A 144,179-nucleotide genomic window follows, 5' to 3' on the forward strand; every position below is an offset into this window, starting at 1 on the left:
TTTTCTTCTATTAGGTCACCCCTCTGGCTCCAGGGCTTCAGAGAAAACAACCGTAGTGTCAGCCCAGAAACAACTGATGGATAATGGAGCCCCAGGTCTTTGGACTCATGGTGATAAGACTGGGCAAAGCTGATGGTCACCAGGTGGACTATTTGACAGCTTACCTACATAAGATGCATTCCAGTTCATAGAGTATCACAACCAGGGATGATCTTTGCACGTGATATATGCGTTGGATCTGGAGATGCTGATCCAGAAATTTCTTGGCAGTTAAGAATGAGGCAGAAATCTCGGTGATTACGGTATATTAAGTGTTACTAGAACAAAGAATGGAAAAAACAAAGATAAAACTATCTCAGGTAAAGGACATTCCTCATGAAATAGTCAGGTTCAACACAGGCTGCAGAGGAGCTTCTAGAAAAGTACAGAATTAGATATGGTACAATTACTAAAAATTCACTGCACAATTGCACAGGTATAGATCAACAGGCACAAAATGCTGGAGGAACTCAGCAGGTCAGGCAACACCAATGGAGAGGATAAAGTGGTTGTTATTTCAGGCTGAGGCCCCTCATCAGGACTGGGAAGGAAGGGGGAGGAAGCCAGAATAAGAAGGTGGGAGGCAGATGGAGAGGAGAACAGGCTGGTGGGTGTTAGGTGAAAGAAGGGAAGGAGAAGGTGGATGGTTGGGGGAGGAGTGAAGCTGGGAGATGATCGGTTGAAATGATCACAAGACTATAAGGTATAGGAGCAAAATTAGGCCATTTGGCCCATTGAGTCTGCTCTACCATTTCATCATGAGAGGATCACTTTCCAATCTCCTGCCTTCTCCCCATATCCCTTAATGCCCTGACCAATCAAGAATCTATCAACCTCTGCCTTAAATTTACATACAGACTTGACCTCCACAGCCACCTGTGGAAAAGAATTCCTCAGATTCACCACCCTCTGGCTAAAGATATTTCTCATCTCCATTCCAAGAGGATGCCCCTCTATTCTGCGACTGTGTCTTCTGGTCTTAGACTCTCCCACCATAGAAAACATTCTCTCCACATCCACTTTATCAACGCCTTTCATCATGCAAAAGGATTCAATAAGGTCACCCTTCATACATCTGAATTCTAGTGAATACAGGCCTACAGCCACCAAATACTCTTCAAATGACAAGCCATTCAATCCTGGAACCTATTTGTGAATCTCCTTTGAACCCTCTCCAGTTTCAGCACATCCTTTCTAAGATAAGGGGCCCAAACTGCTCACAATACTCCAAGTGAGGCCTCACTAGTGCTTAATAAAGTCTCAACATTACATCCTTGCTTTTATATTCTATTAGTCTTGAAATATTGCATTTGCCTTCCTCACCATAGACTCAACCTGCAAACTAACCATTAGGGAATCCTGCACAAGAATTCCCAAGTCTCCAACTCTCAGTTTTTGCGTTTTCTCTCCATTTAGAAAATAGTAAACCCTTTTATTTCTTCTTCCTAAGTGCATGACCATTAACTTCTCTACACTGTATTCCATCTGCCATTCCTTTGCCCATTCTCTTAATCTGTCTAAGTCCTTCTGTGGCCTCTCTACTTCCACAAACTACCTGCCCCTCCACCCATCTTCATACCACCTGCATACTTTGGAACAAAGCCATAAGTTCCATCCTCCAAATCACTTACATAAATGTAAAAAGAATCGGTCTCAACACAGGCCCCCACGGAACAGCATTAGTCACTGGCAGCCAACCAGAAAAGGCTCCCTTTATTCCCACTCTGTGCCTCCTGCCAATCAGCCACTGCTTTATCCATGCTAGAATCTTTCCTGTAATACCAAGTACACAAATGTCACTCAATTCTCCTTTGTCTATTCTGCTTGTTACTTCTTCAAAGAATTCTATCAGATTTTTCAGGCAAGATTTTCCCTTGAGGAAACCATGCTGACTACGGCCTATTTTATCAAGTGCCTCCAAGTACCCTGAGACCTCATCCTTAATAATCAACAACATCTTCCCAACCATTGAGATCAGATAACTGGCCTACAGTTTCCTTTCCTCTGCCTCTCTCCCTTCTTGAAGAGTGCAATGACATCTCCATTTCCTCCAGAACCTTTCCAGAATCTAGTGATTCTGAAAAGATCATTATTAATGCCTCCACATTCTCTTCAGCCACTTCTTTCAAAGCTCTGGGACATACAACATCTGGTCCACATGACTTACTTACCCTCAGACCTTTCAGTTTCCCAAAAACCTCTCTCTAGTTATGGTAACTTTGCATACTTCCCCCTGAAAGCTGGAACTTCTACCATACCGCTAGTGGCTTTCACAATGATGACTAATGCAAAATACTTATTCAGTTTATCCACCATTTCCTTGTCCCCCATTACTGCATCTCCAATATTGTTTCCCGGTGGTCCAATATTCACTCTCACCTCTTTTTTTTACATTTTATGTATCAGAAGAAACCTTTGGTGTACTCTTTAATGTTGATGGCTGGCTTAATTTTATATTCCATCTTTACCTTCTTAATGACTTTTTAGTTGCCTTTTGTTGGTTTTTAAAAGTTTCCCAATCCTCTAACTGCCCACTATTTTTTGCTCTATTATATGCCCTCTGTTTGGCTTTTATATTGGCTGTGACTTCTCTTGTTAGCCATGGTTGTGTCATCATTCCTTTAGAATACTTCTTTCTCTTTGGGATGTATATATGCTGTGCCATCCTAATTGCTTCTAGAAATTCTGGCCATTGTTGTTCTGCCAACATCCCTGCCAGTGTTCTTTTCCAATCAATTCTGGCCAACTCCTCTCATGCCTCTGTAATTCCCTTCAATCCACTGTAATGCTGATACATTTGACTTTAGCTTCTCCTCCTCAAAGTTCAGAGTGAATTTGATCATATTATGATCACTTTCCCCTACAGGTTCTTTTACCTTAAGCTCTCTGATCAATTCTGGTTCATTGCATAGCACTCAATCCAGAATAGCTGATCCCTTAGGGGCTCAATCACCTTCCTGGGAATCCAACACCAATCTGATTTTCCCAATCTCCCCGCATATAGAAATCTCCCATGACTCTTTTAACATTGCCCTTTTGACATTCATTTTCTATTTCCTGTTGTAATTTGTAGACCACAGCCTTATGACTGTTTGGGGGTCTGTATACCATTCCCATCGAGGTCTTTTCACCCTTGCAGTTCCTTAGCACTATTGACAACACTTTAACACCTTCTGACCCTATGTCACCAATTTCTAATGATTTGATTTCATTTTCTACCAACAAAACAATGCTTCTCCCTTTGCCTTCTTGCCCGTTTCTTTGGACGTTAAGCTCCCAGCGATAATCTTCTTTCAGCCACGATTCAGAGATGCCTACAACACTATACCTCCCAATCTGCAACTGTGCTGCAAGTTCATCCACCTTATTCCATATACTGTCACTTTCAGATACAACACCTTCTGTCCTGTATTCACCCTTTTCGATTTTGTCTACCTTTTACATTTTAACTCATTCTGTTGACTGCAATCTTGTCCTATCAACAGCTTTTCCTCACTACACATCGCCTCGTTGTAAACCAGCTACCTCATCTTCAGCACTGTCTTCCGCCTTTCCTACAGACAGACAGACAGACATACTTTATTGATCCCGAGGGAAATTGGGTTTTGTTACAATCGCACCAACCAAGAATAGTGTAGAGATATAGCAATATAAAACAATATATATATAGCAAATAATTAAATAATAATAAGTAAATTATTCCAAGTGGAAATAAGTCCAGGACCAGCCTATTGGCTCAGGGTGTCTGACACTCTGAGGGAGGAGTTGTAAAGTTTGATGGTCACAGGCAGGAATGATTTCCTATGATGCTACGATACATCTTGTATTGAAATGTACATAACATAGGACAATACTCGCAACACACTCAACCTTTTGATTCCTAATTTTGTCTGAAGTCTTACCAACATCTGCCTCCACAACCTCTCCACTAACTGTAAAGGTAAAGGGCTGAAGAAGAAGGAATCTGATAGGATAAGAGAGTGGACTTTTTGTTGGATTTTGAGATATTGATCAAGAAGGTTCTTCAGAAGAATGAGGCGTGAAACTTGTTGGTCGTGGCGTATTATTAAGTGTTAGTAGAACACAGAACAGTCAAAGAACAAAGAAGTACAGGTGTCCCCCGCTTTACGAATATTTTCTTCACGCCACTTTGCTTTTACAAAAGACCTACATTAGTAATATGTTTTTGCATTACAAACAGGATTTTTGCTTTTATGAAAATTTTTCCCATATAAATTAATGGTTCTTTGCTTTACGCCTTTTTGACTTAAGAAAAGTTTCATAGGAACGCTCTGCCTTTGTAAAGGGAGGGGGAAACACTTGTATTGGTCATCTTATGCTAAAAACTAGCTAGCTCAGATAAAGGACATTCCATTGATTTGTGGAAACCTATGAAGCAGCCACTTCAGTGGTGTGACATAGGCTGCAGGGAGAAAATTGTAAAATCAGCTATACCACAATTACAGACATCTCCCTGAGCAATTACGCACATACAAGGTGATTATATAAAAATTATAAGAAATAATTATATTAAATTATTTATTTTTTAATAATTATAATTATAAAAATTAATTATATAAAACTTATCATATAAACAAAATTAGTTGTATAAAATATATACATTAATTATTACATAGGTTATAATAATTATAAGGAAGTGGTAGGAAGTTAAATAAAAAGAAAAATACAAGCAATGTAGCAATTCTACAGCCTAATCGAACAGATTTGAGTTATAGCCCTGAAATATTGCTGCAACTTCAGATTCTTTCCATGCCCCCATATGGAAAATGAATATATCCCCTCTCAAGTCACCTCAGATACTGATAATGCTGAACGACGCCAATGTGTTTAGACACGTCCTCATCTCAGATTCACTCCTTTCACAGATCACTGAGACAGCCCCTGTCAGATTGCTGCAGTTACAATTCTGTGTTGCAGACATGGGAAAATCTCTAAGGAGTCCATGCAATTTGAATTTCTTTTCCCCATAGATTGCTATTCAAAATTTTACCACCACTCAGCCCTTGATGCAAACTCATGTGTGTGATCCATTGTCACACGGGTTTCGATTTGAGGTGTATGCTCCCAAATGACGCTATGTGTGCCTTAGGCCAGACTGAACAGTAGACAGTAAAGGAAGAATTTCACTTTACGTTGGTTTCATTCGACTTAAACAATGAGTGGCAACTATATGCTGTGGTGCTGAGATGTGTGGATGTCTGTGTACAAGAATCACAGAAAGCTAATAGGCAGGTACCCTCTCTTCTTCTGTTCCCTATTCCGGCTCCTTTCTCACTCATCACCTCTCCGTGGGTCCCCTCCTCCTTCACTTTCTCCCATGGTCCACTCTCCTCTCCTATCAGATTCCTTCCTCTCCAGCCCCCTGGATCCCTCCTCCTTCCCTTTCTCCCACGGTCCACTCTCCTCTCCTGTCAGATTCCTTCCTCTCCAGCCCTTTACCATTCCCACCCATCACCTCCCCCTGGTGTCCCTCCTCCTTCCCTTTCTCCCATGGTCCACTCTCCTCTCCTATCAGATTCCTTCTTCTCCAGCCCTTTACCTCTTCCACCTCCTACCTGCTCACTTCATCCCTCCTGCCCACCCACCTACATAACCCCTCTCCTGGCTTCACCTACCACCTCCTAGCTTGTACTCCTTCCCCTCCTGCACATTCTTATTCTAGCTTCTGCTCCCTTCCTTTCTGGTACCGATGAAGGGTCTCAGCTCAAAATGTCAACTGCCCACAGATACTGCCTGATCTGCTGAGTTGCTCCAGCATTTTGTATGTGCTACTCTGAAGTAATTAGGAAGATAAATAGCGTTGGCCATTTCACAGAGGATTTAGAGTTCAATATTGTTACAATGGAAACGAGCATTGGTGAGACCATAGTGGCAGTATGAATCCAGATGAAGGGTCCCGACCAGGTTGTCGACTGTCAATAGACAATAGACAATAGGTGCAGAAGTAGACCATTCAGCCCTTCGAGCCTGCAATGCCATTTTGAGATCATGGTTGATCAATTACTATCAATACCCGGTTCCTGCCTTGTCCCCATATCCCTTGATTCTCCTATCCATAAGATACCTATCTAGCTCCTTCTTGAAAGCATCCAGAGAATTGGCCTCCACTGCCTTCCGAGGCAGTGCATTCCAGACCCCCACAACTCTCTGGGAGAAGAAGTTTTTCCTTAACTCTGTCCTAAATGACCTACCCCTTATTCTCAAACCATGCCCTCTGGTACTGGACTCTCCCAGCAACTGGAACATATTTCCTGCCACTATCTTGTCCAATCCCTTAATAATCTTAAATGTTTCAATCAAATCCCCTCTCAACCTCCTTAATTCCAGCGTGTACAAGCCCAGTCTCTCTAACCTCTCTGCGTAAGACAGTCCAGACATCCCAGGAATTAACCTCGTGAATCTACGCTGCACTTCCTCTACAGCCAGGATGTCCTTCCTTAACCCTGGAGACCAAAACTGTACACTATACTCCAGTTGTGGTCTCACCAGGGCCCTGTACAAATGCAAGAGGATTTCCTTGCTCTTGTACTCAATTCCCTTTGTAATAAAGGCCAACATTCCATTAGCCTTCTTCACTGCCTGCTGCACTTGCTCATTCACCTTCAGTGACTGATGAACAAGGACTCCTAGATCTCTTTGTATTTCTCCCTTACCTAACTCTACACCATTCAGATAATAATCTGCCTTCTTGTTCTTACTCCATTCCTTCATCAGATGCTGCCTGATTCGCTAAGTTCTTCCATCATTTTGATTTTTGCTGGGAGTATCATGCACTGTTTAAAACTCATTACCTGCATTGGAACCAGTTCACGTGATTTTATGCAGGTCACCCCTCAATCTCCTATATTTGAAGGTATGCAGTCCTCATGCGACCAGCTTCTTGACATAAGGTCAAGTCCTCGAGTCCTGGTGGCATCCCGTGAATCACCTCCGCACTAGCTCCAGCCCTGCTGGCTTTTATTGTTTGCACAAGTCGTTTTTTACCTCTCTCTCGGCACTTTGGGTGCTTGTTGGATTCTTTTTTAATGGGTTCTTTTGGGTTTCTTGTTTTGTGGCTGCCTGTAGGGAGATGAATCTCCAGTTTGTATGACATATATATACTTTGATAATGTACTTTGAAATTTGATAATGTCTTTAATCTAACAGGATGAACAAGATTGTACACGACCCCAGGTGCTGCCTGGACTCTAGACCTTGTGTTATAGGGAGAAGTTGGCCTGGAATGTGTTTCTTGGAAGGTAAGAGGCTGACCAGCAGCCATGTGTAAAATCATAGGTGGATACAGATAGTCTATATTCCAGGAATGTGGAAATTAAAACGAGAAGACATACAAGCAACACACACAAAATGCTGGAGGAACTCAGCAGGCCAGGCAGCATCCACGGAAAAGAGTACTGTTTTGTTTCGGGCCGAAACCCTTCAGCTGGACATAAAGACATAGCACATAATGATGATGATGATGACGACGATTGGAGAATGAGGGGTAATTTTACGGAAGTGTGTAGAATATTGAGGGGCACAGATAGGGTCAACACACAGTCTTTTTCCCAGGGTGGGGGACTCAAGAACTAGAGGGTTCTTGTGAGAGGGAAGAAATTTAATAAGGACTCTTTCACATGGAGGGAGAATCTGTATTTGGAATGAGCTGCCAACAGAGGTGGTTGAAGGTTGTACATTTAATATTTCAGTAATATTTGAATAATTTTGTATACATATTGTTTGATTAAGCGTCCTTGTTCATTTAATTAATTATGAGTGATACACATAAATACGTGAACTGCATTTGTCATCACACTATCACATGATAGCTGTGCGCCTCGCTTAAAGTAAACTCAAATTTAGATTTTGGACTCCCGAGTCTTCCTTTGAATTAGCTTAATGTTTTGAAATTACGAAACAGAATGGAAGGTACAATAGCAAAACTTAAAAGACATTTGGATAGGTACATGGGTGGGAAAGGTTCAGAGGGTCATGTGCCAAACATGGCCAGATGGGACGAGTTCAGCTGGGCACCTTGGACAGCAAAGACGAGTCAGGCAGAAGGCCTGCTTCCATGTGTCAGATTATCCCAAGGTGCTTTACTGCAGTTATACTTTTGAAATGTAGGCAAAGCTATGTAATTGAAATAGTTTAAATTTAAATTCTACATTGGCAGATTTCAGTCTCATGCCCCCACATCTTCATTATCAGAGTCTGAATTATCAATCCAGAAGCGTTTGCTTCCTCACATTTGGGCAGACGACCAAAAACCTGGTCAAAGGAGAAGAGGACACAGTTGCATAATGGTTTGCACAACGCTATTACAGCTAGGGGGGCGTAAGAATTCGGAGTTCACTACTGCTGCCTCGTGACTGCACGGGATTCTCTGGGTGCTCTGGTTTCCTCCCACAGTCCAAAGGCATACCGGTTAATTGGCTAACTATTGTAAATTGACCTCTGATTAGGCTAAGGTTAAAGAGGTGGGTTGCTGGGCGGTGTGACCAGTTGGGCTAGAAGGGCTTGTTCCATGCAGTATTTCTAAATAAGTAAATAAATAAATAGATAGGTAAATAATGCTATCTTGGATGGAGAGGATGGCCACAAGATTTAGTATAGAATGTCAGAGATCATATTCTAAAAGGCTGAAGTTAAGTTTACTGCTCTTCCCTCTCTACGTGGAGAGATTTTGGACTGGACACAGGTTGCAATGGTTCACTATTCACCATCAACCCCTCTGGTAAGCTGGACCAGTGTCAGTAACTTACTTCACACCAATTTAATATTCATGGACCATCAATCCCACCCTTAGACAGTCTGAACACCTTCTGACCAGTGAACGAGAGGGAGCCAAAGATTCCCTAGCCTTTGCCTGTAGAACTTATAAAATTAATCATCGTTATTGACAGGGGACGTGCTTCAGTTGATTTGCCCAGTTTGTATTTTGCTGCACACATCTTCTAGAATCACCCACATGTACTTCAAACCTCAAAGCAATCTTTCATTCGGAAGAAAAACAAAGCATCAATCTCCATTTTTCATTTTCAACAAATGACACAGGAGAGGAGCTGAGAAGCAAAGTGAGGTTTATTTGATTGCAGGAAGAAAGGGATGAAAGACTTTGATTCTGAACGGCAGACTTAAAAAACATTAATGCGTGAATAAGGCTTCAAAAGAGTGGAGACAAGCATTGAGTGACGCTGTTTCATCGCTTGGAAAAGTCATAGCTTGCATTATTATTTGGAAGCTGCCATATACGCTTTGTGTAGCAGTCTCGTACACAGTGTGAAGGGTGCATTACTTCTAATGACACCTTGATAGGCAGGCCACTCTACATCACAGCAGGGTAGCACAGTAGCATGGTGGCTAGCACAACAGTTTACAGCACCAGCGACCCAGGGTTCAATTCCCACCACTGTCTGTAAGGAATTTGTACGTTCTCCCCTTGACCACGTGGGTTTCCTCCGGGTGCTCTGGTTTCCTCCCACAGTCCAAAGATGTACCAGTGGGTAGGTTAATTGGTCTTTGTAAATTGTCCTGTGATTAGCCTAGGGTTAAATTGGGGGTTGCTGGGCAATGTGGTGTGAAAGGCCTGTTCTGTGCACTAGCTCAATAAATAGATAAATAGAAAGATAAATAAATGTGTTTGCAATATAAAACATTTTTACTAGGGTGGCAGGGTGGAGGTATGTCTACCAAAGGAGATGTAAGGCACTGCTTCCCTCCGCTGGCCTGCACGTCACCTCAGGCAAGGTGTAGCACCTGCTTAGCACCACCGCGCATGATCAGGGTCACGTGAAGTCACGGGAGCAGGTGGTGGATGGTCGTATGAGCAGCCGGGGCACATCACAAGTCCTGGTTACGTGACCACCGACGCCAGGCAGCCAATCTTTGAAGCGTGTTGATTATGGCTGGGGTCACCCTTCCTGCTGCCCAGAAGAAGTCAATGGCAAACCACTTCTATAGACATGGGTGATCATGGGAAGACCACGATCATCTACGTCATATGACACGGCACATACCAAAAGAACAAATATAATTTATTATATTAGATGTTATTTCATCATATAATTCAGCTAGGAAATCTCACTGCTTTACAAGATGGAATTGCTTTGAGTTTCATTCATGAACTGGCTCTTAAGAACATAATTTTAAAAACAGTGTGAATTCTCATTACTGTAAAAACCTGTTACAGCAAAATTCCAATTTTTAGGCCATCCAAACAGAAGTCTTGTTAGCAGGAAATGAGCTTAAATCAGCAAAAGAAAAATTAATTTCCTGTTGAGTTTTTGATTACAAACTCTTAGCAAATTATTCAAAATTTGTCACAAATGTGAAGTTTTTCAGTTCTGGGTTAACAAGCTCTCAATATCTTTAATTTTTCCCACTAAGTGGGACAGATATTAACGTGCCAGTGATCCAGGTTCAATTCCCACCCCTGCATGCACCAATTTGTACGTTCTCCCCGTGACAATATGGGTTTCCTCTGGGTGTTCCAGTTTCCTCCCACAGTCCAAAGGCCTGCAGGTTAGGAGGTGAATTGGTCACATGGTGAACTGGTCAGATGGGTGTAATTGGTCACATGGGTATAACTGGTCACATGGGTGTAATTGGACACATGGGTATAACTGGTCACATGGGTGTAATTGGTCACATGGGTATAACTGGTCATATGGGTGTAATTGGACACATGGTTGTGACTGGTCACATGGGTGTAATAGGGCAGCATGGGTTGTTGGCCTGGAACTTGTGAAGTATCTCAGAATAAAATGAAATAAAATAGCTTATGAAATTAAAAAAATGCAGGTCATAGAAATCTAAAATAAAAACAGACAATGCTGGAAATATAAACACGAGAAAGTCTGCAGATGCTGGAAATCCAGAGCAACACACACAAAATGCTGGAGGAACTCAGCATCTACGGAAAGGGATAAACAGTTGATGCTTCAGGCTGAGACCCTTCACCAGGACTGAGAAGGAAAGGGGACCATGCCAGAGTTAAGAGTTGGGGTATGTTGCAGATGGAGCACAGGTGCTCGAGGAAGTGGAGACAAACTGTCAACCGACATCTTTTATAAACCTACTCGTTTCCACGGTTATCAAAGTGCTCTTCACTTTTCTCAGTTTCTCCACCTACGCCACATCTGTTCCCAGGGCAGATTCCATTCCAGAACATCAGCGATGTCCTCCTTCTTCAAAGAATGGGGTTTCCCTTCCTCTAGTATGGATGCTGCCCTCAGCCACACCTCCTCCCTTTCCTGAACATCCACACACTCCATTTTCCCACAGCCTAGTGATAGAGTTTCCCTTGCCTTTACCTACCACCCCATCAACACAGCATGCTCCGCAACTTCTGCCATCTCCGAGGGGATCCCACCACTAAACATATCCACAGGAATTGCTCCCTCTGTAACTTCCTTGTCCATTCATCCCTCCCCACTAATCTCCCTGCAAGCAGCCTATATCCTACTCCTGCCCATACACCTCCTCCCTCTCTTCCATTCAGAGCCCCAGGCACTCCTTCCAGGTGAGACGACACTTCATATGCGTATCCGCTGGGGCTGTCTACTGTGTTCAGGTGCTTCCGAAGCCGCCGCCTTTACACTGGTGAGGCCTGTTGTAGATTGGGGGACCGCTTTGTCAAGCACCTCCGTTCCATCTGCCACAAGCGGGACTCCCAGCGGTCAAACGTTTTAGTCCCCAATCCTCTTCCGACATGTCGGTCTATTGCCTCCTCTTGCGCCAAGATGAGGCCACCCTCAGGGTGGAGGAACCACACCTTTTATTCCGCCTTGGTAGCCTCCAACCTGATGACATGAATATCAAGTTCTCCTTGGGGTAAAAATTTCCACCCCCTCCCCTCCCCTCTTCCTCTATTCCCCACTCCGACCTTTTACCTCTTCTCGCCTGTCTGTCACCTCCCCCTAAGTCTCCTCTTCCTTCCCTTTCTCCTATGGTCCACTCTCTTATCCTTCCTCTTGACCTTTCTCACTCACCTGGCTTCTCCAATCTCCTTCCAACTAGTGTCCCTCCCCTCCCCCCACCTTTTTTTTATTCTGGTGTCCTCCCCTTCAAAGGTCCCAAACGTCAACTCTTTACTCTTTTCCTGGCCTGCTGAGTTTGTGTATGTCGCAAACAGAATCTCGAAACAGCTTTTGGCTGTAGCTCACGTTTCCAGATCAGGTTTCCGGGTGAGAGGCTTAACCTCTGTCTGCTGGAACGTCGTGTGCATACTTTGTCAGTCAGAGGGGCACAAAATACTGAAGGAGGTTAACCTGAGCTGAATGCAAAGACTTGTGGCCCAGTAGTGCAACCAGCACAGGTATGAGGCAAAGTGTCCACCTCAGTGGGTGAGGAGGTGAGGGTAAGTTGAACGGAGGGAGGATAGTTGAAAGTTTCCTCTCCAAAATGGAGCTGGGGATGCAGCAGCTCCATTTTGTATGCTTTGCTGCCAATTTCTAACACTACTATGGTGATTGCAATCTGCAGCCTGTGATATCCCTTTAAGGAACATACCTTTGAACCATCTAAACAAACGAGCGATTTTACGATCTCCTGAAGGATTCGGCAGACATTAAGTCTCAGGAATGCAGGTGCGCAACGTTGAAGTGGATGAAGTATGGCCGGCGTCACCAGAAGGGACGACTAAGGCGGAATTCAAGCGAGATTAAAGAGTCGAGGCCTGAGAGTGGAAAACAAACCAGAGTCCTGCCCCTCTACTGTGTACCAGCCAAGATTCCTTCCCTGAACCCATCCCATCTGCCCACCTTTGACCATCTCCTTCTCTTCCCGCTGCTACCATTTGGTGGGAGGTGCAGGAGTTTTGGGTCAGATTTGGGAGTGCTGGTTTCCCCGCAGCCATCTTGCACTGGCATCACTTGCCTCCGCACTGAACTGACCCCACAGCCAGTGAACTTTTGGAGTCTCTGCAGCTCACATTCTCAGAATTATTCGCTGACTTCTTAACTATTTGCATGACCTGTCCTCTTTGCACATTGGATGGTTGTTGGTCTTTCTTGTGTTGTGTATTTTCATGGATTCCATCATACTTCCTGGTATTCATGTGGGTGCCAGTAAGAAAATGAATCTTCAAGTTGCTATGAAATACATAGTTTGAGAATAAATGTAGTTTGAACTCTGAACTTTAAAAGTGTTTCTGGATGGCTTTGGTCACCCTCCTAGACAATAATAAAAAATATTTTAAACCTGCATCGTTATGCAAAGAACCTTCAATAATGAAAGCACATCAATGGAGCAGTTAGAAACAAAGAACAGCACAGGGACAGGAATTTCAGCACACAGTATCTGTACCAACCAATCGAAACTAAAACACTTTCTATATCCCTCCATTCCCAGCCTGTCCATGCTTCCATCCAAGGGGCAGCTCGAGTATGTAGCAGTTGTATCACAACTGTCGTGCCAGCGAGCCAGGTTCAGTTCTGTAAGGAGTATCTATGTTCTCCCCAAGACCATACGAGGTTTCTTCAGTTTCCTCGCACATTCCAAAGACGTCTGGGTTAGTGGGTTAATTGGTCACATGGCTGTAATTGGACAGTGCGGGCTCATTGGGCCAGAAGCGCCTGTTACTGTGCTGTATCTCTCTATATGGTCGGGGGTGCTTCAGCAAAGAACGCTTTGCCCAGTGGGCTAGCCATGCTACACGAGCTGAACTAAACTGAACACCTGATACTCTATGTGCTGTCTGCTTGCTTTCTGCCGTTTGCGCAATGTGTTCTTTCCTTTCACGCGTTGGGTGTTTGATGTTTTCTTGAGTGGGGTTCCATGGTGTTACTTTGTTTTATGGCTGCCTGCAGGAGGACGAATCTCTGAATCTCTGTCTAAATACTTTGATAATAAATGTACGTCATATCTTTGGATCTTTTAAAAATGAATAGTTGCCTCTGAGCGATTGCTATCGTGACTGCTTCCACTGTTGCCCCTGGCAACGTGTTCCAGGCAGCTACCACTTTCTATATAACACTTTACTTGTGAATCTCCCTTGCACTTTCTCCCTCATATTTTAAAGGCATATCCTCCAGCTACTGACATTTCTACCTGAGACTCAGGAGGCCTTACATGCCCAAGGCCCCAAGTTCACTGCACTATTTACTAATCTTTTCTAACGACCTGTTCCTCTTTCTGAGGCCTGGTTGCCACTGAGTTCTTCAAACTTATGGACTGGTTGTAGCAGCAAGACCTCAGTTTACATGGTCCGTAGACTGCAAAATTTATTGTGGGGAAACAGAAGGTGAGGAGCAAATCAAGATTGATTTAATCCTGTGTAAATGGCTTTTCCATTCGTACTTCCTTTACATTGGGGAAGGTTTCTTTCCCTGTCTCCCTTTCTATCCATCTTGGTTTACTATGGCTACAATGTCTTGCTCAGGTGGTGGTGTGGAGATACATCTCTACCAAAGGAGGTGTAAGATGCTTCTTCCCTCCACTAGCCTACAGGTCTCTCTTGGGCAAGGTGTAGCACCTGCTTAGCCCCCGATCAGGGTCATGTGAAGCCATGGGAGCAGGTGGTGGATGGTCCTATGAGCAGCTAATGCACATCACAAGTCCTAGTTATGGGACCACTGACACCAGGCAGACAATCTCTGAAGAGTATTGATAATGGTTGGGGCCCCCATCTTGTAAAGACACTGCCCAGAAGGCAGCAATAGCAAGCCACTTCTGTAGAAAAAATTGCCAAGAACAATCATGGTTGTAAAGACCGTGATCACCCACATCATACGGCGTGGCACGTGATGTCGATGATGATGATGACAATGTCTTGACAAGAGAGATTATTTGTTGAATGCACATCAAAACATGCAGGTTTTGCATCAAATCAAATCAACCAGGAGTGTGCTGAGGGCAGCTCACAATTGCACAAAGCTTCTGGTGCCAACATTGCCCACAACTTACTAACCCTAACCGTACGTCTTTGGACTGTGGGAAGGAACTGGAGTACCCAGAGGAAACCAATAGGGTCATGGGGAAAATGGACAATCTCCTCAGTCTATGGAAGAAATTGAACTCCAATCTTCGGCAGCTGCTCTAAACAGCTCTGTTACCATGCAACCCATTTCACAGAATGAGATCCAAATGGCCTTGGTGGGTTCTCCCAAAGTTTCTTTCCACGATGCTTTCATAGAATAGTTATAACTTTCACTAAAAGAAGTTTCTTGGACAGATCTGCACATCACTTGTCTCAGAGTCCTTGTGGAGGGACCTTGCAATAAGCATCGAAGAACAAGTTTATGGCAGATATTGGGAGGGTAAGAGACACACAGGCATGGAACACTGCAGCACAGAAACAGGCTCTTCAGCCCACCTAGTCTGTGCCACCCTGTTTTTCTGCCTCATCCTGTCTATCTACCTTTGGACCACAGTCCTCCATAACCTTCCCTTCCATGTACTTTTCCAAACTTCACCTAAATGTTACAACTGAACTCACTCCTACCACTTCCACTGGCAGTCCGATCCACACTCCACCCTCTGAGTGAAGAAGTTCCCCCTTAAATATTTCACCTTTCACCCTTAATCCATGACCTTTAATTCTGATCCCACCTAACCTGTGGGAAAAAAATTCCTGCAAACATTCACCCTACCTGTACCCTCATCAATGTTTGCTCTCATTTGTGGTGGCCAGTGAGCACAAAAAGATTGTGCTGTGCAATTTTTTTACCCAGTGACAACAACATGTGCTCATTGAGTAATTTCTTCGATAAAAACAGTATAAATAAGCCAGTTCTAAAATGCACAGATGAACTCCTTGTTGTCAACACTATCTGTATCAGAAACCAGAAAGGGAAATGTGATTGTGTACGATTGTGAAATATACTTAACATGCCAATGAAGTAGCAAATGATGTGTACATGCTCACACATGCGCCCCTTAGACGGAATTTTGTAGACCTTGATAAGATCTCCTCTCATTCTCCTGTGCCCCAGGACATGAAGTCCTAACCTATTCAACCTTTCCCTGTAACTCAGGTCAAGTCCCAGCAACGTGCTTGTAAATTTTGTCTGCACTCTTTCAAATTTATTGATATAGTTTCCCTTCTTTCAATTCTAAACCAGACTGCTTCCGTACAAAGAGTAAATACTGAATAAAATATAGTAAGGACAAAAACTGGTGATTAAAATTAAACATTTTTCGTGATGCATTTTAGTCCTAAATGGACATGGAACAGAACAGCAGAGTGGAAGAACTCAACACTAGAGGGATTGTTGGGGTTCCTGGACAGGATCCACATCGACCATCGTTCCAGGACACAGGTCAAAGGTGGACGTATGGAGTTTGGTCAGAGGGAGACTGAAGAGTGAGATAGGAGTCAGGGTCTGGCCAGCCTCCACCTTTGCCAGACTTCATTCTTACAAGTACTGTGCAGAAGTCTTACCACATATATAGGCAGGGTGCCTGAGACTTTTGCATGGCACTGTATAAATAGGAAGGTGGTCGGGGAACAGATATAAGTGTACTATACTTAGCTCTGTATTACCTCAGGAGTATTAAATGTTATTTGGCAACTAGAAAGACATGGCATACAGGACAGTCTTAGGCACCCTAGCTCTATATATATGTGCTAAGACTTTTGCACAGTACTGTACATAGAATATAGCACAGCACAGTATAAGACTTGCAGACCACAATGTTTTGATAACTATAAGTTTGACTTACTATAAGATTAAGCTCCATTTTTCATTAAGCTTCATAGACCTCCATTTTTCTATCATCCATGTGCCTATCGAAGAGTTTTTTAAATGTCCCAAATGTGTGTGCCTCTACCACCACGCCTGGCAGGGCATTACCATTCTCTGTGTATAAAAGCCTACCTTTGACATCCCCCCCTATACATTCCCCCAAATTATGTCCCCTGGCATTAACCAGTTCCACCCTGGGAAAAGTTACAAGCAAGCCATGCTTGTTCTGACAAACTGAGATAGATACACGTCCATTCGTCCAGTGACCAGCGAAGCCGACATAAGTGTGATGGTACAGGGAGAAGCTTCCCCAGACAGAGCAGGCTAGCTCTGGGGATAAGAAGAAGATCCCTGTATACTGAGACCAGGAGAGGAAATTTCATCAATCAATTGGTGAACCTCTGGAGTTCTCTATTGCAGATGGTCCGAGAAACTCCGCCATTTTTTCAAATGTTGATTGGTAAATTTCTAGACCATTAAGCTATGAGGGGGCCAGGAGGCAAAGCGCAGGAAAATAATTTTGAGAGTTGCAGATGAGACATCATAGAACAGAACACAGCAGTACAGTTTAGGCCCTTCGACCCATGATGATGTGCTAACCTTTTAACCTATTTTAAGATTAATCTAACAGTTCTCTCCTCCATAGCTCTTCATCCATTCATCTACCTCTACCACCACTCTTGACAGGGTTTTACATTCACCTACCACTCCCTGTGTAAAAATCTACTTCTGACACCTCCCCTACAATCTCTTGCAATCACCTTAAAATTATACCCCTTTGCCTCAGTTCTCTGATGCAAGAGACATTACCTCCAGCTCACTCCATAACAACAAAAGACCTAAACCACCTTCGCTTACACAACTTCCTTTATTTTTTACTGACTATTTATAGTGCCCAAAAAAGATGGGAAGCAAATTAAAATGACAAATGAGTCCCTTGGGGGAAGAGAATGTTTTTTCTACCCAATTAATACTTCACTCCAGAGGCAGCGGATGATAGCTGCATTGACGTCAGTAAGATTTCACTGAGACCTCTAATGCTTAAATTCTTCCTTCCCAAAAGTCATGCTGACTTTTGCAAATTAGAAACACAGACATTTTCCTTTCAAGAGACTGACAGTGAGTTCGAGGATTGTTACCTAAAGACGGCACTGGAAAGTATCTGACCTCCTTCCTCCTCTCCCGTATGTCAGCAGCAGCTTTCCAAGGGTTTGTAGCTGTTCATCAACAGTCATTCTCTAAGCTACCTGTGTTACTTTTGGAGATTGAGGTGGGGGAAAGAGTGGAGGAGGAATCAGAGTCCTAGATACACACAACATGAAAAGAGGCCCTTCTGTCCAACTTAATTGGGGAAGGGCAAATTATGAGGCTATGAGGCTAGAACTTGCAGGTGTGAATTGGGATGATACTTATGCAGGGAAATGTACTATGGACACATGGTCAATGTTTAGGGATCTCTTGCAGGATGTTAGGGATAAATTTGTCCCAGTGAAGAAGACAAAGAACGGTAGGGTGAAGGAACCATGGGTGACAAGTGAGGTGGAAAATCTAGACGGGTGGAAGAAGGCAGCATACATGAGGTTTAGGAAGCAAGGATCAGATGGGTCTATTGAAGAATATAAGGTAGCAAGAAAGGAACTTAAGAAGGGGCTGAGAAGAGCACGGGGGGGGGGGCATGAGAAGGCCTTGGCGAGCAGGGTAAAGGAAAACCCCACGGCGTTCTTCAATTATGTGAAGAACGAAAGGATGACAGGAGTGAAGGTAGGACCGATTAGAGATAAAAGTGGGAAGATGTGCCTGGAGGCTGTGGAGGTGAGCAAGGTCTTCAATGAATACTTCTTTTCGGTATTCACCAATGAGAGGGAACTTGATGATGGTGAGGACAATATGAGTGAGGTTGATGTTCTAGAGCATGTAGATATTAAGGGAGAGGAGATGTTGGAGTTGTTAAAATACATTAGCTCAGCTAAGTCCCCAGGGCCTGACAGAATATTCCCCAGGCTGCTCCATGAGGTGAGGGAAGAGATTGCTGAGCCTCTGGCTATGATCTTTATGTCCTCGTTGTCCACAGGAATGGTACCAGAGGATTGGAGGAAGGCGAATGTTGTCCCCTTGTTCAAAAAAGGTAGTAGGGATAGTCCGGGTAATTATAGACCAGTGAGCCTTACGTCTGTGGTGGGAAAGCTGTTGGAAAAGATTCTTAGAGATAGGATCTATGGGCATTTAGAGAATCATGGTCTGATCAGGGACAGTCAGCATGGCTTTGTGAAGGGCAGATCGTGCCTAACAAGCCTGTTAGAGTTCTTTGAGGAAGTGACCAGGCATATAGATGAGGGTAGTGCAGTGGATGTGATCAACATGGATTTTAGTAAGGCATTTGACAAGGTTCCACACAGTAGGCTTATTCAGAAAGTCAGAAGGCATGGGATCCAGGGAAGTTTGGCCAGGTGGATTCAGAATTGGCTCGTCTGCAGAAGGCAGAGGGTTGTGGTGGAGGGAGTACATTCGGATTGGAGGGTTGTGACAAGTGGTGTCCCACAAGGATCTGTTCTGGGATTTTTATTAACAAACTGGATGTGGGGGTAAAAGGGTGGGATGGCAAGTTTGCAGATGACACAAAGGTTGGTGGTGTTGTAGATAGTGTAGAGGATTGTCAAAGATTGCAGAGAGACATAGATAGGATGCAGAAGTGGGCTGAGAAGTGGCAGATGGAGTTCAACCCAGAGAAGTGTGAGGTGGTACACTTTGAAAGGACAAACTCCAAGGCAGAGTACAAAGTAAATGGCAGGATACTTGGTAGTGTGGAGGAGCAGAGGGATTTGAAAGTTGCCTCACAGGTAGATAGGGTAGTTAAGAAAGCATATGGGGTTTTAGCTTTCATAAGTCAAGGAATAGAGTTTAAGAGTCGCGATGTAATGACGCAGCTCTATAAAACTCTGGTTAGGCCACACTTGGAGTACTGTGTCCAGTTTTGGTTGCCTCACTATAGGAAGGATGTGGAAGCATTGGAAAGGGTACCAGGATGCTGCCTGATTTAGAGAGTATGGATTATGATCAGAGATTAAGGGAGCAAGGGCTTTACTCTTTGGAGAGAAGGAGGATGACAGGAGACATGATAGAGGTGTACAAGATATTAAGAAGAATAGACAGAGTGGACAGCCAGCGCCTCTTCCCCAGGGCACCACTGCTCAGTACAAGAGGACATGGCTTTAAGGTAAGGGGAGTGAAGCTCAAGGGGGATATTAGAGGAAGGTTTTTCACGCAGAGAGTGGTTGGTGTGTGGAATGCACTGCCTGAGTCAGTGGTGGAGGCAGATACACTAGTGAAGTTTAAGAGATTACTAGACAGGTATATGGAGGAATTTAAGGTGGGGGTTAAATGGGAGGCAGGGTTTGAGGGTCGGCACAACATTGTGGGCAGAAGGGCCTGTACTGTGCTGTACTATTCTATGTTCTCTATGTAATCTGTGTATGACAATTACCCAGTAAGCAAGTCCCATCTGCCTTTGTTTGGCCCATAGACCGCTAAACCTCTCCTATCCAGTACCATAAGATAAAGGAGCAGAATTAGGCCAGTTGGCCCATTAAGTCCGCTCCCATTTAATCAAGGCTGATACATTTTTCCTCTCAGCCCCAATCTCCTCTCTTTTCCCTGTATCCCTTCATGCCCTGAGTAATCAAGAATCTATCAATCTCTGCCTTAAATGTACCCAATGACTTGACCTCCACAGCTGCCCGTGGCAATAAATCCCACAGATTCACTGCTCTCTGGCTAATGAAATTACTTCTCATCTCCATTCTAAAAGGATGTCCTTCTGTTCTGAGGCTGGTCCTCTGGTCTTAGCTTCCTCCTCCATTGGAAATATCCTCTCTACACCCACTTTATTGAGGCCTTATCACCATTTGATAGGTTTCAATGAGGTCACCCATCAATCTTCTGAATTCCAGTAACTAGAGGCCAAGAGCCATCAAACGCTCTTCATATGACAAGTCTTTCAATCCTGGACTTGTTTTCATAAACCTTCTTTGAAATACCTCCAACGTCAGCACATTCTTCCTCAGATAGGGGCCCAAAACTGCTCACAATACTCCAAGCGAGGCCTCAACAGTGCTTCTTAAAGCTTCAATATTACATTCTTGCTTCTATATTTCTAATTTTCTTGAAATGAGTGCTAAAAACGCATTTGCATTCCTCAAAACTGACTCACTCTGCAAATTAACCTTTAGGAAATCCTACACAATGACTCCCAAGTCCCCTTGTACCTCAAGTTTTTGAATTTTCTCTCCATTTAGGATATAGTCAATCCTAAAATTTCTTCTACCAAAGTGTATGTCTGTAGACTTCTCTACTTCCTCAAAACTACTTGCTCCTCCACTTATCTCCTCATTGTCTGCAAACTTTGCAACTAAGTAATCAACTCCATCATCCAAATCATTGACATATAACATAAAAAGAAGCAGTCCTAGCACAGATTCCTGTGGAACACTGGCAGCCAACCAGAAAAGGCTCCTTTTATTCCCACTCTTTGCCTCCTGTCAATCAGCTTCTGCATTATCCATGCTAGAATCTTTCCTGTAACTCCTTGAGCTCTTAACTTGTTTAGCAGCCTCATGTGTGGCACCTTGTCAAAGGCCTTCAGAAAATCCAAGTACACAACATCAACTGATTCTCCTTTGTCTATCCTGCTTGTTATTCCTTCAAAGAATTCCAACAGATTTGTCAGGCAAGATTTTCCCTTGAGGAAACCATGCAGACTATGCCCTACTTTATCCTGTGCCTTTAAGAACCCCAAAACATCCTTAACAATCGACTCCAGCATCTACCCTACCACTGAGATCAGACTAACTAACTAGCCTATAATTTCCTTTCTTCTGCCTTTCTTTTTTTGAAAAGTGGAATGACACTTGCAATTTTTCAGTCTTCTGAAACTATTCCAAAGTCCAGTGTTTCTTGATAGATCATTACTAATGCCTCCAAAATTTCTTCAGCCACCTTTTACACTGAGAAATCGTTCACTGAGGTGTATGCCATTGGGACCAGGTGGCTTATCTATCTTCAGACCTTTCAGATTTCCAAGAACCTTCTCCGTAGCAATGACAACTTCACACACTTCTGCCCTCTGACACTCTCAAACTTCCAGCACACTGAAGACTGATACCAAGTACTTATTCAGCTTGTCCGTCATTTCGTTGTCCTCCTTACTACCTCTCCAGCATCATCTTCCAGTGGTCCGATGTCTACTCTTGTCTCTCTTTTACACTTCATGTATCTGAAGAAACTTTTGGTGTTCTCCTTAATATTATTGACTAGCTTGCCTTCGTATTCCATCTCTTCCTGCTTCATGACTTTTTAAGTTGCCTTCTGTTGGTCTCTAAAAGCTTCCCAATGCTCTACCTTCTCACTCTGCAAAGCTGTATGCCCTCTCTTTGGCTTTTATGTTGGCTTTGGCTTCTCTTGTTAGACAGATGGCTTTTAAACATTGCTAATATGTGTCAAGCACTATTTTTGGCATCTCATTCCAAATATGCACCACCCTTTGGGTGCAGATATCGTTCTGATGTCCCTTTTAAATCTCTCACCCTTGATCTTCAAACTATGCCCTCTGATTTTTAGCACACACAACCCCCCTTGCCCCAACTGGGAAAAAGACTGTGCTGTCATCCTGTCTATGCCCCTTGTGATCATATATACCTCATTCAGGCTATCCCTCAATTTCCTGTGTTCCAAGGGAATGAAGACCTGGTTGATGCAATCTCTCCTCTCCTTGTAATTCAGGCCCCCGTGGACAGGCAACGTCCTGGTAAATCATTACTGCACTCTTTCTAGTTTCATAACACAGTGACCAAAACTATACGTAGTACTCCAAGTGTGGCCCCGCCAAAGTCTTACATAATTGCACATAACTTCTTGTCTCCTAACTCAGTGACCTTGACTGGTGACGGCCAACATGCTGAGTCTGGAGGGCTTAAGTTAGAAGGAAAGATTGACTAGGTTAGGAGTTCATTCCTTAGACTCCAGAAGATTACAGAAGATTTGATTGAGGTATACCAAATTATGAGGTGCATAGCTAGGGTAAATGGAGGCAGGCTTTTTCCACTGGGGGGGGCTATAACCAGAGGTCATGGGTTAAGGGTGAAAGGTGAAAAATTTAAGGGGAACGTTTTTGGGAAGCATTGGGATTATTAAACTTATTTAATAATCCCAATGCTTTTTAAAAAACAACATCCATATCCAGCTACCTTCACGAATTCTACAACTAAATCCCCAGGACTCTACAATCCCTGTAAAACCACACCCCTTACATCTTCACACATTTTGAACTTAATTCTCTTTCATTCATTTTGTAGATTTTAATTTCTAATATTGTGTATTGTTCTCCAACACCAATGGCTGAATAAACGATCGTCGGGTGCCTTCTGAAACCTAAATCATACAACGTCACGTGCCCCTGCCTGAAACCATAATCCAATGTGTAGAAATTCAGCTATGGATAATTCTCACTGGATTCATAGTTTGGGTATAAATTGCTTTTATCCCTCAACTTTACTCAGCTCTGACCTTTTATTTGTTTTCCTGTACAGGGCGCAAGCTAAGAGAATCAATCCCTCTGCCTTTATTGACTTTCATTTAGAATTTGTTAGAAGTGGCCTTCCACTCACACACTCTGGGTTCCGTTAACGTCACTCTCCAGTATTGCATCGGGCAGAAGTAGTGAGTGGATATATCATGGTATTTGCCTGGGGAGTGCTAAAAACACGGATAACTGGAATTGGAAAGAGATTCAATTTTTACTAATAACTTCAACACCAAAAGTGAAATATGAGTGGGAAAAAATTAACAGCACATGTTAGAGCCCCTGTGAAATGAAATATTCCATTTTACTCTAACATGACTCAATAGCTTCATGACTCATCTTGAAACAGCAGTAGAACATAAAACAGACACTTTGGAACATGGTGTTGTACCAACATGAAGATCAACCTACTGAGTATATACATATTGCCAAAGTGCTACACCTCCACATTCACCTCCTCCCTCACCTCCATTCCGGGCCCCAAACAGTTCTTTGGGTGAGGCAACCTGCAATTCTGTTGGGGGTCACCTATCGTGCCTGGTGCTTTGATGGAGTCCCTTCTACATTGGTGAGACCCGTTGTAAATTGGGGACCTCTTTGTCGATCACCTCCACTCCAATCCGCCAAAAGCAGAACTTCCCGGGGGCCAAACATTTTAGTTCCAATTCCTGTTCATGTTGGCCCACGATCTCCTCCTCTGTCAAGATGAGGCCTCCCTCAGGCTGGAGGAACAACACCTGATATTCTGCCTGGGTAGCCTCTGACCTGATGGCATGAATATCGATTTCTCTTCCCGAAATAAAAAAATTCTATTCCCTACTCTGGCCTCTTATCTCTTCTCACCTGCCTGTCACCTCCCCTTGGACCCCCTCCTCCTTCCTTTTCTCATCTGACCCACTCTCCTCTCCTATCTCAGATTCCTTCATTTCCAGTCATCTTTCCCAACCACCTGACTTCATCTATCAACTTCCAGCTAGCCTCCTTCCCCTCTCCCCACCTTATTCTGTCAATTTCTCTCTTCCTTTCCAATCCTGAAGAAGGGTCTCAGCATGAAACAGTGACTCTTTATCCATTTCCATAGATGCTACCTGACCTGCTGAGCTCTTCCAGTACTTTATGTGTGTCACTTTGGATTTCCAGCATAGCTACAGAATCTTGCATGTTAATATGTATCTTGATTTTTTTTTAAGTAATCAAAAACAAACAATTTTGTCAGGTACTAATATGAAGACAATGTTGGCATTGGTTCTGAAGCACCTGATGTTTCAGTAGCAAAATTACAGAAAGACATGGTGAAAGAGCAAACAGGAAGATCCAAATCTGGTGCAGAGTACAATACAGTGATTGACAGCCTAGTCATTGAATAACAGGCTAATAGGATTGTGGTTCATGTGTCGGAGTTCACTGTGCTGGAATCTGAAACAGAAAACCTAGACCGAGTGTTGAGAGAAAACGCCTTGAGCAAAGTCAACAAGCTTCTTAAAAACCACAAAGAAATGAAAATCTCTTGAGTGGATGGCAGGTTTTGACCAATTAATCTTCGCGTGCACTTACACACAAGTAGCCTTGCTTTGTTTATCAATACAGCAGCTGAGAGCCATTTTGAAGAGCATCTTTGGATTTGAGGGGAGCTTGAGTATGTTACTCTTGAGGCTGAGTTATTAAACTGGGAAGATAACACTGTCTCAGAGGATTAACTCCAAAAGAAACATGGATGGAAGCAAATTAATGCAGTGTTGCCCACTGTGGTAATAAAATTCAGTGTTTTATCTGGTAGTTAATAATGGTAATGTTGACATACTCATGTCTGTGTATTATTGGACTGAAGGTCAGGGACTCCAGCGGGAATTCAACACATAGCAACTGACTTCCCCATGTAACACTCATACAGATAGCATCACAATTATTCCAATTTTGTTTCTTTGGTAAATTTGATATGAAAATATTCTTCTGTGTGCTGTCTGGAAACAATTAAGCCTATGTGGCAGTTGCATATCAAAGTTCAAACTAAATTTTACTTATACAGTATGCCATGATATACAACCCTGAGATTCTTTTTTTGGGCATTCATTGTGAGATTTCATTGTAGGCATGCTCAATATATCGATAGAATAATAACCATAACAGAATCAATGAAAGACCGTCCAACAAGGGTATTCAATCAGTGTGCAGAAGACATCAAGCTGTGAAAATACATAAATAGAAATAATAATAAATAAACAATAAATATCAAGAACATGAAGTGAAGAGTCCTTGAAAGTGAGCCCATAGGTTGTGGGAAGATCTCAATGATGGGACAAGTGAAGTTGGGTGAAGTTATTCCCTTTGGCTGAAGAACCTAATGGTTGAGAGTTAGTAACTGTTCCTAGGTCTGCTGTTGTGAATGCTGAGGTTTCTCCTATTACTCACTTTATTACCAAAGGGTATTACAGTAAAGTAACAGTTAGGCTTGTCAATCACTTTGCTTACTGTCAGTGTATCCATGTTATACAATTCCGAACTAACTACTTCCTACATCCGCAAAAAAAAAGACAGCTTTTGTGCAAGGTAGATTGTGAGGTCAATCATACCAGGGAGCCACTCAATAGTCTTATAACAGCAGGGTGGAAGCCTGGTGGTTTGTGATTTGCACCTTGGTGTGTGGTGACTTTAATCCTGGATCACTGTTGCAGCATAGTTGAGCTAAGTGGTGCGGTAGGGATGAATCCATGTTGCAGAGATTGACGCAGCAAGAAACAACATGGGAGGTTACAGATGTAAAGAGTTTCTTATGTTACTGCGTATGTTAATCAAACTGGCTTCTTTGTTTGGTGAAAGTAAAAGTACTTGTTTGTTATGGCAACTGGTGAGAGAGTGCTTTCTCTCGCAGCTTGTTTGGGTTATAATTACTGATAATGAGAATTGTATTCATTTGTTAACCAATTGGGATAGATGTTACTCTTTCGTGTGGGTCTGTGAGCTGTTGTTGCGCGGACTTTTGGGGAGTCAGGGAGGAGATCGCGAGGAAGGTGGACGGTGCTGGAGGCGCTGCTGGTTGATCACCAAGGGTGGGTCATGGAGGTTGGAGAAGATTGAATAGTGGACCGGAGACTTGATGGTTGAGCTCCAGCAATGTGCACTACTTGACTGGACCCTGATAAGTTCTGGAGCCTTTTCTTTCCTTTCTTTTCTTTCATGTATATTGTATCGCTATTAATCACTTAGTTCTAGTAAGATTTATAAAGTGTATTCTGTAAATGTACATGGTGTGCGCTTGATTTTGTGTTTGCGAGTTTGTACCAGTGTGCATTTCACAGCATCCATGTATACGGGAGGTGCGGTTTGGCGGGTGGACGAATCTTCCCCTAGACATACACCAGCCAATCGTCTAAGCGTTACACAGAAGAGACCTGTTATGTCACTGAAGACTCCAACAAATTTCTACAGATGTACCACGGAGAGCATTCTGACTGTTTGCATCATTGCCTGCTGTGGAGGGGCCACTGCACAGGATCAGATTAAGCTGCAGTAGGTTGCAAACTCTGCTATGGGCACTAGCCTCCCAGCAGCAAGGACGTCTTCAAAAGGTGACGCCTCAAAAAGGCAACTTCCATCATTAAGGACCCTCATTACCCAGCACAGGCCCTCCTCTTACTCCTGCCATCAGAGAGGAGGTACAGGAGCCCGAAGACACATACTCAACATTTTAGGAACAGGTTCTACCCCTCCGCCATCAGAATTCTGAACAGACAATGAACCAAACCCATAAACGCTACCTCACTATTTTTGCTAGCTGTTTGCACTACTTATTTAATTGTATACATAAATATATTTCTCATTGTAATTTACAGTATTCTTAATGCTTTGCATTATATTAGTACTGCAAAGCAACAAATTTTATGCCATACACTCGGTGGCCACATTAGTAGTTACCTCCTGTACCTAATAAAGTGGTCACTGAATATATCTTCATGATCTTCTGCTGCTGTAGTCCATCTACTTTAAGGTTTGCTGTGCTCTGCATTCAGAGATGCTCTTGTACACGCCACTGTTGTATTGCATGGTAATTTGAGTTACTGCCACCTTCCTGTTAACTTGAACCGGTCTGGCCATTCTCCTTTGACCACTCTCATTAACAAGACATTTTCACCCAGAACTGCCATTCACTGGATTTTTTTTTTTCATTTCTTTTCACACCATTCTCTGTAAACTCTGGAGACGATTGTTTGTGAAAACCCCAGGAGATCAGCAGTCGCTGAGATACTCAAACCACCCCGTCTGGCACCAACAATTACTCCACAGTCAGAGTCATTTAGATCACTTTTCTTCCCCATTCTGATCTGTGGCCTGATCAACAACTGAACCTCCTGACCATGTCTGCATGCTTTTATGCATTGAGTTGCTGCCACGTGATTGGCTGATTAGGTATTTGCATTAACGAGCAGGTGTGCAGGTGTACCTAATAAAGTGGCCACTGCGTGTATGTCAGTGATGTATGTCCGAAACGGGTAGGTTGAGGCAGGGCCAGAGTTCACAGTTTCCTTTCAGGTTGCTGTGATTGGCAGGTATCGGGAGCATTGTGGGCTGTTAGTGACGAGGAATTGCCATCACAAACTGAATGCAGATCGATTCAGATTGCACTGCTGATGTACTGTGGTTCTAGTCTATTCACAAGCCACTGGTGTGATATTTCAAGCTATCACATGAGTGGTGGCAGCAGATTGCACTGTGGGTGGTAAGGATTGGAGTTGGCAAGACTCATAGCAACACTGCTAAATTATAGAATCCTCACACAGATCCTGCTCTCAGGCGCCTTGAAGTTTGCCTGTTTTTCAATGTGCAATGAGCTCTCCGAAAATCTCTGTGACTGGCTTATACTCTCCCTTTTTCCAAATAAAGGGCAATCGACTTGTCTTGCCCCTTTCAGAAAGTGATAGACTTACATTCCCAAGGTCCCTCGGGGTATCATGATTGACCAAGAATAATGTGCAGGGTTGTGGGGTAAACGAACAATGAGACTGGTCTGCTAGTAGCAAGCATAGATTCGTGATGGGTTGAATGGTCTACCACAGGACTGGAACAATGCCACAGATCTAAGGTTTACAAGATACTGGCGAGGCATCCATCCACATTCAGTGTAGCAGTTAGCGTAACATTGTTACAGTAACCTGGGTTCAATTCTGCCGCTGTGTGTAAGGAGTTTGTACGTTCACCCCGTGATCATGCGGGCTTCCCCCCACAGTCCAAAGATGTGCAGGTTAGCAGGATAATTGGTCACATGGGTGTATAATTAGAAACCTTGATGAGGATAAATTGGATCCAATTGCTGTGGTATCTGAAGCGAGCTTCGAGTATCAAGTATCACACTGGATCTGAGCTCAAAACAAACACTAGATGAAATCACGAGTAGGCTTATGATTGAGCTCCAAATCACAGTTCAGATGTTCCTTAAATGCTCAATTCTTGGCACTCGAAACGTAAGTACCAATTAGTGGGGCCGTCTTGATTCCTCAAAGGGGCCATGTCAGCTATGGGTACTCCAGGGAGTTTGAGTGACTAAATCCCCAAAGCTGGCGTGGTTCGAGGCATCGCATAAGAGGGTGCAATTGGGCCAGAAGGGCCTGTTACAGTGTTGTATCTTTAAATAAGATAAATATAAATGAAATCTAAATCTAGTTGAACCATTGTCTGCAATTCCTCGGCAAATCATTGGGAATGATAATCTGAGAAATCACTATAGCCAGTCACTCGTAAGGAGTGTTACAAGCTGCATCGGAGGAATTTTACTAATAAGGTCATCTCAGAGAAATAACCAATTAATCTCTGGGCTTTGGCAACATTGAATATAAAGTAGGAGAGAAAGTAAATCTGAAACACACAAGAAATAATTCAATTTGATTAAAAAGACTTTTAAAAATATTTTTATTATTTTCTCCCTGATGGTATTTAGAACTAATTTGGCAGAGAACCATTAATAACTGTTCCTTTTTTATTATTTACTTTATTTATTTAGAGATATAGCATGGTACCAGACCTTTCTGGCCCAATGAGCCCACGCCAATTACACCTACGTGAGCAATTATTCTACCATCCAGTGCGTCTTTGGAATGAGGGAGGAAAGAGGAGCAGCCGAAGGAAACTCACACAGTCACGGGGAGAACATACAAATTCCTTACAGAGTGCCAGAATTGAACCCTGATTACTGGCATTGTAATCGCATTACTCTATTACGCTGCCTTTGTCCACACTTCTCAGCATCTCGGCAAAGCAGCCAGCATAACCAAAGATGTCTCCCTCACCGGATGTTCTCTCTTCTCACAGTTTCCATCAGGCAGAAGATACAAAAGACTGAAGTCACATAGTACCATGCTCAAGGACAGCTTCTATCCCAACGTTATTGGATTGTCCCCTTATACAGTAAGTTGGACTCCTGACCTCACAATTTACCTCCTCATGGCTTTGCACCTAACTTTCTGCCCGCATCGTATGTTCTCTGAAAGTGTAACACCTGATTCTGCAGTCTGGTGATTGCCTTTCCCCGTACCAACTCAATGTACTGATAGGTGAAATAATTTGTATGGATGGAATGTAAAACAAAAGTTTTTTGCCGTGCCAATTACTACACTTTTGCCCTTCATCAACTTCTCTACTTTGTTCCTGATGCCACTCAACCTCTTCCGTGCCATGGAAAACGTTGAAGTGACAAACACAAAATGTGGAAGGAACTCAGCCAGTCAGGCAACATCTGAGGAAATGAAATAACAAGTCAGCGTTTCCGGCCAAGACCCTTCTTCAGGACTGAGAAGAATTTGGGAATCAGGATTAGAATCAAGTTTAATATTACTGACACGTGTTGTGAAATTTCCTGACGAAGGGTCTCGGCCCGAAACATCAACAGCGCTTCTCCCTATAGATGCTGCCTGGTCTGCTGCATTCCACCAGCATTTTGAGCGTGTTGCTTGAATTTCCAGCATCTGCAGATTTCCTCGTGGTTGTCGTGAAATTTGTTGACTTTGCGGCAGCAGTACAATGCAATATATGATAAATATAGAAAAAAATAAATAGATGAATTACAATGTATATATGTATATTAAATATACATATAACAGTGCAAACAGAGAAATATTAAAAAATAAGTGAAGTAGTGTTCATGGGTTCAATGTCCATTTAGGAATCTGATAGCGGGGGAAAGAAACTGTTCCTGAATCACTGAGTATGTGCCTTCAGGCTTCTGTGCCTCCTTTCTGATGGTAATAATGAGAAGAGGGCATGTCATTATCACCTTTAATGTTGGACGTCATCTTTCTGAGGTACTTTTGAAGAGGTGGTGAGGCTAGTGTCCATGGTGGAGCTGGGTGAGTTCATGGTCCTCGGCAGCCTTTTCTGATCCTGAGCATTGGTGCCTCCATACCAGACGGTGATGTAACTAGTCAGAATCTGTCGACATTTTCAAGTGTCTTTGGTGAAATGGTATACATACCAACAAGGGTATGAAGCCACGAGGAAGGGTCTCAGCCCAAAACATCGACTGTCTATTCATTTCCATAGATGCTGCCTGACCTGCTGAGTTCCTCCAGCATTTCATGTGTGTTGCTCCAAAAAGAGCATGTTTTTAATTCTGAAAGAAACCTAGAAAAATGATCATTGGGCACACGTAAGTGCCAACACAGAGAACAGATCAGGCAGCTGCTCTTGGGTGCTTTACGTCTCAATGCCTCCAGCTCTAAAGAACTTTTCCACCACCTTCTGGAAATCTGCAGAAATTGTAGGCACATTGTAGAAATGCTCAGGATACACATACAACTCCCAAAGCCACGAGTGCATTGCTGAGTAAATATTGGATTCCCTTTTACCCAAGAGCATGGACTAATATGTTGAAAGTTCGAAGTAAATTTATTATCAAAGTTTGTTTATGTCACCATACATAACATTGTGGTTATTTTCTTATAGGCATTCATGGTAAAACAGTGAAATACAATAGAATCAATAAGAATTTTACACACAAAGGCTGACAAACAATTAATGCTCAAAAGAAGATGAACTGTGCAAATAGAAAAATAAGTAAGTAAATAAATAATACTAGGAGTTGTAGAGTCCTTGAAAGTGAGTCTATAGGTTGTGGCATCCATTCAGAGTTGTGGTGAGTGAAGTTATCCACACTGTTTCTGATGGTTATAGGGTAATAACTGTTCCTGAACCTGGTGGTGTAGGACCCAAGGCTCTTGTACCTAATTTCTGATAGCTGTGGTGAAAAATGAGCATGGGCTGGATCATGGGGGTCCTTGGTGATGACGTTAATATATGGGCTGTAAATCTATTATGATTAATCAGGGCAATTATCACAGAGATGTTTCCAATAGTGTCTCGGACAAGAGGGCAGAGCCTCTGAATAAAATGAACAGAGATGCTGAAGAATTTCTTTAACCAGAGGGTGGTATCCTGTGGCTGTGGAATTCATTGCCACAGAAGGCTGTGGAGGCTAAATCACTGGGTATATTTAAAGTGGAACTTGATCATTTCTTGATTGGTAAGGACCATAAGACATATGAACAGAATTAGACCATTCAGTCCACCAAGTCTGCTCCACCATTTCATCATGGCTGGTCTATTTCCCTCTTAACTCCATTCTCCTACCTTTCACACCCTGATTAATCAAGAACCTATCAATCTCCACCTTAGGGGCGTGAAGAAAGCATGAGAATAGGATTGAGAGTTAGTAAATCCGCCATGATTAAATAGTGGAACAGACTCAATGGGCTGAATGGCCTAGTTTTGCTCCTAAGTCTTATATTTTATGGAATCACCACGTTCAAAACATTTGGTTTTGGTCTTAAGAGAAGCTGGCTGCACAGTCAAAGATCTGAGCACAGAGGTCTAGCCTGAGACATCAGCTGCGCTGTCCATGGTGCTGCATTTGATTTGGAAAAGCTGTGCTAAGCTAAGGCACTTTCAGCTCTTTCTGGTGATTATAAAGGATCCAATTACTCCTCCGAAGAACTGTAGGAGCAGGATCCTGGCTGATACTTCTCCCTCATTAATTAATAAAACTCAGTGATCTTTGTTGTGGAAGCTGCCATATACAGCTTGATGACTACATGGTGACAGCTCTTAATTACTTCATTAGCTGTAGAGTCTCTGTCATCAAGATGGGAAAGATTCAGTCTACACCCAGGGAAATCTTTAGCTGATTCACTTCTATGTTTTGCAGCCGGAAACAAATATCTTGCATTATTAATCAAGTAGTGGGGTTTATTTTTAGATTTCGCTGAATATTCTATATTTCAATAAGAACCAGATGGGCAGTCATTACAAATTCATGATGAGGGAAAGCTTCTTTAAACTTTGAGAAAGGAAAGCATGTAATAATTAAAACCTCATCCATTAGCTCAGAGCATCAATTTTCTGCAACCACACCATCATTGGAGTGATACTGGTTAGTCTCTCCAGCTTTCCCAATGTAATTTACTGCAGCATATAGACAGACAACATAGAATACTACAGCACTGTACAGGCCTTTAGGTCCATGATGTTGTGCCAAACTTACAACATGCACATGGTTGACCATGGATGGTGCATCCCAGCTGTCTAGATATGCAACCCTGGGCAGTGTGATATGGAGAGCGAGCTGTTGCCCATGTAGCAAGCTCCCCTTCTCGATGATAAACCCAAAGGACAGCAGAGACCGATACAATTTGGCACCAGCAGCGTTGCAGGAGTTGCGAGTCAGCATTGAACTCAACATAGGACTGCCTTAGGGACTCCAGCTCTAGATTTTTCCCTGGGGTTTACTCCCAAAGACTTCCCCATGATTGGGTATAGCTGCAAGGCAGAGGAGGTTTGAGATCAGAGATTCCCCCCTCCTAGATGAACTGCCAACCACTGCTAACGAACCCCGTCTGCCTGAAGCAACTGGTTTTAAGGTGCCAGTAACCCACGTTTGCCCCTTCTCCTGTCGGTAGAAATGGTTCCGTTGGGCTGGACTTGGTTGTCAGAGGCTATTTGAGATGGATGCCATTGGGAGATTTAATAGGTAGTGGGAGCTTGTCTCCATTACCACCCCCAGCTATAACAACCTTAAGGGACCATCTACTTAAGTAGATTTGACATAACTGTGTATGACTTGTTGGGCCATTTCATAGGACAATTAAAGTCAAACACATTTTCAAAGGTGGAATTATAAACAGGTTAGTATTATTGTATTTATTTACTTAGAGATACGGCACGGTAACAGGCCCTTCCAGCCCAATGAACCCACACCACCCAATTACACCCGTGTGACTAATTAACCCACTAAGCTGTGAATCTTTAGACTGTGGGAGGAAACACATGCAATCACTGGGAGAGTGCACAAACTCCTTACAGACAGGGATGGGATTGAACCTGGGCCGCTGGCGCTGTAACAGTGTTATGCTAACTACTACGCTATCGTGTTGCCCATCATACTTGCGCTATAACTACTACCTGGATGGAGCTGATAGGCAGGTGAGAAGAGAAGGTGTAAGAGAGAAGCCAGAAAAAGGGAAAGGCAAGAAATTCCATGTAGTTGGAGAAATTGATGTTCAGTTGGTGCCCTCTCCTCTCCTATCAGATTCCTCCTTTTTCAGCCCTGTTCCAGCTATTACATCCCAGTTTCTCACTTCAACCCCCACCTGCCTCTCCTCTCACCTGGTTTCACCTATCACCTTACAGTTTGTACTCCTTCCCCTTCACCCCCCCCCCCCACCTTCTTATTCTGTCTTTTGCCCCCTTCCAGTCCTGATGAAGGATCTTGGCCTGAAACATTGACTTTTTTCCCCTTCCATAGATGCTGTCTGACCTGCTGAGTTCACCTAGTATTTTGTGTGTGTTACACTGTAACATTAAATTCTGCACTCTATTTTTTATTTAATTTCCTTGATGAACTTGTGTATAGAATGATCTGTGTGGATGGCAGACAAAGAAATACTTTTCACTGCATGTGACAATAATAAACCCAATCAAACCCTTCAAACTTGACCCACTACTCCAGATCCTTGTTGCTATAGACTCTTTAATGGCTCATCAGTTAGTCCCATTAACTTTGGTAATTTGTGAAGTTATTTAAATATCTGATATTCCTTTGAACAAGAAAGGAGAAAAACTAACCCAAAATGCCAACTGTACTCTTTTCCTCGATGCTGCCTGGCCTGCTGAGTTCCTCCAGCGCGTTGCGTGTGTTGCAAAGACTACAAGTGTTGGCAGTCTGTAACAGAAACTGAATAAATTGCAAACACGTCAGTCAACAGCTGTAGGAAAAGGAGAGCTGGTTGTGTTTTGACAAATTTGGCACCTGCTTAAAAGAAACACTCTAAACTGATAATTATGTGAATTCAGATCAGTGGGTGGAAAAGTGAGAAATTTATAATGTGCCTCCAAACACCTACACCCTTGTTACTGGGAGATCATTTTTACCAATTAACTCCTGGCCAGCTTTCTCACCTAACCCTGAGGACCTCTAAAAATCAACTGTCAATCAATTCAATTCATCCCATGGTTGCTAACTTACTGAGGCTGACACTTTCACAGGGCCTCACAATTTAACTGTTCACCATTGTCTTGTACAGCTCAGTTCCTTCACTGCCCAACCCCATCTCTGTATCTTCCTACAGTCCAACACAAGCAATGACATGCACTTGGCCTCTTGAGAACATTGGAGGACCTATCTTCTACCACTGACAGACCAAGAATCCCACCTCTAAACCACATTCCTCCTTTAAGATTAAAGATAAGATTTTATTTGTAACATGTATATCAAAACTGGGTGGTGGGGTGGAGATATGTCTCTACTAGAGGAGGTGTAAGCCCATAAAATCATCAGATATGGGAGCAGAATTAGGACATTTGGTCTGTCAAGTATACTCTGCCATTTCATCATGGCAGATCTAATTTTCCTCACTGCCTTGGTCTCCTGCCTTCTCCCCGTATCTCTTCATGTCCTGACCAATCAAGAATTTATCAACCTCTGCCTTAAGTATACATATAGATGAGTTCCACAAATTCACCACTCTCTAGCTAAAGAAATTCCTCATCTCCATTCTAAAAGGATGTCCCTCTATTCTGAGGCAGTGTTCTCTGGTCTTAGACTTACCCACCAGAGGAAACATCCTCTCCACATTTACTCTATCAAGGCCTTTCACCACTCAATAGGTTTCAATGAGGTCACCCCTCATTCTTCTGTATTCTAGTGAATATGGGCCTCAAGCCATCAAACGCTCTTCATATGGCAAGCTGGAATCATTTTTGTGAACCTCCTTTGAACCCTCTCCAGTTTCGGCATATTTTCTAAGGGACCCAAAACTGCTCACAATACTCCAAGTGAGGCCTCACCAGTTCTTTATAGTCTCAACATTACATCCTTGCTTTTATATTCTAGTCCTCTTGAAATGAATCCTAACATTGTATTTGCATTCCTGACCTCAGCTTCAACCTGCAAATTAACCTTTAAAGGCACTCCTTCCCTCCACTGGCCTGCACCCTTGGGCAAGATGTAGCACCTATGCGATCCCCTAATCAGGGCCACATGAAACCAAAGGAGAAGGTGTGGAGAATGGATTGCTGTGCGAGCAACTGATACATATCACAAGTCCTGGTTATGCAACTACTGACACCAGGCAATCTCTGAAGTGCCTTGATAATGGCTGGAGTCACCATTCATTCTAAAGACACTGCCCAGGAGCATTTCTGTAGAAAAATTTGCCAACAACGATCATGGTCATGGAAGGACTATGATCGCCCACATCATAAAACATGGCATATAACAAATGAACATCCTCTCTACATGAACTCAATCAAGGCCTTTCACCATTCAATAGGTTTCAATGAGGTCACCTCTCATTCTTCTGTATTCTAGTGAATATGGGCCTTGAGCCATCAAACGCTCTTCATATGGCAAGCTGGAATCATTTTTGTTGAACACGCAGTAAAATGCATCGTTTGTGTCACATCAGATCAGCAAGGATTAACTTTGTCATACGTCTTTGGACTGTGGGGGAAAACTGAAGCACCCAGAAGAAACCTATGTGGTTTAAGGGAGAACGTGCAAACACCTTAAAGACGGAAGCAGGAATTGAAGCACTTAGTGATTCTGCTAACTGCTATCTTACCATTCTGCTTCTTTAGTCTTTTTCTTTGACTGAACACTTGGCTTTTTCCTTCAATAGCTTAGAATTAAATTTGGCAAAGTTCCTAACGGTGCTGTCATGTTCAGTTTGCTATTTAAAACATTGTTTTAATGGCAGAAACCTGCAATATATTAAAAAGCTGACAACTTCATCCAAGAATCCCAAGTTATTCATTATGAATGGTGTGTTGAATTTTCTTCTTCTAGCGTAGATGGCAGTAAAGTGGTTAGTTTAACTCTGAACAGCACCTTGCAAGCACAATCAGGGTTCAATTCCCATTGCTGTTGGAGTATTATCTGTTTTGTGAATGGTGATTGATCTTGCAAACAAGGAATTGGAAGTTTACCAAATGGTCAATATCCGTAACTACTAGTCAATCCTGTTTAAAAGCAGCAATTCTTTGTTCAGATTTCAGAACAGTGTGGTGACAGTTCTCCTTGTGAACAATAACGTGTGATTGCGGAATGAATGTAATATACAAAATGCTGGAGGAACTCAGGAGGTTAGGCAGCATTCATGGAGAGGGAAAAACAGTCAACACTCCATTGGGTCTGCGTTCCTTCATTTTGTGCATGTTACTCTGGATTTCCAGCATCTGCAGAATCTCCTGTGTTTATGTTGAGGAACGAGTGAGAAGTATTTGTCCGAGTTCAGTATGCATAACTGCAGTCACACCCAGCAGAGGTCTCCAAAACATATGGATTCACTTTCAAGGATTTCATCTCACATTCTCGATATTTATTAGTTATTTATTATTACTACTTCTTTTTGTATTTGCAGCTTGTTGTCTTTTGCACACTGTTTGAACAGCCTAGTTGGGGGATCCTTCATAAATTCTGTTATGATTAATATCCTGGAGATTAAATGAGTGCCCATAAAAAAAATTAACCTCAAGGTTGGGTATGGTGTTATACATGTACTTTGATAATAAATTTACTTTGAACTTTGAATCAATGTTTTATTCGCAAAAGTTATCAATACATCTCTGAAATAGACAGCATATTACAATAACTAATCTATGCACATAGCCTTTCTCATGCAAGGGAAGGGATATTTCTACTTGTTTGATAATCTTGCACTGCACCTGGCTTTCATCAATGAATTTCACTCGCGTTCTTTACATTAGTTCAAAGCAAGCTTACTTGGAGAAGAGGACAAGAAAAAAAATGACAAAAATGATCATTACTAATGATTATTAATTATTGCTGCGGTTTGGAAGCTTGCATGCCTCAATGACCCAGAGAGCTATGTTGGCTGGAGTCAGGGCTTTATACTTTGGCTCTTAGTAGGGTCACCCATGCCAAACAGGTCAAAGCGTAGAGTGCAGAATAAGCGTGGTCCACCGGTCCCCCAGGTTTGGTGATCAGCTCAGGGCTAACAACCCTGACTGGTTAAAAAAAAATGTGATGGAAACATCTGAGTGCAATGGCATTCCTGAGTCTTCGCCCGGGAATTGCATGACTGATAGTAGTGAAAACCAAGAGGAAACTGACATGATGAAGGAAGCCCTTAACACCCAAGACAGAGGGGGCCTTCATTGCTGCCCTAAACCCCAGTGGCGTAACAGGCAGTAGCACATCATAATATCGTTACTGAATAAAAACACTGAAAACAGAAAAACAAAAACATTCTATTTACCAATAGATGTTTTTCTACTTTAATCAGAAATGTCAAGTTCTCAATAATACTATAGATTGGCATACACTTATGTTAGCTTCATTTAAATGACTCATAGTATCAGCAGACCATTTAACAATCAATAAACAGTGCAAACACATGATTTACAGATTAAACTATCAGTAAGCTTGGGAAATATTAAAAGAAAATTAAAATAATTAACTTTCACTTTGTCCCCTGCATTAATTGAGAGTAAGCTTGGTCAAAAGGATAAAACCACAACTGAACAAAAAGCACTGCAAATAGAAAAGCTAAAACAACATTCAATTTACCAACAGGCCTTTTATTTTCTACTTTAATTAAGAACGTCAAGTTCTCAATATTATGGATTGGCATACAATTACGTTAGTTTCATTTAAATAACTTGCAGTATCAGCAGACACAATCAATAAAACATTTAAACATGGTATGCTTCACAGATTAAATAATTGCAGTGAGGTAGTGTTAAACATAGGATACATTAAAAGTAAACATGCACCAAATATCAAGGCAAAGAACATGTGTGTCCTTCAAGTTAAAGCTTAAGATGGCATAAAGTTTACCCATTTCTGCATTAAAACAAAATGGCCCTACTGAACACCAAGTTTGGAACACAGTAATTAAAATAATGGCTCTCAAATATTCTAAACACAAAGTACACTGTAGATGCTGTGGTCAAATCAAGACGTCTCAAATATTCTGCCCTACGGTGAAATTTCTTTATTTCCTGTCCACTTTCATCCCCTGGTCTTAAGCAAATAAAATACTTGCATTGAATCATCCATTTTAAGATTGTTTCTGTGCTTTAGGCAGTCAAACTCTGTCACCCATTCTCTACAAGAGAGGTAAGCAATTAAAAGCAGAACTGTTGGATATGATGAAGGGTCTTGGACATGCAATATTAACTGTCCTGAAGAAGGGTCTTGGCTCAAAAGGTTGACTGTTTATTCATTTCCATAGATGCAGCCTGACCTGCTGAGTTCCTCCAGCATGTTGTTTTGGATTTCCAGCATCTGCAGAATTTCTCATGTTTATTACTAACTGTTTGTTTCCGTAGACACTGACTACCCTGCTGAGTGTTTCCCCCCATTTTCTGCTTTTACTTCAGGTTTGTTTTATTTTTGATTTTTAGGCAAGCTCTGCAGCTTCTTTGTGGCTGCTCCATTCTAACACTAACTGCAGTTCCTCAGATCTCTGCCTCATGTGAATATTCCCCGATCATATTCAGCTCCCAAAAAAGTTAGATATGACTATTGTGCTCCAGGTACAAACCTGCCGACATTTTACTTTAAGATGGCCAGAGGAACTGATTGCATAGACAGTCTCTCTTTAAAATGGGCCTCTATACAACCATAGGGTTGTATATGGTAACATACTGTACTTTCTTAATACACTTTGAAATCTGTTTTTTTTTAATTTAAAAAAGCAAAGCACAAGAGTGACAAAAAATAAGTCAGTATGATAATGGGCACCAGAAAAATCAGAAAGACAGTGTCACCTTCCCCCCCCAAGGTATGGAATGAAAATTAAAACTTAGATGTAAAAAAGGTGCACGATTTATTAAAACTAATCCCAAAGTAAACAAACTGTGTGATATCTCTCCAGTACATCATTTATTCTCCAAGAGGACCACAGCCTTTGGACCCAATGACCCAGAGAGCTCTGCTGGCTCTTTTTGTTTTGGCTCTTCGTAGGGTCACCCATGCCAAGCAGGTCAAGGGTAGAGGTCAGACTGAGAATGGTCCACCAGTCCTCCAGGTTCGGGCGTTCAGCTCAAGGCTAACAACCTTGGCTGTTTAAAAAAAAACTGTTATGAATACAGCAATGAAGAATTCTTCTACACCCAAGTCTCCACCTGGGACTTGATAGTAGTGAAAACAAGGAGGAAGCTACTGACACAATGAAAGAAGCCCTGAGTGCCGCCAAAGATGGAGGACCTTCATTGCTTCCTAAACAACAGCGACATAAACAGACATTAAGTGACAATGGGTAACAGGAAAATCAGGAAGTCCGTCTCACCTTTCCTGATATATGGAATGAAAATTAAAACATGTGAAATAGGAGCCTGCAAACTTAGTAATATTTCTCCAGAACATCATTAATACAAATCTACTTTGATCTGTAAACACACTGGAAACAAGATAAAGGCTATTTAAAATTTTCCGAAATATTAACCATAGCAATGGCAGCAGAGTAATTTGGGCCCACGGTTCAGCTGGTGTAATTCAGTTACTGAGTGCCAACACACATACTCAATGATTCTGCCATACACCCATAAAACCACAGAGGATGAAGATAAGTAAACAAAATGGGGTTGCAGTATTGCCAACCAAATACTTAGCTGCAAAGTATTGGTTAACTACCTAAAGATCAGTGACTGACTGTCCAGCAGCATCTTAAACAGGCATTCAGTCTGTGGGCACTCAGGCAGACACTTTAAAATGGGCCTCTATTTGTTCCAGTGTTCTCCCTTTGGTTTCAGGTATGAAGAATATCGTGAAGAGGAGATTCAGGAAACAGAAACCAGAAAAAAGCCAGAAGGTCCCATATTGAGTTATGTTCTCCTAGAAGAATAAAGAGTTTGTCACTTTGCATTGCCGACACACGCACACCCAGATAAACATATAAACAACACAAAATGGAGGACCTCAGCAGGCCAGGCAGCATCTACGGAGAGGAATTTATACATCCGCCCCATGATCACGTGTGTTTCCTCCAGGTGCTCCGGTTTCCTCCCACATTCCAGAAAGATGTACGAGTTGGCATTACTAAGTTGTGGGAAAACTATGTTGGCGCTGTGTTACAAGAATCATCCCTTGTAATAATGATCAGGGAGACAGAGAAAAACTGTAAATACCAATAAGTACCTTTACTGCCTCAACGGAAGAATACATGAACCTACACAGGCAAATACCTGTGTGCACACCCAAGTTTCCCTGACCGTCCATGAACAAAGAACAGAAAATATAATAAAAGTTAAAAAGGAGTTTCTGCTGCTGGCCACATGATCCTTGCAGTCCCTTTTCCAACCCTCACGTCCCTCGGGTCCTCCTCATCTGCAATGGTTGTTCTCCTACAGAGTTATTGTTGTCAGCATATACTTTTATTTTCATTCCTTACCAATTCCATAAGACATAGGAGCAAAATTAGGCGATTTGCCCATTGAGTTTGCTCCGTCATTCAATCAAGGCAGATCCTTATTCCCCCCCCCCCCCCCCCATTGCTACATTCCAGTGTCGTTGGTTGTTGGTCATCTGTCTGATCTTTAACGTGTTTTTGTTGCCTCTGCTCTAGGCCAGCATCCATTTATTGCCCTCTTCCCAGCAAGTGGCAATCAATAATTGAGAACAGAGCCAACAACCAGCTTGAATCGCTAAGAACAGGCATAGACCCCACCAGTCACAAAACTACATGTTATATCCAACCAAAGAACACCTCACAAATAACTTTGTATTCAGAAATTACCCTAGGTCAGTACTTTACCTGAGGCATAATTAGGTTGACTTTAAACCAAGCCACTTCAGCTCAAAAAACTGGAGAACACAGTCCCTTCAAATAAATGGCAGTCTCCATCTACTCCCTCATGGCAAGAACAAAGGCAGTTGGTCTGTCTGCTTCCACTGTCCTCGATTCATTCAAATTCACCGATTTGCAGACTGTGGTTCTTTCTGGCCAACAGTCATTAGCAGTGTGACACTTGCTGGCACATTCTTGATGCAAATGATGCATTTCAATGCGAACTGTCGTTCTTTTCCACGCCTTGCAGTGTATCAGGTGGCCACATTGCCATTCCTTTAGAATTTTTAGATGTGTTTTTTTTAAAAAGGAGGCAGAGTTGCTAATTCGATGCTGAACCCAGAGCAGATGGAAAATGGGCAAGGAGCCGGCTGGATTCGAACCCGGGAACACTCGCCTCCATCCAGTGCAGATGCCACTACACCATGAGCCGGCATGTTTTAAGTATGTTTGATAAATTAAGCTATTCTTTAAAAGAAGTATTTTTAAATTCTGCTGAACCAACCAAATGAGCACTCTGGGTACAAAGCAGAGCTGGGTATCTTGCAGCAAGTGAGCCTGAAACCTAACATCAAATGCAAGACCCAAGTCAGTGTTCATCAGAATACACTTCACTAGTCTATATGATTACAACTTCATCTCCTAAACTCATCATCCTTATCTGCTCGATTAACATCAATCGCCTCGAAATCCCTCCTGTCACGACTGACACTGTTGTGGCTTCTGTGTACCACAGCTACACTGACTGCTCTTCTGCCTCAAAGAACAACGCCCCCAAGCCACGCACCGTTCTGATTTATCAATATATTGCTTGCACATCATTGTTACCAAGTCTGAATCTTAAGAACTTGTCTCCCAAAGGCACTTTGGAAGCAGCTCAGAAAAAGTACTGCAGTAGTTCAAAACAGCAGCTCACCATTACTTTTGTAGACAAACAGGGAGTAGCCAAAATGCCCCAGTGAAGCGTCTCAGCCCAAAACAGTGACTGTTCATTCCTCTCCATAGATACTACCCAACCTGCTGAATTCCTTTAGCATTTTGTGTGCGCTATTCTGGATTTCCACCATCTGCAGAATGTCATGTTTGTGGCCAAAAGCGTGCTGATCTTTACAACAATGTCCAGGCCCTCAAAGATGAAGACACGTTGTCAATTTGACCTCGTGTTAAGAATTTCTTTTCAATGCAAGTTAATTGGAGAAATACATCAGAAAAATACTTACAAGAAGATCATTAAATTCCTTAGTTACTAGGAATGCAGTTATCCAGTTTGTTAGGACACAGGCTCCACTTGCAATGCCTCTCACCCTTACCGGAAATATCTCCGACATCACCAGCCATGGAATTGGACCACAGCCAATAGCAAACCCTGGGGATAATTTATATTTATTAACAAACCAAACAAGTATTACAGTTCAGTTTTAAGCCTTGTTTATTTTAAATACGCATTTATTTTCTCTGAGATAATCACTACCAACAGTTGGCATTGAAACTATGATATGTCACCATATCCTATAACGGGTAGTCTCGAACCAGATGACACAGACTTCTAGGCTGTCCCTTAGAACAGAGATGAGGAATTTCTTTAGCCAGAGCAGGATGAATTTGTGGAATTCATTGCTACAAAGAACTTCGGAGGCCAATCATTGGGTACATTTAAAGCGGATGTTGATAGTTTCTTTATCAGTAAGGGTGCCAAAGTTTACAGGGAGAAGGCAGTTGAAGGGGGCCGAGAGACATAATAATCAGCTATGATGGAATGGCAGAGCACTCAATGAGCCGAACGGCCCAATTCTGCTCCTATATCTGAACATCTTATGAATTGGGTCAAGAAATGGATAATAACCTCCCATTATCAAATAGACTTTATATTTAGTGCTCAAGTAGAAACACAGACAGTATAATGGGACCCACCTCCCCACAATCAGCTTTGCAAATAAATAACATCAGTTGTACTGAAAACTCGAATTAAATTTATTAACAAAGTATACTTCACCATATACTACACAGAGATTCACTTTCGTGCAGGCATTCAGAGTAAACAAAGAAATGCAAATACAAAAAATAAAACAAATAATAATAAATAAATAATATTGAGAACATAAATTGTAGTCTTTGAAAGTGAATACATAGGTTGTGTTCAGTTCAGTGTTGAGGTGAGTGAACTGGTTCAGGAGCCTGACGGTTGAAGGGTGATCATTGTCACTGAACCTGATGGTGTGAGACACAAGGCTCCTGTACCTCCTTTCTGATGGTAGCAGTGAAAAGAGAGCATGGCCCGGATGCCGGGTGTCCTTAATGATGGCTTTGCACCTGGAAGAGGTGTACAAAGTTGGGTAGGGCTTTGCCTGTGATGGACTCTACCTGAAATCTCACCTCTACCTGATGACATATGGGGAAAATGTAACGAAACAAAAGCAAGACTGAATATGATATTTACTTGCTAGCATACATTTCTCATTCAGTTTCAAAATCATTTGCAAGTCCCATTTTCAGATTTCATCGAGATTGTGGGGGTCAAGCCTCAGGCTTGTTTTCTACAAGTTAACAGGTTCCTGGGTCCAATGATTTTCCACAACAGACTAGCTCAGGTACAGATTTGCAATAGTTGTTGAAGGTCAAAGCCCTCATTTGATTTTCTCCCTCATGCCTTTCAAGCTGCCTGTCACCAATGATCAAAGCTAGTAGATGTATAGACAACTCAAGGAGAGTAGTCAGGATGATGAATGCACCAATAGGTACATGAATTCTGTTTAATAAAATACATCATACCATTAACGTTTGACTAGGGCATCATTTGACACTGATGCACTGATTGAACTTGGAATGAATATCATGAGTCATTTTCTCTCCAAGGATCAAATTCTGAAAATAGTACTGTACTTTCTGGAATTCCTAAGGGCAGGATTGTTTAAGATATTAGATAGAAGTGAAAGGTCATATCACTTAGGTGATGTGGGCATCTCGAGAGGTCAGCATTGATTCTTCAACTTGAGATGCCCTTAAAGTAATTGGTTTGCTGTAGGTCAAATCCAGTGTTTATAATTTGCTCTGTATTTCCAGCATCTGCAGAAACTCTTGCCTTAGAGTCAAAGATCACTACAGTACAGAAACAGGCCCTTCTGCTCATCTAGTTCATGCTAAACTATTAATCCACCATCCAACTGACTTGAACCTGGGCCATAGCCATCCATGCCCCTGTTTAAACTTCTCTTAAATGTTGAAATCAAACATACATCCATGGTTTCCACTAGCAGCTTGTTCTACACTCTCACCACCCTCTGAGTGAAGATCCCCTTATATTGCCCTTAAATATTTCACCTTTCACCCTTAACACATGACCTCTAGTTCCAGTTTCACTCAACGTCAGTGGAAAAAGCCTTCCTGCATTTACCCTCGCATCTGCATGTCTCTATCAACTCTCCTCTCATTCTCCTACACACAAGGTCCTAAAGGCCTAACGTATTCAACCTTTCCCCATAAATCAAATTCTCAAGTCCTGGCAACAAGTTTGTAAATTCTTTCAATCTTCATGACATTTTTCCTGTAGGTAGGTGATCAAAACTCACACAATACTCAAACTTAGGTCTCACCATCGTCTGATACAACTTCAAAATAATATCTGAACCCCTGTACTCAATACATTGATCTATGAAGGCCAATGTGCAAAAAGCTTTCTTTACAACTCTAGGGCACAGGTTTAAGGTGCTCGGGAGTAGGTACAGAGGAGATGTCAGGGGTAAGTTTTTTTTTACTCAGAGTGGTGAGTGCGTGGAATGGGCTGCTGGCAACGGTGGTGGAGGTGGATACGATAGGGTCTTTTAAGAGACTTTTGGATAGGTACATGGAGCTTAGTAAAATAGAGGGCAATGGGTAACCCTAGTAATTTCTAAGGTAGGGCGCTGCAGGTTTTCTGTTTTTTTTAAACTCGTCTTCCCTGTGATGCCACTTTCAAGGAATAATGGACATGTATTCCCAGATGACTCTGTTCTACCATTCTCCTCAGTGCCCTACAACTCACCGTGCAAGTCCTGCCCTGGTTTGTCCTCACAAAGCACTGCACCTCACACTTGTCTTCATTAAATTTCACCTGCCATTTTAGAGCCCATTTTTCCAGCTGGTCCAGATCCTGCTGCAAGCTTTGACAGTCTTCCTCGCTGTCCATCACACTCATTCCCCTCAACTCTACTGTATCTGCTGGCTATCTCCCTTCTATCATCCAGTCCACATGAAGAGTCTTGTCCCAAAATCTGGACTGGCCATTTCCCTCCACAGATGCTGTGTGACTCACTGAATTCCTCTGGATACTTGTGTTTTCTTCAGGATTCCAGCATCTTTACAGTCGCTGGTGTCTCCAGGAAAAATTAGGGTCAGAACTTTCAAGGATGAAATCACGGATTAGACATAATCACACAGATGACCGACCAAGTCAGAGATAATAAACAGTCCAATATCTCCCATTTAGAATGTAGAACATTCCAGCATCGTACAGGGCCTTCAGCCCACAATGCTGTGCTGACCTTTAATCCTACTCTATGATTGATCTTCCTTCCTTCATAGCTTGCTTTTTATTTATCATCCATGTGCTCAAGAGTTGCTTAAATACCCCTAACGCATCTACATCTCCCACCATCTGTGGCAGCACATTCCATGCACCCATCACTGTGTAATATATGTAAATCTGACATCCTCCCTCCATATTTTCCATCAAACAACAAAGTTATGTCCTCTTGTATCAGCCACTTCCTGAGATTAAAAACATTTCTGGCTGTCCACTCCACCTATGCCCCTTATCTATTACTCCTGAGTGAAAAGCCCTAGCTCACTCAGTCTATTCTCATAAGACATGCTCTGTAGTTCAGGCCACAGCCTGGTAAATCTCCTCTGCAGACTCTAAAAGCTTCCACATGCTTCCTGTAATTAGGAGACCACACTGAACACAGTCTGGTGGTCTAAACCAGGGTTTGATAGAGCTGCAACATTACCTCGTGGCTCTTGAACTTAATTCCCTGACTAATGAAGGCCAACACATCATATGCCTCCTTAACAACCTGATCCTCTTGTGGGACAACTTTGAAGGACCCCAAATCCCACCGTTCTTCCACACTGCTAAGAATTCTGCCATTAACCCTGCATTCTGCCCTCAAGCTTGACCTTCAGATTTGAATCGTGAACTTGGGAAACTGCTTTTGCATTTCAAAAGAACGTTCAAAACTTGTAAAAATAGACGATGGATTCAAATTTACCTGCTATAAAAACAACCAGACAGACAAGAGGTAACCAAGTTGGAGCATCTGCAGCCACAGAGACTGAACTTTTAGCGTCAAGCTTGTGAAGAGAAGAGTTATTGAAGTTTTCTTGCCAGATTTTAAAATATACCCCAAAGACTGCTGTACTGGCAGACATGATCAAAGCTGTTGAATAAAGAGAAAATAAATTATTCACCGGTGAAAGCTCCAGTTATGATTAAGTTTAAAAGGTTCACTTCCTACCAGCCAAATCACACCAAACTTCATGTCGGTGTTAACCTCACTGATGCAAATTTATATTCAGTCTTCTGCTGATCTTAGAAAAGTTTGGACAGTGCTATAGTTCTGTGGCAACCCACTCCAGTACAATTTTTGCAGGTAGGGCTTCAGAAGCCATAATGTGAACAACTAGTAGATAGCAGACAAGAGGAGGAGTGTGGAAAGATCAGACCCAGGCGACTTCTTCCAGTTTGTCCATAAGTCTGCTTCCTCCTGTTCTCTTATACCTTTCTTTTCTTTTCAAGGCTGGGGTTCAGTCGGAGCCCATGAGTTACAGTGGTTTCTGGATCAGCTGTGCGGCCTGGCACTTTGCTATCTCCAGGATCGGCCTGGAAGGCACGTGCCCTCGGGGAGCAGCCCCACATATGAATAGGCTCTTTGCCGACTAAAGCGTCCTGGGAGCCTGAAACATCGAGACAGCAGGTGATGTCTGCTGCTGTACTCCAGCAATCCCTCTCTCCTTTGACGGAGAGTGAGAGCCTGTCGGTCCCCGAGACTAGGGCCCTGGAGAAATGATGCGCAAGATTGTAACAGCGGAACAGCGGGTTGCTGGTCTCTGCTCTAGTTGTTGCAGGTTTGACCTCTCTCACTCCTTCAATCATTATAGTACACAGTAGTAATGTAATCACTTGTTGAGTATGATGCTCTCCTAAAGGGTTGTCTATTGGTAGGTCCTCAGGATGTTTTAGAGGCTGAGCTGGCGTCCACATATTCTGGTGCAATGTGGGAAGGAGTAATTGGTGGAGGTGGTTAGTGTTTGGGTCTTTTGGTTTTACAGTCTCCCCTTTTCCACCTTCCATTTGTTCTGTGTAGCAAGCGGAGATTGTTCTCATATAACACAGCTCCCTCTTGAACAGATTTCCTCCAGGTGTATCTTTTGAGTGGTACGACTTTCTAGCTTTTAGATGCAATTTTGAATTTATTCCGGCTGATTTTAATATTATCTTTGAAGAATTCCCTTTGCCCATCAGGGGCTCGCTGACCTTCCCTCAACTAGGAATAAAGAATCTGCTTGAGGAGATGCAAGTTAGGCATCCGGATGGCCACACTGTGACCACCTTGCACTACAGAAGACTCTTTTTTTGCTCTATTTACCTTCCTTGTAAAAGGTCATGTATAATAAGTTTGTGTTTTTCTTGTGAGGACTTATCTGATGCTATGTGCCTACAATGCTGCTGAAATTAAGTTTTCACTGCACCCCTACGGAGGGCAATAAAAACCAACTTTGACTTCTCTGGTTCTTTAGATTTGCTGCAACTCCTTCTACAAGGTTAAAAGGTGGTGACATTCAGCAGCCTGAGGAGTAAAGCATATTCTGCAATCTACATGAATTCACATTGATGTGATGCTATAATTTGCCAGTGGAACCCTGGAACTAGTTCCATGCACAGGATTCAACACCTTCTACTATTACTGCACCCACACTCATATTGCTATCAAGTCCAAGAATGGTGAGAAAAAAAAAGAAACAATTATATTAGCATGGTCTGGCGGGGCAGGCTGAAAGCGTACAATCATCTCACAGCCATGCAGGGGGACAGAGTTTAATTGGGCTGTCAAAGGGGGCTCAGTGTGTTGAGAGAGATAGATGATGCCTCATCATTCCTCAATTCAAGATCTTCAAGATTCAAGATTGTTTAATGTTATTTCAAGTACACAAGTGTATTGGAGAATGAAATAATTGCTACTCTGGATCCAATGCAGCACAAAAAAACAAGATAAAGAACAATAATAAAAAAAAGCAAATCCAAATACATATACACAGATTAACTGTATGTCCATAAAGGGACACTGGACACAGGAGTGTCTGTACATAAGGTAATGATAAAGTAGCAGCAGTTGGGGGGGGGGGGAGAGGAGTGGGTGGGTGTGGGTTAGTGGGTGGAGGCATTGATCTGCCTTACTCATGCAAGAAAGTAGCCATTTTTTAGTCTGGTGGTCCTGGAATGGATGCTCTGTAGCCTTCCTGATGAGAGTGGGAGGAATAGTCCACGAGCAGGTAGGTGGGGTCTTTCGTGACGTTACTAATCCTTGAATATAAAGCATCTGCCACTGTGCAGAGTTTACACCAGACAGATCTTTTAAGGTTGATAACCTTTACAATGAATGCCTCAGGTACCTTTAGAAATACTGAATTTGCACCACTAGTCTTAGCAAGACAAAATTACTTTTGGTTCACACAGTTGCCTTGGATTTTAGATATAGGCATGAAGAGTTTAGAATCAGATTTAATTTCACTTGCATATGTTGTGAAATATCTTCTTTAGCAGCAGCAATACAGTGTAAAACAGAAAAAATCTAATTACAATAAATATATGTAGTTATAATAAAAATAAGTTTTTTGTTATACAGAGCCTTAATTATCCTGAAGTAGTCCATCTGCTAGGAGCTCACCTGATACTGCCAGGAGGATTTTTCTCCCTGCTTTGTCCATGATAAGAGCAGCTATTGCAGTGAAAACCACTTGAACAACACCAACTATTACTGAACCTTCACTGCCATTCTAAAAGAGAATACAGATGAACAAAATCTACTCCGATAAAGCAAAAACAGCAAGACATCATTTTCTAAATGTTAAATCAACAAATGGCACTTTCTTGGTTACTTCTCGTGATGAATGCACTCAAAAGAAAAATAGAACATACCCCGGCTTCTTAAAAGTGCATTTTTGAGACAAACCATCCCAATGTATTTCATGAGAGTATACGTTCAGGAACCTTGGCCAGGGAAGAAAGAAAATATAGGAAACCGACAACAACACATTGGCTAAAAGGCCTTTCCAAGGCACCAGATGAATTCTAATAAAATATACCCTCCTCTATGGGTAATACCCATATTACCCATAATATTTCAACAACCAGCATAAGTAACTTGGTCCACCGTTGACTGCACCACCCTGGCTTTATACGTTATTTTTGAAACAAGAGACAGATAGACGATAAGATCTAGGAGAATAATCAGATTTCTTATGAACTGTTTTCTTAGTAAGAGCATGGAACATACATTCCATCGATTTCACCTGGTCCCTGAACTCCTCCATCCTGATCAAAAAGGCACAACAGCGCCTTTATTTCCTGCATAGCCTCAAGAAAGCTCACCTCTATCCCAGGATACTGACGGACTTTTACCGCTGTACCATTGAGGGCATACTCACCAACTGCATCTCAGTGTGGTATGGCAATTGTCCCATATCGGACCACAAAGCACTCCAGTGGGTGGTGAAAACTGCCCAGTGGATTATCGACACACAATTGTCCCACCATTGAGAACATCTACCATAAATGCTGCCTGGGCAGGGCAAAAAGCATTATCAAGGATGCATCTCACCCTAACCATGGACTTCTTACTCTCCTCCCATCTGGTAGGCACTACAGGAGCCTCCACTCCCACACCAGCAGCTTCTTCCCTGAGGCTGTGACCCTGCTGAACCTCACATCACAGCACTAAGCAGTATTGCACCCATATTGTACTGTCTCAGTACTTTTATATTTGTGTGCTGTAGCACTTACTTTTTATTTGCAGTTATTCTGTAAATAATACTATTCTTTTGCACTTCTGATCAAATGCTAACTGCATTTCATTGGCTTTGTATCTGTACTCGGCACAATGACAGTAAAGTTCAATCTTATCTAATATCGTAAAATTAAAATATACTGCCTATGATTATGAAACTTTACCTTAAAATTTGCATGCTCAAAGATGGTTTCAGCATAAAACATAACAGCATTGATTCCACTCAACTGCTGAAAGAGCATCAGAAATATCCCAATAAGGAAAGGCTTGTAAACTGTTGGATCTTTAAGATCAGACAGTGCAAATTTGCTATCCTGTAAACATAATTGAAGTAAAATTAAGGAGACAAATTTTGGAATAAATATTGCAGCACAGAAATACGCCCATTGCAACAGGTTGCCTGAGTGCACTAAAGGTAAAGATTAGCTTTATTTATCATATGTACATTGAAATATAGAGTAAAATGTGTGGTTTGTGTCAATGACAAAGTTCAAATATATGCAAGGGGCAGCCAGCAAGTATCGACATGCTTCCATCATTAACACAGCATGCCCACAACTTACCAAACCTAACTCACACTTCTCTAGAGTGTGGGAGGAAACCAGAGCATCTGGAGGAAACCCATGTGGACAGACTCCTTTCAGACAGTGGAAGGAATTGAACTTCTGACTGCTGGCACTGTAACAGCATTACACTAACAATGGTACTGTGCTCCCAAATGCCTCCATTAGGAGTGTACCCAGGGGTTTCCAGCCAGAGGTCCATGGATCACTTGCTTAATGGTATTGATCCATTGCATTAAAAAGGTTAGGAACCCCTGTTCTATACCCTGCCTACTAAATGCCCAAACCCATTAATTGTATCTTATTCCACAACCTCCTCCTGCAACATGTTCCAGATAGCAACAACTATGTGTAAAAGAAACACTTCAGATACCCTTAAATCAAAAATCAGGTTTAATATAGTGTGTGTTTGTGCTGTGGGGTGTGCGTGTGTGTATTATATACCACTGGTATATATTATACACATACATACACATTTTTTTTTAAACAGAAATGTAAAAAAAAACAATGAGATAGTGTCCAGGGGTTTAATGTCCATTTAGAAACCGGATGGCAGAGGGGAAGAAGCTGTTCCTGAATCACTGAGTGTGCGCCTTCAGGCTTCAGTGCCTCCTACCTGATGATAACAGAGAGAAGAGGGAATATCCTGAGTGATGGGGGCCCTGAATGATGGATGATGCCCTTCTAAAGCACCATTCCTTGAAAATGTGTTGGGTACTACTGAGGCTAGTACCCATGATGGAGCTGACGGATTTTACAACTTTCTGCAATCTACTTTGATCCTGAGCAGTAGCCCTTCCCCAACGTCAGCAAAACCAGAGAGGTGATTGTAGGAAGAAGCTGGAGGTCCATTGGCTAGTCCTCTTTAGGGATCGGAATAGGAGAGGATCAGCAGCTTTAAATTCCTCAGCTGTAACATATCAGAGGTTCTGCCCTGGAACCACTTCTTAATTGTCATCATACAGAAGGCACAATGCATTTCTACTTGACAAACATCTATAGATGCACGATGGAGAGATTCCCAACTGGTTTCCTGGGCTAGTATGGAAACACTAATGCACAGGAGAGGAAAAGCCTGTAGAAAATGAAGGATACAGCCCAGTCCTTCACAGGCAAAGCTCTCCCCACCACTTAGTACATTTACATGGAGCGTACTAGTAAGCCTTGAGGTCCAGGACATCTTCAAGGAGCAATGCCTCAAAATGGCGGCATCCATCATTAAGGATCCCCATCACCCAGGACGTGCCCTCTTCTCATTGTTACCATCAGGAATGAGGCACAGAAGACTGAAGGCACATACTCAGCGTTTTAGGAACAGGTTCTTCCCCCTCCAGTACAATTTCTCAATGGACAATGGCAGTAAAAAAGGTTCACAAAGAAAGTTATTTAGTAGCAAAACTTATTAACCAGAAAAGAAAAAGTCACACAGTTGTCGAGAGCCAATAATGCCAGCATGTAAAATTATAGTGGGTAAAATGCTTGGGCAAGATGCAGTAGGAGAAATTGAAAAGGTATTACTCTCAAACAGTATGATAAATCATCGTTATTGATGACATGTCACATGATGCCGAAGATGTTTTGTGTGATAAACTGAAAAACAGCTTCTCTCGCGCCAGGCTGATGAGTCAACAGATTTCACCAATAAACGTCATGTTGTAGCATTTGTAAGATTTGTAAATGGAGGATTTCAAGAAAAACTTCTTCTGTTGCAAAGAGCTGCCAGAAACAAGCAAAGGCCAAGATATATTTAATGTTTTGATTTCCTAACCTGGAAACAAAAGGTCCGTCTTGGAAGAACAGTGTTGCTTTGGCTTATGGGTTTTAGTAACTTTACTATTCAACATTGTCATAAATTTTCATGTTGTAGATAGAATTTAAATCAATTTATATCCTTTATTTAAATTAAACCTACCAAGACTACCTTTAGAAAAATTAAACCCAATTTTGGGCCAATTATTTGACAGGTTTACTATGTTTACCCTATGAGTTTTTAAAATTTATGAACGGGAAAGAGACTAATTTCAAGAAAGGTAAGCTAAGCTTAACAACTTGTATTTTTTCCAAGAAAGGTTGGCTAAAAATTCATTCTCAACTCAAAAGAGCATTGACAATTATTTTTGTGTTATTATATCTACAACTTACTGATCATGCTAATGTACTGTAAGCTGTAGATATAATTTTTACTCAGGGGTTCCCTGAGACCTGGTGTTCCTCCAGGGCAAAAAGGTTGAGAAAGGTTGGAGGAATTCAGCAGGTCAGGCAGGACCTGGGCAGGGAAATGAATGGTGAATCAGAATCAGGTTTAATTGTGTTTTGTGAAATTTGTGGTTTCAGTTGCCATTTGTTCCAGATGAAGGGTCATGACCAAAAACATAACAACAGGAGAAATTATTAACATACAACAACTTAGTCAAAAAGGTTCAGTAAAAGGTAACTGTTACCTGTGCGTTGCAGCTCTCTTCAATCTGTCTGCATTCCTGCTCATAATCTACCTCAGGCCCTCGAAGCCACGCCAGGGCAGCTAGTGCTTCCGAGTATTGGTTTCTACTCAGTAGGTATCGTGGGGTTTCGGGCATGAAATACATTAGTAGTACCATGATGGTTGGTGGGACGGACGAGAGCACAGCGAGCCAATACCAAGGCAAAACCATTCCTGACAAAACCAAAAAAAAAAAAACAGAACCAAGTTACCTTCACACTGTATTCCAGCAGATACATTACAATTCTTCTCATACTATCATTGAACAAAATTGTAGGTTAGGTCAGATTCAAAAAACACAAAACTTAAATACATTTTTGAAGTACATACATTACCATATGCTACCTTGAGATTTACTTTCTTGCATACAAGAAAATTAATGAATACAGTACAATATACAAATAAGTACGTAAACGAAGAAAATAGTGCAAAAGATAAAGTGTCCAAATAAAAGAAACAATACTGAGAATACGAGTTGTAACACGTCCTTGAAGGGAGTCTATAGATTGTGGAATCAGTTCAGAGCTGAGGTGAGTGAAATTATCCACGCTGGTTCAGGAACCTAATGGCTGTAGAGTAATAACTGTTTCTGAACCTGATTACGTGGGACCTAAAGCTTCTGTAACTCCTGCCCAATGGTAGATGGTAGTATCGAGAAAGGATCATGGCCTGGATGGCGGGGTCTTTGACGATGGAAGCTGCTTTCTTGGGGCAGTGTTGCATGTAAATATACTGAAGAGTGGGAGGGTTTTGCCTGTGATGGACTGGGCTGCCTCCACCACTTTTTGTGGCTTTTCTTTTCCCGTGCATTGGTGTTTCCATACCAGCCGATGCAATCAGTTAGGAATCTCTCCACCGTGCATCTATAGACATTTGTCAAGTGTATTTGGTCACATGGTGAATCTACACAAACTTCTAAGAAAGTAGAAGTGTGTTGTGCCTTCAGTGTGATGACACTTAGGAACTGGTCCCAGGATATGTTAATACCAAGGAACTTAAAGGTACTGATCCTCTCCAGTTCCCATCCCTAATGAGGGCTGATTGGTGGACCTCCAGCCTTTTCCTTCTGTAGTCTACAATCATTTCTTCGGTTTTGCTGACTTTGAGTGAGAGATTGTTGTTGTGACAACACTCAACCACATTTTCTATCTCCCTGAACAGGTGGTTACGATTCAGCTACTTCAAACGTTCCTTGGTCTTGGGCTCCCATATCCCATGTCTTTAATGGTTTATACAAATAATATTTTACTTCTTGGGGGGGGGGGGGGGGTCTTTGAAATGAGTCGTAGGAAGGGGGAGGGACAGAGAGAACAAAAGGAATTAGTTACAATGACAACAGGAGACACAAAAATTCACAGAGCATCTCCTGATTCAGACTTCCATCTGTACCAAACACTACCCATTTCATTGCACTCTCTCAAGATATGCAGAACTTTCCTCTTTCAATCAGGTAATTATTCAGTCTTTTGAACAGCAGTTGTCCTGGCCTATTGTATATGATGAAAACTGACCACATCTATTTTATTTATGGATACAGCACAGCAACAGGCCCTTCTAGCCCAGTGAACCTGTGCCACCCAATTACACCCATCAAACAGTACAGCACAGACGGGCAGACTTTATTGATCCCGAGGGAAATTGGGTTTCGTTACAGCCGCACCCACCAAGAATAGTGTAGAAATATAGCAATATAAAACCATAAATAATTAAATAATACTAAGTTAATCATGCCAAGTGGAAATAAGTCCAGGACCAGCCTATTGGCTCAGGGTGTCTGACACTCCAAGAGAGGAGTTGTAAAGTTTGATGACCACAGGCAGGAATGACTTCCTATGACGCTCGGTGTTACATCTCGGTGGAATGAGTCTCTGGCTGAATGTACTCCTGTGCCTAACCAGTACATTATGGAGTGGATGGGAGTCATTGTCCAAGCTGGCATGCAACTTGGACAGCATCTTCTTTTCAGACACCACTGTCAGAGAGTCCAGTTCCACCCCCACAACATCACTGGCCTTACAAATGAGTTTATTGATTCTTTTGGTGTCTGCTACCCTCAGCCTACTGCCCCTGCACACAACAGCAAACATGATAGCACTGGTCACCACAGCCTCGTAGAACATCCTCAGCATCGTCCGGCAGATGTTAAAGGACCTCAGTCTCCTCAGGAAGTAGAGTCGGCTCTGACCCTTCTTGTAGACAGCCTCAGTGTTCTTTGAACAGTCCAGTTTATTGTCAATTTGTATCCCCAGGTATTTGTAATCCTCCACCATGTCCACACTGACCCCTTGGATGGAAACAGGGGTCACCGGTGCCTTAGCCCTCCTCAGGTCCACCACCAGCTCCTTAGTCAAGAACAAGCCTTTTGCCCCATAACTTGATCTGACCACAGAGCCAATTTAAACTAATCCCAATTCCTGCTCGTGGTCATATCCCTACTGACCTGCTGAGGCCTGCAGCATTTTGTGTCTGTTGCTTTGGATTTTCAGTGTCTGCAGAATTTCTTGTGGTCATACCGCTTCAAGAGGTTCTTGATTAGTAAGGGTGCCGAAGGTTACGGGAGAAGGCAGGAGAATGGGGTTGACAGGGATGATAAATCAGCCACGATGGAGCAGACTTGATTGGCTGAATGGCTCAATTTTGCTCCTACATTTTATGGTCTGAACACTGCCTGTACATATGCCTGGATAAAGATACTATTAAATCTATTTCTACCACCTGCCGTGGCAGTGCCTCCCAGTGAATATAAAACTGTCTGAAGGCACCAAAGCAATCATAAGACATCACAGCAGAATTAGGCCATTCAGCCTATCACTTCTGCCCAACCATTCCATCATGGGTTATTTATTATCCTTCTCAACCCCATTCTCCTGCCTTCTCCCCATAACCTTTGAATCCATTATTAATCAAGAACCTATCAACCTCCACTGTAAATATAGCTAATGACACAGCTGTCTGTTACAATGAATTTCACAGATTCACCAGCCTCTGGTTCAAGAAATTCCTCCATATCTGCTCTAAAGGGACAGCCTTGTATTCTGACCTGCGCGCTCCGGTCCTGGACTCCCCCACTATAGGGAGCATCTTCACCACGTCCACTCCATCTAGGCTTTTCAATTGCGGTTTCAAAATGAATCCCCTTACAGACTCTCCTTGCACATTAGCCCCTTCATTCCCCGGATTATTCCTGAGAACACACCTCTGAGAACAGGAACAGAGGCCGTATTTGCAGGGGGTCATTAAGACAGGACGAGACGCAAGAGAGGTGTGACTAGGAACAAGCAATGATTACACACTGATTGGTGTAGTAAAAATACACAAACTTTTAACTTAAAGAATTTCATACCCCCAACGTATGCACCCATGATTCCAATTACCACCATCAGCTGAACACAGGATCCCAAAAGCCCACGCACTTTAGGATGAGCTGTTTCAGAAATGTAAACCTAGGCAAAAGAAAAGTCTAAATTAGCACTTTACACAATAAAGGCGTTTTGGTGACAACAATCCAATATAATCAAGAGCAAAGATATACAGTGATATCATTTGCAGATTAGGACCAACGTTTGCATCGCAAATGTGACTCAATGGCTATGCTCATGTCATTTTTGAGATGCGTCAGTTATGGTTAGTTGTCAGCAGTGGCTGGGATGTTGAGACGTCACAAGAGTTACCGGTGAGTCAAGCAATCAAAATTGTAATGATCGCTTAGAAGGACTAATCTGTACTGCAGAGCACACAGATTTTCTTCAGCTAAGTTTGCCCTCCAGAGGCTGAACAGGGCTCCTACAAACAGAAGTGCTTTTCGAACACTTAGCAGAAAATTGCAAAGTAAGCACTTTCTTTCCAAGTGGTGAGTAAAAAGGCATCCATTAAAATCTAGAAAGCAGAGAAATGAGAGAAACGCTGACATTAAAGCGGGGAACTTGCAAAGAGCAGATTCACTGGTTGGTTTTAATTTCTGTGGAGTTGACTCGATTACATATTGAGGAGGATTATAAACTGGCATCAATTCCACACACATCAGCAAGTAAAACAACAACATGAAACTCTGTTTCAGACAGAAGTTTCTATTAATTAAAAAAAAATGTATTGACAAAGTGAATAATCATCTTAGAAGACAAATCCAAGGAATTAAAACCAGAAAACAAGGAGATGGCATGTGAATTCAGCAAGTATGTTGGACTCACTGGAAGATATATACAATATCCCAGAAGTATCCTTAAGTCGGGAATTGGAAGGGAGGATGATATTAAGGAAAATCAGTTCAAATGAAGGAAACTGATTGAGCTCTGAGCCATGGTTAACTTCATAGTTAATGCATAGGTTTTAATTTGCCAAATCTTCCTAGATTTGGGAAATGTGTTGTTAGTTTGGAAATTAGCAATTGCTTCACCTTTATTCAAAAAGCTTCAGAAACCAACCCCATTAACACCTGGCATTCAAAAATAATAACCATTAGTAAACATGTTACCTACAAAATTAAGGTCACATGCTTTTGTGAGAAGGAAAATCATTTCACCAATTTATTGGAGCTCTTTGAAGGTATAACATGTGATGTGGATGAAGGAGACCCAGGTGTATGAATCAGACTGATTTCCAGGTGGCGTGATATGGTATCAGAAGCTTTTGCAGCAGGTAAACGCTCATCGTGCCGGAGAATGGGGAGTTGACTGCCTAACAGGAAACAGCAAACATAAATGTGCATCATTTACAAAATGCAAGAGGATCTCAGCAAGACAGGCAACATCTAGGGAAGCAAATAAATAACCAACATTTCAGGCAGAGCTCTTTCACTATGACTGGAAAGGAAAGGGGCAGAAACCAGAATAAGATGGTAGAGGGCAAGGACTACTTCCATTAATGCCCCTCCTCCCCTTCTTACCTGATAGTAACCCCCCCCTCCTTTTTTTCCTCTCTGCCCATCACTCTGCCTATTCTTCATCTCCCTCTGGTGCTCCCCTTCCCCTTCCTTTCTCAGTAGGCCTCCCATCGCATGGTCGTTTCTCTTCTACAGCTCTGTATCCCTTTTGCCAATCACCTTTCTGGCTCTCAGGTTCACCAAACCCCCTCGGGTCTTCTCGTATCATTTCACATTTCACAGAGTGGAGAAAGGCAGAGGACACGCTGAGGGAAATGCCAAAGACGAAATGTGCGAACTGCAGGAAATCATGCCAGTGGCCAGAACTGAAAGAAAAAGTTTTAGAGTGGGTGAATCACCAGTGATCACCTGGATACATTGTTACCAGGGAAATGATTCAAGTTCAAGCATTGAAATGGGACAAAAAACACCATGAGGTCTGGGAATATTTCAAAGCTACGTGAAGTTGGTGCACCCGATTTATGAATAGACGTGATCTTGTGTTGAGACAAAAAACAAAGATTGCTCAGAAAATTCCCGCGGTGTGTTGTTTACGTTCAAGAACGCTGCTGGATGGACGAAGCGGGTTGCTTGAAGTAGGTTAAAGAGGTGTGGCATCGACACATGTTCAAAGCGCACTTGTCAGGTGAGACAAAAGCAGCATCGAAAGCTGAAAATACAGACATTGCAGTCATCCCCGGTGGTTTGATGTCCGTGCTCCAGCCACTGGATGTGAGTTTAAACAAACCAAAGAATTCATGCGTCGACAGTGGAACCAATTTGACTCAGAAACAGCCAATAATTACGACCTGTCTTCTGCTTATTCGTTTTTCCAAAGTTGGCACCCTCTGTATAAGCCGACCCCCTTATTTTGGGACCAAAATTTAGGGCCAAATTCTCGGCTTATACACCGGAATTTACGTTAAGTTTTGAAGAGGACACGGGGATAGACAAGTTAAATGAGAGGGCAAAGGACAAATGAGACACAATATGTGTACTTGTCCCTTTTGGCGGGAAAAAATAAGAGCATGTCATCTAAACAGTGAGATCTCTGGGGTTGTAGCATCTGAGCACCATGCACTGCAGTCTTCTTATTAAAGGAGCATTTCAGGAGGTTTACCAGGCCAACATCTTTAATAGCAGGGTGTACCTGGAATCAGAGGTTAAAAGGTCAGCACAACATTGTGGCCAAAGGACCTGTACAGTGCTGTAATGCTCTATGTTCTGTGTCTTGTGACGGAAGGCTACAGGGTAATGGGAAAGGTCATAGAAAGGAATACCCCGTTGAGTCCTGATGAAGGGTCTTGGCCTTTTTGAGTCAAAACCTTTCACAGATGCTGCCTGACATGCTGAGTTCCTCCAGAAATTTCTGAAATGCCCTGGTGAGAGCTGGCATAGAGCCACTGGGCTTTATAGCCTCACTCTATGTTGAAGTAAGAAAGAAAACCATTGGCTATGGATTCCAAGAATATTTTGAAGCACAATCGGTAGTCATTACACATTACTATATGAAAATTCTCCTGCCCATTACTTTGTTTATTGAGATACAGTGCAGAAAAGGGCTTTCAAGCCATGATCTTGCAAGATCCCTCCGGGTGCTCTGGTTCCCTCCCAGTGCGGTTTTCGACTGCGAGAGGAAACCAGAGCATCTGGAGGAAACTTACATGACCTTGGGGAGAAAGTACAAACACTTCAGAGACAGTGGTGGGAAATGAACCTGGATCGCTGGTACTGTAACCATGTTGTACTAAGAAAGAATATGATTGGCTACAGATTCAAAGACTGTTCTGAAGAATAATTTGTAGTCAGTATACATTACTGTACAAAAGTTCTCCTGCCCACAAGATATGTACTTACTGGCACAACTAGTGACGTTATTCCACTGGCTAATCCAGTCACGATTCTCCCAACGTAAAGCATCCAGATATTCCGCGCTCCGACAATTACTGTAAACCCAATAATAAACGGAAGGCCACACAACATCAGACTTAGCTTTCTGCCAAGTTTATCAACCAGCCATCCTCCTACGATGCCACCCACAGCTGCTCCAATGGTAACTAAGGACTGAAAAGGTACAAAAGTGTGAAGTTAAATTACTTTATGATAAACATAGCAGTTTCAATCTCAAAAGAATAAAACCTGCAGAAAACCAAAAGGTAATATTGTTCAATACACTTAACAAAGCTAGAAATTCAGACCTCTGTGTGTGTAATATATGTGCTACTTTGGAGCATGGAGTTAACAAAGGAGATTGAGGCTTTGGTCAGTCAGGGTCATGGACGCTGCATCCCAGCTGTCTCGATATGTGAGCCCAATATGGCTGATGAGCCCCATATGCTTGAAGTGACCCATTTTAAGGCTCCATTAATGCACCTTTGGCCCTTCTGTCAATCGAAATGGTTCCACCAGGCTTAGGAGTTAAGTTATATGTGGAGGCCAGGACCTGGACTTGGTTATTTGAGGGGTACTCCACTGGGGGCATTTAATAGGTAGTGGGATCTTGTCCCCATTAACATACCCCCCCCCCCCGCCTATAACAACCTTAAGGAACCAAAAACCAAGGAGGAAATCTGACAGATTAAGAATGAGGGGAAATCCAAAGAGATGCTATGCTAAGTGACATTTATTTAATTATCAAGAAAATAATAGTTACAAGGAAAATAAATTAAAGGATTTTGATCTCCGCGATCTGTTTTTTTTCCAGAAGTTAAGAGTGCGGAGACTTTTGGGAAGATAGAATGGTGGTAGGGCACAGATTTAATTGTCTTGAGTTAAGATTTTAAATTCCTAGGTTACCTTTGTGACTTTTGATGACTTATGACAAGTCTACCCAGCACTCAGGGTAGGGGACCATGCATTATTCTGGGGTTCTGTTGAAGGGATGGAGTTATTATTACAGGGCACGGAAAATGAAATGGGCTCATCACTTTGGTCTGCCGTCATGAGGACTTTATCCTTCAGTGCCTTTATCTATTTGTGTCCTTCAAAATGCTTTTAAACTACAGTCAAATTACACTTGTTTTTCTTCTCTACCTAGTACACACTGCACTGTTCTGGTCATTCATTGATATACAATTCCATAGGAAGTTTATTACAGGGATTCCTAACCTTTCTGATGCCATGGACCCCTTGGTTAATGGTAGAGGTCCACGGAGTACAGGTTTATTACATTACTTGTAGGAGGAATTCAACAGGTCAGGCAGCATCTATGAAAGAAATAAACAGTCGAACGTTTATTTCTCTCCACAGATGCTGCCTGACCTGCTGAGTTCCTCCAGCATTTTGTGTGTGTTGCTCTGGATTTCCAGCATCTGCAGAAACCCTTGTGTTTATTATTACATCTCTTTATCAGTGTTCACTAGTCCCACAATATTATATTCTCACACAAGTTAGCCTTTGACAAAGATAGCTGGGTCAAAGAAAACAACAGATTTTTCAGACAGATGGTCACATTTCAAAATTTCACTTTAAGTTTTTGTACTTTGTGAACAATGAAACAGAAATTATGTGTGATGGTCAGGGTTATTAAGCAATGAAGAAGCACCACATATTTTTAAAAATGAAAATTGGAATTGAATGGTAGAGGGGGAGATCAGGGAAACAATCATTGGTACAGAGACAAACAAACTTAAAATTTTGCCTGACAAGTACACTCAGTGGCCAGTTTATTAGGTACTCCTGCTCATTAATGCAACTATCTAATCAGTCAATCATGTCGCAGCATCTCAATGGATTAAAAAAAAATGCAGACATGGTCAAGAGGTTCAGTTGTTGTTCAGACCAAACATCAGAATGGGGAAGAAATTTGATCTAAATTACCATGGAATGACTGCTGGTGCCAGACAGGGTACATTGAGTATCTCAGAAACTGCTAATCTCTTATGATTTCTATGTACACAGTCTCTGGAGTTCACAGGGAATGGTCAGAACAAAAAACATCCAGAGAGGGCAGTTCTGTAGGCGAAAACACCTCATCCATGAGTGAGGTCAGAGGAGAACGGTCAGACGGGTTCAAGCTGACAGGAAGGCAATAGTAACTCAAATAACCATGCATTATATAACAGTGGTGGGCAGAAGAGTATTCATGTCTGAATGCCCAGCATGTCAAACCTTGAAGTGGATGGGTTAGGCTACAGCATATAACTACAAATATACATTCAGTGGCCACTTTATTAGCCACTGGAGGTACCTAATATAGTGGCCACTAAGTGCACATTGGAACAGCAACATCAGCAAACAACCTCTATGAGAGGAATGGGAAACGGATGAATGGTTTCATTCAGCAGCAGAGCAGACGTCATTGCATAAACAACAGACAAGCAACTACTTAAGTAATACACACAAAATGCTGGAGGAACACAGCAGGCCAGGCAGCATCTATGGAAAAGAGTAAATAGTTGACATTTTGGGCCAAGATCATTCTTCAGTCCTGAAGACTGAACTTCAGTCTCGACCCAAAACATGGACTGTACACGTTTTTCCATAGATGCTGCCTGGCCTGCTGAGTTTCTCCAGTATTTTGTGTGTATTACTTTAATTTCCAGCATCTGCCAATTTTCTCTCGTTTGTGAAGCAACTTCTTAACCCTTCCTACTGATAGTATACAGAAAATATTTAATAGTGATAACTTACCCCAAACCAGGAAGCCTGAGTGGAATCAAGTTTCAGATCCGGGTTTACGTCAGATTCCAGCTCTGGAATGGCAGGAGAACTGTAACCAAGAACAAATCCAAAACTAAGGGGGCCCAACACAGCTGCAAATGTGGCCAGGTATAAATTCCCGTTCCTTACTTTACTGTAAAGCAAAAATACAGGGAAAAGATCCTTTAATTCAAAACTCAATCATCCAACACAACCTCCATTAATGCTTATTTCTCCATTGAATCTTAGTTTGCAGCCTCACAATTTATAATACACAAAATTGGTCACAGTAACAAATGAACATTTCCATTGACAGAACACACCTGCCAAAGAAATGGTAAAATTAAGGACCTGCAAAAGCATCAACAGAAGAGAAAGGGAATGATTACAAAAACTTGTAGATGATTAGTTAAGCAGAAAGATGTTTGCAAGTCAGATGTCAGAGAAACTTTGTGGCTAAACTGATTATTTTTGTTGTATTCACTAACTGGGCAAAGCACTATAAGAGTCTGAGTACATTAGTTTGTGTCTCCAATGAGCCCATGCATTAAATTTTTCCAAAGCACGTGTTAAGCATTACGCTTGAAGCCGTATGAGTTTCTTTTTAAAATTAAATGATTATAAAAACATGATAAAATGATCCATCTGATCATCTCAGCTGGCCAATATCCAAAGTGAATTTGATTATACTTCAACAAACATCAGGGCTCCCAACTTGGGGTCCACAGACTCCTCGGTTAATGGTAGGAGCCCATGGCATAAAAAAGGCAGGGAACCCCTGCTGAGTTCATCCAACACTTTGTTTGTGTGTTACTTCAGATTCTTCACAGTATCTGTAGAATCTTGTGTCTAGATTTCATCATGCCTGATACGCCAACAAAATAGTTACCTGCATTCTGAAAGACATGGGTTTAATATGGAACAATCAGGGGTAAACAAAGGAAAGCAGGATAGTCTAAAAAAAATGAAATGGATTTTGTCCATTCACTCAGCTAATCATCAAGAAAAATCAATTTGTTAGATATCAAACTGAAAACCAAGCTTGCAAGGGAAACCAGTCAGAGGAAGTCAGAGATGGCAAGTTAAACATTAACTCATTGCTAGCAAATGTCAGTATAAGCTAAAAACCCAGGGGAGCACAGTAATGAGATGTTGACTGTTAAATTACAAGTAAAGAACTTGCAATTACATGGAGCAAATTAGTTTGACTTCCATGTTACATTCACTTTCAATTACATGAAGCATTCTTGGCTTTATGACAGGACTGGGAGCACGGCAGGTTTGCCACTGGGGTTACTAATAGTTACTGTGCCAGATCTCAATGACCAGTTTGTGGCCACTGACTGTGGGCATTGCCGAGGCAATAGATGCATGGCTCCCAACGCCCTGCTGCGTCAGCTTTCTGCGAGGCATATCAGAAGGGAGTTGAAAATAAACTGCAGGAAGTCAGGCCCTGACCACAAGCCACCTGATGGCCTTTGTCAGCTCTTGCCATCAGAACATTCAAGTTTATTGTCATTCAACATTACACATGTACACAGCTAAATGAAACAGCATTCCTTAGGGTCCACAGTACATATGTCACATACAGCACCTAAAATATTAAACAATAATACTAACAGATTTAAAAAAAAACATTCTAATGCTTCCCAATGCTGGTGATCACAGGCATGCAGAACTAGATTCAAACAAAAATTAAACATTATTGAAAGTGCTTCAGAATGCTGAACTTCATTTGGTTTACATTGGATCTCACCAATGGAGAGGAGGCTGAATCGGGAGCACCGATACAATAGGCGAAGATGACCCCCAACAGATTAACCAGTGAAGTGCTGCCTCACCTGGAAGGACTGCTTGGGGCCCTAAATGGAGGTAAGGGAGGAGTTTCCACAGCTGTGCTGCCAATGTGAATAGGGGTGTGAGTGACCTGAGTTCCCCTGAAGTCGAGAACCATCCCCTTTGTCTTGTTATCAATGAGGAAGAGGTTATTTGCCTGACACCAGGCCTCAAGCTCTTCCACCTCCTCTCTGATTGCCCATTGTTGTTGGTGATGGGCCCCACCACTGTTGGGTCATCAGCAAACACGACAATGTGATTACTCGGGTGTTTGGCTGTGCAGTCATGTGTGAGCAGAGCGTACAGCACTGGGCTCAGCACAGAGTCCTGGCTGGGGGATGGGGGGACACCTGAAATTGAGGATGATGGGGAGGGAGGAGCAGTTGTGCATCCAATGCTAATACTAAACCCATTAGAGTTCCAAAACGTACAGATTAGTACAAACGTACAAGGATGTTGCCTGGATTGGGGAGCATGTCTTATAAAAACAGGTTGAGTGAACTCGGCCTTTTCTCCTTGGAGCGATGGAGGATGAGAGGTGACCTGATAGAGGTGTGTAAGATATTGAGAGGCATTGATTGTGTGGATAGTCCCAGGGCTGAAATGGCTGCCACAAGAGGACACAGGTTTAAGGTGCTGGGGAGTAGATACAGAGGAGATGTCAGGCATCAGTTTTTTTATGTAGAGAGTGGTGAGTGTGTGGAATGGGCTGCCAGTAACGGTGGTGGGGGCAGATACGATAGGGTCTTTTAAGAGACTTTTGGATAGGTACATGGAGCTTAGAAAAATAGAGGGCTAAAGGTAAACCTAGTAATTTCTAAGGTAGGGACATGTTCGGCACAACTTTGTGGGCTGAAGGGCCTGTATTGTGCTGTAGGTTTTCTATGTTTCTATTAGGGTTAGTAAGTAGTGGACAAGCGGAAGCATGGCAACACTTGTGGTTTGCACCCAACACATCTTCGGACTGTGTTGGTTATTGACACAAACAACACAATGCACAAAATGTCTTGACGTATATTTGACAAATAAAGCTAATCTATAAAAATCTTTCCTCCAATAGGACCACAACCTTATTGCAGAGTTTGGAGACTTGTGTGCCTCAATGACCCAGAGAGTGATGTTGGCTGGAGTCAGGGCCTTGTGCTTCAACTCTTGGTAGGGTCACCCAGGCCAAACAGGTCAAAGGGAAGAGGCCAGAATAAGAGTGGTCCATCAGTCCTCCAGGTTCAGGGCTTCAGCTCAGGGCTAATAACCCTGACTGGTAAAGCAAAACTGTTAGGGAAACAGCAATGAAGAATCCTTCTATACCAGTGTGTGACCAAGGACAGAGAGAGATGGAGGATTCTCATTGTACCTTGAATGGCAGTGGCATACCGGACAGCAAGTATAAAAATAATTACTTCATTCACCCCACATGCCCAAGATCGTACATTTCAGAACAACTTAGATGGTCAGTTTTTGACAGGTACCTTTTTGGGATGCGGTGGCGGTTGGGGGATGGTAGAACTGGAGCACCTGGAGGAAACCCAATGACAGGGAAGTTGCAAATTCCACACATACAATACAGTTACTGGAACACAGAGGTAGCAGCATTACTTGCTGCAATGCTGCACCACCCTAACGTCTTTGAACTTGATGCTAAATCTCAGGCACAGTGACCCTAGGCAGTTGCAACTCCCCGCACAAACATACACGTCTGAAACATTTCACTTACACCGCAGCGAGCCAGCAGATGAAAAGCATCGTTGGCAAATTAGAACTAAAATCTTAATTAGTGCCTCAGCTACTCGGATCAAATGGTGGAACTCAGCAGATCAGGCAGCTTCTATGGAGGGAAATGAACAACATTTTGGACCAAGACCCTTTAGAGTCCTCATGAAGGGTCTCGGGCTAAAATGCCAAATGTTCATTCCTTTAGCATTTGTGTGCGTCGCTCAGAATTTCCAGCATCTGCAAAATCTTGGAATCAAACTTACCCTGTTCAAAAACCTTAAAGTTCAGTATTGAACCATTTACATAACTTGCTCACCAATATTTCCACTTCCTCAGGAGGCTAAAGAATTTCTCCATCAACCCTTACCAATTCTATCATACACTAAAGAAAGAATTGTGTCCGGATGCATCACAGCTTGGTACAGCAACTTCTCTGAATGTGACTGCAAGAAATTGCAGAGAGTTGTGGACACAGCTGAGGAGTAGAGACTCAATGGGTTGAGTTAAGAAATGGCAAAGGTAAAAGGATGCTAATGGCAGTTGTATACAGGCCACCAAGCAGCAGCTGGGATGCAGATTACAAATTACAGCAGGAAATAGAAAAGGTATGTCAGAAAGGCAGTGTCATGATAATCGTTGGGGATTTTAACATGAAAGTGGATTGGGAAAACCAGGTCAGTACTGGACCTCAAGAGAGAGAGTTTGTAGAATGTTTAAGGAATGGCTTTTTAGAACAGCTTATTGTTGAGCCCACTAGGGGATCAGCCGTACTAGATTGAGTGTTGTGCAATGATCTGGAGATAATGAGAGCGCTTAAGGTTAAGGAACAGTGATCACAATATGATCAAGTTCACATTGAACTTTGAGGGGGAAAAAATAAAATCCAAGTCACTATTTCAGTGGAATAAAGGAAATTATAACAGCATGAGAGGGGAACTGGCTGAAGTTGACTGGAAAGGGACATTTGCAGGAAGGACAGCAGAGCAGCAATGGCTGGAGCTTCTAAGAAAAATGAGGGAAGTGCAAGACAGATATATTCCAAGAAAGAAAAAATTTTCAAAGGGAAGAAGGACACTACCGTGGCTGACAAGTGAAGTCAGAGCCAAAGTAAAAGCAAAAGAGAGGGCATACAAGGAAACCAGAGCTCATGGGAAGATAGAGGATTGGAGAACTTTTAAAAACTTACAGAAGGAAACTAAGAAGGTCATTCAGAAAGAAAAGTTGAATTATGAGAGGAAGCTGGCGACTAACATCAAAGAAGATACTAAAAGCTTTTTTAAGTATATAAAGGGTAAAAGAGTTGAGGGTAGATACAGATCCAATAGAAAATGATGCTGGAGATATTGTAACAAAAGACGCAGAGATGGCAGAGGAACTGAATGTGTATTTTGCATCAGTCTTCACAGTGGAAGACATCCACAGTATACCGGACATTCAAGAGTGTCACGAAAGTGAATTCTGCACAGTGAAATTTACAACTGAGGTGTTCAAGAAGCTTAATGGTCTGAGGGTGTATAAATCTCCTGACCTGACTGAATGAACCCTTGGGTTCAATGAGACTGCGGACGCATTAACAATGATCTTTCAAGAATCGATAGATTTTGGTATTGTACTGGATGACTGGGAAATTGCAAATGTTACTCCGCTATTTAAGAAGGGTGGGAGGCAGCAGAAAGAAAACTATAGACCTGTTAGCCTGACATCAGTGGCTGGGAAGTTGTTGGAATTGATTGTTAGGGATGAGATTACTGAGTACCTGCGGGCACATGACAAGATAGGCCAAAGCCAGCATGGTTTCTTGAAAAAAAATCCTGCCCGACAAACCTACTGCAATTCTTTGAGGAAGTTACAAACAGGGTAGACAAAGGAGATGCAGTAGGCTTGGTGCACCTGGATTTTCAGAAGGCCTTTGACAAGGTGCTGCACATGAGGCTGCTTAGCAAGATAAGAGCCCATGGAATTACAGGGAAGTTGCTAGCATGGGTGGGGCTTGGCTGGTTGGCAGAAAACAGAGCGAGAATAAAGGGGTCCTATCCTGGCTGGCTGCCGATTACCAATAGAGTTCCACAGGGGTTGGTGCTGGGACTGTTACTTTTTACAATGTACGTCAATGATTTGGACTATGGTACTAATGGATTTGTGGCTAAATTTGCCGATGATACAAAGATAGGTGGAGGAGTGGGTAGTGTTGATGAAACAGAGAGCCTGCAGAGAGATTTAGATAGTTCAGGGGAATGGGCAAAGAAGTGGCAAATGAAATACAATGTTGGAAAGTGTATGGTCGTGCAATTTTTTTAAGAAATAAAAAGGCAGACTATTATTTAGATGAGGAGAGAATTCAAAATGCAGAGATGCAAAGAGACTTGGGAGTCCTTCTGCAAGACACTCTAAAGGTTAACCTCCAGGTTGAGTCAGTTGTGAAGAAGGCGAATGCAATGCTGGCATTCATCTCTTGAGGTATAGAATATAAAAAGAGCAGAGATTTGATGCTGAGGGTCTATAAGGCACTCGTGAGACCACACTTGGGAGTACTGTGTGTAGTTTTGCACTCATTTTAAAAAGGATATACTGACATTGGAGAGGGTTCAGAGAAGATTCACGAGAACGATTCCAGGAATGAGGAATGTCTGCAGCTCTTGGGCTGTAATCCCCAGAGTTCAGGAGAAAGAGGGGGGATCTCATAGCAACATTCCAAATGTTAAAAGGCCTGAACAGATTAGATATGGCTAAGTTATTTCCAATGGTAGGGGATTCTAGGCACGACTTCAGGATTGAAAGACGTCCCACAATTGTAACTCTCAAGTAGGTCGGAAGTGTTAGTCTAGGGCGGGGGTCGGCAACCTGCGGCTCCCGAGCCATTTGTGGCTCTTTCACCTCTGTGCTGCGGCTCCCTGTGGCTTTGGGAAATAATTGGTCAGTATTTAATTAAAATGTATTTTATGTTAGTTTGTTAGCTTTTGAAATGTAATTCTAAATTTGAAGATTATGGTGATCTTGTACAATCTAAGTGTGGCGACACATTTCCTCACAATTAGCCAGCATTCCGGCTAAGGGAGATAGCCTACGGGGGTTTGTGAGTACGCGTCTTTTGCAGCATCTGCGTCCATGGGGGCTGGGTTGAGGGAGGCTTAAAAGCAAGGCTGTTTAGTTCGAATAAAGTTATTCGACTGCAGTTTACTGACTGCGTGAGCACACCGCTACAACGTGTTTTTATCGCTATTAATATACGTCACCACTGCCAATACCTGACACCCGCCAGTGCGCGATTTCTTTAATTTTTCGATCCAAGGTAAGCCAACTATGGAGAATTCTAAAAAAAGAAAAGTGACTGAAGAAAACAGAACGTTTAATGATACGTGGACAGATTCATTTGCTTTCACTGTTGACGAGACTGGTTTACCGGTATGCTTAATATGCAATGAGAAACTAGCAAACAACAAAAAGTCAAATGTCGCAAGGCATTTCCAGAGTAAACACGCAGCCTTTGCTCAAAAATATCCGGATGGAGATGAGAGAAAAAAAGCCGTTTCGGAACTGATGCGGAAGGTTGATCTGAGCAAAAATCATTTCAAGAAATGGATGAAGTCTGGAAAATCAACGACATACGCCAGTTATATTGCCGCTCAGGAAATAGTCAGGCACGGGAAGCAGTTTACAGATGGTGAATATATAAAAGAATCTTTCATTAAGATTTCAGAACATCTATTCACGGACTTTAAAAACAAGAGTGAAATTGTGCAGAAAATCAGGGATATGCCCCTCTCTGCAAAGACGGTCAAAGACAGAACCATAAAAATGGCAGAAGACATCACAAGACAGCAAATTAAAGACATCAATTCAGCTGTGGCCTACTCGATTGCCTGTGACGAGTCTAAAGACAAAGGTGATATTGAACAAATAGCGTTGTTCTGCCGGTATGTAAACTCTGCCGGGCCACAGGAAGAACTGATTGAGTTGATACCTCTAAAAGACCAAACACGGGGGGAGGACATCTGTGAGGCTGTCTTGAATTGTTTAAGAGCCAAAGGAATAAAGACCACCCATCTGGTGTCAGTAGCTACTGATGGGGCTCCGAATATGACGGGAACGCACAAGGGATTTGTGGCTTTACTGCAGAAGTCGCTGGACAGAAAGCTGCTGACTTTTCACTGCATCTTGCACCAAGAGGCACTGTGCGCTCAAACATTTCCTCCGGAATGCACAGAAGTAATGGATGTTGTCATTCAGATTGTCAATAAAATAACGGCAAAAAGTTTAAATCACCGTCAATTCCGTTTGTTACTGGACGAGATGGAAAGTGCATATTCTGATCTCCTGCTGCACAACAAAGTCCGGTGGCTGTCCAAAGGGGAGGTGCTGAAACGCTTTGTCGCGTGACTGGAAGAAGTGAAAATTTTCCTGGGCAGCAAAGGGCTCACCTTTCCTGAGCTGGAACAGCCAGAGTGGCTGGAAAAGCTACACTTCATGGTAGACATGACAGCGCACCTGAACACGCTGAACACAGCTCTTCAGGGGAAAGGACGCACTGCCCTGCACATGTTGGAGGATGTTTTGGCATTCGAGTGCAAGTTGACAGTGCTTGCCAGAGATTTACAGAAAGGCACATTGTCTCACTTCTCCAATTTGAGAGAGTTCAAACAAGGTCACAACATGATAAATTCGGAGTATTTACATTCTGCAATCATCGCAATGCAAACGTCGTTTGGGAAACGCCTCTGTGAGTTCAGAGAGGAAAAAAACACATTATCCTTCCCGGTCACTCCCTTAAGCATCGATCCTTCCCTACTGAATACGACTGCATTGGCAGGTGTGAGTCAACCTGATCTTGAGATGGAACTGGCCGACATAGCCGACAAAGACATATGGGTGTCCAAGTTTAGACGCTTGACAGCAGACCTTGAAGATGTTGCCCGTCAGAAGGCCGTTCTTGCTCAGAATCACAAATGGAGTGATATTGAAAACCTTCCAAAACCGGACAAACTTGTGTTCGAAACATGGAATGCTATGCCCGACATTTATGTAAACATGAAAAAGTATGCGCTTGGAGTCCTGTCGATCTTTGGATCCACATATGTATGTGAGCAGGTGTTCTCCAACATGAACTTTATTAAAAACAAACATCGCGCACGCCTCACAGATGACAGCTTGCGATCCTGTGTAAAGATGAAGGTGACGTCATACAGCCCTGATGTGCAGACGCTGTGCGCTGAGGTCCAGGAGCAGAAATCCCATTAACCAAGTATGATAAATATTTTAATTGCCTATTATTTTATGTATATTCATATTTTTTCATTGTTCAGTGAAATAGTCCTTTTATTTTTCAGGCTGACAGCTGGCTGATGTTATTTTTGGTTTGCTGCTGGCGGCAAATTTAAGTTTGGCGTTTTTCATAAATACAAGAAGGACTCAAATAGACGTTGAGTATTTTACTTAAAAGTAACCTTCAACCCAACGTCTTTTTTTCGGAGTTCAAAATGTTTTTGTTGCATGCAGAAATGTAATTTCGTTTTCTCTGCAGGAGTTCATCAATTTCATAAATGCAACACATTATAGTTTGTTTATACATAGCATAAAGGCAAAAAAAAAAACGTTGTATGCAGTGTTATTTCATTTTAAATGTCAAACGGGTTTTGCGGCTCCCAGTGTTTTCTTTTCTGTGGGAAATGGGTCCAAGTGGCTCTTTCAGTGGTAAAGGTTGCTGACCCCTGGTCTAGGGGAAGACACTACCTGACTGGCTAAACTTGTGAAATCTCGCTTGTGTGGATGCTGTGTGATGTTTTCCCATCGCAAGTCAGTACAACGAAATAACAAACAGAATGCCATATACGATTTAGCTTTACAGTTCTTAATTTGACTAGAGGGTTAGTAAAGAAAACAAAAAGAAAAGGGCACACTTTAATGAAACAGTCTAACGTGCAAACCGAAGGTCACGATTTTCCTGTCCGTTCGTTCTCCATCGATTCCCCCCCCTCCCCCCCCCCCCCCCACGTCGTTGACTCCCAACCCCATTCCACATCCACTCAGCCCTGCAGTCTACAACCTCTCTGTTCTGGCATCTTCTCTCACTATCTTCCGCCGAACAAAAGCCTATGAATACCTTGCTCTTGGGCACACAAGAAAGAAAAACACCTCCCTCATTGGACACTGCATATTCCAAAGCCCCCGTTATCTCTAGTCATAACCAAAACACTGCTGCTACAGAGAAACCATTACATTAGCAGTGAAACCTTTCCCAGGGCGTTGCACAAGTAAAACACCACAAGATTCTTTGACCATAGGAAGGGAGGGCATGAGGAAGACAAGGATGACAGTGTCTGTTGCATCCTAGTTGTATATGCAAGCCAGGGCAGTACAATATGGAGAACAAACTGTTACCCATGCAGTAGGCTCCTCCTCTCCATGCAGCTCATGAATCCAAAGGATCAACAGATACAGATAAATTCTGGCACAGGGAGCATGACAGGAGTTGCCAGTTAGTGTTGAACTCAATATGGGACTGCCTTAGCGGCCTCAGCTCCAGATTTTTCCCCTTGGGGTTTACTCCTGAAGCCTTCTCCTGTTTGTGGTAATGGCTGCAAGGCCATAGAGATTTGAGATCAACATTTGCCCTCTCCTAGATGAGCTGCCAATCATGGGTGACAAGGCTCATCTGCCCAGAAATCCTTGCCTATACACACTATACAGGGAAGTACAAACCTGCTTTAAGACTATACAAAAGAGAACAAACCAGAGGGACAGATAGATGCTGCCTGGCCTGCTGAGTTCCTTCAACGTTTTGTGTGCGTTGCTTCGGATTTCCAGCATCTGCAGATTCTCTTGTTTGTGAAACCAGAGGGACAAATGGGAGGGCAAATTAAATTTTAAAAGTCCTACGTTTTTGACTTTGGAAAAATAGTGGGTCTCTGCTTTGTGCAATTAGATCTACAGTATCTGTGCACTTGTCTGGAAAAAGTTTATCTGCACTTATAGTTTTTTTTCCTACAGTGAGTGGGGAGCAGGTAAGCAAGCCTTCCTTTATCCTGACAGTTGAAAAGATTTTAGTATTGAATTTACTGGCAAGGACTATCATAGAGCATCTAGAGGAACAGTGGATTATCCCTTGGCAAGCTCTAGATTTTTCAGAAGTACAGATATGGAAAGTTGCTGTCAGCTTTACTACATTACAACTTGAGTCATTAGCCTTGGCATTACCTATATCAAATCAGGCCAATTTGTTAGTGCTCTACATTAAATCCAAGTTCAATAGCTAGCCCTGAGTGAATATTTCTCATTTCTAAAGAGAATTATTTTTGTCCTCTTTGGAAAATGATTCTACAATTTATTTTTATATTAGGAACTTAAGTCCCATGTGGCTCTGATCCACAAATACCCTTCATAAAAACTGGTTTTCAATCTAAAAGCTATTAATTTTAAACAACACACTTTTAACATGGGATAGTAATAGTTTACGACTATAATAATATTTTCATTTGCACCTGTGCCCTTGAGAAAACATTTCATAAGTTGCTATTTAACATTTCTCACCCTTGATTAAGGGCAGACCTAGCAATTTTCTCTTCTACATCTCTGCAATATAAAAAATGATCAAGACAGCATTAGCTTGTAAAATCAAATCCCCAAACAGGAAATAGAAGGAGTAGAGGGCCGCATTTGATTACATTTAATATACAAGCACGAGAAATATTATTCTATTCAGCCCCTTGTGTATGCCCTGTAATTCAATAAAATCATGAAACACCTTTCACTCCAGTGGAACTTAACTGCATCAACTTCTTATTCTTCAATTCTCTCAGTATCTAAAAACCTCCTTTTGGCTAGATTGTGCTGAGTAGCTGAATCCTCACAGCCCTCTTTGGTTAAGAATTCCACAGATGTGCAATTCACTTATCAATCCATTTTAGTTCTGAATAGCAGACTACTTACCTGGAGACTGTGACCACTGATTCTAGAATCGAGAGAAAAACACACCAACCCCACAACTATTCTATCAACCAAAGTGAGAGCATCGTTCAGTCCTGTGAAGCCCAAAGAGAAGATCAATCTGATGAATGCTTCAAAACCCAAAATAAAACCTTGCAGGAAATCTGAAATAAAATCAAAATGCTGGAAAAACTCAGCAGTTCAGGCAGAACTTGTGGAAGATAAACAGTTATGTTTCAGGTTCAAGCCTTGATTCAAAACGTGAGTGGAGACTAAATGGGGTTAATGAACGACCAGTTTCAGGAACAGTTAATACCCTACAACAGTCAAGGTTGGACAACTTCCCTCACCAGTACTCCAAACTGGCTCTGCGACCTAGACTCACTTTCAAAGACTCTGCAACTCATGTTCTCAGTATGTTTTAGTTTTTATTTGCACGATTAGTTGTCTTTTGCACATTGGTTGTTTGCCAGTCTTTATGTGCAGTTCTTCATAAATTCTATTATATTACTTCATTTTCCTGTAAATGCCTTCAAGAAAATTACTCTCAAGGTAAGATGTGGAGCTGTATATGTACTTTGACAATAACTTTCACTTCTGCTAACTAATGGGGGAATGTGTGACAGCAGTGTGAAGCATACTGTAGCTCCTACCACTGCCTCAGTACAGCACAGAAACAGGCCCTTCAGCCCATCTCATCCATGTTGGACTATTCAAACTACTAACTCACATCGACCTGCACTAGGACCATATGAATATCGGGTGGATTTGTTGGCTGTTGTGAGGCTACAGGCATCGTCTGCCGCCTGGGAGCTTGATCAGGGACATTTCCATCTTGCTGACTGGATTATAAATATCTCACAGGAAAAGGGACCCTGCCCTAACCTCAGTTCATCGCAAAGCTGAGTAAACATTGCGAGACCACAGACTCGAAGTCAGGCATCATTGCAGCTGGAGTAGGCCACACACTTAGTCCATCACAAAGCCGAGTAAATGTTGTGAGGCCACAGATGCGAAGCCAGCCTCGTTCAAGGCTAGCCAGGGCCCTTTAACAAATCTTTCAACCTTTTTCCATTTGACCAAAACAGGGTTGAACAGGGTTTAATTTGAAACCCGGTTTAATTCTAGTACTAAAAACCTCCATTAGTTTGATAACCAGTCCAAATTTAGGGAAACGTGCGGATATTTATGATCAAAAAGAAAATTTGCTGCAGTTTCTAGGAAAGTCAGCATGTAATGAGCTACTCAAGTAATTTATCACTTAAGAAATTACTTAAGTTTGTTACAAAAAGTACTGCACAAGGCGTGGAACACAAACATATCTTTCTTGAGAAGAGCAGGCTCTGTCAGTAACATGACTTTATGCCTATTTTATAGGGCAGGGCACCTCTACAACCCACACCTCCAACCTCATCTCATTGATTCAAACACCTGACTCCAAATAGCTTTTGTAGAAAGCATACTCCAGAGATTCACATACTTTTTACAACAAATTCATGTAATATTGGATCATTTTTCTCAATAAATGAAGTATGTTTTTGTGTTATTTATTTAATTGGATTCTCTATCTAGTTTTCAGACTTGCATGAAGATCTAATCATATTTATGCAGAAATAGAGAAAATTCTACAGGATTTACAAACTTCCTAACACCACTATATTTCCCTTGGAACATCAAGACTTTTTTTTTGCAATGGTTAAACAGAAAATGGGAAATAGCCAGAGTAACACAAACAAAATGCTGGAGGAATTTCACAGGCCAGGCAGCATCTGCGGAGAGGAAGGGGGAAGAAACCAGATTAAGAATGTTGGGGGGGGGGGGAAGGTGTGGATTTCCAACATCTCCATTAACTCTATGCATCCATCTCTCTTGGCAGTGGAGTTAGATGTAGGAGGTGCAGATTTAAAGTATTGTCTAGAGATGAAATAAACATTTTATCACCAGGCATGTATTGTATAAATATTGTATAAACACCTATTGTATAAATTGGTGATGGGGACAGAAGTCCTCACATTTAAAGTGTATCAATATGCGTATTTCAAAATTCAATAACCTATTGGGCCTAATATGGCAGGTGGAATTACATCAATCTGTATGCCAACAGTAATTACGTCTTCTATGATTCCGTACAAGGATACCTGTGCAGCTCCCATAACTCACAGACTCACTTTCAAGAACTCTTGATCTGAATATTTCTCGATATTTACTACTTATTTATTTATTATGATTTTTTATTTTATATTTCCACGTTGGTTGTTTGTCGATCCTCTTGCCTGAGGTCTTTGATTCTATTATGACTCCTGAATTTACTAAGTATGCCCACAAGAAAACGAATCGCAGGGTTGTATAAAATGGCAATCAAGTACACTCTTAATTTAACTGAGGTTTTTTTTTGAACTTTGAAGTTACAATTCTACTGAAATCGCCCACTTTATAAGACTTTATGTAGTAAGAGCAGTATATGCATTAAAACACCCAGATTTGGTGCATGAATTTCAAATTCCCATGCATCTAAATTACTGGTGCTAAGGGGATAATCGGAATGCGACTCAAAACCTTTCCGATAACAAATCGCTGACCTAACACATTATCCCCTCCCGATTCACTCTGGTGAACTGGAGGGGGGGGGGGGCACCGAGGTGTTGTAGACTTTTACATATTGAGGCAGTAAGTGCACTTTAAAATAAATTTGAGACACCATGCCAAGGAATTAAGTGCAATATGAGGTTAATTTCCCTTAGAATGTGAACAAGCAAGACTCACCGGAGGTGCTGCTGCTCCTGCACAGCCGGGTCCAGCAGCGGTGACCGCTCCTCCACCGACATTGCGAGCCCCGACCTGATGGAAGAGTGGTGAGGACCAGCTGACACTCACGTGACAGCCTCGCCCATGTGATCTCCCGGGCGGGGGCGGGGCCGCGGCTGGCTCACGTGACCCCTCCGTTTCCCCAACAACCGCCCCGCCGTCTTACTACCTCAGCGTTGAGCCCCCTGTCAAACGTCACACGTCGCGAGCCTGCTGCCCCCGCCTCAGTGGGGTTCATGGCGGCCGTAGGAACCTCTCTCTGCCTATTTGCCACCACATTTCCGCTCCCTCAGGGAGCGAGGGAACTACAAGCCCTGCCGTCGTACTGTCGAATGCGCGCAGGCGCTTGCGACACGGTCATGCGCATAATCCCCTTGTGACTCCCCTGGCTCACAAGACGCCGCCATGTTTGTTATAGGCGACGATATTTCCCTTCTCCCTGGAGCGCTGGGGATGTAAACACCAGAGTCACATAGGAGATTCATCCCTGAGGGGCAAGTCTATGAACTACATGTAACCTCGCGCCGTGGACAGTGTTATGACTTCTTTCGGACTTGACCGCTAAACTGTAAATGCGCATGTGCCGGGCGACCAATCAGGATGCGGGAAGGGGGCAGCGGCGTCTTTGCGTGCTGTGGGGAGGTGACGGAGCTGCGTCGCTGTGACGCTACTTCCGGCCGTGTCCAACTTGGACTTGTGGTGGAGGATTGGGGCGGCGGCGGCGGCGGTCGCCGTGTGAGGAGCTGATGTCCCCCGCCGGGCTCTTGCCCACGGCAGCTATGGTCACAGCCTTCGGTGCATGGTGAGCCCGCCTCCTCCGATGCTTGCCTTTACTTTACGGCGTGCGGATCTTGTGGGATTGCGGGTCGTCCCGGCCCTCCCTTCTCCATCGGGCCGGGAGCCGCTGGTGGGTGGGGGTTTTCACTGAGGGGGCGCGGAGACTTGATGGGATTTTGGCTGAGGGAGCGCAGCGAGTAGCTGGGATTGGGTGGGTGCTGACATAAACTGAGGGAAGCTATTTAGCCTCTTGTTTCTGCTGCACGTCCAGTGAGATCACCTATTTTATCCCACATTAATTCCATATCCTTTGATTATTTTAAAGATGATTTGAGTTTGGGTGCTGTCATAAAAAATCAATGTGATTTGATCTTAAGTTGATGTGGGTTCATTCTAAGGGTTCTCGCTGTAAAGGAATTACAATTTATGTTTTTTCCCCAATCATAGATATTTTTATTGAAAGTGTTTTATGTCAATTAGATGACAACTCATCTAATCCGTAGAGAATAGAGCTCTAATCTGCTTGATTTCTCTTTGTAAAAGGATCCTATTTACCATTTCCAACTCCCACCTTCCATTTCTTGGTGGTCCAGATAATAGAGTGGCAGAGACCCCAATTTGATCCTGACCCTTGATCCTAATAATGTGGTGCTCCCTGTGACGCTGTGGATTTCCTTCCGCACCCAAAGACGTGTGGGTTGGTTGCTTGGTTAGTGAATTAGAACTGTAAATGCCTAGTGGGTAGGGTAAGTGATGGTGGAGTTGGAGGTATAATGAAAATGGTTTTAATACAGTGTAAGTGGATGGCTGATGGGTGGTATGGCCTCACTGGAGGGCCTGTTTCTCGGCAGTTTCTTTGTCTCATTCAGTGTGTTACTGCTCATTACTGTTCCTCTGTTGCACGTATATCCTTGGGTTGGGATTATATACACTGGCCACTTTATTAAGTACCTCCTGTGTCTGATAAAGTGGCCACTGAGTGTATGTTCATGGTCTTCTGCTGCTGTAGTCCATCCACTTGAAAGTTTGACGTTGTACATTCAGAGATGTTCCTCTTCACACCTCTGTTGTAACATGTGGTTATCTGAGTTACATTTGTCTTCCTGTCAACTTGAACCAGTCTGGCCGTTCTCCTCTGACCTCTCTCATTAACAAGGCATAACAACAACCGAACCTCTTGACCATGTCTACTTGCTTTAACGTATTCATTTGCTGCAAGTGTTTGGTTATATATTTGCATTAACAAGCAGGTATATCTAATAAAATGGCCACTGAGTATACTAGTGACTGTATGCAGTATTCCAGGTACTATACAGTACCTTATAATATAAACAGTTTGCAAGACAAACTTTTCACTGCATATGACAATAACGAACCTATGCCAATGTCTCCTAGGGCCCAAAATAGTTGCAGCAAGCTGCTTTAATTTTGTACCCTGGTTATTTTTCAGTCAAGTTCACTGTATGATTGCCCTTTTAATCGCTTGTAGTTTCCACATGTTCATCCCAATGAATCTTGTACAAGGGCAGGAATCTCATCTGAACGTCACCTTATAATACTCTTTTATTCAACAAATATGAATGACTTCATATTTTTTTCATCTGCTAAATCCTCACCCTATACACTGCAGCCGATATACCTTTGAGCTGCTCTGTATCCACTGACGATCCTGTCATTCATTCTTTGGGGTTTTTCTTGTTTTGTGCATGTCTGCAGAAAGTAAGAATTTCAGGTTGTATATTGTATATGTTCTCTGATATTAAATGGAACTACTGATAATCCATATATCCACCCAGTTTTCATTCATTATATTAGTGTAGATTGTGAACAGGTGGGGTTTTGCAAGCGAAAACCTGAGCTATTTATTCCTATTGTTTGCTGTCTTCTAGCTAATCATTTCATGCAGGTATGTCACCATTAGTCCCATGTATTCTTTGTTTAATATCATCTTGTGTGGCATCTTATTAAAGTCCTTTTGAGTATCTTGCATGAATAGATTATCTTTTATCGATTCTGCTGTCAAAGCCACCAAAATAAACAAGAAGCAAACATGGTTTCCCATCTCTGCTCAAAACATTTTTACAAGTACTTTGTCAACATGTTCCTGAATTACTTTCTCAAATGCAGCAAGGAGTAGAAAGTGAAAACTGTCCTTACCGGTAACACCCAGATTCTGAAAAAGGTGAATAACAATTATTATAGGATTTTCCCTAATGTTAGACTAGCTGATAAGCTATTCCATGAGGGGGTTTGATTCTGAGATGTGTGGAGGCAAGACTGCGTCATTTGGATTTGCAGTGGCTGAGATTGATTTTACATTTGGAGGAGCTAAAATAGATTTGGGGGTTGACTGAGGGATTGTGACTAGTCATTAATAGAGTTCTAATAGGTGGTTATTGTGACAAAGCTGGCGCAGTGCCAATTTGCTGTGTGATTTTATTTCATTTCTTTGTCATGAATACACACAACTCAAAATTGCTTAAAGTCATAGAGCACTATAGCATAGAAACAGGACCTTTGGCCCATCTATTCCATGGCAAGATTATGGTGCCTGGTCCCATCGACCAGCAATTGGACCACAGCCCTCCGTACTCCTCCCGTGCCTGTACTTTTCCAAACTTCACATCAATGTTTATCAAGCCCACGTTCACCACTTCAGCTGGAATCTTGTTCCACACTCTCACCACCCTCTGAGTGAAGACATTCCCCTTAAACATTTCACCTTTCATGCTTAACCCATGACCATCTGGAGTTCTAACGATAGGATGTTGTTTTCCAACATCCTGAACCACATTACTAGTTTAGTTATTCATGCCAAATTTATAAATGTGGGTTCCTGGTATTCCTGCTAAAGTTGCAGGTCAAATTTGAATGCTGGTTTAATTAAAAATTAAAATATTTTGGCATAGAGAAATGTGGCAGATTAGCCCTTCTGTCAAAACCGCATGTGCGGTCAGGGACAAAAATGAAGACGCATTTATTAGGAAGTGAGTGAATAGTGGGGAAAGATGAGGTTAATTGCAGTGCTTGTGTCAGACTGATAGTTTGATCACTGAGAATGGTGGAAAATGTTATTGATTGAAGTTGGCATATTGGGCAGAATAAACTTCTAAGACTTTGATACTTTGGAACAGAATAAGGCCATTTGCCCCTTCAAGTCTGCTCTGACATTCCATCATGTCTGATATATTATCCCTCAATCCCATTCTCCTGCCTTTTCCTTGTAACCTTTGATGCCCTTAATAATCAAGAAGCCGTCAACTTCCACTCTAAACATAAGCGTTGACTTGGCCTCCACAGCTGGCTGTGGCAATGAATTCTACAGGTTCACTACCCTCTGGCTAAAGAAATTCCTCCTCATCCCTGTTGTAAAGGGACATTGTTTTTCTGTTCTGTGGCTCTGCCATCTGGTACTAGACTCTCCCACTATCAAAAACATTACTCTATCTAGACCTTTCAACATTCGATAGGCTTCAATGAAATACTCCCTCATTCTTAAATCTAGTGAGTAAGTCCAACACCATCAAACACTCCTCTTCTGGACCCTCTCCAATCCAGCACAAAGTTCAAAATACATTTATTATCAAAGTTGTACATTATACAACCTTGAGGTTCATCTCCTTATAGGCAGCCGCAAAACAAATTAGTGCAGTGGAACTCATTTAAATAAGACTGTCAAACACACAATGTGCAGGGGAAAAAAAACAAATCATGCAAATAATATTCAGAAGGGACCCAAAATTGCTCATGGAACTCCATGTGCCGTCTGACCAATGCTTTATAAAGCTTCAGCATCACATCCTTGCTCTTTATATTCTGTTCTGTGGTTTGTTTGCATTGAGATTTGCATGAAGGATTGTCCAGTGTAAAAACTGTTCCATGTTTTCCATGTCATTGTTGACTCTGAAGTTATAGCCTTGCTCACTGCAAAGACTTATCAAATACATTAAATTGTCAAGCTTTTTGTAGTGGAATTCCCTCTTGTGGATAGTTTAGAGATGCAAGAGTTTGGTGCAACAAATGGGAGCTAATGGCAGGCTTCAACCTGAAGTTCAACAATCCCTTCCCCAGCACACACATGCTACTTGACCTGCTGAGTTCTTCCAGGGTAATTTAGGAGATGGAGAATGTTGTATGTACACTTTCCACGAAGAACTGTAGAGATCATTGTTTGGAACAGAATCTATAATTGCTTGGTGGAAGCAGCAGTTTGGAGTTTTGATGAATTATTCAGCAGAATAAGTTCGTTAATTTGTAAGGCCAGACAGTGATTCAGATAAGCTTGGAAAGTTATGGTTATTCTCTTAAGCAGGAAATTGATTAAACCTTGGTGACTAAGCTTTAAGCCTCGAGACTTGCTATTCGATTAAAGCTTCATGAAGTTGAGAGATTTGAAACCAAGATGTTTCCTCAATCATTATTCTGTGAAGATGCTCAGTTCCTGAACTCCAAACTAGGGACTTGGATAGGATTGTAACTGTATGTCGATAATAGTTTGCACTTCTGCAGTTTTACTTTAATACTGAATGATAAGCGTATTTGGCAAAGCTGCTAAATCACTTGCGTTGCTATGATATTAGCATACCCTGTAGATTTTCTTTATCAGCTGACACTGGGAATATCTCTGAAGGATATGCTGCAGTTTCTTCCCACATTCCAGGGTTAGTATGTTGTGGGCATGCTGTATACAGCACAATGCTCACTGATTTGGTTTAGTGGATGTGACATTTTTCTTTGTTTTAATGACCGTGTGACAAAATAAATCTTTTAGCCTTTATTATTGATTTCCAAAAAAAAATTAGAAAAAATGTTCCAAAATATTTGGAGTATTTTAGGTTGGGCAAGGCATGTAATCTGTATCACCAAAGGTCCCAACACAATAGGACGCTGCAATAGTAGGATGAGGAGTACCTACCAGTCATTGCCCAGACTGCTTTTTGTGAAATCCGATCATCTGCCTGTCCTTTTACCTGCATTCAGGCAGAGGCTCAAGAGCAAGCCTCCAGACATTAGGACAACAAAGAGGTGGTCATGGAAGGCAGTAGAGTGGCTACAGGATTGCTTCAAGTTGATGGACTGGGCCTTGTTCAATGACTCGTAAAACATTACAGCACAGAAACAGGCCCTTCGGCCCTTCTTGGCTGTGCCGAACCATTTTTCTGCCTAGTCCCACTGACCTGCACCTGGACCATATCCCTCCATACCCCTCTCATCCGTGTACCTGTCAAAGTTTTTCTTAAATGTTAAAAGTGAGCCCACATTTACCACTTCATCTGGCAGCTCATTCCACACTCCCACCACTTTCTGTGTGAAGAAGCCCCCCCCCCATGTTCCCTTTAAACTTTTCCCCCTTCACCCTTAACCCATGTCCTCTGGTGGATCTGAATGAATACACAACGGTTGTTACAGACTTTATAAAAACAGTGGTAGATTCCTTCTTTCCCCAACCAGAAGACTTGGATGAGCCATGAGATATGCATCTGCTGAGGGTCAGAACAGAGGCATTTGAGCCTGATGACCAAGAAAGTTATAAGAAGACCAGATCCAGTCTCTGGAAAGCCATCTGACAGGCAAAGTGACAATTCCAGACTAAACTTGAATCAATGATGGATGCTCAACATCTTGGCAGGGCTTGAATACAATCACCTCTTGCAGAGTGAAGTCAAGTGACAACATGGCTTCACTTCCAGATGAACTCAATGCCTCCTATGCTCGCTTTGACCTTCAAAACATGGAGGAACACAAGCTCCCATAGTCTGTCGTTTCAGTCTCTGAGGCCGACATGAAAGCATCCTTCAGGAGGGAAAGCAACTGGCCCAGAAGGGGTACCTGACTGAGTACTAAAGGCCAGACCTGTGCTGAACGACTGTTCACTGAGATCTATAACCTCTCACTTTGGCAGTCTGAGGTACCTACCTGCTTCAAGCAAGCTTCAGTTAGATCTGTGCTGAAGAAGAACGTGGTAATCTGCTTCAATGACTATCATCCAGTAGCACTGTGATGAAGTGTTTTGAGGTTGGTGATGAACACTTCAATAGCTGTCTGAGAAGTGACTTGGATCTGCTCCAGTTGCCGATCAGTTCAACAGGTCCGTAGCAGATGCTATTTCATTGTTTCTTCACTCAACCGTGGAGCATCTTGACAGCAAAGGTGCTTACATCAGGATGATTTTATCAACTCCAGCTCAGTGTTAAATACCATCATCCTCTCAGAACTAATCAATAAGCTTCAAGACCTTGTCCTCAATACCTCCTTGTACAGTTGGATCCTCAACTTGCAGACCCCAGTCAGTTCAGATTGGCAATAACATCTCCTCCACAACCTCCATCAGCACAGGTGCACCAAAAGGCTGTGTGCTTAGCCCCCTCCTCAACTTGCTTTACACTTATGACTGTGTGGCTAAGCATAGCTCCAATGTTATATTTAAGTTTGCTGATAACACCACTGTTGTAGACCAAATCAAAGGTATATAGAAGGGAGATTAAAAAATCTGGCTGAATGGTGCCATAACAACAACATCTCACTCACTGTTTGCGAGACCAAGGATCTGATCAGGAGGGAAAAACCAGAAGTCCAACCACCAGTCCTCATTGAGGTGGAGGGGGTCAGCAACTTGTAATTCCTTGATGTTATCATTTCGGAGGACCTGTCCTGGGCCCAGCATGTGTGTGCAATTATGAAGAAAGCACGGCAACCTCTACTTCCTTAGAAGTTTGCACAGATGTGTGATGGAGAGTATTTTGACTGGGTGCACCGCAGGCTGATAAGGAAACACCAATGCCGTTGAACAGAAAATCATACAAAAAGTAGTGGATATGACTCAGTCCATGGGAAAAAACTCTCCCTACCATTGAGCACATCTACACGTTGTCATAGGAAAGTAGCATCCATCGTAAAGGACCCTCCAAGACCCATGTCATGCTCTCTTGCTGCTACCATCAAAAAGAAGGTAGAGGACACTTGGGACTCACCCCACCAGATTCAGGAACAGTTACAGTGGCATGCAAAAGTTTGGGCACCCCTGGTCAAAATTTCTGTTACTGTGAATAGTTAAGTGAGTAGAAGATGAACTGATCTCCAAAAGTCATAAAGTTAAAGATGAAACATTCTTTTCAACATTTTAAGCAAGATTATTGTATTATTTTTGTTTTCTACGATTTTAGAGCGAAAAAAAGAAAGGAGCACCATGCAAAAGTTTGGGCACCCAAGAGAGTTGAGCTCTCAGATAACTTTTGCCAAGGTCTCAGACCTTAATTAGCTTGTTAGGACTGTGGCTTGTTCACAGTCATCATTAGGAAAGGCCAGGTGATGCAAATTTCAAAGCTTTATAAATACCCTGACTCCTCAAACCTTGTCCAAACAATCAGCAGCCATGGACTCCTCTAAGCAGCTGTACTCTGAAAATTATAAGTGATGCCCACATAGCAGGAGAAAGCTATAAAAAGATAGCAAGGCGTTTTTAGGTAGCTGTTTCCTCAGTTCATAATGTAATTAAGAAATGGCAGTTAACAGGCATGGTAGAGGTCAAGAGGTCAAGAAAACTTTCTAAGAGAACTCGTAGGGTTGCTAGAAAGGCAAATCAAAACCCATGTTTGACTGCAAAAGACCTTCAGGAAGATTTAGCAGACTTTGGAGTGGTGGTGTGGACACCTGCACAAATATGATCTTCATGGAAGAGTCATCAGAAGAAAACCTTTCCTGCATCCTCACCACAAAATTCAGTGTCAGAAGTTTGCAAAGGAACATGTAAAAAAGCCTGATGCATTTTGGAAACAAGTCCTGTGGACTGATGATGTTAAAATAGAACTTTTTTGCTGCAATGAGCAAAGGTATGTTTGGAGAAAAAAGGGTGCAGAATTTCATGAAAAGAACACCTCTCAAACCGTTAAGCATGGGGGTGGATCGATCATGCTTTGGGCTTGTGCTGCAGCCAGTGGCACGGGGAATATTTCACTGGTAGAGGGAAGAATGAATGCAATTAAATACCAGAAAATTCTGGAAGCAAACCTCACACCGTCTATAAAAAAGCTGAAGGCGAAAAGAGGATGGCTTCTGCAACAGGATAATGATCTTGAAAATCCACAATGGACTACCTCAAGAAGCGCAAGCTGAAGGTTTTGCAATGGCCTTCACAGTCCCCCGACCTAAACATCATTGAAAATCTGTGGATAGACCTCAAAAGAACAGTGCATGCAAGATTGCCCAAGAGTCTCACAGAACTAGAAGCCTTTTGCAAGGAAGAATGGGCGAAAATCCCCCAAACAAGAATTGTAAGACTCTTAGCTGGCTAAAGAAAGCATTTACAAGCTGTGATACTTGCCAAAGGGGGTGTTACTAAGCACTGACCATGCAGGGTGCCCAAACTTTCGCTTTGGGCTGTTTTTTTTTGGTTATTTTGACACTGTAAAAGATGTAAATAAAAAAAAAATCTTGCTTAAAACATTAAAGAAATGTGTTATTGAATTTATTGGGTATGCCTGCAAGAAAATGAATCCGAGTTGTATATGGTGATATTTATGTATTGTGCCTAACTCCAGTGTAAATTTTATTATTAATGTCTTTGGGTTTGTAACCGTACTGAAGTAATGACCTACTTGCTCTTTTCTGGTTGCTGCCCGAACATGTAGAGTATTTCCAGCATGCTCTCTCAGCTTTCCAACATCTCTGATTGGCCTGCTGAATTCCTCCAGCATTTTTTGTGTGTTGTTTGGATTTCCAGCGTCTGTAGGTTTTCTCTTGTTTGCTGTTATACAATATTTGAAATGCAATTAGAATTCATGAAAACAAAGAACCAAAATTTGCATTGTTCTTTTAAATTAAATCTATGCCATTAAAGCACAACTTTCTTGGGCAAGTGACCTGACCATTAGTTTCTATTCAGCTCCACAGGGACAAACATAAATATTTTCAAAATTATGAAAATGATAGATAATCATGCGCAGTTGTAGCTATGTTGCAAATTGCAAGAAAATGAATCTCAGAATAATATATGGTGAAATATACATACTTTGATAATAAATTTTCTTTGGATGTTGAATTGACTGTAACTAAAATGTCAAAACAAAATCACTGATCATAAAAACGAGCAACTACAAACTCCTGACACAAAACAAGGTTAGGGAAAGTTGTGGAATTTATTATTAAGATACACAGCAGAATAGACCCTTTGAGCCCTGCCACTACCCAGCAACCCCAGATTTAACTGTAGCCTAATCGCAGGACAATTTACAATGACCAGTTACCCCACTAACACTTACATCTTTGGACTTTGGGAGGAAACTGGAGCACCTGGAGATAGCAAACACATTCCACAGTAAGGACATACAAACTCCTTACAGATGAAGCCAGAACTGAACTCCGACGCTGTGAGCTGTAGTGCTCATCAAACCAAAGGATCACATTTAAGCATTGATAAATAATCTTAAAGCAGGATTGTTAATGGTGTGGCATCATTAGAACTGCTTTGCATATTGCAGTTTCAAGCATTCGGGCTTGGATATGCCACAGACATCTGGGAGTGAAAATGAAAGGATTTCAGTTTAGGAGCTACAAAGAATTGAATGGTATTGACCATCATCTTGAATGTTACAATAAGAATAATGATTTGGAAGATGCGATTATCAAAAGTAGTGTGTGAAGGCAGTCCACACTGGTTTTGTTCATTCTCGGTCAATCAAAAGAACACGACATTGTACACTGCATTAATTCCTCCATTGATAACTATTAGGAGCTAATTCAGTTTTATAGTACTGTAGTGGTATCTAATTTGTGCTGTTTTTCATTTAAATATATTATTTGTTGGTTACAGTAAATGGTAGTTTGTTTTTTTATACCTTTTTAATTGTTTCCATGAAGCTGACTAATTGGGGTAGCCACTTAATTGGGTCAAAATGTACTGGTTCTGCTGTGTCTCAATTAGCTGAAACCTGCTGTATATGTTATGTATTTCTTACAGTAATTTAATGTTTTTAGTTTGCACTGCTGCTGCAAAACAAATTTTACGACATGTGCCAGTGATATTGAACCTGATTCTGAATAAAATCTTTCACTGGTAGAACATGTCTTTCAGGGAAAATATCCTCAAGGCTGTATTAAGTATAAGTGTTTGAGCTGAAATATTAAAATGTTGCACAAGTTACAGATGTAACGTGTTCTCTTATGTTTCATAGGTATATAGTCACATGGCCATATGGAGAGGAAGGACTTTAATGCATGGCTTGAAACCCTCTCCAGCACATTTATCACCTTGACTGATTCCCAGAAGAATGAGACTTTGGACCACCTGATCAGCTTGAGTGGGGCTGTCCAGTTGAGGCATCTCTCCAATAATCTTGAGACCCTTCTGAAAAGAGACTTCCTCAAGCTGCTTCCACTGGAGCTCAGTTTTTATCTGTTAAAGTGGCTTGACCCTCCAACCCTGCTCAATTGCTGTCTGGTATGTAAGCAGTGGAATAAAGTGATAAGCGTCTGCACTGAAGTTTGGCAGGAAGCATGTCGCAGTTTGGGCTGGCAGATCGATGATACTATTGAAGACACACTACACTGGAAGAAGATTTATCTAAAGGCAGTTCGAAGGATCAAGCAGTTGCAGGACAAAGAAGCCTTTGAGACATCCTCCTTAATTGGCCACAGTGCTAGAGTATATGCTCTCTATTATAAAGATGGGTTGTTGTGTACAGGTCAGTATCACAGACCAGCATTCTAAGAATGCCTGGAAACAAAATGCATGCAAAATAGTTGTGAAATGTTTGTTGAAATGGTAATCATAAATGGAAGGATTAAATTATGCCAAAAGTTTAATAGAAATAAACATGTTACTTTCTCCTGTGATTCAGTTTTCCATTCTATCCACTCCCAGTATCAGCTGTCACAATCTTAAGCTGCATCTGTTGTGATGTTTATGTTTATTAGGGATTGGGAAAGTAATCTTTTTTGGTTTTCTTCATTCTTCCAACCCTCAGGGTTCTGAACCAGTGTGGACAGCTTCAATCACTTCAACACAATTGATTCCACAACCTATGGACGCACTTTCAATCATTACAACTTATGTTTTCAATGTTATTTAATATTATTTGTTTTTTTGTATTTGCACAATTTGTCTTTTCCGCATTGGTTGTCCATTTTTTATTTTTGTATAGTTATTCATTGATTCTGTTTCTTTATATTTACTGTGAATGCCTGCAAGAAAATGAATCCCGGGGTAGTATATGGTGACATACAGGTACTTTGATAACAAATTTACTTTGATATTTTTCTCCTTGGGTGTGTCGGGGGCAGCATGGCTCAAAGGGCCAGAAGGACCTACTCCATGGTGTATCACTAAATAAATACATAAATGGAATTGCCTCTGCAGCATTCCGTTCAATCATTTTTGTTTTTCTCACAAGTTTATCTGTTTATATCCGTTACTGACTTGTTGAGCAGTTTGCAGAATGAAATTCAATTATAGTTTGTGTCGATTTAGTGTTCAATTGTCTTTTAAGGTAAATTGTGTATTGCACATTTTGTGCATGGCTGCTTGTCAAAATGTAATTCTTTTTATATAGAATGGAGCAGATGAGTGAAGCAAATTGTTTGCAACAATAACCACCCCCAACGTAAATCAGTTTCAGTTACTTGGTTGCATGAAGCATTGATGGAAATTGTCATCTACTTTCTGTTGACAAACTTTGAGTCCAAGTCATACAGCACAGAGGACAGCCCATTGGCCCCTAAATGTCCAGCAGAGCAAGATGCATCTTCAGGCTAATCCCATTCCCCATGCCTCTAAATTCTTAAGTATATCTAATATACCTGCCTCAATCACTTCCTCTGGCAGCGAGTTCCATTTATCTGCCACTCGCTGTGTTTTTGTATTAAATGCCCCTTAATAAGATTAGGTTCTTATTAATCTTTAACCTTAAAGCTGTCCTCTAATTTTTGATTCCCCAAACCTGGAGAGAAGAACACTCACTCAACTATCTGTCCATCGTGATTTTTAGATACCAATGAGGCATCAGTCCTCGGTCTCTTACACTCCAAGGAGTAAAGGCCCAGCCTAACTAACATTTTTGTATAACTCACTCTTGAATTCTGACAACATCTTTGTAAGTCTTTGCACACTTTCCCATTTAATTGCATTCTTCTTATAACATTGACCAAAACTGAACACGATACTCTATGCAAAGTGTGGGTATACTTTGGTAACTCAGCAGTGAATTGCGTACCTCTGATTTCTGAATTTGCTCTCCTTTTAGAATATAGTCTATGTCCTTATTATTTCTATTGAAGAAATGCATGGACAACGGACTATATTCCATTTGACACCGTTTTACTCATTCTCCCAACCTGTTCCAAGTCCTCCAGATTTCCTTCTTCTTCAACACTACCTGCCCCTCCATCTATCTTTGTGTCATCTGCAAAGTTGGTCAGAAAACCATCAATTCCTGGATCTTAATACATGTCATGAAAAGTAGTAGACCCAACTCTGACCCTGCGGAAACCACTTGTAACTGTCCGCCAACTAGAAAAGGCTCCCTTCAAACAACTTTTTGCCTTCTGTCAGCCAGCCAGTCTTCTATCCGTGCCTGTACCTTTCTTGCAATCCCATGAGCTCCTGTCTTGTTCAACAGCCTCGTGTGCAGCACCTTGTCAAAGTTGTCCAAATTCAATTCCATCTTTCATTTTTCTGCTCAAATTTCCAACTGATCTCTACCCTGTGCTATACTTTAACAACTTTGTTTGCTGTCTACAATTTTCGTGCCATCTGTAAATGGGCTAGTCTGATTACCTACATTTTCATTCAAACCCTTCATGTTCAGGTACTTCTATAATGTAACAGCTATAATCCTGTCTATCTTCATGTTCTAAAACAAAAATAGAACAGTAGAGCATATACAGTACAGTCCCTTCAATGTTGTCTGATCTTTTAAGCTATTCAGATCAATCTAATCCTTCCCTCTCACATAGCCCTCCATTTTTCTTTCATCTGAGAGTTTCTTAAAAGACCCTAATCTGGGGGGGGGGGGGACGTTACGTGATGACGTAGGATCGAGACGCGGGAACCCAGTTGTCCTGTAAAAAATCAGTAAATTAATGTTTAATTGAAGAAAAGTTAGTCAATACTTTCTAAAAGTTACTTATAAACTACTCCGGATTGTTTCAAGTTATGCCTCACAAACAGAAGATGAAGAAAACTACTACCGTGAAGACAACGCAGGTTGGAACAGAATCAAGGCCCACTTCTGCCAAAGAACCGCGGGCTCAGGTACATTTCACCTCCGGCGATACAGAACAGGAAACTGCGGCAACATCGACCATTTCTAAAGAAAAAGACCAACGAGAACTGTGCAAATGTGAAGGAAGGAGCATGCGCAAACGAGAGCAACCTGAACTACAAATCCCAGTTACGATTGAAACTGGAAGTGAAAGTGAATCTGAGGTAGATTCAGATTCTCTGGAAAAATCAGACGAAGAAGAAGGTAAAAGTTTTTCTGGAAATATAGAAAAGACTTTGATGCAAATAATGCATAAATTAGAAAAATTAAACTCATTAAAAGTAATCAAAAAATGATAAATATGGAGATTATGTTTGATAAAATAACAAAAAGAAAAAATGGAAAAGAGAATTATAGATTTGGAAGCTACAACGGAAGACATGGTTGAAAGAATGAATAAAATGGAAGATGATATTACTGCCTGGACATCAGAAAGAAAACAATTGTTGGAAAAAATGGATAAGCTTGAAAATTTTAGTAGACGAAACAATATTAAAATTGTTGGACTTAAAGAAGATATAGAAGGAGAAGATCCAATAAATTTTTTTCAAAAATGGATCCCTGAAAAATTGGAAATGGAAAGAGAAACTCTAATTGAAATTGAAAGGGCTCCTCGAGCCTTAAGGTCAAGACCTCAAGCTGATCAAAAACCACGATCAATTTTGATAAAATGCTTAAGATACCAAGATAAAGAAAAGATCCTGAAGGCAGATGCCCAATGTGCCAGAAAGAGAAACGGGCCATTGATAATAGAAGGGAAAGCAGTTCTTTTCTATCCTGATATAAGTTATAACCTTTTGAAGAGAAAGAAGGAATTTAACCCAGCGAGAAAAGCTTTATGGGAAAAGGGTTATAAATTTATAATGCGTCTCCCAGCAACACTGATAATTTTTTTGGAAGATGGAAAAAGAAGATTTTTACCGATTATCGAGAAGCGGAGGAGTTCGCACAAAAACTCCCAACTATTCACTAACTACGCATAGAGATTTCCAAGCGTAATTGATTAAAGATGAAGACAGAGACAGTGAATGGAAGTGATGGACATTTAAGGATGATACAGGAGAGAAAGGCAAAATTTCAGAAATACTAATTGAGAATAGTATTTTTTTTCTTATATATACACTTTTTTATGTTGCGGGGGGGCTGGGGAGCTTTGGATCGATTACTGCAGGATTCACGTGTGTAATCATGGCGATTGCCATGACCTGTACAACAGAGGGGGGGTAATGTTGTGTTCTTTTTTTTCACATTAGTAGGGGGGTATTTTGTTTTTTTCTTTATCATCTATTTTTCTTCTATCTTTCTGCCTGGATGATCGGTGGGGACACACATAGCAACATGGGGAATTTTAAAAAGATTTCCCAAGATACCACAAAAGTTGAAAGATTAGGTATTATTATAGATTGGAGTAACATAATTAAAAATAATGACTAATTTACTGAATTTTTAAAGTTTTAATGTTAATGGGCTTAATGGACCGGTGAAAAGAAAAAGAATCTTAATATACATTTAAAAAAATGAAAATAGATATAGCTTTTTTACAAGAAACACATTTAACAAAGATAGAACATCAGAAATTAAAGAGAGACTGGGTTGGAAATGTTATTGCGGCTTCATTTAATTCAAAGGCAAGAGGAGTTGCAATTTTGGTTAATAAAAATTTACCAATTAAAATACAAAACGTATTAATTGATTCGGCAGGGAGATATGTAATTATACATTGTCATATTTTTTCAGAACTATGGACTCTTATGAATATTTATGTACCAAATGAAAATGATGTAAAAGTTATACAAGAGGTCTTTTTGAATGTGGCTAACACACGTGACAAAATATTAATAGGTGGAGATTTTAACTTTTGGCTAGATCCAGTTTTAAATAGATCAACAAAGGTTGTCACAAAATCAAAAGTAGCAAAATTAACTCTATCATTGATGAAAGATTTAAATTTGATTGATATATGGAGAAGAATTAACCCAAAAGAAAGAGATTATTCATTTTATTCAAATAGACATAAAACATATTCAAGGATAGATTTTTTTCCTATTATCAACGAATATTCAAGACAGAGTGAAAAATAAAGCGAGAATATTGTCAGATCATTCTTTGATAATGATAATGATAGATAAAGAGGAATCGATTTATCGATGGAGATTTAATTCAATATTACTAAAACGTCAAGATTTTTGTGATTTTATGAAAAAGCAGATTCAGTTTTTAGATACAAATTCACATTCAGTTGATGATACATTTATATTGTGGGAAGCAATGAAGGCATATTTGAGAGGTCAGATAATAAGTTTTACTTCTAAAATTAAGAAGGAATATATGATAGAAATAGATCAATTGGAAAAAGAGATACAAAATTAGAAAAATAATCTCAAAGGTATATGACAGAAGAAAAATGAAGACAACTTATTAACAAGAAGTTACAATATAATACATTTCAGACATATCGAACAGAAAAAGCAATTATGAGAACTAAACAGAGATATTATGAACTAGGTGAAAGATCACATAAGGTCCTTGCGTGGCATTAAAAACAGACCAGACTTCTAAAACGATATATGCAATTTGAACAAGAGTAAATAAAATTACTTGTAAACCTTTAGAAATTAATGAAACTTTCAAGAATTTTTATTCTGAATTGTATAAATCAGAATCACAAAATGATAATGTCAAGATAGAAAGGTTTTTATCACAAATAACTCTTCCAAAATTGAATACGGAAGAACAGAAGGGATTAGATGTGCCTTTTACATTAAAAGAGGTCGAAGAAGCTCTAGGATCATTTCAAAGTAATAAATCTCCAGGAGAAGATGGTTTTCCGCCTGAATTTTATAAAAAGTTTAAAGATTTATTAATTCCTCTTTTTATGGAGTTAATACATCAAGCGGAAAGAACGCATAAACTTCCAGAATCTTTTTCGACAGCTATTTTAATAGTATTGCCAAAAAAAAGATAGAGATCTTTTAAAGCCAACATCATATAGACCTATTTCTTTGTTAAACGCTGATTATAAAATAATAGCAAAAATCTTATCTAACAGATTATCTAAATACTTACCAAAATTGATACATATGGATCAAACAGGATTTATTAAAAATAGACAATCGGCAGATAATGTAACTCGGTTATTTAGTATAATTCATTTGGCTCAAAAGAGGGAGGAAATGAGTGTGGCAGTTGCTTTAGATGCAGAAAAAGCATTTGATAGATTGGAATGGGATTTTTTATTTAAGGTATTGGAAAAATACGGATTAGGAGTATCTTTTATAAAACGGATTAAAACCTTAAATACTAATCCCAAAGCTAAAGCAGTGACAAATGGTCAAATTTCAACACCATTTCAGCTTACAAGGTCAACTAGGCAAGGTTGTCCATTATCACCTGCTTTATTTGTGTTGGGGATAGAACCATTAGCTGAATTAATTAGAATGGACCCAGATATTTAAGGGTTTCAGAGTTAACCAGGAAGAATACAAGGTTAACTTATTTGCTGATGATGTTCAGCTTTATTTAACAAACCCATTGCACTCATTGCATAAATTATCCTCTAGATTAGAAGAATATGGGAAAATATCAAGTTACAAAATAAATTGGGATAAAAGTGAAATTTTTCCTCTTACTAAAGGAGATTATAGTCAATGTCGATTAATAACTCAATTTAGATGGCCGACAAACGGTATAAAATATTTAGGTATAAGAGTTGATAATGATATAAAGAACTTATATAAATTAAATTACTTACCATTATTGAAAAAAATTCAAGAAGATCTTGATAAATGGATGATATTACCAATAACATTACTAGGTAGAGTGAATACCATAAAAATGAATATATTCCCTAGACTACAATACTTATTTCAATCACTACCAATACAACTACCCCAGAAGTTTTTTCAAGAGTTAAATAAATATGTGAGGAAGTTTCTTTGGAAAGGTAAGATGTCAAGAATATCGTTGGAAAAATTGACATGGAAAATTGATCTAGGAGGGTTACAACTTCCAAATTTTAAGAATTATTATAAAGCAAATCAACTTAGATTTATTGCATCTTTTTTTGAGAAAGATAGACTGGCATGGATTAGAATAGAACTAGATAAAATAGGAGAAAATACACCAGAAGATTTTATATATAAATGGGAATCTAAATGGATACGGGAAAAGAAAGAATATCCTATATTAAAACATTTGATTGACTTATGGAATAAGATAAATGTTGATGATGAGACAAAGAAATCTTTATTAGCAAAGAGATCTTTAATTCAAAATAGACTTATTCCTTTTACAATGGATAATCAACTTTTATATAATTGGTTTCAAAAAGGGATTAGATATATAGGAGATTGTTTTGAAGGAGGTATATTAATATCATTTGATCAAATAAAGAATAAATATAAAGTATCAAACAACACTCTTTTTTGTTACTTCCAATTAAGGGCTTATTTAAGAGAAAAATTAGGTCAAACAATGTTATTGCCGAAATCTAATGAAATAGAAACTTTAATTCAAAAAGGAAAAACTAAAAAATTTATTTCTTGTATGTATAGCTTGATTCAAAAACAGGCAATTAAACAAGGAATCCATAAGTCAAGACAAAAATGGGAAAGTGATTTGAATATTAAAATTGAAGAAACAAATTGGTCAAGACTGTCTTGATAGTATGACAAATACAATAAATGTCCGGTTAAGATTAGTGCGATATAATTTTTTACATCAATTATATATTACACCACAAAAAATAAATAAATTAAATCCAAATTTATCTGATCAGTGTTTTCGTTGTAACCAAGAAATCGGTACTTTTTTACATTCTACTTGGTCTTGTTCTAAAATTCAACCTTTTTGGACAAATTTAAGAGTTTTATTGGAACACAACTTCCACATAATCCAATATTATTTTTATGAGGCGATATTGAAGGGATAAAATCAAAACCCAAATTGAATAAATATCAGAAAGAATTCATAAAAATTGCACTGGCAGTAGCCAAAAAGGCTATTGCAGTTACTTGGAAATCGGATTTATACTTAAGTATAGATCGTTGGAAGATTGAAATTTCCAGCTGTATTCCACTTGAAAAAATTACTTATAATTTAAGAGATAAATATGAAATATTTTTGAAAATTTGGCGCCCTTATTTACAAAAGACAGGATTAAATATGTAGGTGCTCCGAAGATAAAATAGTTGGTTATTTGGGGAAAGAAAGAAATATATATACTAAAGTTATTACGAACTCCGTGGAGCATGTGGGGATCTTCCGATATCCAGGCACTCTTTCTTTCTTTATTTCTTTTTCTTTTTTTCTATAAGGATGTTAGGGGGGAGGGGGGAAGGGTATATTTTTCTTTCTGTAATCATTTGAAAACTCAATAAAAAAAAGTTTTTATATGTATATGTGTATATATATATATATATATATATATATATATATATATATATAAAAAAGACTCTAATCTGCCTTGACCACAGCCCCTGGCAGGGTATTCTATGTACTTAGCACACTCTGCATATAGAAAAAAAAACAGCCTTGGACCTACCCCCAATACTTTCCTCCCATCTCTTAAAGGATGTCCTTTCGCATTGGAAAAGGTGCAGGCTGATTACTATCCGTTGTTCCTACCATTGTATGCATATCATCTCAACACAGGTGAGATGGGTATCTCACCTATCATACCCCTCTCCAAAGAGAAAAGCCTGAGCTTTCAGAAATAGCAAGTAGTTATAGCAGATCAGATTGGAATTACCTCTAACAGATTTTTGTGATCACGCTATGACCAATGGCATTATGTAACAGTCTTAGGCATATGTGTACCTGGGATGCCTAATTTTTACTAGGGTGTCTTTATTAGTATTTTTATGTATTGCATTGTGCTGCTGCCGCACAAAAAAAAAACCATTTCATGACATATGTGAGTGATGATAAACCTGATTCTGATATGGGTCTCTATTGTGGTCTGAGAGTGGGAAGGGGTCAGGGAGAAGGGTTGAAGCGGGATGCACCAGAGAAACTTTCAGTAATGATTAATAAACCAGTTGTGTGGAAATACTTTTGCATAGTACTGTATGTATACCCAGCTAATGCAAACCGTATTTTCTAATTGATCAAACTTGCTATAATCAACTTGAGTTATGAAAACATGTTGCTGACTTCCAGTCAGAAAAATGCCCCTCTACTATTACCCTGTTTTCTATAACCATGCCAATTTTGGGTCCCATGGATCTGTGACTATCTTCTGGCTCAACTTATCATGAGGAACCTTGTCAAATGTTTCACTGCCAACTGCATTCATTGCTCCTCCATCATCACAGGGTGCCACAATAGTGTAGCGGTTAGTGTGACACTTACAGCTTGGGGTGTTGGAGTTCAATTCCAAGAAAGTTTGTATGTTCTGCCCGTGACTGCGTGTCCTCAGGGTGTTCTGGTTTTCTTGCACAGTTCAAAGACATACTGATTATTAGCTTAATTGGTCATTGTAAGTTGTCTTATGTTTAGGCTAGGGTTAAATCAGTGGTTTGCTGGGCAGTGTGGCTCAGTGGGTCATTAGGGCCCGTCCACCTCTGTATCTGTAAATAAAATAAAATCATCTTTAAGTTTTTTTTTTAGAAAAAAGGAAGTCTCCATAATATATCCGTATTTTTCCTAATGTGAGAAAATCCTGTCCCTAAGAATCTTCAATAATTTATCTACCACTGGTTTAACAGTCTGGATTCAGTCCCTCTCCCAAAGAACAAACCCTTCATAAAATTAAAAAGGAGGATTCTGTTGGGTCTACAAAATATATTGTAGGTGTGCAAGTGTAACTTGGGGTAGATTATATTAAACACAAGACATTCTGCAGATGCTGGAAATCCAGAGTAATGCATAGAAAATGCTGAAGGAGTTCAGCATGACAAGTATCAATGGAAAGGAATAAAGTTGATATTTCAGACTAGGACCCTTCATTAATCTGTTAATTCAGAAGTATATTATGTAAATTGGGATTAACTGTAATGCATACTTATTTGCTGGTGGAACACAGCAGCCCAGGCAGCATCTATAGGGAAAAGTGCTGTCGACGTTTCGGGCTGAGATCCTTCATTAGTCCTGACAAAATGTCTACAGTGCTTCTCCCTTATAGATGCTGCCTGGCCTGCTGCGTTCCACCATCATTTTGTGTGTGTTGCTTGAATTTACAGCATCTGCAGATTTCCTCATGTTTGCCTACTTATTTGTTGTTCAACTTGCAACTTCGCTATTTTAGTATTATCTACAGTACTAAAGAGATGAACCTTTTTTGATTTTGTAGGCTCTGACGATCTATCTGCCAAACTGTGGGATGTTTGTACTGGCCAGTGTATTTATGGGATCCAGACTCACACGTGTGCTGCGGTGAAGTTTGATGAGCAGAAGCTGGTTACAGGATCATTTGATAACACAATCGCCTGTTGGGACTGGAGCTCGGGAGCAAAAACCCACAACTTCCGGGGTCACACTGGGGCAGGTAGTGAGCAGCAAAAATATCTTTGTGAATGATTTTATCCACATTCTTGCTTGTCTGCTCTGGTTAATTGTAAATTGCTGTTGAATCTGCATCTATGCCAATGTCAGTCGAATGTTTTGTTTTGGAATGTAGCCAACATGTACCTCTAATCTAGAGAAACCCCCCAATATATTTGTGCTATTTTCCTGATTAAAGTAGCTCAGTCCTGATGAAGGGTCTCGGCCCGAAACATCAACTCTTTATTCCTCTCCATAGATGTCTGCCTGACCTACTGAACTTCTCCAGCATATTGTATGTTATGCTACTTTTTAGTTCCTTCAAGATTTTCTTTCAAGTCATTTGTTGAGCAGAATGCAGTTTCTGGAGTCTCTCCCACAGAAGATGATCTGGCAACCTTCCTTGTAAAACTCTTACTCTTAAATAAGCTAGTGCAATCTTGGTTAGCATATTTTAAGCTGGTTTTGTGATTTTTAGTTTACATTGTTTAGTAGCTTTTAGTCATAGAACACTACAGCACAGAAACCGGACCTTCAGCCCATCCAGTCCATGCTGAACTGTAATTCTGCCTAGTCCCATTGACCTACACCCGGACCAGAGCCCTCCATACCCCTTCCATTCATGTATTTATCCAAGCCTCGCTTAATTGTTCCAGTCAAACCCCCGTCCATCACTTGCACCACGATCTGAGTGAAGAAGCCCCACCGCAGGTTCCCCTTGAATATTTCACCTTTCACCCTCAACCTATGACCTCTAGTTCTAGTCTCACCCATCCTCAGTGGAATAAGCCTGCTTGTCTTTACCCTGTCTATACCTGTCATAATTTTGTATACCTTTATAGGATTTCTCCTCATTCTCCTGCATGCCGGAAAATGAAGTCCGAACCTGTTTAACCTTATTTAACCTAAAACTCAGGTTGCCAAGTCCCAGCAACATCCTTGTAAATTTTAAGTTCAATGAGATCTTTCCTGTAGGTAGGCGACCAGAACTGCACACAATACTCCGAATTAGGTGCCAACAAAGCCTTGTACAACTTCAACATAACGTTCCAACTCCTGTACTCAGTACTTTGATTTATGAAGGCCAGTGTGCCAAAGGCATCCTTTATTACCCTATCTATCTGTGATGCCACTTTCAAGGGATTATGGATCTGTATTTCCAAATCCCTTTGTTCTATTTATTACACTCATCAGTGTCATGCTGTTCACTGTATATGTCCTACACTGTTGCATTTTCTCGTTTTTTTTTATTGATGAAAACTAGAACTTTCCTTAGAATGAAAAGTATTTTCTGATATTTTACTTGACTGCAAATGACATTAGGTCTAATACTGAACAACCCTACTAGGGCATAGGCTGCCAACAGGATCTCACCACAGTTCTCTGTTTTGGGCCTGTCTTTCAAGTTGTTCCAAGGTGTTGCCCACCATCTTGGTGTCAGCTTCAAAGTTGTGTTGCCAATTTTTCTTCGGCTGGCCCCTCTTCCACTTTCCCTCGGTAGTCCATGTTAGTGCTCAGATTGTTCTTCATTCACCCACCACTTGCGCGGCCTATCCACTTTCAATCACAGTCTTTACATTCTCTGCTCCAGTGGAAATGGCCCTGGATGATAGAAGGTTGATCAGCCCTGTAGCTTCCACGGACTCCACCACACATCTTCATGTGTCTTCTAGGCAAAAACCCTTCCTCCCCCAGGGATGAGGTTTTTGGAACTTTGTTGGCATTTCTATAGCTCTGGGACGGAATTCTCACCCTTCTTTCTTTCATAGCTGTGCTTGGAACTATCCAATATTGTTGAGGCCCTCCTTTATTCGGGGTCAACCATGGATGTCGCATCCCAGATTGCTAATCAGGGCAGTGTGATATGGAGAGCAAGCTGTTGCCCATCTAGCACGCTCCCACTATCCACTTAGCTGAAGAATCCAAAAGAATGGCAGAGACTGATATAGTTTGGCACCAGCAGCCTTGCAGGAGTTGCCAGTCAGTGTTGAACTCAATGTAGGACTGCTTTCAGGACTCCAGCTCTGAATTTTTAATTTGTGTTTACACCCAAAGCCTTCCCCATGAGTGGGTATAACTGCAAGGCAGTGTAGATCTGAGGTCAGAGTTTTCCTTCTAGATAAACTGCCAGCGATTTTTCTGGGTTTAATAGCTAAGCCACACATGAAGGCCAGGAGCTTGACTTCGTTGTCAGAGACTATTTGAGATGTACACCATTGGGAGAAGTTAATAGGTAGTGCTAGCTTATCCCTACTAGCTCCCCCAGCTACAATCTTCAGGGTGCAATATTTATACCTGTCTGCTAAGTACCCTTGAACGTCAATAAAGCTATGATTCATCCTTCATCCACTATATTCATTCCCAGCTAACAAATTTCATTCAAGTTCAATTTTAATTGTCATTCAGTGCTACATGAATATCTATGAATACAGCCAAATAAAGCAGCATTCCTCCAGGGCCAAGGTGCAAAACACATTTCCAACAGTCATACACAATGCAAGGCACATTTTGCACATGTAAGATTGCAAGACATATAAGATGTCAGTAAAATACAGTTACACAAAAGAAATAGTCCAAGTCCCTGAGTCCATGAATGTTGCAGCAGTCTGCAGTTGAACAGTATACATCTTTTTTTCTGCCAAGGAAACACCAGTTGGCGGGGAGGGCAGCGCCAACTCCAGCATTGGTGCAGCACCTCACCATCTCCGGCACTCAGCTGGAGCACCCAACTCCAATGCCTCCTCCTGGGTGGCTGCAGACAGTTGACACCATGGCTTGAAGCCTATCATTCACTATGACCAAGTCCATGCAGCTCCCCCTCTGTTCACCAGTAAACCAGTTCTGTGGATGAAAATGTCTTGTTAATGAGAGGGGTCAGAGGAGAATGGCCAGACTGGTTCAAGCTGGCAGGAAAGCAGCAGGAACTCGCGTAACTATGCATTGCAACAGTGGTGTGCAGAAGAGCTTCTCTGAATGCTAACACGTTGGGCCTTGAAATGAATGGGCAGCAGCAGAAGACCATGAACATAGACTCAGTAGCCTCCTTATTAGGTACAGGAGGTACCTCTGTGTATGCTTTGTGATTATTGTTAATGTAATAGGAATTAAACCAAAACAAATAATAGGACCATTGCAATCAATGATCTTTCCAGATTGTATTAAATAGGAGCAGAACTAAAAGATTTAAAAATTTGACTCAACTGTTCTTTCCTTGTCTTTGTCTCTAAAATTTTACTTCTCTTTGCTGATATCCCTCCCAAATAATATCAGAGGGGCATCAGTAAAGATAATACACAAGTACTACAGAAAGCCCTTGTTTAGAGGCACATGATCTGTTGTAGAAATTTAACCATTTCTAACATTATACATTGTTTTTTCTTTAGTCTTCAGTGTTGATTATAGCGATGAGCTCGATACACTGGTCAGTGGGTCTGCTGATTTCACTGTGAAAGTTTGGTCGTTATCGACAGGAATATGCCTCAATACACTCACTGAACACACCGAATGGGTGACCAAGGTATTAAGTGCCACCTCTTTCCCTAGTTACTTTATTTAGTCTATCCCTTTATTAAGGTTGTTGTAAAATGAAAGCAGTCTAAATGGAATTTTTGCCTTTTGATGAGAAGAATTTTTATAGAGTTGGTGTAGTGTGGTTAAGATGTTGACTTGCATTCCGGAGGCTTAGACAAATAATCTGGAGATGAATTCACAATCACTGAAACATCTGAGAGAATTGAATGTGTTAATTAACTAACAGCCACAATGAACTGGCATAATCATTATAATAGCCCATTAGTTCAGTAATGTTCTGTGGGGATGGAAATCTGCAGGCCATTAAAACATATGGGCCTTGTGCAGCACCACAAGCCACCATTCTTTACTTGACACATTTCTATTTTGAGTTAAGATGATAAATATAAAATTGTAGTGCCATCAAAGAAAATGGAGCTCATCTTAAATCAGGGATCAGATATAACATGGCATTCGTCCCAGCAGGTCAGACAGCATCTCTGAAGGGAAATAAACAGTCGATGTTTCGGGCAAAGACCCTTCATCAGGACTGGAGTGGAATGGGGAAGAAGCCAGAATAAGGAGGAGGCGGGGGGGGGAAATGCATCTGGCTGGTGATGGGTGACACCGTGTAAGGGGGGGGGGGGGAAGGTGGATGGCTGGGGAATGGAGGGTGAAGTGAGAATCTGGGAGGTGGGAAAGGTAAATGGCTGAAGAAAATGGAATGTGTTAGGAGAGGGCATTGAACCGTTGGAGAAAGGGAAGGAAGTGGGGCACCAGAGGAAGATGATAGGCAGTTGGGGAGAAAGGGCAAGAGGGGAGCCAAAATGGGTAATGGTAAAAGAGAAAAGGGGAAGGGGGTTGAAATTGCCGAAAGTTAGAGGAATTAGTGTTCATGTCATCAGATTAGAGGCTACCCAGACCAAATAATGAGGTGTTTTACACCTCCAACCTTTGTGGCCTCATTGGGGTAGTAGAGGAAGACATGAAAATAGGAAGTAGAATTGAAATGTGTTGCTATCGATGTAGAGGAGGCCTTTCTGTGAGCTCTGGATTCAGTAGGTGACCTCCAGTTTGTGGGATGACCCCTAGAAAAACCTCTGGTTTGTCTCATTTACTCTATACCTCTCATAATTTTGTATACCTCCATCAAATCTCCTCTCATTCTTCTATACTTTAGGAAATAAAGTCCTAACCTATTCAACGTTTTACTGTAACTCAGGTTCTCAAGTCCTCACAAAATCCTTGTAAATGTTCTCTGCACTCTACATCATCAGGACCAGAATAAATTCCACCATGTTGTTTTGTCATGTACTTGGCCTTCACTATTGAAACCTGTAGCTCCTTGATGAAAATAATTTCCTTTGTTTTCAGTTGATAAATCTAACTTGAATGTCAGTGTTTATGAACTGCTTAGTGTTTGAGCTCTGGTGATGAGTTTTATTACTGGTCACCATTCATGTTATCTTGATAGGCACAGCTGACTGAAGCTGTTGTAACAATCTTGAGGTTGCCCTATAGACAACTGCAAAATTTAATAAAACTGAGCAAAACCAGGGTGATCATTGTGTGGAATTCAGTTTTTGTCTCAAAATAATGATAATCAGTATCAGATTTATTATCACTGACATTCATTGTTTTGTGGCAACTTATTATTAAGTTATAATAAGGAAAATATTTTTAAAGTGCAAAAAAAAAGCAAAATGTTGAGGTAGTGTTAATAGGTTTATGGACTGTTCAGAAATTTGAAGAAACTGTGGATGTTTATCTCTGGTGGGACCTGATCTCATGTGAAAGTGGAGAGTAGTTGGACCTCTGATCTGTAGTTTGATCTAATGAGCATTAATGTCAATCTATAAATAATTAGATTGCTTTACTGGTTTTATCCTGTTGTTTAAGAGTGAAGTTAGTGCAGTGAATGTATGATTTGGTGACATGTGAATAATGTGCTGTTTACCTCAATCTTTGTTTAAAACAATGATCTAAATTGTACAGTTAAACTTGAAATGGGCTGAGAACCCAAATTATGTTTTGTTTATTAAAATTGCAGTGATACTAATATCAGTCTCACTGTTGATACCGCTGTCTGTTTTCTTTAATACAGGTGGTTTTACAAGTCAGTCAGGTTGAATCTGTAATGCACAATCCAGGGGACTATATTCTATTAAGTGCTGATAAATATGAAATCAAGGTAATTTTTAAAGTTCCCTTATTTGCTCATAGTATGTTATTAGTTTTCTTTCTCTGCAGCAGTTCCTTGGGATCCTTCTTTATCCAAATTTAATTTCCTTCATGTAGTAATTGGAATACTGGTTTGGACCTAATCCTGTTAATTCCCTTGCTCAGCCTCTGTCTCTCAGCTGCTCCCAGTACTGCTTTAGACCTCCTTGAAACCAGATTTAATCTTTATTTAAAAAACATCTTTACATGGTTCATCGAGAATTTTTATCTGATTATTCTTGTGAAATACTTTAGGATACTTTACACAAATTATTATGCACATTCAAGGAAATATTATTTTGCTAAGTGTGGTTCTCTTAAGAACTTTCACCTAAACAGTGTAGTTATTCTGCTGGTTTGCATGGAAGTCTTGTCAACTACATTAACCACGTGACTGCTGTTTGTTAAACAGTGCCTCTGTTTCTAAGATGTTCTTGTTTTCAAATTACTCTCCGACTTCACTCCTCTCTTGGTCAGTCATCTCTTCCAGTTATGAATTTTTGTGCTTCCATTCTATGTTGGTCCTTCCTGAATTTAATCCACCTCTGACAACCATGGGTTTAGCTGTCAGAGTCTTAAACATTGGAACTATATCAGTAAATCTCACTTCCTGCTGACTCAAAACCGGTCTTTGATCTAGCTTTTTGTCATTTGTCATGAAGTCTGATTTTGTGGTTTGATGTCAGATTTTATTTGCTCATATTTTACTATTTCAAAACTGCAAGGAAAGTAAAATTGTGTTTGCTTCACAATGAAATGGAAGTGATTTTGTTGATCAGGGAGCAGACCTGAGGGATTGTTATCTTCATTGGAACCTGCTTATGTGTTAAACTAATTTCAGTTCTGGATTGAAGTGTGAGGCAATTATTTGTGAAAGCCCAGGTGGGTTTTCCCTCTAAGCCTGCTCGATATCACTTTAATGGAGAACAAATTTAATGCTCAATGTAAGTCTTAAAATGTCAAATGTTCTTCAATTTTCCAGCAGTCTTGATTTCTGTTCTATCTTATGATGAGGGGCATTGATCCTGTGGATAGCCAGAGGCTTTTCCTCAAGGTTGAAATGGCTAACACGAGGGGGCATAGTTTTCAGGTGCTTGGAAATAGGTACCGAGGGGATGTCAGGGTAAAGTTTTTCACACAGAGATTGGTGGGTGTGTGGAATGCACTGCCAGTGGCGGTGGTGGAAGCGGATACTTTTAAGAGCCTCTTAGTAAACGAAGCTTAGAAAAATAGGGGGCTATGAGCTAGGGAAATTCTGGGCAGCTTCTAGAGATTATATGGTCGGCACAACATTGTGGACCGAAGGGCCTGTAATGTGCTGTAAATTTCAATGTCTTATGCTCTGTATTCTACGTCTTTCTGATTGCAAGCATCCTGCTTAAATCTGCTGGTACTCGGTTGTTACCGATTCTGATTATCATAACAGCTTCTGAAAAACCTGCTGCAGAATGGAATATGTCACTATGGTCACCCTTCAGTGGTCTGCATGCTATTAATGGATTTATTTGCTCCTGCTCTTGACTGTAGAGCTTTACAGCACAGCAGGTGGGCATTCAATGCATCATTCCTTTGCTCTCTGTTTCAAGGCAGCGTGGTAGCGTCGCGGTTAGAGCAACGTTTCACAGCACAAACTGAATTCCCACCACTGTCTGTAAGGACTTTGTATGTTTTCTCTATGACTGCATGTTTCTTTTGTCTGCTCCAGTTTCCTCCCGCATTCCAAAGACATACAGGTTAGAGTCAGTATGCTTTGGCCAGCTGCTATGGGACTGTATGCATCTTCCTCCTGTGGAAACGTTCACGGCCACATTTCTGACTTGTGAACTGTCTGGGGTTATGAATATTTCACAACAGTGCAACTCTGCTGTGACCTGGGAATATCTGCACAATCACTGCAGTTTCCTGGAGAAATTGGGTTTTCAGTATTCTTCTGACAAATTATTTATATTATTAACTCTTTTTGATCTGAACCCATTTGTGCACGTTTCCCTTACTGTCTCAATCTTTGAGCATCATTGTTATGACCAGCAATGTTAATGAGTACATAATGGGAATTACTGACTAATTATTTACTTCAACACACACACAAAATGCTGGAAGGAAGTCAGCCAGTCAGGCAGCGTCTGTGGAGAAGAATAACTGATCGACTGTTCAGGCAGAAGCATTTCTGGACTGGAAAAGATGGATAAGAAGCCTATTTACTGAATGTGGCATCCAGTAACAATTCAGTTGATCTAGCTGACTTGGTGTGCAACATAAATCTATAATTAAAGTGACCAATGGACTGATAATTCATTTAACAAATCTGCCTACAGTGAAGATTTTTTTGCATAAAAGCTAAAGTCCAATAAATCTACTTTTTGATTGTTTGGAAGTAATAATGATTTTGCTTCTGGCTCATCAAGTGATGTGTCCACGATTCCCTTCAACCTACTAGATTTTGCTTCTTTTGGTTTACAGCTCACTCAGTTCTTTGAAAAATAATATCAAAGGTTTCAAAGGTACATCTAATGTCAGAGAAATGTACATCCTGAAATGCTTTTTCTTCGCAACCATCCGCGAAAACAGAGAAGTGCCCCAAAGAACGAACAACAGTTAAATGTTAGAACCCCAAAGACCCCTCCGCTGCTCCCCTCCTGTATGTAAGCAGCAGCAAGCAACAAAAACCCCCACCACTATTATACCCTTGTTTTAAGATCTTGGAAAAAAAGTGTATTGCTGTATTAATAAGGAAATGGCTTGTAGTTTGGAAAATCAGCTAGTCTGACTTCACTAGAAAGCCTGAAGGTGGTGAATTATTGGAGTTTACTGTATTTATATCATTCCAGATCAAATGAGGGATTTCCTCTATACTGTAGCTTTAAGGAAATACAGTGGATTCTGGTTAATTGGGACAACTGCTTATCTGGGACAATTCTTAAAGAATAATAATTAGTGGAGAAAATCTCTGACGTTACCTTTGTTTACTTGGGGCACTATGCTGCCTAATTAGAACAGGAGACTTTTGCTAAACTAGTTTCTAACTAGTGTCAGTTGAGTGCACTGTGTGGTCATTAAGCACACCAGTGTCTAGAGCGGATATTTTTTAAATGGTATCAGTTGCGTATGCTTGTGTTATGTTGTCTATGGTGAATGCTGATTCAAAAATATTTTTTTGATATTTTTGTTTCTTTTTTTAGTCTTTAAAAAATCTCAGACCTTTGCTGAGAGATACCACAAAAATATTTGACATTAGCTGATTAAATCACCCTACTGGACTAAATTATGGTTCTGTAGTAGTATTGATAGTGTTCTAATTTGCTCTGTATTTCATTTAAGGACATAATTTGTTACCTAGGTAGATGGTGGTTTCCTTTTTATACCCATTTAATTATTTCCATGAAATTTCAGTTAATTGGGGCAGCTGCTTACTTGGGCCCAAATATACTGCACTGGTCCAGTGAACTGCAATCTATTGTTCATTACATACAAGTTAGGGTTTATAAGTTCTGGGCATGATGATTGGCTCCAGAAATATGGCGACACAACACATCCAGCAAAAGTCACATTTTTCTTTGTTTTCATGTGTTGATGTACATGTGAGAAATAAAGCTAATCTTTAGATACTGTATTCTTAAAATTAGACATTCATCTGCAAATAGTGCAGTGATTCTTGTAATCATTCAAAAGCAGTTAACAGAATTTCATTATTTATAGGTATGGCCAATTGGGAGAGAAGTCAATTGTAAATGTTTGAAGACACTTACCGTATCAAATGACCGAAGCATATGCCTTCAACCAAGACTGCAGTTTGATGGAAAGCACATTGTTTGTGCATCTGATTTAGGATTATACCAGTGGGACTTTGCAAGTTATGATATTATAAGGTATTCAGCACTGCTATTTTGTTTTTGTCAAAAATAATCAAGCATATTTCAATAACAGTCTTGATGAACAGCTTTGAAAACATAGCTGTTAAGAGCACTCTGCTTTACAGAAATTGACTTTAAATGGCATATGGATGCAGGTGTCAATTTAGAAGTGTGGAATAATTTTAAGATCTTGAAGTAAAAATTAATAAAGTGGAGGTTGATGTGCTTTTCAAAAGGATAATGTTGAAGGATAAAAGTCAGATTGCTGCTGTTTTCAGACAACCTTGAAAATGCAAATAACTTTGCAGTATGGCAGGACTGCAGAAAGTAATAACCTTTCAGGAAGAGGAATCCTTGCTGAATTTCAAAGTACCTTCATTAAAAATTCTGTTTTGATATGAAATGCAAGTTGATTTTTCAGTGAAAGCATCTTTTAAGATATTAACAATCTCGAGGTGAAAAAAGTTTGTTAAATTCAACTGTCTGAGCCCATAGAAATTTTAATTAAATTCTCTTATTCTTTTAGATTCTATTCCCCATATTTGAAAATCACAATTTTGATCTGCAATAAGACAATTACAATGAATGATAGCCATATGTACATCTGTCAATTCTGGACGTAAGATCATAAGATATAAAAGTCGAATTAGGCCATTCAGCCCATCAAGTCTGCTCCTTCATTCCATCATTGCTGGCTCGTTATCCTTCTCAACCCAATTCTCCTGTCTTCACCCCATAACATGGTAATGAATACCACATATTTACAACCATGTGGCTAAAGAAATTCATCCTCTCTGCTGTAAGTGGACTTCAATCTGTTCTGAGGCTATGCCCTCTGGTCCTAGACTCTCCCACTATAGGAAACATCCACTCTATCCAGACATTTCAATATTTGATGAGTTTCAATGAGTTTTTCCTTTCATTCTTCTGAACTCCAGGGAGTACAGGCCCAGAACCGTCAAACACTCCCTATATATTAACACTTTCATTCCTGGAATCATTCAAGTGACCCTCCTCTGGATCTTCTCCAATGCCAGTGCATCCTTTCTGAGGTGAAGGGCCCACAGTAGTTCATAATACTCCAAATGCAGTTTGACCAATGCCCAACATCACGTCCTTGCTTTTAGAGTTGCAAGGAAAGGTTTGTGAACCCTTTGCAATTACCTGGTTTTCTGCATTAATTGCTCATAAATTGTGGTCTGATCTTCATCTAAGTCACAATAATAGACAAACACAATTTGCCTAAGCTAATAATACAAACGATTGTACTTCCTCTCATCAGTACTGAATACACCATTCAGCCAAGCACAGTCTAGGTTCAAAAAAGTATGCGAACCTCTGGGGGTAATGCCTTCTACAAAAGCTATCTGGAATCAGGTGTTCCAATCAATGAGATGAGATTGGAGGTGTGCGTAGAGGTGTCCTGCCCTATTTTAAAAAAAGACACTCGAAGTCATGTCACTGACAGAGCCTGCTTTTCCCAAGAAAGATCTGTTTTTGTGCACCATGTCTTGATCAAAACAACTTTCAGAGGACCTCAGAAGAATTGTAGAGATGCATGTAACTGGAAAAGACAATAGAAGCATTTCTAAAGACCTGAGTGTTCTCAGCCCACAGTAAGAGAAACTGTCTGTAAATGGAGGAAACATAGTACTGTTGCTACTCTGCTGATGAATGGGCATCCTCCAAAGATCACACCAAGCGCTTAATGTGCAATGTTGAAGGAGGTTGAAAAGAACCCAAAGGTAACAGCAAAAGATCTGTAGAAATTTCTAGAACTTGCTCAAGTCTCTACTTGTGTCTACTATAAAAACAAACACTGAACAAGAATGGTGTTTTTGGAAAGACACCATGGAAGGAACCACTTCTCTCCAAAAAAAAACATTGCTTCAAGTTTGCAAAAGACCATCTGGATGTTTCACAGTGCTTCTAGGACAATGGTCATGTATAGATGAGATACAAGTTGAACTTTCAGGCAGTAATGCACATTGCTGTTTGGAGGAAAAAGAGCACTGTACACCAACACCAAAACCTCAACCCAACTGAAGCATGGTGGAAGGAACATCATGGTTTGGGCTGCTTTGCTGCCTCAGGGCCTGAACAGCTTGCAATCATTGAGGGAACAATGACTTCAAAATAGTATCAGTACATTTTGCGGGGGAATGTCAGGGTAGTGGTATTCATCACCTGAAGCTTAATAGAAGTTGGATGATGCAACAAGACAATGATCTGAAACACAGAGTAAATCAATAACAGAATGGTTTAAAAAGAAGAAAATCTGTGTTTTGGAATGGCCAAGTCAGAGTCCAGAACTTAACCCAGTAGAGATGCTCTGGCATGACCTGAAAAAGGGTGTTCATACAAGGTAACCCACAAATATTGCTGAACTGAAACAGTTTTGAATGGGAGAGATGGTCGAAAATTCCTCCTCACTGTGGGTAAGTCTGATCAGCAGCTACAGGAAATGTTTGGTGGAGGTTATTGATCTAAAGGAGGTTCTACCAGTTATTAAATACAAGGGTTCACATACTTTTCTAGTCTGGACTGTGAATAATTAAACAGTGTGTTCAATAATGACAAGAAAACTTCAAGTGTTTGTGTGTTAATAGTTTAGGCAGATTGTGTTTGTCTATTTTTGTGGCTTGGATGAATATCTGACCACATTTTATGAGTAATGCAGAAAGCCAGGTAATTGCAAAGGGGTCGCAAACTTTTTCTTGCAACTGTATATTCTAGTCCTCTTGAAATGAATGGTAACATTGTATTTGGCTTCCTCACCACTGACACAACCTGCAAGTTAACCTTTAGGGAATCCTGCATGAGGGCTTCCCAAGTCCCTTTGCACCTCTATTTTCTAAACTTGCTCCCTTATTTTAAGGCATCTCTGCACTTCTTTAATGATGCTGAATAAATCCAGGGAATGGGTTGCTTCTCAGTAAAATTCAGTGTATTTTCAGAAGTGTCAAATGTTCTTCTCATTGTATCAGTATTACTTCCCTCTGAATCCAGCTTTACCCCTTTTACTGTTTTGTTTAACAGAATTATTAGAACCCCTGATTCTACAAACCTTTCCTTACTGAGCCTGGGAGAAGTCTTTGCTCTGCTCTTTGACAGCCGTTACCTGTACATAATGGACCTAAGGACCGAGAAACTGATTGGTCGGTGGCCTCTGCCGGCATACAGGAAATCCAAGAGGGGATCGAGCTTCCTGGCGGGGGAGACTGCATGGCTAAACGGACTGAATGGCAAGAATGACACTGGCTTGGTTTTTGCCACAAGCATGCCGGATCATAGTATTCACTTGGTCCTGTGGAAGGAGAACGGATGAAAAGGAATCAACCATTGGGCATGATCTGCTCGTGCTGCTGTTTTCAAGGACGTTTCTGAGAATGCAGAATCTTTGCATGAACCAAAGAGACACAGACCAGGCATTCTCTCATGTACAATACAGTTGATTGCCTTTTATTTTTTTTAAAAGTCAAACAAAACCAGCATGTTTGAAAATTATTTTTACACCTTTAAATCAGTTTGCTTGCATATTAATGTACCAATACAGGAAAGGAAGGAAAAAAATGTATATTAAATTAAACATGGCACTGTTTAGAAATTTATGATGAGCCAAGGATTGAAGATTATGCTTTACAAGCACATTTCAACATAATTAATCTATTGTTTGCAGTATTCTGAGCATTCCCCAAATGTCTTCATTTCTTCTGCACCTGGAAGTATAGAACCCATTACTTTTTATATATAAATATTTCCATTCAGGACTTTGCCTTAATGCTATTATCAATGGTTGCTCTTGGTGAGCTTGTTTATATAACATTAGGTAGGTACTTTAAATTTGTCCACATTTTATATTTTGGTATAGTCGGTATTTACAATGATATTTTTATTGATATTTGCCCACATTGTCGCAATTGTTAATTATCTTCAATATATTCTTTCTGAAGAAATAGTTGGAAACTTGCTTGGCTACTTGCCTCATTTGCGATAAAATTCCATATTTACAATCTTACAGAACGCTGCCGTGATGATACTCCCTTTGCACTTGAGGCTGCTGGATATTCCCCATAACGGTCTTCCCATCTGATTTCCCCATTGCTCCTATCTAAAGAATGTGACCTTCTCATTGAATTGCTTCCTAAACTGGTAGTCATTCATGACTAGATCAGACATTTTCTCTAGTACAGTTGATTCTCCTTGTTTTTTTAAAAATGTCAAACAAAACCAGTGTGTTTGAAACTTATTTTACACCTTTACATCTGTTTGCTTATTGATGTATCAATGCAGAAAGAGCCAGACCTCCAGTGTGGTCAATAATGTTTCACTTGTGAAGTACATATCTATTCTGTCCCAAAAGAGAACAAGAAGGTCTTTCCACTTTTGATCCTGTTCTCTCATTTAATCAGATTTTTATGATCTTGTATCATCCATCTACCTGGACTTGCTGTGTGGACGAGTGGCGTTTGTATGTGCTCATCGTGAACTAAGTGGGTTTCCTCTAGGTGTTTTGGTTTCCTTCAACAGTCCAAAGACACACTGGTTAGTAGGTTAATTCATCAATGTAAAATTGTCCTGTATTTAGACTAGGGTTCAATAGCTGGGTTGCTGAGCAGTGGGATTTGTTCCGTGACCTATCTGTAAAATAAATAAATAGATAAATCAGTTACAGGAGCATTGACAGGGCTCATATAGTTCTACTGCTTCACATCTGATGTCCTTGAAATTGTGCTGTAGAGTTTTGCAGTACCCTTTCCTGGAATGGGCCTGAATTCATAACTGCTGTGCATTTACATATTTCAAAAGGTATCTTATTGACCTTATTCCTCCAAAATGCTCATTAACAAAGCTGATAATAAATTTAGTTTCTCACCATATTATTGAAAGGCATTCGACGACAGATGCGTATGGTCAGAGTGTAGTGCTGTCTCCAAAACAGATTGGGGAGTAGGAGTAAAGAATCAGAAGATGGATAGAGGAGTGGAGAAGTGGTGCAGATTAGAGCTGTGCCATGCATCTTCGGATACTGTGGTTCAATCTTCTCCTCTGGTGATGTCCATGTGAAAGTTACAAAGTAAAAATAAATTTATTATCAAAGTTTGTAAATGTCACCATATACTACCTTCAGATTCATTTTCTTCCAGGCAAAATACAGATAAACAATAGAACTTATGAAAAACTTTACATGTACAATGCCAAACAACCAATGTGCACATTAAAAAAATTCTCCCTGTGACCTCTCACTTCCCCTGGGTGCTTCATTTTCCGCTCACATCCCAAAAATATTGGATGTCAGTTCATGTTTGTCCTTAATATATTGGTGAGTGATGAAGTCGAAGGGTGGGGGGGAAATAGGATTAATGTGAATTGGTGGCTCAATAGGCCAAAGTTTCTGTGTTGTATGAATCTGACTCCATCTTGTCTCAGAAAGAGAAGCAGGAGAAAAAATTCTGGCCACTGTGCCTGCTATGCCACTCATGGCTACAAATTACCACCACTTTCTTGTGTTAATCCCATAACCCTGAATTCTCCTGATGTTCAAAAATTTGTGTGGGTGGAAAGGGTTGCATTGATCTTAGAACGGGTTAAAAGTTTGGCACAATTTTGTGGGCCAAAAGGCCTGTACTGTGCTGTCATGTTCTATGTTTTAAGAATCAGTGCAACGACAACCACCTTCACAATTTTAAATCAACAATCTAGATGAAGTAATTTCTGAATTTGCAGATAGTTTACTGGGGATACCAAATTTGTTGTGGGGTTGGTTGTGTGTGATGTGAAGGATAGAGAACACAGGTAATGCCCAGGTTATATATGGGATTTATTCTTAAAGGTCCATTGGGGAAATTTCTCAGAAATGTCTGTTCTCTAAAGTAACCCATATGATATCAATCAACTATAATTCTCAGTTCATTGAGTAATCAACACCACCCATAATTAGACTAAAAGAATATATAATGTATCCATTTATGAAACATTAGATTATTATTGCTAGCTTGAAAAATGCTTTGAAAGTTTGTGTAAAGCTGCATTTTGCAAGCCAGTTTGCTCAGGCTGGACAGCCTCTGTCCCAAGAAGGACTGCAAGTTGGAATAAACTTCCAGAGTGAGCATATAATTGGGCAATGCTGACATGTTCAAGATGATGAGCTTTACGAAGGATAGCAAAGATTCTTGAGTTTAGGTGGAGTAGATTAACAGAGATGTACAAAAACCCCAACAGCAGGTTAGCGTGACCACAGAAATAAATCACACTGTAAAACATGGAAGAGGACAGCTCAGTACAGGTCCTATCACCTACAATATTGTACTGACCTTTTAAACATAAGATCAATCTAACCCTTCCCTCCCACATAATCCTCCATTTTCTTCAGCCATGTGCCTATCTAAGAGTCTCTTAAATGACCCCAAAGTATCTGCCTCTACCACCACCTCTGGCAGGGCATTCACCCATCTATTACTACCATGTTTTAAAAAAAATCTTATGACATCTCACCCCCTCCAATCACCTTAAAATTATGCCCTCTTATATTAGCCATCTTTGCCCAAGGAAAACCCTCTGAGCTGACCATTCTATCAATGCCCCTTGTTCACCTCTGTCAAGTCACTTCTCATAATCCTTTATTTCAAGGAGAAAACCCTAGCTCGCTCAATCTATCCTCATCAGACATGCTTTCTAATCCAGACAGCATCCTGGTAAATCTCTGCACCCTCTAAAACTTCCATATTCTTCCTATAATGAGGTGACCAGTACTGATATAGTGTCTTAAAGAGGAACAGTATAGAATCAGGCTGTTCAGCCCACCAAACCTGTGTTGACAATCAGCCATCTGTTTACACTAATACCACATTAATCACATTTTAAAATTCTTGCCACTTTCTCATTGCCCCCTTCCAGATGATGCCACTCACCTATGCACTTGTGGGCAAGTTACAGTGGCCGGTTAACCTACCAACCCTGTCATGTCTGGGATGTGGGAGGAAATGGGGGCACACAGTCAGGGAGAGAGCTGGGTAACTCACAAGGAACTGGAGGTCAGGATGGAAGCCAGGGACACTGGAGCTGTGGGCAGTATCTCACTAGCTGTGTTACTCAGCTGAAGGCTAAACAAGCAGGATTGAAAACAGGCAGGTTATTGCTAAACTTGAATTTAACATCAGAAATTTGAGGATCAGGACAGGATGCATCAACTTGCTCTCATTTCCCTCAAGATGAAGAAGGCTGATCTTAAAATAAGATCCTTTACAGAGAATGTAATTATTACACTTTCCTACATGAATGGTGTTCAAAAGTTAGCTATAAGATTATAAATTCGTAGCTTTGCATTGTAGCTATGCCTGTTCAAAAATTTTAAAATTATAAATTTTAGTACAAATTATAAAATTTTCCTACATTGTATCCATGACTGCTGTTCAAACATAATGTTATAAAAATGCTTTGAGAAGACTCTAGGCATGCTGGTGCTGTATAAGTTATATAATTAGCAATTAAATGTGCCTCTTGGTTATGTTGACCATGTCCTGCCTGTCATCCAGGCTAGCTTCCAGTTTGGATCCTGTTGTGTGGATTTTAATAGTTTCTATTCAGTTTTGTTAAAGCATTTTAGCCCCAATGAAGGAAATGTTGCTGAAAAAATGCCCTAAAAGCATCACATTATTGAAATATGGTCATGGAAAAAATTGCAATGTTGTGTATTCTTAATGTTTAAAACTTCTCACAATGCAACAACTCTCAATCTAATTAAGGCAATTAAGGTCCGAGGGCAGGGCAGCTGAAACTAATTCAGCAAACCACAAGAGGCTATTGCATCTCATTTTGAGGATTAACAATTGTGATATTCAGAAGCTTTAACTGTCATACTGTATTTACACTCAAATCTTTACATGCACGCCTTTATGATGTGCGGGGCCACCATGTTACAATTAACATGAGTTATTCTAAGTAGTTAGTTCATAAATTGAAGTAAATGATGTGAACAGAAAACAGATGCTGTTAAAACAAGGTTAATTGGTACGATTGTCTGTGTGAAATCCTATTTATTTCAGTAATGCCCTTTAGTGCTACTAAGTGGTCTGGATTTTTGGCCCTTGCACTAAGATTCTAGGAAAACCTAATTCATTTGAATTGAATTGACTTTATTACTTACATCCTTCATATACGTGAGTAAAAATCTTTTTGTTACATCACTGTCTAAATGTGCAATTTATAGTAATTATAATAAATAGTATGTACAACAGGACAGTCGATATAGCACCAAAATACAATTGTATCAGCATGAATCGATCAGTCTGATGGCCTGGTGGAAGAAGCTGTCCCCGGAGCCTGTTGGTCCTGGCTTTTATGCTGCGGTACTGTTTCCTGGATGGTAGCAGCTGGAACAGTTTGTGGTTGGGGTGACTCTGGTTCCCAGTGATCCTTCTTTGTAAATGTCCTGAATAGTGGGAAGTTCACATCTACATATATGCTGAGCTATCCTCACCACTCTGCAGAGTCCCTTCTTGAGACTACTTACCATGATTAAAACTGCCCTTGTTTAATATTGGTTTACTGAAGGCATTGTACTGTGGCTGAGAGGTTAAGCGGTGGAATTGAATGCTCAACAAGATGGTGGCTTTACAGAAAGCACATTCAAAAAGAATGGTATGTAGAGTCTATACTATGGATTGGAATTGGCAGTGAGCATGTAAGAAATTTGATTATGATTACTACATTGCATTTTAGAAAGTCCAGTTTGTATCTAATTGTGGAATGTCTTTTTAAAAATGTTATTTTTTAATTTTTCCACATTTTGCTTTCTGAAAATGGTCTATAGTAGCATAGTTTTGTGATCTCGAAGCATTTTATTCTTGGGACATTAGGAAAGGATGGCTGTAAATTTTAAAGTGAATATTTTTAGCAGTCTTGTCTAGAAATAAATCCTAAATCAGACTGTTAAATGTAGCAGTACTGGGCAATTTTAATACTTTTTGTGGATTACCATGATGTTTGTTTTTAAAAAAACTGCAGAACTATAAGGAAAGTGCTTTAGGAGGTTCTGCTCTGGATGGGTAAAGATGTCATATAAATCAAAGTTATGGTGAGCCTCATTGACAAATGAGAAAATCTGCAGATGCTGGAAATCTGAGCAACAAACAAAATGCTGGAAGAACTCAGCAGGCCAGGCAGCATCTAGGAAAAGAGTACAGTCGAAGTTTCAGGCCAAACCCTTTCAGCCAGGACATTGAGATGACCAATTGGCCAATCAAAAGGCAGGAATTATGCCACTTAACCTTGTGAAGTCCAAAGCAAAACAATATTTTTTACTGTATAATTTAATATATTTTGCTTTTTTGATTGGGAAAAAATGCATCCTTGGTACTTTTTGTTTTACCTTTTACAATGCTGTTTTGTAAGCCATGGTATACAAGTGATAATTCTCTCTGTTTTGATAGTGTTTTTGTTTGTTGTGGAGAGTGGCACCATTTAACAAGTTTCTGGATTTAATAATGTTACATCTGCTGATGTGTAATGAGAACCCTGTGGAGCTCAAGGGACACCTGCAGAAATGGAGAGTCTAGTCCCCATGATGGAACTGACTGAGTTTGCAACCCTCTGCAGCTTTTTCTGACTCTGTGAAATTGAAAACTACTGATGGAATGAATAGAGGAAAAAATCTGGCAAATGGAATATAATGTGGCAAAATATTTGAACAGTGTTTGGACCTTCTGGAGTTTAGAAGAATTAGAGATTACTTGGTCAAAACAGAAAATCCTTAGAGATGTTGACTGAGTGGATGCTTGGAGGCTGTTCTTCTTGTGGGAGAATCTAGTGGTTAGCATGACTGGGGCCTGTTATCAGTTTGGGGCATCAGAGTTCAATGCCATGCCATTTTTATGTCCTTCCTATGAGCGTGTGGGTTCCCTCCAGTTTCACCCACATCCTGTTGACATAACAGTAAATTGCCCATGTAAGGGGGCTCAGGTTAAGTAGGTTGGGTGCTGGGCGGTGTGGCTTGTTGGGCTGTAAGGTCCTGTTCTGTGCTGTGTTACGTACCCCGTAACTGGGTAACTTACCAGCAAAGATAGAGAGGTCCGTTGAAGTCTGATGCTACTATTTTTAACAGTATTTATTGATAAAAATACACAAATACTATCAATGCAAACATACAGATAACATACGTCGTCAATACTAAATCTAAATGCGGGTATAATAATAATCAATAAAAAATTAGCTCCATCGTTGTCTGGGGATAATGTATTGTCCGATGGAAATATAAAAGTCACTCAAGTTCATTCAGGCTGCAGCCTTTGGTTGGAGTCAAGAGAGAGAGATTTTGGAACTTGCCAGAGTTCTTCCTTTTTATGATGTCGATCCTTCAAAATGTCGTTGGTGTCCTTTTCCTAATAGCTAAGCTGTCTCTGGTCAGTCCCGCCAACCCCGGGCAGCGGGAAAGGATGCACACAGGCCCTACCGGGCTGTCGCTATTAAACGCTGTCACGGGATTTCTAGCGTTTCTCCTGGTGCGTCTAAAGGGGTTGCTCCCCAGACCCTCTATCCTTACTCACGGGGTCTCGGATGGCAATCAGGTTGGGATGGTGCCATCCCTCAACCCAGCCCACTTTGGTCATTCCCTGAGGGCTTCAAATAAATAGACCATAGGTGCAGAAGTAGACCATTCGGCCCTTAGAGCCTGCACCGCCATTTTGAGATCATGGCTGATCAATTACTAACAATACTCTGTTCCTGCGTTGTCCTCATATCACTTGATTCCCCTATCCATAAGATACCTATCTAGCTCCTTCTTGAAAGCATCCAGAGAATTGGCCTCCACTGCCTTACGAGGCAGTGCATTCTAGACCCCCACATCTCTCTGGGAGAAGAAGTTTTTCCTTAACTCTGTCTTAAATGACCTACCCCTTATTCTCAAACCATGCCCTCTGGTACTGGACTCTCCCAGCATCTGGAACATATTTCCTGCCTCTATCTTGTCCAATCCCTTAATAGTCTTATATGTTTCAATCAGATCCCCTCTCAATCTCCTTAATTTCAACATGTACAAGCCCAGTCTCTCTAACCTTTCTGTGTAAGACAGTCCAGACATCCCAGGACTTAACCTCGTGAATCTATGCTGCACTTCCTCTATAGCCAGGATGTCCTTCCTTAACCCTGGAGACCAAAACTGTACACAGTACTCCAGGTGTGGTCTCACCAGGGCTCTGTACAAATGCAAGAGGATTTCCTTGCTCTTGTACTCAATTCCCTTTGTAATAAAGGCCAACATTCCATTAGCCTTTTCCACTGCCTGCTGCACCTGCTCATTCACCTTCAGTGACTGATGAACAAGGATTCCGAGATCTCTTTGTATTTCTCCCTTACCCAACCCTACACTGTTCAGATAATATTCTGCCTTCCTGTCCTTACTCCCAAAGTGGATAACCTCACACTTATTCACATTAAACGCCATCTGCCAAGTATCTGCCCACTCACCCAGCCTATCCAAGTCACACTGAATTCTCCTAACATCCTCATCACATGTCACACTGCCATCCAGCTTAGTATCATCAGCAAATTTGCTGATGTTATTTTTTTTATGCCTTCATCCAAATCGTTAACGTAAATGGTAAACAGCTGTGGTCCCAATACCGAGCCCTGTGGCACCCCACTAGTCACCACCTGCTATTCCCAGAAACACCCATTCACCGCTACCCTTTGCTTTCTATCTGCCAACCAGTTTTCTATCCTTGTCAATGCCTCCCCCCCCCCCCCCCCGATGCCCTGAGCTTTGATTTTACCCACCAATCTCCTATGTGGGTCCTTATCAAATGCCTTCTGAAAATCGAGGTACACTACATCCACTGGATCTCCCCCCCCGTCTAACTTCCTGCTTACATCCTCAAAACTCCAGCAGATTAGTCAAGCATGATTTACCCTTGGTAAATCCATGCTGGCTCGGCCTAATCCTATCACTGCTATCTAGATATGCCACTATTTCATCCTTAATAATGGACTCTAGCATCTTTCCCACCACCGATGTCAGGCTCAATAGTAAGCACTCAAAACACAATTCAGTCTCCAAGAAACAATGGCCATTTCCCATGGCTTTGTATCGCTGAGGGGCCAGGACATTCCAAACTCCTTGTGGATTCTGCGTGTCTTTCTCTCATTTCCTGGGTCTCCTGACCTGAATTAACAGCGATCTTGCGATTCTCAAAAAGAAGTGGGCTACTTTGTACCCTTCGGCCCCTCCGAGTTGGGGCACAGGTGTAACAGCTGTACCCATAAATAAATTAAAAATAGGTATCTGCTGCTCAAAAAAGAAGGAATCGTGCACTTGAGACAAATGAATCAACATGATTTTCTGAGTCGAGTCTTTGAACCCCCTCCTTAAGGGGTAGAGCAAGCAGTCTTTGAATATTCATATGCTAGAAAAGCCAAAGCATGGAAGGTTACTGCAGGTGAGTGGGAATGTTGAGTTGAGAATACAATCAGATCAGTTGTGATCTTATTGAATGATGAAATACTTTGAGGGAAAAAATTGGCCTGTTGCTGCTTGTCTGTAAGATTGGAGACATGCTGGTAGTTAAATGTGCTTAATAATAGAAAGTAAACTTGCACGCTCACAACTATGGAAGCTAAAGTAAGCTTGGTTACTAGAATAACCTGCATTTGGCATTCCTGATTCATGTCATTCATTCATAGGTTAGGTGAGTGGACAAATTCATGGCAGATGCAATTTAATGTGGATATGTGAGGTTTTATTTAATATGAGGTTATCCACTTTGGTTGCAAGAACAGGAAAACAGATTATTATCTGAACGGTGGCCAATTAGGAAAAGGGGAGATGAAACGAGACCTGGGTGTCATTGTACACCAGTCATTGAAGGTGGGCATGCAGGTACAGCAGGCGGTGAAAAAGGCAAATGGTATGTTGGCATTCATAGCAAAAGGATTTGAGTACAGGAGCAGGGAGGTTCTAGGGCAGTTGTACAAGGCCTTGGTGAGACCACACCTAGAATATTGTGTGCAGTTTTGGTCCCCTAATCTAAGGAAAGACATTCTTGCCATAGAGGGAGTACAGAGAAGGTTCACCAGATTGATTTCTGGGATGGCAGGACTTTCATATGAAGAAAGACTGGATCGACTAGGCTTATACTCACTGGAATTTAGAAGATTGAGGGGGGATCTTATTGAAAAGTATAAAATTCTAAGGGGATTGGACAGGCTAGATGCAGGAAGATTGTTTCCGATGTTGGGGAAGTCCAGAACGAGGGGTCACAGTTTAAGGATAAATGGGAAGCCTTTTAGGACCGAGATGAGGAAAAACTTCTTCACACAGAGAGTGGTGAATCTGTGGAATTCTCTGCCACTGGAAACAGTTGAGGCTGGTTCATTGGTTATATTTAAGATGAAGTTAGATATGGCTCTTGTGGCTAAAGGGATCGGGGGTATGGAGAGAAAGCAGGTAACAGGATTCTGAGTTGGATGATCAGCCATGATCACTGAATGGTGGTGCAGGCTCGAAGGGCCGAATGGCCTACTCCTGCATCTATTTTCTATGTTTCTATGTCTCCTGTTGAAGAATGAGATGCTTTGTTTGAGATCACATAATAGTTTTGAGAGGAATAATAAATCAGCCGTGATGGAATGTCAAAGCAGATTCAATGGACAAAATGGCCTCATTCTTCTGTGTCTTATGGTCTTATAATTTCAGTCTCATAACTGATCAAGCATATCTTTGAATCAGTTGAATTAATATTGATGTCTACATTCTATCAGATGTACTGTAGTTTCTTCCTGTGACCGTGTGGGTTTTGTCTGGGTGCTCTGGTTTCTTCTCACAGTACAGACGTACCGGTTGATAGGTTAATTGGTCATTGTGAATTGTCCCGTGAATAGCCTAGTGTTAAATTGCAGGATTGCTGGGTGTCACGACTCGAAGGGCCTATTCCGAGCTGTATCTCAATAAGTCCTTGAAGACAGTGTCCCCTCATCAATCCTTGCTGCCACTCCAAAGCCACAGATTACATACCATGGGACCACGACAATGGTAGGCTGCCCCTTGATTTATTTTCCATCGTGACTAAAGTGTCCTTCCAGAGCGCATTCTCCTGGTTCTGTTTTTACCAGGCAATCACTTTGAATGGCTCCCTTTCTGCCTCTGAACCATTAACTTGATCTCTCACATAGTCTATCCCTGGCTAGGTTCCTCTGTGACCAATCTACAGAAATATTTGTTGAGCACAAACCAAGGACAAGAGCATTGTTTCATTTTACAGATGGAAACTTTTAACTGTAGCATTGTGTTAAGCCCAGGAGATATAGAATCAGGCCATTTTTGACCCTTTGAATCCTTGGCTCTCTTATCCTCCCACCTATGCCAACTCTCTTTTGCCCAACCCTATCCTCACCTCCTCACCTCACCTATCACTTCTAGAATCATAGAAGCAGGCCTTTTGGCCCATCTAGTCCATGCTGAAATATTATTCTGTCTAGTCCCATCATTCCTGCCCACCCAAACCCTACACAAACTTGCCTTATTCTCTTGGAGATCACGGGTGAAGGTGGGGAGGAATATCCATTCTGTGCACACAGAGACCATAGACCATAAGACACAAGAACAGAATTCTACCATTTTGGCCCATTAAATCTGTTCTGCCATTCCATCATGGTTGATTAATTATCCCTCTCAACCCCATTCTCCTGCCTTCTCCCCATAACCTTTGAGGTCCTTACTAATTAAGAACCAGTCAAACTCTGTTTTTAAGTATCCCCAATGTCTTGACCATCACAGCTGTCTTTGCAATGACAACTTAACTATCCTCTGGCTAAAGAAATTCCTCCTCAACTGTTAAAGAGACACCCTTATAGTCTGAGGCTATGTCCTCTGGTCCTAGACTCTCCCACTATAGGAAACATCCTCCTCAATCTAGGCCTTTTGATATTTGGTAGGTTTCAATGCGATCTCCTTCACTTACCCAACCATTCCAAACTCTAGCAAATACAGCTGCAGTGCCATCCACCATTCCTAATACATTAACTCTTTCCTTCTCAAAAACCTTTCCAATGCCTGCACATCCTTCTTTAGATATGAGGCCCAAAGCTGCTCACAATACTCCAAAGGTGGTCTGCCAAACATGATAGAAAGTGAGAATTTAAATATCAACCAGCTGGTGCTCGCATTGCAAAATAATGAATCCCCTTCAGTGAGAGTTTCAAACCCAATTTACAGGGTTTTTTGTCAAAATGCAGGCTCATCTTTCCTGCAGCATTAATAAATGTTTATCTCCTGTATACTTTTTATAAGAAAATGATTGAAGGCACAGTTCTTACTAGACATGATGAAGGGTCTTGGTGTGAAGTATTGACTGTTTATTCCTTTCCACGGATGTTGCCTAACCTGCTGAGTTCCTTCAGCATTTTGTGTGTTTCTCTGGATTTCCAGCATTTGCAGAACCTCTTAGTTTTATAATAATGGTGTGGTGTTTTGACATATATAATAGTGTGGTGACTTTCTACTGACCTACTTGTTTCAATAACACTACTACTTTTATAGCAGTTTTATTGCATCACTGATTAATTAGGTGAAGCCAGTATCTGCGTCCTGAGCAGTTGTAAAATCAGGAGCCGGAGTGCCGGCAGGTCAATTGCAAATGTCCAGGCATCCGCTCTTACCTGATACAGTGACAAGATGAGAATGTGCATGAAATTAAGGGAGTTAGGGCTTTACTCTTTGGAGAGGAGGAGGATGAGAGGAGACATGATAGAGGTGTACAAGATATTAAGAAGAATAGACAGAGTGGACAGCCAGCGCCTCTTCCCCAGGGCATCACTCTCAGTACAAGAGCGCATGGCTTTAAGGTAAGGGGAAGGAAGTTCAAGGGGGATATTAGAGGAAGGTTTTTCACTCAGAGTGGTTGGTGCGTGGAATGCACTGCCTGAGTCAGTGGTGGAGGCAGACACACCAGTGAAGTTTAAGAGACTACTAGACAGGTATATGGAGGAATTTAAGGTGTGGGGTTATATGTGAGGTAGGGTTTGAGGGTCAGCACAACATTATGGGCCAAAGGGCCTGTAATGTGCTGTACTATTCTATGTTAAATTGAACCAATCCAGTTGGACTTCCCACTCTGTATGGATGTGTGTCGAGGGGTGTTCTGTACATTGATAAGCTGGGCAGTGAAGCAGCCTAACGTGCCAGGGACCCAGGTTCATTTTTGACAGTGTATAGAAGGGGTTTGTATGTTCTCCCTATAACTGCATTGGTGTCTTCCCACATTCCTAAAGTTCCTATGGATCAGTACATTAATTGGTCGGTCACAGCCTCAGAATACAAGGGCATCCCTTTAGAATGGAGATGAGGAGGTTGGTGAATCTGGGTATATTTCAGAATCAGATTTAATATCACAGGAATTTGTCATGAAATTTGATAATGCAATACATTATAAATATAGAAAAAAAAGGAATTACAGTAAGTATATATGTCTATTAGGTAGTTAAAATAACTAGTCCTAAACAGAAATTTTTAAAAAAAGTAGTTGTGTAGTGTCCATGGATTTAATGTCCATTTGGAAATCGGATGACAGGGTGAAGAAGCTGTTCCTGAACCGCTGAGTTGTTTTCCTTTAGGCTTCTGTACCTCCTTTCTCATGGTAACAATAAGGAGAGGGCTTGTCCTGGGTAGAGATGCTTAATGATGGATGCCATCTTTCTGAGGCACCGCTCCCTGTAGCCTTTGATACTATGGAGCTAGTGCTCATGGAGCTGACTTAGACCCTGTGCAGTACTCGATGGGCTGACTGGCTTCATTCTGCTCCTGTGACTTGCAGTCTTATGGGTGTAATTGGGTGGTGCAGGCTCATTAGGCTATAAGGGCCTGTTACAGTTTTTAAAACAATTGGAAATCTTAATTTTAAAAGTAGTTTTTACTTTTTTCCCCCAATTGTATGTGTTTAACTTAATTATTTTACATCTGTATCTTAATGTCCTTGACATCTTCTGTACAAGAATCCAAAGTCCAACGACAACTTATGGGCGTGCTTTGCATTACGTGTGAAAATTGCAGGAGATCAGTCATTTCTGAGATACTCAAACCACCCCATCCTGCACTAACAATTATTCCACAGTCAGTCACTTGAGCACATTTCTTCTCCATTCTGATCTTAGACCTGAACAACAACTGAAACTCTTGACCATGTGTGCATGCAGGTTGTGGGATGTACTTAAAGAAGAGGTTTGTAGGTTCTTGATTAGTCAGTATGAAAAGCTATTTGCAGAAGGCAGCAGAATGGGCTTGAGAGGGATAATAAATCAGCCATGACAGAATGGTGGAGCAGACTGGTTGGGCCAAATGCCCTAATTCTGCTCCTATGTCTTGTGGTCTTTTATGCATTGAGTTGCTGCCACATGATTCTGATTAGCTATGCACATTAATGAGCAGGTGTACCTAATAAAGTGTGTACAGCTTTTAGGCATTTATGTTCTTTCACTTCCTTTAGCAAAAACTCATTCTCAAATTAATCTGTACCCATACCACTGCAGAAGGCGATCAGTTATGTTGAGTTATCTGTGGGTAACCTGTTTGCACGGGGTCAATTTGGAATTATCCGGTGCCGAGATGCAGGTGAAAAGATTCCAAGAGTGGTTGGAATATTCTACGTAAGTATGTTTGTTAGGGGATTGGAAACCTACGGTAAAAAGGGATTTGCATTTGGATGGGATTAATAGCACTGGACATTTCTTTAAAACACGATGCACAGACTCCAGGTTGCTCAGAATATTGGAATGCTTAAGTACCAGTGTTGGGTAAAATCTACACTGTCACTTGATTCATTTGGAACAAATTTGAGGGAGAACTGTCTAAGCTGCCACAGGCATGAGTGGAAAAGTCAGTCAATTTATTATCAAAGTACATATATGTCACCATATACAACCCTGGGAGTCATTTTCTTGCAGGCATTATTAAAAACTATTACATAAAGCCTGACGGACAACCAACATACTAAAGACAAATCGTGCAAGTAATTTTAAGAAGTAAATATACTGAGATCGTGAGTTGTACAGTCCTTGAAAGTGAGTCCATAGATTGTGGAGTCAGTTCAGCAGTGAGATGAGTTGAGTTATTCACTCTGGTTTAGAAGCCTGAAGGAAGAATGTTTTGTTAATCTCTGGATTGTTCCCATATCCTAATCAATTCCCAGGATGAATTAATTCTTGTCTTCTATGAGCAGAAATGAATTCTTCCCCTGTACCTCCTCCACGCGCTTTCTTCAAAACCTGTAAGAATTTCTTTTTTTTCATCTCTTCAGGAATCCTCTCTGGGCAGCTTAAAGCTTTTGGCCAGCTGAAATTATGACCTACTGTATGTCTTCAATTCACTCTCTCCCATCATCTTCTAGAGACCTCTCTATTTTCTTAATGTCCTTGGTTTGAGCACTCTTAACTCTCTGGATCATTGGTCCCCTCTTATATTTGATCAAGCTGTCAAGATCAAGTCCAAGATACATTGGTTGTTAAGTCTTTGTTTATGTATAGCATTTAATAGTTTTCCATTAATTTTATTGTAGTTTTTACTTTCCTGTAAATGCCTGCAAGAATACAAATCACAAGGTAGAATACAGTATAGTAACATACATGTTGGGTGGCAAGATGGAGGGACATCTCTACCAAAGGAGGTGCTGGGTGCTCCTTCCCTCTGCTAGACTGAAGGTCACCCTTAGGGAAGATGTAGCACCTGCTTAGCCCCCCCCACCTCCAAATCAGGGTCATGTGAAGCCATGGGAGCAGGTGGTGGATGGTCATGGTAGTAGAAATGGTTAAAAGTAGTGTATGATGGGATACTTGACCACTCTAGAACATCTGTGCTTAAGACTGCTGATGCGTGTTGAGAATAACCTTGGATGATAAGCACAATACCAGGAACTCCAATTAAGGTTTTAGGCCTCTGAAACGAGGAGCGAAGATGCATCTGGGGGTAGACTATAAGTCCTGATAACAGGAAACAGGAAGAACTGTTAGACTCGCGCTGAGAGATAATTGACGTCTTTTAAATGATTGATTATGTACTGACCGTGGGATGCCAAACAAAGTTATGTGCAGTTTGTCTTGCTGTATAAATTTAAGCTCTTGAGTTCTGATGGCAGTGGAGACTGCTGCAGACTCTCCATATCATGTTAATAAACTCTTAAAAAGAAACTCGAAGTCACTCTGGGGTTCTTAGTTGGTGTTTCCACAACAGTCATAAGCGCAGCTGGTGCATATCGCAAGTCCTGGTTATGCCAGGTAGATAATCTCTGAAGAGTATTGTTAATGGCTGGGGTCACCCGTCTTGTAAAGACACTGCCCAGAAGAAGGCAATGGCAAACCACTTGTGTAGAAAAATTTGCCAAAAACAATCATGATCAAGGCCATGTATGGAAATGGATAAACAGTTGACATTTCAGGCTGAGGGCCTTTTTCAGGACCTGAAGAAGGGTCTCAGCCTGAAATGTCGACTGTTTATTCATTTCTACAGACGCTGCCTGGCCTGTTGAGTTCCTCCAGCATTTTGTGCGTGTTGCTTTGGGTTTCCAGCATCTGCAGAATCTCTCGTGTTTATGGTCAAGACCATGATCGTCCAGGTCACATGACATGGCACGTAATGAATAAATGCATATATACTTTGATAATAAATTTTACTTTGAATTTGAAGGCACAAGCTATTTCCTTAAGAGTTCAGTGAAACCCAATTGATTCTGAGACTGAATGACTGCCCTCCAATAACCTGAATACAAATCCAAGCTTTTGTAATGCAGGGAAGAAATGTAATGTACAGAGATCCCAAGAAAATATTCCGATCATCCTGTGAACACGTTTCTAACAGCAATTTATTTGACTGAATAAATGAAGACTGCACCATCAATGTAAGAAGCTGACAAAAAAAAGCAACTTGATACAAGCCTGAGGTAACAGAATTTAGCAAAAAACATCCATGGAGCAGTCAGAGTTCAGTGGTTAGAACAGAAATTTAGCAATTATTATAAAAACACATCAACACAGATAGCATGCAAATGACCTTTGTCAACATATTTCCCTTGGAACTGTATGAAAATTTACATATTATCTTATTTACTCACAGTGGCAACATCTACTGACCCTGCACTGGTCTTTGTTGTACCAATGTGCTTTAATTTAACATGGGGGTGGAAAGTGTTGGAGGTCAATGGGTCACATTGCACCCAAACAAATCAACAATCATCTGTCATCTGGGCTCATAAGATAAACTAAGGAGCACGAGGCAAAGACAAATAAGGTTAAGGTCACAGATCAGCTGTATGAGGGAAGCAGGTTTGTAGTAACTATAATCTAGCAATTCTAAACATTAAAATTAATTTATACTAACTGTTTAGAATTAGGCTTCACATTGACTCCTTTTTGATTTTTTGACTAGCCCTGATGCAAAGGGAATTGTTTTCTGCTGTTGGGATATACACTGATATTAAATCAATGGTCATCAGCTAAATTCTTGAATTCAAATTTCAGGAGCATCTTTGAGGATCAAAATTTTGAGATCGTCATGAAGTAAATCTAACGTTGTTCCTTAAAACAGCCAATGCAATGCTGTTAGGTTGGAGATGTAATTCTCACTTAATGGGACGTTCTTTAAATAGTTTTGTATAAAAAAGACATTGAACTGGTTTGGAGTAGAAAAGGCCAACAAAACACTTTGTGCAGCGAGGCAGTTGTTGCCTTCGAAAGATGGTACAAGCTTTCACTATACAAATGAATGAGCCTGTACTTTGTCTGTACAAAACCAACTGAACAGGTTGCAATAATTCTCAATGGCTCACCTAATGGGAAATGTGCATCGAATGCATTTTATCTGTTGGAACATTTTAATGTAATCCTGCTGTTCAAGATGTTTAAATCCATGTCAGTGACAAAAATGAGGCTGAGGAAATAGAAGTCTTTAACAGGAAAAGAGGTTTTGATTGAGCCTCTACAGCAAATGTATTTCCACTTGATGAGGGATAGACTCTAATTTTAGGTTGTTACTGTGAGATATGACACCTAGGAATCCAATAAATGAATCAGAATAAACTACTTTACCCAAAGAGTGGGCAAGTAGCACTGAAGCATTTAATGAAAGGTTGGGCAAGCATATGATTGTGAAGGGATTAGAGAGTTATGCTGATAGGTTTAGAAGAAAGAAGATAACCACCTTGGTTTAGTTGGCCTGTTTCTTCATTCCTAGGTAAAATGCTTTGTAGACTTTGAAGTACTGCTGTTGATTACTGTAGGAACTCGGCTCTGTTGATTGTGAGAGATAATGCAGGTTACATATTACCCAGGGCTAGACTGTAACTGAGGGCGCCACTGAAAAGATGTGTAGCACGGGTCAGGTTTCACTCCCACAACTCTCAATGCCACATGAATGAAAAGACCTATATATGCCTGCTGGGCAGATACCTTCCAAATCACACTGGGAGACAGATGGAGTTTAAAGATCTTTCCCTTGATCTGGCTGCAGATGGGTGACCTGCTCAACGTCATCCTTTCCCTGGTCCCTGGTCCCTGCTCAAAGCAAGACTGAAGCAGGGGGGCCAGAGTATTAAGGAATCATTCTTTGTAGAGCTTCAAATGTGACCATGTATTTTAACTATACATGCTACTGAGTTCTGTGTTTTAGAATCAGAGGGACAGAAGGGTTAGGAGACAAAATAGTCAACACTCCTGAGCAGAAAATGTGAGCAATTTCTTTTGCTCTTCCTCAAAATCTGCAAATGAATGCATTCCAGAGGCTGATCTGTAACTCTTGTCTGCTGCCCATGTTGTTTGTCCAGGGGGCATCCTGACCTGTCTAATGAAGGACCACAGAAAATAGAAATGTTCGCTTGTTTGAATGTTTCTTCCATTAATAGAACATTTTAAGTGGAAATCATGAAATGGAGCTAAATGCAGTAGTAGAAAATAATTTTCAAATAGAAACACTTGTTCTCTTCAAATAATAATCAAAACCTTATCAAGTTTCACTTTTATGGACTATGAAGCCAATGTGAACTCTGGTTATGATTAATACCTTGTCAATTATATACAACACTTAAATAATTCATAACAAATGAAGCATATCATAGATTACACTGTAACATATCTATGACTTTCACTTGAATCACAAAATGATACTGAGTAACTGGAAAATACTTCTAAATGTGCTGGAAGCCAGTTGAATGGCAGAAGAGAATGATACAATACTGGAAAGCTGAAAACAAACAGAAAATGCTGCCTGCGTCAGGTCAGGATGTTATTTTGAGCATTACTCTCCAAGTGCTGGAGGAACTCAGTAAGTCAGAAAGCATCTATGAAAAGGAGTTGATATTTTGGGCCGAGACGCTTCATAAGGACTGGAAAGGAAGAGGGAAGAAGCCAGAATAAGGTGGTGGGAGTAAGAGAGATTGTACCTTCACCTAAGGAGTATAAGCTGGAAGGTGATAGGTGAAGCCTATCTTCCTTCCCTCCTTCCCATCTTATTCTGGCTTCTTCTCTCTTCCATTCCTGTCCTGGTTAAAGGTCTTGGCTTGAAACATTGACTGCTTGTATCCCTCCACAGACCTGCTAAGTTCCTCCAGCGTTTTGTGTGTTGCTCTGGATTTCCAGCACCTGCAGGAACTCCCGTGTTCAGAATGTTATCTACGTTTGTCGAGAGGATAACTTGTTAAATCAGACACAAGCCCAGAAACCCAGTGCGGTACAGGATGTGTTAAAGTTGCTGGATTGGGGTTACAGGGACAAATTGGACCTTCATTCTCCTTGCTATTCTGATCCACCCCTTTCCAAACCTCTGGAAAGATGCTTGGGCCAGAACTCCAACCAATCCTCTTTGGAATACTGCCAGGTAAGGTCAGTTGGAAGCAATGTCATAAGGTTGGGGTGGGGTGGAATGGGCTTAAAACTGTGGGGTTTGCTTGAATATCACAATGAGTTCACCAGGCAAGAAATGCAAGAACAGCACACATACTGATCATCAATGCAGAGGCAGTTGCCAAGTCCACCAAACAATTCAGTGCATTTCATTTAAAAAAAATCCTCACTCACTGATTTATTTCCCTAAATGCTACTCAATGCAGCCTACTAATACTGTCAGTAGTTTCTTGTTTAGTGCATAAGAAAGTTAATACCCAACATGGGCTAAAAAGTTGTTCACGATAAAGCAGCTTAATAATAAAAACCAAACATTTAAAAAAAAATGTTTTGGGCAGCAGTCATTACACACTGTACCTTGGTCACTAACTGCCCTCTTCGTGAAGTAGTCTGAAGCTCTGCCTAATCTCTGTGGCCAACACTTTGAATTTGGATCAGACAATCACTTCGTTTTTTTCCCCCCAAAAACCTACCAAAATCATTTGGGGGGGGGGGGGGGTCATGTAATAAGAGTGTCCAAAAAAAAGTGCTTCGGTATTCAATGCTGGCAGTCGATGAACAAATAACTCTGTGTAAAGATCTTTTTCTTCACTTTTCCTTGTTATTAATCCATTGAATAGCTTGATTTCCCATTGCTTGGGTTGGCACTTTTGATCACATCTTGTGTGCTGTCTTCAAACGTTCACTCAAACGACATGAGGTTGGCGGGTATCTGGAAGTAGAGGGAACAAGTTAATCAAAGACCATCGATGGTGTTGCTTGTGCCCTTCATCTTGCATTAGGAACGTCCAAACTATGGCCCGGGTTTGACCATGATGACTTCTGCACAGCATCCAACACTGTGTGCGATAGAGTTGACGCATCAATCACCCCTACACTGATTCCACAGCCGATGGACTCCCTTTCAAGAGAGTCTGCAACTCATGTTATCAATATTTATTGCTGATTTATTATTATTTTTTTTCTGTATTTGACCAATTTGTTTTTTAAACATTGGTTGTCTTTGTGTGAGGCTTTTCATTGTTTCGTTTGTGTTTCTTTATACTTACAATGTATATTGTAAATGTTCACAAGAAAATTAACTTCCGCTTAGTATATGGTGACACGTGTGTGCTTTGCTAATAAATTGACCTTGAACCCCTCCCTACTCCCTTCTGTGCTGTGCTGGAGAGTAAGAGAAGTTTGGGTGGGGAGAATACAGTTGCAAGAAAAAGTTTGTGAACCCTTTGCAATTACCTATTTTTCTGTTTTAATTACTCATAAAATATGGTCTGATCTTCATCTAAGTCACGTTAGGCAAACACAATCTGCCTAAACTAATAACACACAAACAATTGTACTTCTTCTCATCATTGCTGAGTACACCACTTAAACAATCAGTCAGGGTTCAAAAAGGTATGTGAACCTCTGGGGCAATGCCTTCTACAAAAGCGATTTGGAGTCAGGTGTTCCAATCAATGCGATGAGATTTGAGGTGTGGATTGGGGAGGTGCCCCACCCTATAAAAAGACACACAAAGTCAGGTTACTGACAGAGCCTGCTCTTCTCAAGAAAGATCTGTTTATGTGCACCATCCCTCAATCAAAATAACTTTCAGAGGACTTTAGAAGAAATGTAGAGATGCACGAAGCTGGAGAAGACTATAATAGCATTTCTAATAGACCCAAGTGTTCATAAGTCCACAGTAAGAGAAATTGTCCGCAAGTGGAGGAAACTCAGTACTGCTGCTACTCTCCCTAGGAATGGGCGTCCTGCAAAGATCACACCAAGAGCACAATGTGCAGTGTTGAAGGAGGTGAAAAAGAACCCAAGGGCAACAGCAAAAGACCTGCAGAAATCTCTCTCAGGTTTGCTAAAATCTCTGTTCATGTGCCCACTGTAAGAAAAATACTGAACAAGAATGGTGTTCATGGAAAGATACCACGGAGGAAACCATTGCTCTCCAAAAAAAAAAAAATTGCTGCAAGTCAAGTTTGCAAGAGACTATCTAGACGTTCCACAATGTTTCTGGGACAATATTTTGTGGACAGATGAGGCATAAGTTGAACTTTCTGGCAGAAATGCACACCCTATGCTTGGAGGGGAAAGTGCACTGCACACCAACACCAAATCCTCACCCAATTCTGAAGCATGGTGAAAGGAGCATCGTGGTTTGGGGCTGCTTTGCTGCTTTAGGCCCTGGACAGCTTACAATCATTGAGGGAACAATGAATTCAAAATCGTATCAAGACATTTTACAGGAGAATGTCAGAGTACTGGTCTGTCACCTGAAGCTTAATAGAAGTTGGATGATGCAACAAGACAATAATCCAAAACATGAGTAAATCAACAACAGAATGGTTTAAAAAGAAGAAAATTTGTGTTTTGGAATGGCCAAGTTTGATTCCAGACTTTAACCTAATTGAGATTCTTTGACATGATCTGAAGAAGGCTGTTCATGCAAGGTATCTCTGAAATATTGATGCACTGAAACAGTTTTGTATGGAGGAATGGTCTAAAGTCCCTCCTCACCATTGTGCAAGTCTGATCAGCAGCTACAGGAAATATTTGGTGGAGGTTATTGTTGCTAAAGGAGGTTCTATCAGTTATTAAATACAAAGGTTCATATTCTTTCTCCAGATTGGACTGTGAATGATCAAACAATGAGTTTAATAAAGCCGTGAAATGTATGATTGTGTGTGTGTTACTAGTTTAGGCTGATTGATTGTCTATTACTGTGACTTGGATGACTATCTGACCACATTTTATGAGTAATTACTGCAAAGGGTTCACAAACTTTTTCCTGCAACTGATGGGACTAGGCAAAATAATAGTTCAGCACAGACGGGTTGGATCGAAGGTCCTGTTTCTGTGCTGTAGTTATCTGTGACTCCAAGTGATAAGGTGAAGATGTGGCCAATCAGTGACAATGGGAAATTAAAGGAGTCTGGTACCCAGAACACGGGCTACAATGCCAACACGAGTTGAGACCTATTTAACACTAGGGCATTACATAAGCGTTTGATATCACTGCAGTGTCAGTGCTTTCCAGGTGACGAAGAGTCACAAGGAAAATATCGAGATTATACAAGGGAAACCAATGACAGAGTTCAGAATAAAGTGATTACAATACAGAGAAAGAGTCATTAGCAGACCATAAGGTACACAGATCACAAAAAGGTAGGTTAAAGCCAAGAGTCCATGTGTTGCCCTTAAGCCCTTTAGCTTTATTACATTTTCGCTTTAGTAATTCGTTTGTAATTATTTTCTAGTTAAAGTTAAGGTTGTTGAAAGTAAATTCGTTGTCTGTGATGTATCACGGCATGTGATGACGTCACACCCGGTTTCGCTGCGTCTTGTGGGAAAATACCGGTTTGGAGAAACTGGAAGGAGGGGGCTTGTGTGTGCAGGATCAGCGCGAGAAAAGTTTCTTTCTACCCACTAAGAAACATCAGTGAAGCAAAGCCGTAAGTTCATAAGATAATCAATATGTTGAAGTAAAAATGTTAACACTGATTCTGTTGAAAGTAATGACGGTTGATAGTTATTTTCTTCTTCTATTGAAAGTGTTACTGGATAGTTTTTTAAAGCAGTTGATGGCGTAGGTAGATTCTGACTGTAGGTCGTATTTTAATGTAATATCATTTGTCGTAGTTTTATTTTTGCAAGTATTTATGATGTAAATGTGATGCCAAGAAGGAAACTAATACTGTGTGGCGACCCATTTCCTGGCACATCTGAACCGGCTCACAATTAGCCAGCTTTCCAGCTAAGGGAGATAGCCGACAGGGGTTTGTAAGCACAGAGCTTTGGAGCCTCTGCGCCACGGGGGGCAGGTTGAGGAAGGCTTAAAAGTGAGGCTGAGGATTTCGAATAAAGTTTTTCCTTCGACTGCAGTTACCGACTCCGTGTCGTAATTTTAGCGCTGTATGTAGCACACCACTACAACTGTAAATATTTTGTATTGTTTTATCAACAGTTTTCACCATATGTTAATGTGGAAAAGTGAACAGTAAACGGTTAATCTTACTGGGATCATGCCTCATTGTCTATGGTTTATACTTGGTGTTTAGTTCAGAGTTTTTACACCTGTGCGAGAACACTACAGTCCATCTTATCATCCAATGATATAACAGTGGGGTAGAAGCTGCCCTGGTGGTATGTGCTTGCAGACTTCTGTATGTATCTTCAGCCTGATGCGAGAGGGGAGAGAAGAGAACGTCCAGCACGGGGGGAGGGTTAATAAGTAGGGTGAAGAAGTGTGCGGGGTCTTTGATTGCTGAACACCTACCTGTGGTCTGTTGCTCTTGCAAGCATCATCCAAGTGCTTGTGCCACAGGATTGCATGAAACCGTGAGCTGGTCTGGAACTTGTAAACATTTCCTGTCAATACAAGCAGATGCATGGCTATAGCGAGAGCAACTTGCATTTCCAGAATTGCCTCAGTGCTTTAACACGCGCAGGAAACTTCAGAGCCAATACCAAATGAACACTATTTAAAAACAGTAAACTATTGTTTACTATTTGTTTCGTGTGCTGATGACTGGAGTTGTGCTGAAAAGTCCTAAGCCTGAAATACTTCCTTCTCTCTCTGCAAATGCAGCCTGGGCAGCTAGGTACTTCTAATTCTATTTCACAATTTCAGTGTCCCCAGTATTTTTAATTCATCAAGATACAGACTGCGTTCCTGCAGCTCACACTGATAGGTCTACCCCACTGCCCTTTCAACTCCACACGCAGTCTCTGGTGCAAGTCTGCACAGTCTGGTGAAACATGAAACTGAGGCCCCCCAGTGCTCCCTCAGGTGCAAGGGGGAATATCAGAGGTAAGTGTGTGGAATACACTACTGGGGGTGGTTGTAGAGGCAGATACATTCAGGAGATTGAAGAGAATTGTAGGCACATGGGTGAATGGAAAATGAAGTGGGAGGAAGCATTAGATTAATCCTGGAGTAGCTTAAAGGGTCAGCACAACATCATGGGCTGAAGGGCCTGTATTGTGCTATACTATTCTATCTTCTACAGTACTGTGCAAAAGTCTTAGGCACATATATAGATAACTAGGGCACCTGAGACTATTGCACAGGACTGTAGTAATTTTATGTATTGTACTGTACTGCTGCCACACAAGAAAAAACAAGTTTCATGACATATGTGAGTGACAATAAACCTGATTCTGATGTGGGTCTGTTGGGGACTGAGAGTGGGAACAGGGCAGGGAGAGGGGAGGGAATGGGAAGCGTCAGAAAGACATTCAGTAATGATCAATAAACTAAATGTTTGGAATCAAATGACCTTGGTTGGATTCTCAGGACAGGGTGTGTCTACACCCATGCCACATTCCCAACCCAGCACTCCATCTCTGCTACCTGTCCCAAACCCCTCCCACGGCACTCCATCCTCACCATTCCCAACGTACTTTGCTCCCGCCAGACTTACAAACTCTCTCTCTGCTCTGCATTGACAAATGCAGTACTGTGCAGAAGTCTTGGTCATATATATATGTATATATGTGTGTGTGTATATATATATATATATATATATATATACCTAAGACTTCTGCACAGTTACTGTATGTCCTTGTATCTCGATTTCTCCATCCTGGATTCATTCTTGTCTACACTTTTCCGGCTTTTCATGACATCCTGCCTGTAAGTGGATGACTAGTACTGCGTGCTGCACTTTGAGAATGGTCACAGCTGCATCAGATCATGCAAAATCCACACAGACAGACATTAGGATTGAACCTGGGCCACTGGAATTCTAAAGCAGCAGTTCGAACCACCTGTGTCACCACGCTGCCAGATCCTTGGTATTTACGGGGTTTCCTGAAGGGACCTTCTCCTCACCTTTATCCGGGTCACTCAGCTGGAAGATATCTGGGTGCTCTGGGTCGTCGGGCAGAACCACCATCCATCCTGCTATTGACACCTTCTTACTGGGGGCTGACTTGAACTGTTGGGAGAGCAGTGACAAATGTGTGAATCATTTTGTTTTGATGGTAGAAGTTTTAAAGTGTTTCATGGATTTGATTTCCCAAAATAATGATATTAGAATATAGACAGTGGTAGTAAGAGCAACAGTGTGATCACTCGAATCACAGTGTGGTCTCCCAGAGAATGAGCTGTTGCTAGGTCCTCAGATGGCTGGAGAAGCCAACCTGTGATCTACCGATTCTGATGCAGTGTGGGCAAGAGTAAGTGGTCCTCTTGTTAGTGCTTGGGTCTTTTGGTTGTTCAGTCTCTTCCTTCAAAAGAAATAGGAACAGGAGTTGACCATCTGGCCCATTGAGCCTGCTCCGTCATTCAATAAGATCATGGTTGATCACGTCATGGACTCATCTCCATCTACCTGCCTTTACCCCATAATCTTTAATTCCCCTACTATGCAAAAATCTATCCAACCTTTATTAAATATATTTACTGAGGTAGCCTCCACTGCTTCACAGGGCAGAGAATTCCACAGATTCACCACTCTCTGGGAAAAGCAGTTCCTCCTCATCTCCGTCCTAAATCTACTCCCCCAAATCTTGAGACTATATCCCCAAGTTCTATTCTCATCTACCAATGCATACAACTTTCCTGCCTCTATCTTATCTACTCCCTTCATAATTTTATGTTTCTATAATATCTCCTCATTCTTCTGAATTCCAGCAAGTACAGTCCCAGGTGACTCAATCTCTCCTCATGGTCCAACTCCCTCATCTCTGGAATCAACCTGGTGAACCTCCTCTGCACCACCTCCAAAGCCAGTATATCCTCCTTCAAGCAAAGAGACCAGAACTGCACGCAGTACTCCAGGTGTGGCCTCACCAGTACCCTGTACAGTTGCAGCATAACCTCCCTGCTTTTAAATTCAATCCCTCTAGTAATGAAGGCCAACATTCCATTTGCCTTCCTAATAGCCTGCTGCCCCTGCAAACCAACCTTTTGTGATTCATGCACAAGCACTCCCAAGTCTCTCTGCACAGCAGCGTGCCTCAATTTTTTACCATTTAAATAATAATCTGCTTTCATTTTTCCTTCCAAAGTGGATGATCTCGCATTTACTAACATTGTATTCCATCTGCCAGACCCTTACCCACTCACTTAACCTACCTATATCTCTCTGCAGACTCTCAATATCCTCTGCATAATTTGCTTTTCCACTCAACTTAGTGTCATCAGCAAACTTAGATACACTACACTCAGTCCCCTCTTCCAGATCGTTAATGAACAGTTGCAGGCACAGCACCGACCCCTGCGGTACATCACTCACCGCTGATTGCCCACCAGAGAAACATCCATGTGTCCCAACTCTGCTTTCTATTAGGTAACCAATCCTCTATCCATGCTAATACATCACCCCAACTCTATGCATCTTTATCTTATGGGTAAGTCTTTTATGTGGCATCTTATCGAACGACTTCTGGAAATCCAAGTAAATAACGTCCATCTCAATCCTCTATCCACTGTGCCTGTTTTATCCTCAAAGCTGCTGCTTGTTCTGTGCGGACCGTGGAGGTCATTCTCATGTAACAATTCAGTATAGTACAGGCCCTTCAGCCCACGATGCTGTGCCTATCTTTTAACCTACCCCAAGATCAATTTAACCCTTTCCTCCCACATAGCCCTCCATTTTTCTTTCATCCATGTGTGCATCCAAGAGTTTCTTAAAGGTCCCTAATGTATCTGCCTCTGCCACCCCTAACAGTGTGTTCCATGTACCCACTAGTCTCTTTTTTTTTAAAAATAACCTTACCTCTGACATCCTGACCTATATTTTTCTAAAAGCGCCTTAAAATTCTGACCTCCTGCGTTAGTCTTTTCCACCCTGGGAAAAGGTGCTGCTGGCTGTTCACTCAGTCTGTATCTCTTACACCTCTATCAAGTCACCTCTTAACCTCCTTCACTCCAAAGAGAAAAGTCCTACCTCTCTCAAACCCTCCTAATTAGACATGCTCTCTAATCCAGGCAGCACCCTGGTAAATCTCCTCTCCACCTTCTCTGAATCCTTCCTATAATGAGTAACCAATATTGAACATAATACTCCAGGTGTTGTCTAACCAGCAGTATTATAGAGCTGCAAAATAACCTCACAGCCCTCGAATTCAATCCCCAGTTAACAGAAACTAACAGAAAAGAAATATGTTAAGCTTCCAATGAAATGACATCCTGGAATACGACACATATTTCTCTACTTTTCATCATATGCTCAATAAAAGTTCCTTTGGAGGGGGTTCTTACTGGCCAGCTCTCTGTACTCTGAAGGAGACAAAGGTGAGCTGTCACGGATGCTAGAAAAGAGCACGTGAGCACAGTACACAGTGAGGGACGCATAGCTAGACAAACTAAAGTAAAAATAATGTGACTATGGCATTTGTCGGGAAAGTTGATGAATTTGATAGTGCTAATGAGGAATCATTTATTGATGGGGTTGAACTGTACTGTAATGCTAACGATGAGGTAAAGAAAGTCTCCTCTAAGCTTAATGGGTGTTAGAATGTACAGTCTCATACACAACTTAGTAACTCCTGAAAAGCCAGCAAGCAAGTCATTTGACAAAATTGTTGCAATTTTGTCAATCACTTAAAAAAAAGAACATAAGAAATAGGAGCAGGATTAGGCCATCTGGCCCGTTGAGCCTGATCCACCATTGAATAAGATCATGGCTGATCTGACATTGACATTGAGGTTTTGGTTTTCAGAAAAGGAACCAGTTAAAGGATGAAAACATTTCTGAATATATTGCAGAACTGCGTAAACCTCTTAATACTGTGACTTTAGTGATGGACTTTCTTGATGCATTAAGGGACAGACTTGTGTGTGGCAAGTTTAGTCAAAGCACTCAAAAGACACTACTGTTAGAAAGAGACCTAACCTTAGAACAGACATTGATCATTGCAATATAGTTAGAAACTGCAGCAAAAGATGTGGTGGAACAACAGAAAATGAGGTTAAAATGTGAAATGCCCAAAATGTCCCTGAATGGTGGGAAAAAAAGCCCAAAAATATTATCAATGTGGCAAATCCTCCCATGTTGCAAATGTCTGTTGGTTCAAAGTAAAAGTTTGCAGTAAGTGTCACAGACAAGGCCACTTAGTGTGCAAGTCAGATAAGAAACACAATCAAAAAGAAAATCGGAGTGAAAGGTTTCAAACACAAAACTAAACAAGTGCAAAAAGTGACTGAGTGTGAAACTGAATCAGACAACACAGAGTCTGACAAAGGTGAACTGTCATGCCTAGGACTGTATAGCATCACTGAAGTAGATAGCAAAATCATACGGATCACAACAAGCATATCTGGTGTAAAACTGAAAATGGAGCTGGGTACAGGGTCAGCTTTGTCTATAATTTCAGAGGCTGGCTACCATTAGAAAAGACCTCAGCGATGCTAAAGAGCACCTACTCTCCATCTACCAGAGAAAATGGGATCTCCCAGTGGCCACCCATTTTAATTCCACTTCCCATTCCGACATGTCAATCCATGACTGCCTATACTATTGCGATGAGGCCACACTCGGGTTAGAGGAACAACACCTTATGTTCCTTTTGTGTAGATACCAACCTGATTGGATAAACATCGATTTCTTGAATTTCTGGTAATGCTTCCCCCCCCCCACCACAATTCCCCATCCCCTTTTCCCTCTCTCACTTTACCTCCTTGTCTGCCTATCACCCCGTCTGGTGCTCCTCCCCTTTTTCTTTCTTCCATGACCTTTTGTCCTCTCCTATTATATTTCCCCTTCTCCAGCCCCGTATCTCTTTCACCAATCAACTTCCCAACTCTTTACTTCACCCCTCTCCCTCCCAGTTTCACCTATTACCTAGTGTTTCTCCTTCCACTCCCCCCCCCCACACTCTAATTCTGACTCCTCAATCTTTTTTTCTCCGTTCCTGCTGAAGGGTCTCAGCCCAAAACGTTGGCTGCACTCTCTTCCATAGATTGTGCGAGCCCTGCTGAGTTCCTCCAGCATTTTGTGTGTTACTTGGACTTCCAGCATCTGCAGATTTTTCTCTTGTTTTAGATTGTGAAATATGCATGTTGTGGGCATGCAAGTTTGGTCCTGGAACCATGTCGACACTTGTGGGCTGTCCCCGGCACATCCTCGGACTGTGTTGGCTGTTGACGCAAAATGACACATTTCATTGCACATTTCGATGTACATGTGACAGATAAAGCCAACCTTACCGAGAGTTCTTCTTCAACACTGAAGAAGTCTATTCAAGAACCTTACATCCCTGGTGATGAGCCAAATTTTTTAAGACAATGCCATGGGACCATTTACAAAGATGTGAATGAGGATACAGAACCTCAGCCTCTAATAAACCATCCCACAATTTCACTTTCAAAAACCCTGGTGTGTAACTGAAACCCACAATCTTCCAAAAGACTGTCACGTGTGCAAGGTGATAAAAGGCATAGATTGAGTGCACAGACAGAGACTTTTTCCCTGGGCAGAAATGGCTAATACAAGGGGTATAATTTTAAGGTGATTGGAAGGAAGTGTAAGGGGGTGTCAGAGGTAAGTTTTTTTTTTACAAACTGGTGGGTGCATGGAATGTCTTGCCAGAGGTAGCATTGGAGGTAGATACATTAGGGGAATTTAAGAAACCACTGTTAACTTAGAATTTAAGATGGGCAAACTTTAATTTAATTTTAAATTGGAGATACAGGTCCTTCCGACTCAATAAGCCCATTTTGCCCAACTGCACCCATGTGATCAATTAACGTACTCACCCTTAATGTCTTTGGACTGTGGGAGGAAACCCATGAGGTCATGGGGTGAACGTACAAACTCCTTCCAGGCAGTGGTGGAATTGAACCGAAGTCACTGGTATTGTAAAGCATTACACTAACCACTACACTGCTGTGCCATGGTTGAAAACTGGATGGCTATGTAAGAGGGAAAGGGTTAGATTGATCTTGGTGCAGATTGAAAAGTTGGCACAATCACATGAGCTGAAGTGTGTTGAAGCTGTGTTGTCGTGTTCCAATATAATTTTCTCGTCTCTGGCGTCACATTAGCTCCAGCAGTTCGGCAAAGAGCAATGGACCAACTGCTCCAAGGTATCCCAGGAACACCATGTTGCCTCAATGACATCATCATGACAGACAAAAATGATGACGAGCACCTCCAGAACATTGGTAAAGTGCTTACCAGGCTGAGTGAGTACGGTCTGCATGCACAGAGAAAGAAATGTGAGTTTTTCAAGAATGAAATCTCTTATTGTGGACATGTCATTGTCAAGCATAAGTCACAAGATGGAAGCCATGATGTAGGCACCCAAACTAGAAAATGTGTCACAACTCAGTTCATACTTGGTCCTTGTAAACTACTTCCGCGAGTTTCTCCCAAATCTTGTTGTAGTGCTGCACCCATTGAATACACTGTTACAGACAGGCACAAAGTGGGTCAGGAAGATGTGAAAAAGTAATCAAAGAAACAGAGATTGATAACATCATATGAACTGCTCGCCCATTATGACCCATACCCACCTATCAGACTGGTGTGCGATACATCGCCTTATGGCACTGGTCTCACACACTAGATCACTGATGAGTGTAGAATGCAATTATGCTGAGTTTGACCAAGAGTATAGTAAGGGGAGTAAAGAAGTTCTATCACTGCCTCTATGGATAAAAGTTTATTCTTGTGACAGACCACCAGCCCCTTGTGTCCATTTTCATTCCCAGGAAGGGAATCCCAGTGATGTCTGCAACCTGGTTGTAATATTGGGCACCTTTCCTAGGAGCTCACTCTTATGACATAAAGTTCGAGGGTATGCAACGCTGATGGCTTGTTGCATCTTCCACTATTGGCAACTGAAGAAGGCTTCATACCGTGACCCAGCAGAGGTGTTCCACAACGCATTGGTGGACCAGCCCCCAGTAACAAATTCAGAAATACGAAGGGAAACAAGGAATGACGTGACATTGTCAAATGTCTATGACATCACCATGCAAGGATGGGCAGCTCATGGTAACCCTGTGTTTCCAGAGTTCTCAGTGAGATGAGACCAAATGTCTATATGTCAAAGAGCACTGATGTATTGATCTCGTGTTGTGGTTCCCTCTAAACTGTGCACCAGAGCGTTAAAGATTCTGCATAAAGGACACCTGGGTACAGTCAAGATGAAGTGTCTTGCCCGGAGTTATGTGTGGTGGCCGGGAAAAGATAGACAGATTGAAGACTTGGCCAAAAGCTGTTTGGGACGGCACAAAGTTCTAAATGCATCCCCACGGGCTGTGTTACACCTGTGGTAGTGGCCACCTTCACAATGGCAAAGAGTGCATATTGACTTTGCCGGGTCATTCATGAGCTCCATGTTTCTGATTGCGGTGGATGCTCATTCGAAGTGGCCAGAAGTTATATCAATGAAGTCAACCACATCAGAAAAGACCGTTTCTGCTCTGAGGACTACCATATCCAGGAGTGGCCTACCAGAACAAATAGTGAGTGATAATGGACCACAATACACATCAGAAAAAAATTTGCACTGTTAATGAACAAAAATGGTATCAGACATTTCAAGTCAGCTCCTCACTACACAGCAACGAATGGGTTAGCTGGAAGGTTTATCTGAACCTTCAAGAAGTCCATTAAAGCTATGGACAAGGACATTTCTCTACAGCACAAGGTGGAGAACTTCTTTTTTGCATATCTGAACTCTGTTCATGAGACAACAGATCAAAATCCTGCAATGCTGTTCATGAGCAGGAATCTGAGATCTCGCATAGACCTCCTGAAACCAGATCTACGGAGGGAAGTACAGAATAAGCAGTTCAGCCAGTTGCCAAATAAGTC

At 41.3% G+C, this 144,179-nt stretch overlaps 3 protein-coding genes across 12 annotated transcripts in view; 1 reads left to right on the forward strand and 2 right to left on the reverse strand.

Annotated features, from left to right (window-relative positions):
• Positions 1-285: 285 nt before the first annotated feature.
• slc2a8 (solute carrier family 2 member 8) lies at positions 286-77,781 on the reverse strand. Of its 7 annotated transcripts, none has more exons than XM_059993852.1 (11): positions 77,403-77,780; positions 63,162-63,324; positions 60,387-60,593; positions 57,015-57,114; positions 53,634-53,845; positions 50,794-50,943; positions 49,511-49,619; positions 46,835-47,002; positions 42,812-42,957; positions 34,405-34,513; positions 286-317 (listed from the first exon to the last, which is right to left on the reverse strand). In XM_059993852.1, exons 1-11 carry the CDS (start codon positions 77,462-77,464, stop codon positions 298-300), a joined length of 1,446 nt encoding a protein of 481 aa, XP_059849835.1. In that variant the 5' UTR covers positions 77,465-77,780; the 3' UTR covers positions 286-297. The 7 variants fall into 7 exon arrangements, with proteins under 7 accessions (XP_059849835.1, XP_059849831.1, XP_059849836.1 ...); XM_059993848.1 differs by lacking the exon at positions 286-317 and adding an exon at positions 9,128-10,033 and having other exon boundaries at positions 77,403-77,781; XM_059993853.1 differs by lacking the exon at positions 286-317 and adding an exon at positions 12,099-13,214.
• Positions 77,782-78,109: 328 nt separating this feature from the next.
• Positions 78,110-112,510, forward strand: fbxw2 (F-box and WD repeat domain containing 2). Its single transcript, XM_059993856.1, has 7 exons — positions 78,110-78,246; positions 88,391-88,900; positions 98,769-98,963; positions 102,343-102,476; positions 104,574-104,660; positions 108,386-108,555; positions 111,580-112,510. Exons 2-7 carry the CDS (start codon positions 88,411-88,413, stop codon positions 111,866-111,868), a joined length of 1,365 nt encoding a protein of 454 aa, XP_059849839.1. The 5' UTR covers positions 78,110-78,246; positions 88,391-88,410; the 3' UTR covers positions 111,869-112,510.
• Positions 112,511-128,162: 15,652 nt separating this feature from the next.
• The window catches only part of ralgps1 (Ral GEF with PH domain and SH3 binding motif 1), a 733,240-nt gene continuing 717,223 nt past the window's right edge, over positions 128,163-144,179 (reverse strand). For all 4 annotated transcript variants that reach the window (XM_059993861.1, XM_059993857.1, XM_059993858.1 and 1 more), the window contains 3 exons: positions 137,240-137,345; positions 135,683-135,774; positions 128,163-132,124 (listed from right to left, as the gene is read on the reverse strand). In XM_059993861.1, the coding sequence (XP_059849844.1) occupies positions 132,095-132,124; positions 135,683-135,774; positions 137,240-137,345 (228 nt within the window). In that variant the 3' untranslated portion in view covers positions 128,163-132,094. The remainder of the gene's footprint in view (positions 132,125-135,682; positions 135,775-137,239; positions 137,346-144,179) is intronic.

Source organism: Hypanus sabinus, chromosome 18 (assembly GCF_030144855.1).
Source record: "Hypanus sabinus isolate sHypSab1 chromosome 18, sHypSab1.hap1, whole genome shotgun sequence".
Classification (NCBI taxonomy): Eukaryota; Metazoa; Chordata; class Chondrichthyes; order Myliobatiformes; family Dasyatidae; genus Hypanus; species Hypanus sabinus.

What these genes read in the sequence shown, in the direction of transcription:
- fbxw2 (XM_059993856.1), top strand. Translation starts at nt 88,411, where the DNA reads ATGGAGAGGAAGGACTTTAATGCATGGCTTGAAACCCTCTCCAGCACA. An exon ending in CCGGGGTCACACTGGGGCAG is followed by an intron (nt 98,964 to 102,342) that starts GTAGTGAGCAGC and finishes TTTTTTCTTTAG; the next exon opens with TCTTCAGTGTTGATTATAGC. An exon ending in CTGATAAATATGAAATCAAG is followed by an intron (nt 104,661 to 108,385) that starts GTAATTTTTAAA and finishes CATTATTTATAG; the next exon opens with GTATGGCCAATTGGGAGAGA.
- slc2a8 (XM_059993848.1), bottom strand. Translation starts at nt 77,464, where the DNA reads ATGTCGGTGGAGGAGCGGTCACCGCTGCTGGACCCGGCTGTGCAGGAG. An exon ending in TTGAGCATGCAAATTTTAAG is followed by an intron (nt 49,620 to 50,793) that starts GTAAAGTTTCAT and finishes ATTCTCTTTTAG; the next exon opens with AATGGCAGTGAAGGTTCAGT. An exon ending in GAGTACAGTTGGCATTTTGG is followed by an intron (nt 10,034 to 34,404) that starts GTTAGTTTTTCT and finishes CATATGACGTAG; the next exon opens with ATGATCGTGGTCTTCCCATG.